General features: G+C 39.7%; 9 protein-coding genes across 10 annotated transcripts; 5 read left to right on the forward strand and 4 right to left on the reverse strand.

Annotated features, from left to right (window-relative positions):
• Positions 1–11,570: 11,570 nt before the first annotated feature.
• myo15ab (myosin XVAb) lies at positions 11,571–56,217 on the forward strand. Its single transcript, XM_062426234.1, is given in 76 exon segments — positions 11,571–12,556; positions 12,662–13,085; positions 13,205–13,324; positions 13,416–13,787; positions 14,095–14,296; positions 14,371–14,544; positions 15,143–15,558; positions 15,888–15,970; positions 16,479–16,542; positions 16,670–16,779; positions 17,569–17,643; positions 17,902–17,992; positions 18,115–18,120; positions 18,215–18,318; positions 19,106–19,169; positions 19,525–19,638; positions 21,094–21,255; positions 21,562–21,624; positions 21,626–21,676; positions 21,785–21,843; positions 22,157–22,280; positions 22,400–22,495; positions 23,446–23,577; positions 25,303–25,428; positions 25,875–25,952; positions 26,329–26,480; positions 28,243–28,288; positions 28,425–28,549; positions 29,080–29,197; positions 29,324–29,499; positions 30,273–30,357; positions 30,446–30,478; positions 30,519–30,548; positions 30,605–30,686; positions 30,959–31,089; positions 31,639–31,734; positions 32,128–32,256; positions 32,379–32,485; positions 32,645–32,823; positions 34,055–34,127; positions 34,379–34,570; positions 34,718–34,798; positions 35,966–36,059; positions 38,457–38,565; positions 38,743–38,820; positions 38,912–38,976; positions 39,076–39,442; positions 40,601–40,672; positions 40,846–40,941; positions 41,056–41,116; positions 41,498–41,591; positions 41,753–41,870; positions 43,150–43,265; positions 43,394–43,453; positions 44,270–44,345; positions 44,454–44,569; positions 44,755–44,873; positions 45,708–45,849; positions 46,051–46,162; positions 46,264–46,338; positions 47,738–47,943; positions 48,038–48,153; positions 48,754–48,823; positions 48,965–49,037; positions 49,230–49,303; positions 49,448–49,530; positions 49,620–49,750; positions 49,842–49,936; positions 51,269–51,346; positions 51,787–51,883; positions 52,279–52,439; positions 52,526–52,659; positions 53,949–54,082; positions 55,597–55,730; positions 55,864–56,004; positions 56,116–56,217. Coding segments are annotated over 76 exon segments (9,930 nt in total).
• Positions 56,218–59,582: 3,365 nt separating this feature from the next.
• Positions 59,583–64,848, forward strand: alkbh5 (alkB homolog 5, RNA demethylase). Its single transcript, XM_062440155.1, has 4 exons — positions 59,583–60,891; positions 60,983–61,063; positions 61,155–61,271; positions 62,704–64,848. Exons 1-4 carry the CDS (start codon positions 60,170–60,172, stop codon positions 62,861–62,863), a joined length of 1,080 nt encoding a protein of 359 aa, XP_062296139.1. The 5' UTR covers positions 59,583–60,169; the 3' UTR covers positions 62,864–64,848.
• Positions 64,849–66,429: 1,581 nt separating this feature from the next.
• mief2 (mitochondrial elongation factor 2) lies at positions 66,430–79,363 on the forward strand. Of its 2 annotated transcripts, XM_062436271.1 has the most exons (8): positions 66,430–66,596; positions 72,609–72,768; positions 74,334–74,499; positions 74,742–74,839; positions 75,587–75,763; positions 76,264–76,427; positions 76,707–76,859; positions 77,928–79,363. In XM_062436271.1, exons 2-8 carry the CDS (start codon positions 72,631–72,633, stop codon positions 78,433–78,435), a joined length of 1,404 nt encoding a protein of 467 aa, XP_062292255.1. In that variant the 5' UTR covers positions 66,430–66,596; positions 72,609–72,630; the 3' UTR covers positions 78,436–79,363. The 2 variants fall into 2 exon arrangements, with proteins under 2 accessions (XP_062292255.1, XP_062292263.1); XM_062436279.1 differs by lacking the exon at positions 66,430–66,596 and having other exon boundaries at positions 72,160–72,768.
• Positions 79,364–82,113: 2,750 nt separating this feature from the next.
• On the forward strand, positions 82,114–90,799 carry smcr8b (Smith-Magenis syndrome chromosome region, candidate 8b). Its single transcript, XM_062440266.1, has 6 exons — positions 82,114–82,719; positions 85,043–85,455; positions 86,000–86,751; positions 87,056–87,547; positions 88,299–88,782; positions 89,575–90,799. The coding sequence occupies exons 1-6, from the start codon at positions 82,537–82,539 to the stop codon at positions 90,020–90,022; spliced, it is 2,772 nt and encodes a 923-aa protein (XP_062296250.1). The 5' UTR covers positions 82,114–82,536; the 3' UTR covers positions 90,023–90,799.
• Positions 90,800–92,303: 1,504 nt separating this feature from the next.
• Positions 92,304–103,431, reverse strand: zgc:112980 (uncharacterized protein LOC503706 homolog). The gene is made up of 21 exons (XM_062426244.1): positions 103,383–103,431; positions 101,981–102,113; positions 100,724–100,832; positions 100,514–100,607; positions 99,750–99,900; positions 99,505–99,616; positions 99,246–99,371; positions 99,054–99,116; positions 98,798–98,920; positions 98,531–98,686; positions 97,993–98,046; positions 97,354–97,580; positions 97,185–97,264; positions 96,132–96,221; positions 95,942–96,019; positions 95,749–95,853; positions 94,958–95,063; positions 93,637–93,712; positions 93,284–93,344; positions 92,547–92,596; positions 92,304–92,435 (listed from the first exon to the last, which is right to left on the reverse strand). The coding sequence occupies exons 2-19, from the start codon at positions 102,102–102,104 to the stop codon at positions 93,326–93,328; spliced, it is 1,893 nt and encodes a 630-aa protein (XP_062282228.1). The 5' UTR covers positions 102,105–102,113; positions 103,383–103,431; the 3' UTR covers positions 92,304–92,435; positions 92,547–92,596; positions 93,284–93,325.
• Positions 103,432–104,115: 684 nt separating this feature from the next.
• ptcd1 (pentatricopeptide repeat domain 1) lies at positions 104,116–109,359 on the reverse strand. Its single transcript, XM_062432125.1, has 8 exons — positions 108,823–109,359; positions 107,955–108,095; positions 107,335–107,553; positions 107,139–107,240; positions 106,371–107,054; positions 105,769–105,885; positions 105,027–105,209; positions 104,116–104,879 (listed from the first exon to the last, which is right to left on the reverse strand). The coding sequence occupies exons 1-8, from the start codon at positions 109,258–109,260 to the stop codon at positions 104,625–104,627; spliced, it is 2,139 nt and encodes a 712-aa protein (XP_062288109.1). The 5' UTR covers positions 109,261–109,359; the 3' UTR covers positions 104,116–104,624.
• Positions 109,360–109,711: 352 nt separating this feature from the next.
• LOC134000591 (stonustoxin subunit alpha-like) lies at positions 109,712–112,009 on the forward strand. Its single transcript, XM_062439982.1, has 5 exons — positions 109,712–109,741; positions 109,835–109,885; positions 110,543–110,606; positions 110,852–110,902; positions 111,359–112,009. The coding sequence occupies exons 2-5, from the start codon at positions 109,844–109,846 to the stop codon at positions 111,877–111,879; spliced, it is 678 nt and encodes a 225-aa protein (XP_062295966.1). The 5' UTR covers positions 109,712–109,741; positions 109,835–109,843; the 3' UTR covers positions 111,880–112,009.
• Positions 112,010–114,083: 2,074 nt separating this feature from the next.
• On the reverse strand, positions 114,084–120,007 carry fbxl18 (F-box and leucine-rich repeat protein 18). Its single transcript, XM_062432898.1, has 7 exons — positions 119,878–120,007; positions 117,824–118,021; positions 116,818–117,167; positions 116,379–116,514; positions 115,180–116,264; positions 114,620–114,838; positions 114,084–114,508 (listed from the first exon to the last, which is right to left on the reverse strand). Exons 1-7 carry the CDS (start codon positions 119,929–119,931, stop codon positions 114,352–114,354), a joined length of 2,199 nt encoding a protein of 732 aa, XP_062288882.1. The 5' UTR covers positions 119,932–120,007; the 3' UTR covers positions 114,084–114,351.
• Positions 120,008–124,912: 4,905 nt separating this feature from the next.
• actb1 (actin, beta 1) lies at positions 124,913–128,733 on the reverse strand. Its single transcript, XM_062434476.1, has 7 exons — positions 128,660–128,733; positions 127,426–127,550; positions 127,082–127,321; positions 126,347–126,593; positions 126,067–126,258; positions 125,775–125,956; positions 124,913–125,574 (listed from the first exon to the last, which is right to left on the reverse strand). Exons 2-7 carry the CDS (start codon positions 127,546–127,548, stop codon positions 125,431–125,433), a joined length of 1,128 nt encoding a protein of 375 aa, XP_062290460.1. The 5' UTR covers positions 127,549–127,550; positions 128,660–128,733; the 3' UTR covers positions 124,913–125,430.
• Positions 128,734–134,771: the final 6,038 nt, after the last annotated feature.

Below are 134,771 nucleotides of genomic sequence, written 5' to 3' on the forward strand. Positions count from 1 at the left end.
AGCTCCAGACTCAGCTGACTCCTTCAAGAGAAAAAAACTAATGTTGGTGATGTGCACACTGATCTGTCAACATGCTGTCCAACCAGCAGAGCCTGCATAACACCTGCATCCATCTCACACCCAGAAGCAATAAGCCAGGGCTACTTTTTCGACTAAAAATGAAGGTGAGTTACCTACTGTTTATGCTGCACATAAGATAACATTACAGTCAGCTGGTATAATTTAACATCCACAGGAAAAGTGAGCCAGGGCTACTTTTCTTCTGTAATTTCCGAATGTTCATTATAAGGTGTAGGCTACTCTTCATTCCATTTATCTCTGATATGTCTCCTCAGATATTTCTCTTCTCAAATAACAAGTCTAAAGTCCATCGTGACACCCGCTGTAGCATTTTTCCTGTAAAAACATCACCATCTCTCTGAAACAGGATTTTGCTCTATACTGTAGGCTATGTTATTCCAGAAAAGCAGTTTGTACCTGCAGGGTGACGCCATTGCTTTCCTTGAATGATTCACATGGCCTAGAGCTGGACAGGAGTCCTGGCACATGTTAAGCATTACTGTTTCAGGGCCCTGAGTGAGCTGTTGTCAGGGGGGAACAATTTTTGTAGCAGCAACTCCTAGTTGTATCCCTTCAAAAAGAATCCAGATTATGCTGGCCAACTTCAAGGGGAACAAAATAACACTGATGCCAGACAGTGTTGCTACCCTTCAGCTGTATACAAAAAACAGAAACACACACATACACACATAAAAGAGTGGTGGGTAGAGCGTTCATAATGTTACTCAAGTAAAAGTACAATTACCCATGAAAAAAAAGTTCAAGTAAGAGTAAACGTTTCCATGTTTAGTATATAAGCACTTGGTCAATAATACTTAACATTCAAGTTACCTTGAGAATTAATATAATTTAGTGTGTGCGGGCCAGAAATCTTCACAAGTCATTTTCTGCAAGTCAAGTCTTTGGTCAAGAAGAGTATGAGTCAAGTCTCAAGTCTCTCTCTGGAATAATGAGTGTTACATTCGCTGTACATCAGGTTAGAAATAGCCACTGTGCAACATGGTTATTTCTAGGGATTGCACTTTACTTTGCATGTTGATTGTCTTTAATTTACCTATTTATGTTTAATGCAGTTATTTTACTTATTTGTATTTATATGAAGGTATCAATAAGATCACTTTTAAATGTCATACTTGCTAGCTGCTTAGCCCACTACCTGTATTTGTTGTTATCTTGATATGGACATGTAGGCAACCAAAGCACCTGCTATGGTATAAAAGGCGCTGCCTATGATTTGCCTTCCCCAATAACACATGCACCCGATACAATATGATTAGGCTATTCCTAAAACATCTTACAACGTCAAGAATTATTATGTCATTAACACAGGAGCAGCCCATTGTTGAATTAAGGAAAGTTAGCCTATAGAGGGAGACCTGTGCGTCACGCGTAAAGCCCAACAGGACTGTATTATCTACCCATATTTACTCTCTCTCTCTCTCTCTCTCTCTCTCTCTCTCTCTCTCTCTCTCTCTCTCTCTCTCTTGTAGCCTACTGAGTGAAAGCCAACATCAGTTTCACCGATGATATTCTGTTTAATGAAATTCACCGTCGTACATCGCAAAATTGCAGCATCAATGCAGATTAGAGAAAATACATAACTTCCATAAAGACAGCCATGCTCTGCACATAGAGAGGACTCTGTCACTATATCCGAATCAACCCAGTGATCACCTATTTTAGATGTCAATGTGTAGTCTGCATTTGTTGTGCATAACGCGTCTAATACGCCATTAATGTAAAGTTAAAGTATTTTCTGCCGGTTTGTGAAAGAGCGATGCAGGCTGCTACCCAACCCGGCCATTAGTGGCACATTGTCTGTGGATTTGAGTTACATCAGTGGAGCAAACAAACCTTAAATGGAAAGGGTATTTGACTGGTTTCCTTAATGTTTGCATTTGTCCAGCTCATTAATATCTGGCACACGCGCATGTCTTTGTACCACAATGGAGACCTGTTAAAGCGTTGCTGCGTGTATAATCTGGATGACAGCTCATTACGGTTAATGCAGCAAAATGCATGATAACAGACTAGTTGTAACGAAGGTGCAAATGAAGTTTAAAGGAGATTATTGGCCCAAAAATACTCGAGTTAAAAAGAAACATGAAAAGATACCGTTCCCAAAAATCTTTAGGATCATGAAATATCCTTGTCACAGGTTGCACATGCCTGAATGACAAATCCAGATTGAATTAAAAGTGATATTATTTTTTTGTTTCATTTTGATAGCTTTTAGTGTCCGGAATAAGTAAATAACCCAGTGATTCACAAGGAGAAAGCAATGATACGAAAAAATAAGCATGACTTTCTGTAGCAGAAAGATGCTTTTACTGAGATTTACCAGATTTACTTAACGACCCTTTACAGGGGTCCTGAACCCCAAATTGTGAATCAATGATCTAATCAATCTTATAGTGTGATTAATTGCATCTCTGCAGTTGTAATATCCTTTGCAATTGTTAAAGAAGCCATAATATGCTGTGGTCAAAATAATGGATGTCCTGGTTTTAGTTAGACAAGAAGCTGGCAGGCTGGAGAGCTGACTGCACTGACACAGACTGTTCAGTGTTTGTCTGATAGCTACAGAATAACAACAATATATGAAATTTGATTACCCAAAACACTGCACATGTGCCTATTGGTTGAAGTGTATGTAAGTCACTGCTTCAGGAACAGCGCTAAAAATAGCTCGAAGGGAGCCAAAGGCTTGTTTCTCTAAAATGCCAGTGAGGTCTTGCATCGTGGCTCTCCACAGTGGGTTTAATATCAAAGCCAAAACCTGCTCTGATACTGGCGGCCAGCCGGTCGTGTGTGTGTGTGTGTGGGGGAGAGACGGCAAGGTCGTCTGGGTTATATACAGTAAATCCGGAGGAGATGCAGCAGTTTGCGTCTCTGTGCCATTTGTTTGTTGTCAGGCGGGTCCATCTGGCGGGCAACAGAAGGACTGCTCATGTGGAGACGGTGCGTCTTCTTGTTGTAACTCTCTCACCTACCTACATCTGTTATGCTCCATTTACCCCTTTAGCCATCTCATGACACACTTTCCCAGCGTGTTCAGTCCGGATGAGAGGATTTTTTTTAATGTCCAAAGCCCGTGATAAAAACAGCGAACACCAATGGAGGGAAAACCTACTTTTTCCACTTAAAAAAACATTGTACTACCTCTTGTGTTCATCTACCTAGGAGGGCATTTTGTAAACACTTAAAATACATATGAACAACATTAAACATTAAAAAGCATTTAAGTGTATTTGCCTTGTTTATTTACCTTCGGTGCGTATCACCGGTGCGCTTGACCGACACAGGCAGCCCACCCACGGTGCTCAGGTCTCACTGGAGTGTGAGGAACTCAAGCCCCCGGCCGGTCACCGAAGAATACTCGTTAAATATTCATCCTCCGTTCCCGGTGGCACACTTACACATTTCCTCCCTGCTGACCGACCCCTGCTGATGTTAGCCTCGCCACAGGAGCAGCAGAGGTGGGGACCAGTGTGAGGGGTTAATATTAAGAAAATGTAAACTGGGTTTGTTTTACTTTTTGGTGTGTGTTGGGACCTTCAAAAGGATGGGGAAACGCGACTACGGAGCTCCAGTGACGTGAGCATGTCCAGAGGTTGGGTGTGCAGGAGGAAAGGTAGGTTTGTTTGTTTTTTGGTGAGCATTCACACTCTTTCATCCTCATTCCTCCTCTCCTCTCCAGTCCACACATAAACTGTGCAGTGCAAGTCCATCAGTTTGTCTGAAAGTGTACACATTAGATAGGCCACTTTTCTCCTGCAAGATAAATGTTTCTCCATGATGTGAGGTGGTTCACTGTATCTCATTGCCTCTTGTTTTACAGTGAGATTTTATCAAATCATTCAAAAAAAAGTGTGCTGGATGATTGGGTAATTGCTGTGTTGTGCGATTTTACACTTGCTGCAGGCCTCTTAACTTGCCAGCAAACTCCAAACTATTAAGAATGCTGCAGGTGTAATGCTGGTCCACTAGATAGCAGCAGATTACTGTGTGTGTGTGTGTGTGTGTGTGTGTGTGTGTGTGTGTGTGTGTGTGTGTGTGTGTGTGTGTGTGTGTGTGTGTGTGTGTGTGTGTGTGTGTGTGTGTGTGTGTGTGTGTGTGGTGACAAAAATGGTCTACTGCTCCCCCCCAAGGACCTTGGGGTTTGATGAGCCTCATCAAGTCCACCTCTGTCAAAAGTCTGCTTTTCTCTCCCAGGCGTGTATCCCAGTTTCTCTATGTTGTCTCTTCCCTACAAATTCTATCAAAAGATGGAGGACCACCTGCCAGCAGTGATTGCTTTGGGAAGAGGGAGACTGGCTGAAACTCAGAGCTTTTCACATTTGATAGTCTTTTCATTCTGCTTCAAAGGCAGATGTACGGTTAGAGACAAACCGTGGGAAATCCAGGGAAAAATACTCTTTCATCACGCTGTCTCTTTTTCTAATGCGCACGTGCGCCCACTCAAAGACATAACTCTGCATTCATTGTGCACATGCATATATTCACTACATGTGGCTCTTTGCAGGATGGTAATGATCAGATAGACTTACTCACTAAGACCAAAAGATCAGGATCTGGCAACCCAACACCTATCTTCTGTAACAGGACAGATCTGGCAATCCGACCCCTTCCCTCTGGAAGAGGAATAATTTGGTTGATGGCACTAATAATCACAGCCCTGTTACTGATCCTTCACTAGCTCTGTGTGTGAGAGTCATCCCTCTGTTATTGATACCTAGAGAGAAGACGTCATGTGTCTAACAAGTGGGTGTTTCTCCTGCCTCTGCTTCTTCTCCCTCTGTTACGTATGTGGAAGTAGGTTGGTGGTAGCCTGCATTGCTCATATTGATGCTGTTTGAGTAGAATATTTCTGAAAATGATAAGATAACATAGTCGTTGTACAGTCACCTATACAACGAAATTGGGAGTGCTGCAACTGACAGAGCATTACAGATTTAAAAAATGATGCATCTCATATCTTCACTTATACACACACAGACCAGTACCTGATCTCAGTGTTCAAGACACAGAAGTCAAGTGTCTGTTTTATGCAGATGACCTGGTCATACAGTCCGCTACTAAAGAAGGTCTTCAGCAGAGCCTGGACCTTCTCCATCAGTCCTGTAAGACCTGGGCAACGACAGTTAACATGAAAAAGACCAAAATGACCAACTTCTAAAAAAGAGTCAAGATCACAGAGAAATGACCCAACATTTAAAATAGGTGGGACTCAAATAGTTAACAATTTCATTATTCATATATATTTATTATCACTAGATTAGGCAATACACATAAAATGTTATACCAGTTAAGCCTATTGAATTGAAAATTGTTACTCTTGAAAAGGAAGAATAGATTTAAGATCAGGTAGCGTAAAGGTGTGTCTACGTGACTTCTCTCATTCATAAGAGTAGAAGCAACACATTAATGATACAGAATTTAGAGGCTGTTAAGTATTGGATATTTGTGGATTTGATGACATCTTACGGCCAATCAGGCTTATCATCTGCACCCCATGTCTCTCTCTCTCTCTCTCTCTCTCTCTCTCTTTCTCTCTTTCTCTCTCTCTTTCTCTCTCTTTCTCTCTCTCTCTCTACCTTTTTTATTATTTATGCCCCGCCCCCTCAGTAGCCCAGAGCTCTCGAGTTTCACCTGTAGAGCCAGATGACAAATTAAGACTCCTTCTACAACCCGCCACAAGGAAACTCCTTGAACGCACACATACACATACACATACACGTATATAGGCACACGGAAACGCACACACATACACACAGATAGGCGACCCATCTGCCCTTCTCTCTTTCTCCCTCTCACACACACACACACACAAACACACACACACACTAGCTATCACAAACTCTGAGGAGGGCTGTGTGAACAGAGTGCTGTGTTGAGTGAGGGAATGTGTTGTAGTGAGCAACAGAGGACGGAGTAGGTCAGAGGAAGAAGCTGAGTGTGACCTAAAGACTTTGTCCCAGAGTTTTTTGTTTGTTTGTTTTGAAGAAGAGAGACCGCCAGCAAGGACACAACAAATTTGAAGACTGCAGAGATCCTGGCAACCACCACACTTGCTCTTCTGTGCCGTTTGACATTGAATGTGGAGGTGACTATGATTGAAAGATGTCTCCATGAATTAGTGTGGTGTCACTACCACCAGGGTTTGTTTTAACTACAATTCTATTGGAGAACTGACCATAGTAGGGATACCGCCCAATTTTTAGTAGTGGCTTGCATGTTCTCTGTGTATGTTTCTTTCTTTTTAAAGTTTTCTTTTTTTCATATCATGTTTTACAGACAGCAAATCCTGCAGGGATCACACTGTGTGGGAATTAATAAAACCAACACATTGACAATCTGTTAGAGTTGACAGTGAGGTTAGGTTCAATTATACAGAGGATGTCATGCATACACAAGCAGAATTAGATTTATTGTAGGTGTTTGTTGCCCAGACCATTTGAACCCTTTGACCTTTGAGCTTACATGTAGAGCTGGACATCTATGGATGGGTATTCTGCATCTCTGTTTAGGAGCCAGAGGCCTCTTGGATAGGAGATTTCTAGGTAGAATTTCTGGACACCTCTGGGTCACAAATAGCAAACAAGGTGTAAAAAACAGTTAAGGAACTCTGGGCAGACATTGGAGATCTATGGGTAGAGTTTAAATGATTTTAAACAATTTGTGTTGCTAAAATAGTGTCACGGACTTAATAGTCTGGGTATATATGTTTTAGTACAGTTAATAAATGGGGCAGTGATATGAAGATCAAAGTTTGGACTTGACTCCTTTGTTTCATTGTGTGTATGCCAATATTTGTGTGAGAGTGTGGGGGAAAATATTTGTGAAATGCAGCAATATACTGCTTGTCTTTACAGGAGCCTTCATGGGGACCAGTTTTGGGAGATGTAGTACTGCTTTGGCCAGGTGGACCTGTCCTCATACGGATACTGAACCTGCATATAGAGCCGACACAAATTCAACCAGGCATATCTAAACAAAGGAATCTTTTAAAGGTCAGACTTCTGGTTATATTTTCTTCACATATCAGATAATATTTTCTTCATGTTAAAATACTCTTACAGTATTTCCCTCCATAGAGTGCATGTGTGATATTTGTGTCTTTGTGTGTTTGAAGGTTTACTGCTATCCATCCTGAAGAGAGGGCATGTTGTGCTCCTAGCTACTTGTCAAAATGCCCGGCAAGAAGGACACCAAGAAAGACGCAAAGAAGGGTGGAAAACCTGAACCAGAAAAAAAGAAAGAGGAAGAAAAGAAAGGGAAAAATGTCAAAAAGGGAGGAAAAGATGACAAGAAAGCTGGCAAGGATGATAAGAAAGCGGCAAAGGATGATAAAAAAGCTGGAAAGGATGATAAGAAAGGTGGAAAGGATGATAAGAAAGGAGGGAAGAAGGGAAAGGAAGAACCACCCAAGGGGAAGGATGATGGAAAGAAAGGAAAAGACAAAGGGAAGGGAAAGAAGGTGGAATCAGAGGAGGAAGAAGAGGAGCTCCTGAGCGACGAAGAAGAGGACGAGGAGTTAAGTGAAGAAGACGAAGATGAGGAAGAATCAGAGGATGACAGAAGAAGGAAGGGGCGAGGAGGCAAAGGGGCTAAAGGAAAGAAAGGTGGAAGATCTAGACGTGGGGACGATTCTGAAGAAGATGAGGAGGAGGAGGAGGAGGATGAAGAAGAAGAGGATTATGAGGAAGATGAAGAAGATTATGTTAAATCAAAAAAGAAGTCCAAAGATGACCGCCACCATCATAAAGGAGGGAAGTCTGATGCTGATCTGAAGAAGAATAAAGCAAAAAAGAAAGAGGAGGCTCCACAGCTTCCAATAAAGGAAATCCCAAGGAAAGGTCTCAAGAACATGTCCAAGATGTTCATGAAGTTTTCCGGCCTAAAGAAGAGGAGAAACAGCAGAAAGAAGCTAAAAAGTACATTTAGTTTGTTTCTGGGGTTGGGTAAGAGAAAAAAAAGACTTGCCAGAAAGAAACGCCGCAAGTCAATTATGAAGAACACCTCTAGATTCATGATGAGGTTTAAGGTTAGCAAAAAAAGGAAAAAAGAGAAGGAGGAAAAAGAGAAGGCACAAGCAAATGGTGGGAAGAAGCCAACCTATATGCTGCTTCGCCTGGGAGGAGGGAAAGATTCAGTGGAGAAGAAAGGGGGCTTCTTCAAAGGGTTGTTTAAAAAAAAGGACGGTGATGGCCGAACTGATGCCTTCAAGAATAGAAGTGTGTTAGTGGGCAGGGTCGCAGCAGCAACTAATTGGCTGACCAAGCGCTTCCTTACAACTAAAATGCAAGGAAATTCAAGAAACCATGGCTGGGGGGGACGTAGGGGACACAGACGCCAATCCAGTTCCAGAGGTTACCATAACGATGGGTATGAGCATGGGGAGGAGGCTTATGGATATGACCAACAGCATTCATTCCGCCAGAAAGGTATATATGGGGGATACGGTGATGGTTATGGTGGTTATGGAGACGAAGCAGCTGCAGCATATGAAAGTCAGGGTCAGTTTGGTTATTATGACAATGGGGCGGGAGGGGCAGAATATCAGGACCTGGGTTACTACGAAGATGAAGGAGTCTATGATCCAAATGCAGAGTATTATGTAGGTGGTCCCTATGATGAGGGCATGGGGGACTACTATAACCCTTATTCTGCTGCCCAAGGCTACTATAACAACCACGAAGCTGATCTATATGGTTACCAGCAACAACCGGCAATGGCAATGTATGGTGACGAGGGTCTGGACTACTATGCGCTAATGGGCGAAGGCCATGTATATGCAGAAGAGGTGGATGGATATCTTGACCCTCAGGCTCAGGGTTATTTTGATGATGGTCAAGGGGTTTACTATGATGATGGACAAGGGGATTACTATGACAACGGACAGGCAGGTTATGAGAATCCTTATGCAGCAATGATGGGAATGCAAGGAGGGTTTCCACCTGACTATCAATTAAGCTATAGTGATGCTGGCATGCCCTACCAAGACTACAGCTCCCAACAGACCATTGGTTTTCCACAAGGAGGCCAGCAGGTCTTTGGCTTTGGAGGGCAAGGAATGGATCAGGTACAGGGCCTGTATGGGGACCAGTATGCACACCACTTGGATCAATATGGGGATGGTACTGATGGTATTCAGGCAGGTGAGGTGACATTTAGACTTCCTAGACCTCAAGTGCGCTTATTTGGGAAAGAGCGTCTAGATGTACCACTGCAACCTCCACCCACTTTGCCATCTGATCCAGAGTTTGAAGACATGTCAGACATCCAGTATGAAGACCAGATGCCTCTTGCACCAGGTCAAGACGCTACCATGATGTCACCACAACAACAAATGATGATGTCTCCACAACAACAAATGATGATGTCTCCACAACAACAAATGATGATGTCTCCTCAACAACAAATGATGATGTCCCCTCAAGAGCGAATGATGATGCCCCCACAAATAATGTCACCACAGCAACAGATGATTCTACAACAGCAACAGGGTATGTCACCCCAAATGATGCCATCACAGGTCATGTCACCAGAACAGATAATGACCCCACAGCAACAAATGATGCCACCACAGCAGATGATGCCACAACCAATGATGTCACCACAGGAGCAAATGATGTCACAGCAATTGATGTCACCTGAGCAACAGATGTATCCAGAAATGATGCCACCACAGGTAATACAAGCCTTGGTGTTTCATGATTGATTCTGAATACCTGTACTTTTTTAAGAGGGTCAATAGATTCTTTAACTGTTATCAAATATATGGAAAGCATATATTTTTGCACTGTTGCTATATAGCACAAACATTTTCAGTAAGCTTTTATGTTTTATCAGAATACATTTAGTTAACTGTCACTGAGGAGCATGTTTGTCGATTTTCAATCAGATTCCCCTCATAATGAGGGCTGGACATGTGAAAACCAGACAAAATATCCTGTTGCTTTCTCAAGAGCACGCCTCTACTGCCTCCTTAACTTATAATTATACTTTTCTGGGCTACATGGGGATGCACATTGACTTTAGAGTGGCTCTTTTTATACTCGGTCCATATGAGAAGTTGTTAGCATTTGGAAGGTGTGTAGGTTGGCTCTTTTGCAAATCCCTGCAAGACATTTACATGTATTTTGAGAGAATCATAATTTCAGCCTTAAGCACTAATCCCTTGTTGAAAAGATACACAGCATCTCCATACAACTGAGAAACTGTTATGCTGTCTGCCTTCAAATTTTACATCAACACTTGCTCTAGTTGCCAGCACTTCCAAAGATATGTTAGCATAATATGACTCACACAGAGGTACTGTGTTGGGATGGAGTGGGGAGGGTACTTACTGCAGTTTTCACAATGAATACTGGATTTTATAGTGACTGGTAAAAACAGAACTTCATTATAATCTAACAATAGCATTTGCTCTGCCGGGACTTAAAAATGTGCACTACACTCACGATAACAATGGCAAATTGTCTCTTTAACAAAAAAAGTTAATTGTAGAGCAGATGTAGCCAATTTCCAGAACTTCACATAAGGTGGGTAATAGTTTAATTGGAAAACCATAACACATTTTCACTACAACTTTTGGACTATTTTCAGTAGTGCTACACCATTTTTTATCTGTGTAAATGTTGATTACATTCTCTTTTTTTTATTTTCCACAATTTTGTGTGTTTCTACAGCAGCAAATGATGACAGACCCAATGATGATGTCACAGCAACAGGGTTATGGCCTACCATTAATCCCTACTCCAACTGCCATGATTATCAAGCAAGCAAATATGTCCCCCCTTGCTGCCCGACGCCTGCATCCCTCTCCAACTCCATCCCGCCGCTCTGTCATCATGCCATCCCCACAGATGCAGCGCCATCCCTCTGCCATGGCTTCTCCAGTACCCTCCCCTATGCTTCCACAGAGACGAAGCCCCTCGCCACAACCATCCATGAGGAATGGGTTTATTAATGCCCAAAGACCGCCTTCTGTCATGTCGAGACGGATATCACCTCCTTCCTCCCCCATGGCTTCCCCAGTCGCCCATCGTAGAATGCCACCACAGAGGTCACCGTCTCCCCTGGCTAGGGCACCCTCTCTCTCTTCCCGTGCGTCCATGATTCGGCGTAGTCCACCTACCTCACCAAGAGCCTCAATAAGGCAACGTTCTCCACCCCCCTCACCCCATGCTTCCATTAGGAGGCGAAGTCCCCCACCATCACCCACTCCTGTCCGCAGTCCATTTGGTGGGAGAAAGATGCATGGGCCAACCTCCCCTCCCCACTCCCCTGGTCATGCATCTCCCCCTCTCTCTCCACACCTCAGTCGAAGGCCTTCTCCCTCTCCTTCCCCATCTCATCGCAGTTTATCTCCTACAGGGCCCAGGCCTGCCCCATCATCTCCTACACTCTCTCGTCGCTCAACTCGGCTGCTCAGGGACCCCACTCCATTAGCCAGGCCTAGGATGGGGGGGAATGTTCCCTTAGGTACTGTTCGGCCCTCCCCTATGGGTCTCCGTGGGCGTCCATATCCCCCACCCACTCAGAATGTGCGTCCATTCCGTTCCTCCTCCATACGAAGCAATACATCTTCCGTTCTCACAGTGGACTCCCACCTCTCCTCTCCTTTCCACACCCCTCACATGGTCCATCGTGTTCCCCTGGGGAGGAGAGAATCTGGTCGATTTCCTCCGCGCCCCATGGCTCGAGGACAACCCCTCATGGCCCAGCATTCCCTGAGAGGAAGGCGTCCCAATTCTCCACAGCCCTCCCTTAAGCATTTGCCACATCCTCCATCCCCACGCCTCTCTCCTCGACTCTCTCGTCAGTCCTCACCCCTCTTGCCCCCTCGAGTTGCCCATCCACCACCCGAAACATATGTGTCTGGCCCTGATGTTGATCCATATGCTGAACAGTCTTATCAATTTGTTGCCCCCTCTTCTCCCATGTTATCTGGTGCTTTACAGAACCGGGCTATCCGACAGGCCTCTTTTTCTTCCCCTCTTGGCCCAGAGGCAGCCCAGATGGTAGGTATGGCTACTGAATATGCACAAACTCATGTTCCCTCATCCCCTATGCTTTCTGCTGCAATGCAAAATCAGGAAATTCGAGATGCTTCCTATGCTGCCTCACTGCAGAGAACAATGTCACCTTATGAGCAGCCTATGGCCCCTTCTTCTCCTATGTTGTCTGGGGCTCTGCAGAATCAAGCTGTACGAGATGCATCTTATGTCTCTCCTTTGCGAAGGCCAATGTCACCTCATGAGCAGCCTATGGCTCCTTCCTCTCCCATGTTGTCTGGGGCTCTGCAGAATCAAGCTGTACGAGATGCATCTTATGTCTCTCCTTTGCGAAGGCCAATGTCACCTTATGAACAGCCTATGCCTCCTTCATCCCCAGTACTTTCTGGAGCTCTGCAAAACCAATCAATTAGAGAAGCATCTTATGTGTCTCCTCTTCAAAGATCTCAGTCCCCTTATGCCTCTGTACCTTCATCCCCAATGCTCTCTGGAGCCATGAGACATGGTCAGGCACTACAGGGTGTGGCCTCTTATCAAATTCCACATCTCCACTCACCATACGGACCGACTGTCGTTACTCCATACGAATATATTACTGAGCCTGGTCCGGCACCACTGCTCTATGATGCTTTACAGAACAGGTCTGATTTGCAGAATGTCTCATCTTTAAGATCCCCCATGATGCAACGCCGTAACCCTTACGCACCAACTGGGCCTCAGGTCCACCACGCACTACAACAGAACCCCAACCTCCGCCAAGCATCTTATCGGACACCTGTGCAACTCAGACGTTCCCCATATGGACCCCCACCACCCTCTTCACCAATGTTAGGAGCTGCCCTAAACAACCCACAATTGATGCAGGCATCGTACCGGCTGCCAGATGGAACCTTAATGTCACCATACACAGCTTCACCTTCTCCTCCAATGCTCAACCATGCCTTGCAAAACCAACAAGTCCGTGGGGCCTCATTCACCTTGCCTGATGGATCAGTTATCAGGGTAGGTAACTTTGCAACCTAATATATATGTGTGTCTACATACAGTGTTACAATAACAATAACAATTGCAATACTACAGTTGTACTCTCTCTAAATCACTCCCCACACCCAAACACGCAGGACCCACGTATTCCCCAGAGGCCCATGTCTCCTAGCCTTTCCAGAGCTCTTCAGAACCAGGATCTAAAGACTGCATCTTATACTCTACCTGATGGCACCATTGTAGACCCTAGACAGCAAGTAACGAACGATCCTTGATCCTTTATTTTATGAATTGATGAATTCACCTTTTTATTGCAATTTCTTCTCTTACCTCTCTGCCTACCATAAGTATGTATTAGTTAACATCTGTGTTTTTCTGGCTCTGCTCTCTTTCCTTGTACAGCAACCCATTCCCCCAAACCTGGCTATGGCCCTAAACAACCCAGTTCTGCGTGAAGCCTCATTTTCTCTCCCTGATGGTACCATTATGATTGACCCCAAGAAACCGAAGTCCCCGAACCTTACAGCAGCACTTCAGAACCCTTACCTGAAAAGTGCATCGTACACACTTTCTGATGGTACTATCATCATTGATCCATGGAAACCTGTCTCTCCAAACCTGTCCGAAGCCCTCCACAACTCTGCCCTTCGGCATGCCTCCTTCAACCTACCAGATGGAGTTCGTGACCCTAATTTACCCCTACCACCAAACTTGGCAAAGGTTAGTCATGGATTAAGACTCTTTGGATTTTTTATGTTTCCCTTTACTTTCAAATTACCTGTTACTTTTGTGTGTGTGTTGTCTTTAACTCATGCCTCCCTTCTCATCCATAAGGACTTTTGTTGAAATAAACAGGGACAGGGATTTTAAATAGTCTCCAGAAATTGATGTAGTTCTTGCTTTGCTGATAATTATTGGAAATCAAATATATACTAAGCTTGCGCTCTAATTCTACAGAAAATTAATTGACTTTGTTTCAGTTTAACTCTTACTTACCCTACCTGAACTCAACTGTTGTAATACTTAGGCCCTCGAGAACGCCGCTTTGAAATCAGCTTCATACACCCTCCCAGATGGAACAATTATAGTCGACCCAAGGAAACCAAAGACCCCCAACCTGACAGCCGCCCTGCAGAACCCCTACCTTAAGGGGTTGTCCTACACTCTGCCTGATGGAACCATCATCATTGACCCAAGGAAACCAGTTGCCCCTGATCTGTACAAAGTGTGTACTAGTTTATCTTAATCTAATTTGTCTACATTACCTGATTTTTGATTGGCACATTTAAATTGAACATAAAAGCATTTAATAACTATTTGATTAACTTTTCCCACCACCTGCAGGCTCTCACGAATGAAAACATTCGTAATGCATCGTTCCAGCTCCCTGATGATGCCATAGTTATTCCTGGTCAGAAGCCCTCCACTCCAAACCTTACTGCTGCTCTAAGACAGAACAAGGCACTTCGTTCTGCAGGTCTTTATCATCTATCAGACAACTCTGTACTGTCAGCAATACCCAAACCCACTACTCCTAACGTTGCCTCCATACTACAGAACGAGCAACTGCGTGTTGTCAATTACAGGTGAGTAAAAACACTATTAATGAAAAATAGGACAGAAAATGACCTGATAGGCTTGTCCAGGTGTTGCACAGAATTGTTGTTGTTGAAAAGGAGATAATAATAATAATAAACTTTATTTCTATAGCACCATTTGAAACCGGTTACAAGGTGCTTCACATAAAACAATATTAACAAAATAATATACACAAAAACAATAATCAAGCATAAATAGATGAAACATTAAGCAATGTACAGTAGTGGAGCAAAATGAGACAGGAACTGCAATGCAGAGAAAGACAGGAAATAGAGACAGGTTTGATACCCAGCAAAGATCTGCATTTGTAATCAAACTGCTATAGGTCTCTGGAGAAGTTCCTGTGGTGGAAATGCCATATATATAGAAAAGACTTGTGAATTTACATTCAGATCACAAGTATATCGCAATTCAGCATATTTTGATTGTTGTTCGGTGTATGTTTTAAAATATGTGTTATATGTTCTTTATTGAAGAGAAACATTCCTTGCTCTACAGGCTTCCAGATAGCTCTCCTCTTGTAAGACGGTTCAACAACCCAAAGTTGGGTGATGCTATCCAAAACCAGCAGCTTCGGTACGCCTCATACAGGGCACCAACGGCACTGCAGGGTCCAGATGACTGCTATGCTGTGGTTCCTCCTTATGGGCCACACTCAGGCCACTGGGCCAGGAATGCTCAAGGAGGAGGGGAAGGAGGGGAGGACATTTGGGCAGCTGAAAGAGTTTTACCACATGGGACAGTCCAGAATCTGTCAAAGTGGTCCATGTACAAAGAAGACGGCATGTTGGAAGGATATTCACCCTTGCCTCGAATTGTGGATGGGCAACCTCAGGATCCAGACTGGACCCCTGAAAGACAGAGGGTGCCTGGTCAAAGCTGGTATGACAAGGTACTAAACAAACTTCTAAAATGCATGTGTTCATTCATATGTGTAAAGGCTGTTTTTAGCATGATTTGGAGTTGTATATCATTTTTTTTAATGACAATTAATGGTCAATTATTTCGGAGGGGAATGATTGTAGAGAGATACTGAAGCATGCTGTACAATAAGCATTTTTCAAGTTCACAAACCAAAATATGAAGATTTCTGGTCATCTCACATCAGTTCTGCATCAAGCAATGACTATATGCCTTAAGCTGTTACAATGTTGCATGGCAGTATTAGTCTAATTACATACCATGATTTGTGTGTGTGTGTGTGTGTGTGTGTTTGTCCAGATCTACTCTATCCTAAGCATGCCCACAACAGGCCACAGGGTGAAGCGCTGGGCGGAGGGAATGGAGGACATGACACAGTTGCCGTAAGCTCAAACCAGTATTAGCAAACAGCCTCACAGCTTGTTCACTTATGTCACACACTTAAAGACATTTTGATGCTCCAGTGTAGAGCACGACAGGTCATTTCAATGCATTTCCTTTCAGTTTCTTCAAGCGACAATTCACTTTGTGTGTGTCTCCCAGTGTGTCTGGAGGCTTTTAAATAATTGAAAATGTGTGGGTTTCAGAAAGAAATCTCCAGCATTAAGTATATAAGTAGTTTATTAAAATGCAAATGCAACACCCGTGCTGATGTCTATCTTATAATCATCACTTAACTCCAAAGGAACCCCTCCATGAGTTATTTGTCTTCGTTAATTTGCAGTTTCAAAGATATTATTATCTATATCAGAAATGTACCAATTTTCACAGAGAAAGACCTTTCAAAGCCATTGAGAAGTAATTTATATTAACCAATGTGAGCGTGGAAATCCTGCTACAGCGTGTCAATATGCTCTCTGTACTCTCCATTTTCTGTGTGTTTATTTTCAGTGAGTTGAATGAGACCACAGTTTTGATGAACCTGAAGAAACGCTACGATCAGGAACTCGTATATGTATGCTTAATTTCTAATATGCATATAAAAAAATACTTTAAAATACGATCTGCATGTCACGGATATGCCAGTTGTATCAATTTTTCCACTATCTGTCTTTTTCTTTTTTCCTCTTCCCTCCATACAGACCTACATAGGTAGCATCCTCGTGTCTGTGAATCCCTACAAGTTGCTCAACATTTATGGCACAGACATGGTGCTTCAGTATGAGGGCTGTGGCCTGAGTGACAACCCTCCGTAAGACCTGAGAGTTTGTGTGTCTGTGTGTGTGTGTGTGTGAGTGTGTGTGTGTGTGTGTGTGTGTGTGTGTGTGTGTGTGTGTGTGTGTGTGTGTGTGTGTGTGTGTGTGTGTGTGTGTGTGTGTGTGTGTGTGTGTGTGTCCAAGCTATTTACCCGTACGCTTAAACATAACATAACTGCCTCAGTGCAGGTTATGTTTTCAATCCTGATTGTTTAAGAGAATATGTGAAAATCCTGTCAGCAGATTATAGTTAAATTTGTTGGAAAGCTGGCAAAATATCAAGTAATAACTTTTTCTGTTTATTTGAAATGTTTACACAATTTTCTCATGAGCTATTGCACTTGTTTCTCATTATTGTCAGTGTATGTACTTAGACACAGATTCATTTAACATTTTCTATTATAATTGAATTAACATATTTAGGTATGAGCTCTCGGAGTGCTTTCAAGCTCTGAATGGAGTAGATAAGCATAACTGTGTAACCTTTAACTTTGCCGTTGAGACTGTGTGTGCTTGTGTGTGATTGCACTGTTGTACTACATCTGTCTACATATGTTAAAGCTGTGCTCTGAGATACAGTATGGTGGTAAATAGAAGTGTAAATGCCAGCACTCTCAGGTGTTAGTAAGAGGTTCCTATTACACTGCTGTTGGTTGGTTGCCAAGGGAGAGTTTGGTTATGGATTTCACTTCCACTTAACGTCTACACACATATACACACATACTTACACAATCATTACACATCCGGATGCATTTATTCATTAAAAATGTTTTGTTGTGTTGCAGTCATCTTTTTGCCATTGCTAATTTGTCATATACCACCATGATGGATGCCAAAAAGGACCAGTGTATTGTGATCAGGTATGAAATATTGCTCAGACTTTGGCTGAGTAACACTTTGAATTTGATGCTCATCAAATTAGCTAGCACTTGGAGAAAAACTCTAAAACTCAAACTTGTCTTTTAAACAGTGAAATGCTACTGGTAAGAAAAAAAATAACCTAATGAAAAGCAACCCACCTACATTCTTATAATTTTTTATTATCCTGTCCAGAATGTGCAACTCTTTATGTGTGATAAAGAAAAAGAAGTGCTGTTAAAGACTAACTGTTATTACAGCGGAGAAAGCGGGTCAGGAAAGACTGAAGCTACTAAACTGATCCTGCGTTATCTGACAGCCATACATCACAAACGCAACGTCACACAACAGGTACACATCTGGTAGATGATGTGCTTATTGATACATGCATACTAACAATTACAGCTCATACTGTGGTCGTTTAAGCTAACAGTTATTCCTTTGTTCTCTTCTTCTCTACCATGTCCCATCAGATAGAGGTAAACTATTCCTAAACTTGTTGTTGTCTCTTATGTGAGACACCATCCCTGTTAAAGGTAGCCATGGTAACATTTGCATGTGGTTATTGGTTAGATCCTAGAGGCCACGCCCCTGTTGGAGTCTTTTGGGAATGCCAAAACGGTGCGCAACGACAACTCTTCACGATTTGGCAAGTTCATGCAGATCTATATGGAGGGGTAAGTAATTACAGCTTCCACAAATGTAGTCAAAAAGTGAAGAAACATCAATAATACTTTTTTCCCTCCCTCATCTCGTCATCATCAGTTTGGGATTTGCATAAAACATGTACACTTAAAAAATGTGTATGAAATTTCTCACACATGGCTACACATTTTATTTGATGCAAAGTAGACAAGAGACAGCTTAAAATACACATCTTTAAAACTACAGCAAGCATAGTAGCAGCAGTTAGTGGAAACAAGTCCCTCTTTCCTTGTTAATGTAATGAAATGTATAGATGCAAATATAATGCTATATGAGTTTTTCATTTTAATCCCGTGATACCTGACTTCAATGACACTGTCTCCATGGAGACTTGCACCTGCAACAAGAGAGCAAACTTGCTTTAGTTTCTCTTGGATTAACATGAAAAACTAAAAAACAGAGCTAACATGTATGCCTGTGTGCTATCTTAACCCTGAATAGGTTTGTGGTTACCTAGGTCATCATTTGCACACGCAAACACAAACAAACACATTACCACACACAAACAGGAGGCTTAGTGGTGGATATGCTAACATGTCCCAGCAACACAGTTAGATGAGTAGTTGATCTTCTGCTAGAACAGTGACAGAGAAGATCCACTCTCATTATACATGCATGACCTGTTACTTAACTTGGACTCACTTTGTGTTTGTGTGTGTGTGTTTGTGTGTGTTTGTGTGTGTATCTGTGTCTATGTCTGTGTGTGTACGTTGTTGCATGCATGTGTGTCTGTGTGCCTGCCTATGTGTAATTTACCAGGGGTGTGATCAGTGGTGCCATAACGTCTCAGTACCTGTTGGAGAAGTCCCGCATTGTCTTTCAGGTGAAAAACACAAGCTTACACACACACACACACACACACACACACACACACACACACACACACACACACACACACACACACACACACACACACACACACACACACACAGCAGGTCAAGTGGAGTCTTCTTACACCTGAGTCATTGTGAGAAAGAGGAGATTCTAGAGGCAGACGGCATGAGAAGTGTCTAACACGATGCTCTGTATCTAATTGTGTCCCTATCCATGCCAGTCTCTTCCAACCACAGTTCTACATTGGGGACGATTTCTAGTTGTGTATGTGAATAAGTGTCCCTGGTTGTTGATTTCTGTGTGTGTGTGTGTGTGTGTGTGTGTGTGTGTGTGTTCATCCACAGGCCAAATCGGAGAGGAACTACCACATCTTCTATGAGATGTTGGCAGGTCTTCCTCTTCACGAGAAGCGCTCACTGTATCTGCAGGAAGCTGAGACTTACTACTATCTCAATCAGGTGCTCACAGAAAGAGGAACTACACTCCTGTCCACACACACACACACACACACACACACACACACACACAGCACAAATAAGGAGTGGTCACTGTAATCAATTTCGCAGTAACATTAACAAATGAGATGTCATTTTTTTGAAAAAGTGACATTTATCCTACAAAGTGATTAATGGAACAAATTCATTGTGGTACGTGAATATAGAGCGAGTAACCTTTGCAGTCTGAAGTATCTGTTTTTTTCAATATGTGTTGGGTGATAAATGTAACTAGCAGAATTTACATCCATAACTTGTTCCTATGTTTATCTAGTGAGGCTTTAATGACTGATGTATGACTCTTATAGGACTTAGTTTTGTGTAGCTGCATGGCTGTAGAGATGGAAAAGTTGGTCTTCACGACTTTGCTCTAGATAGAAATATGCTGTTATTTGATAGACTATAGTGATCTCCTGGATTTTTTCTTTAGCACTACCAGCGGGTTGACATTTATGTTTTTTTAGTTTGGGTTTGGTGCACATTCATGTTCCCCATGGGATGAATTGTAGTAAGGTTTCTAAATCCTTAGTTTTCATCTAGTGCCATCATCAAGTTACATTTTTTAAATTGTCCAATAATTTATGACCTAACACCTGCAAAAGTAATGACACATGATGGGGAACATGGTAAATGTTACACCTAAACTACACCATTGTTATTGTGGCCATGTTAGCAAGCCATCATTAGCATTTATCTCAAAGCACTGATGTGTCTAAATACAGCCTTGCAGAGTCACTAGAATGACTGTAGACTGTTGATCTTATTTATTTATTCTTTCACATGAATTATAATGTGACCCCTCAGACCTTAAAGTTGCTGCACAGCAGTTACTGAGTTTTTATTTTATAGAGACTGATTTGTGATAAAAAGAAAAATTTAGAATGATGGTGTATGCCTGTTCCTGCGTATTTCCTTTCTTTGATTACTTTTCACCATTTCATGTGATCTGATGAAACAATTATCAATTCAGTGATCTTTAACTATTTACATTGTTACTGGTGTGTGAGTTTGTGGGCACTACTACAAGCACTTGTGGCTTATTTTCTAAAGAGTAACGTAACACCAGGCTGTAAAGCTGGTGAAAAGTGAGGTCAGTTGCACCAGTAACAGTACCCCGGTAGTTATGTCATGGTGTACTGAAGTAAACTTCTACATCACTGCAGCAAAAGTTGAGAAGTTAACTCTTGGAGGTTGTCAAAAACAAGACTTTCAGCTGCTGATAAGTTACTCTTTAATTAGAGGTGTGATTAAACAGGCTGAGAGTGAGTATGTTGTTGTTAACTCTGTGTGTGTGTGTGTGTGTGTGTCTGTGTGTGTGTGTGTGTGTGTGTGTGTGTGTGTGTGTGTGTGTGTGTGTGTGTGTGTGTGTGTGTGTGTGTGTGTGTGTGTGTGTGTGTGTGTGTGTGTACATGAGTGCAGGGAGGGGACTGTACCATAGAGGGCAAAGATGACGGGGAGGACTTCAGGCGACTGCTGAGTGCCATGGACATCCTGTGTTTCACTCCAGAGGAGCAGAACGGCATCTACAGACTTCTCTCCTCTGTCCTTCATCTGGGGAACGTCTACTTCCAGCCATACCAGGTCTCTCTCTCTCTCTCTGTCTCTCTCTCTCTCTCTCTCTCTCTCTCTCTCTCTCTCTCTCTTCTCTCTCTCTCTCTCTCTCTCTCTCTCTCTCTCTCTCTCTCTCTCTCTCTCTCTCTCTCTCTCACACACACACACACAGGCTACATAAATGCATTTAGTTTCACGGCTGAGTGATGATGATGATGTTGATAGATGACGGTAATAACGAATGGGAATGCCTCTGTGTGTGTGTGTGTGTGTGTGTGTGTGTGTGTGTGTGTGTGTGTGTGTGTGTGTGTGTGGTGTGTGTGTGCGTTCCTGCAGGGTGAAGGTCAGGAAGTCGCGTCGGTGGTGAGCGCACAGGAGATCAGGGTTGTGGCTGAGCTGCATGCAGGTCTCACCTGATGGCCTGCAGAAGTCTGTCACCTACAAACTGACAGTAAGCAAGATACATTTCACATAAACAAATCGCAGCCACACACATGCACACACACGCACACACTTTCATTGACATTTTAAGAATTTAATAGGTGTGTCTGACCCACAGGATACAGTAAGAGAGAAGATCTACACTCCGCTCACAGTGGAGAGTGCTGTGGATGCAAGGTGGGTAAAAGTTGAATGTACTATCTGTTAGATTAAGTAGTATGCACCTACTTGGAATAACCTGAAATAAAAGTCTTTATGACAGGCTTGTTTGAAGCTTTTGAAGCCTCTTTTTTTTTAACCGTTCTTTAAAAATCATACCAGGAAGCTGCTGAGGGAGTGAAGACTCTTTGATATTCTCTTTCAATCTTTGGTAGAGGCATGTGAGGACAAAGGACGTCAGGGCTGGGGAAGAGATTTTTCAGATGTCCTCTGTTTCCATAGGAACCGGGTTTTCTGTTTCCATAGAAACCTTATTGTGTGTTTTTCATAGAGATGCCGTTGCCAAGATCCTGTATTCGCTGCTGTTTAGTTGGCTGACAGAGCGCATCAATGGACGGGTCTACCCTCGCAACGAAGCCCTTTCCATCTCCATATTGGACATATATGGATTTGAGGTCACACTAAAGAATTTTCTCGCTCAGTAATCTTACAGCGCCGATGTGTCTCAGCTGACCTGTGATAATGAACCCACCCAAACCCCCCCACCCCGATATCTCCTCTCTTTACCCTCCAGGAGCTACAGGTGAACAGTTTTGAGCAGCTGTGCATCAACTACGCCAATGAAACTTTGCAGTTCTACTTTAACAGGGTCGTCTTTCAGGAGGAGCAGGTCAGGGAAACTGGGTGTTTTTATTTTCATACACATATTTAAATTTTCCCAGTTTGTGCATTAAAAGTTGTGTCTGAGATCGTCACAAATTTGGGTGACATGTATGTAAGGCAACTATACTAATTGTTGTTTAAAGTCAAGATTAAATGAAAAATATATCTCTGGTCATATTGTGCACCTATTTAACAATTTGTGCCAAAAAACATACAAAAGACTAAATTTCTCTTTTATCAAAATCCAATCATGTTTCATCCTGTAAAACAAAATATGATGAGTGCTTACATAACTTTGAACCAACCAATCATTCTTCAACTTTTAGCAGCACAGAGCTAAGATTCATCCATTTTCAACACTCAGATCAACATTATGACCTGCCTATCTATCCTGTTTCATTTGAAATACATCACAATAAGGAAGTTAGATACTCCTGTATTATCTCGACTTTAAAAAGCATTTCAGCAACTATATATCATTGTGCAAGAGGTCAGAACTGTTGTAAAATGTTGTTAGTAACCTTGCTTGAAATACTGTTGAATCACTAAATTATAGCTTCAAAAAACACTTTCCAGACAAATTTTTTCCTGGTTGTAACCAAATGTTTTTTGACCCAAAACACACCAAATTAATGCTAATTGGTTTGGTACAAGCATGTCTGCATCCTTAAATCAGAGCAACGTCAACACTACTTCACTTTTGTTTCGAGGTAAGCGTTAAAAAATTCAACGTTGGAAAAAGTGTTAATGTAGAGTACAAAGATACAGAGCCTTTTGTTTTTGTAATTGGACTCTCATGCATTTCAGAACAGCTTTCATGAGCCCACAGGGTCATTAAATCTCACAAACCAACAGTACTTCAACTAAAGTGAAAATTGGGAACCAACAGTGGAGATAGAAGAGCTTTATATTCACCAGCTGATGAACTTTATGGTTGTTTTGTGCTCTGCTGTGTAGGAGGAGTACATGCGGGAGCAGATTGAGTGGCAGCAGCAGCCCTTCAGCCACAACCAGGCCTGCCTTGACCTCATTGCTGCTAAGCCTCATGGGATACTACGCATACTGGATGACCAGTGCGGTTTCCCTCAGGTACACCCACACCTGTTAAACTGAACTATTAGTGTCCAAAGACATCAGTATTTGGTGAAAATTTAATAATAATGCTGAAAGGAAGGTGAATCAATTGAAAATAAGATTGGTTGATTCAAACAATATTTAATTAAAGCAAAGAGCTTAATGATACTCACTGATTGACTTTTTAAAAATTTGATCAACAGTGTTCGAGAGTAACTAGTTAAATGTAACAGCGTTATGTAATATAATCACAAATTAAATGTAACTAGTAATCGATTACCCGCTGTAATCTGTTACAGTTACTGAGAAAAAAATGTGTAATTAAATTAGTTACTTATGAAAATGTTGATGATTACAAAGGAGGTTACATCTGAAGTCAGACCTTTAAGATTTTGCTTAGTAGGAGGGTTTTCTCCTCATTTTTAATATTTAACATGTTACTGGATACATATATTGCTGCTCTTAAAACTTTGAGATCAATATTTTTTATATTTTGTAAATAAATCATGACGTGGGTTTATTTGGAGCACACATGGGCTTAAATGTGTCACAGTACCAATTAAGCCCATGACAGACTTTTGACCTTTTTCATTAAATATCTTTATTTTATATTTCAAAATCTACATTAACTAATGAATACATTTTCAAATGAGAGATAAATCTTGCTTTATAAGAAATGATCTCCTTCATAAATCATGTCAGTATCCATGAAAAACACCTGAACCTAGAAATTGGTGCTTAATGAAAACATTTGTTAGAAAATTAGGAAAAAGTAATCAAAAAGTAATCAAATGTTATAAGTTACATTACTTTGATTAAGTAATTGAAATAGTTACATTACTTATTACATTTTAAATAAGGTAACTAGGCAAAATGTAACCTATTACATATCCAAAGTAACCTTCCCAACCCTGGTTGCGCTCATGATTGTTTTTGCATTAAAAACTGTAACTAATCAAGCAAACTACATCACATGTAATCTATATTATAGGTGGTGGATTACACCAGTGGTGTAAGTAGCATGTGGAAGCACCTTACTATATATAAAAAGAAGTAATGACACTACTCAATTACTTAATTAAAAGTAAGAGTTTGACTATCTTAACTACAATGTGTGTCTTATTTTGTGTAATTTTGAAGTGCCTTGAGATAACTTTTGTTGTGCTATGGCACTCTATAAATAAAAATTGATTGATTGATTGAATTGATTGAATAGTTCATCACTCAGTCAGCTGAGGCAGACACTAGTGGCAAACAAGTGTACTTAAAAAGTTAGATTAGATCACAAGAAACTTTTGAAATCTTGCATTATTCAGGTGTACTGTGGGAAAAAACGGCAACAGCCAACAATAACTCCTGATCCTAATACTCAAGAAACTGAGTTAAAAAAAAACTCCCTTATTGGATTTCTCATAAATCAGGACACTGAAGCTCCGATCGATATAAAACTATCCCACATACTGACTTAATTGCCTGTCTGTGGCTGTCATTATTCCCGAGGCTCCTAATGTAAGAAGGTGACTGAGCTCATTCAGAGATAAACGTATTATGAAGTGTCTCCAATGCACGCACACTCACACACACATACACGCACACTCACACACACACACACACACACACACACACACACACACACACACACACACACACACACACACACACACACACACACACACACACACAGGCAACATGTGTTTATGTTGTAGGAACCATTAACTGTCTCCATTAACTCGTCGCTAGGCAACAGACCACACCTTCCTCCAGAAGTGCCACTATCACCATGGTAACAACCCGCTGTATGCCAGGCCAAAGATGCCACTGCCAGAGTTCACCCTGAAACACTACGCAGGGAAGGTCACCTACCAGGTATCTATCTAACCGTCTGTCTGTCTCTCTCTCTCTCTTTCTTTCTTTTTAATTCATATCACACATATATTCTCTCAAAATATTTAAATATTTTGACATGATCCAAGATTAGAAGAGATATTCATGTGCCCACAGAGTCTTCAACACTGCTGCTGAGAATAAAGTTGTTCGTTGTTCATGTGAGGTATAAAAAAAAACCCAAAAAAGGCTAAAATCCCAACATTTCCTAGAAATTGGAGACAGTTTTATGTTTAATCCATCTCTGATATTTCTACATTTAGTTCTGATTATCATTGTCTTTTAATTAAAATTCAATTTATCCAAATTCATAAATTCTCTACAGTACCTTGTATTAATGTGCACACAGCTGCTGTTCTTTTGTCTCTGTTGAAATCTAATATTAAAAGCTCTTGGTTTGAATGATGTTTTGATGTTTTGCGGTGCAGGTGAACAAGTTCTTGGATAAGAACTTCGACATGGTCCGCCAGGACGTCTTAGACCTCTTCATCCAGAGCAAGAACAGAGTGAGATGTGCAAATATCTCTTTTTTTATTATGAATTCCTCTCTTCTATTGTTTGAACATGTATTCTTTCCAGTGAAAGTAAGCATACACACTCATTTTAATACATTTAAGTGTTAGGATTGTAACTCATCATATGTGGTATGCACAATACAGTTTTATGTATGTTTTAACTATTCTGTCCTATTTAGTAATTCTTGTTTTCAGGTTCAAAAACTTTTTCTTTGTCAGTAGGTTAAGTCAACTAAATTTGTGCTAAATACTTAACTCACAATTATTGGTGTTGTAGTATCAATAATGAATCCCCTATTAGAATATACACATTGACTCTTCACTCTTTGACTTTTTTTTTGTCCTCTGTGTTTTTGTGTGTGCACAGATGGTGTCCAGCCTCTTCCTGAAGCACTCGGACTCTGTGTCTCAGCAGCGGTCTAACGTGCGGCGCAGCAGCACAGCTCGTCGTTATCAGGCCAACACGGTCAGCGCAAAGTTCCAGAGCAGCCTGCAGGAGCTGCTGGAGAAGATGCAAAGGTTTTAGTAAAACAACACTCGTTTAACTTTTTGGCCTTGACAAATTGTAGGAAAAGGAAAAGCTGTATTCAAATCCAACCCATCGTATTCACTTTTACGCCAAATTATTTGAGGGCAGATTGTATGAAAATGTTGTGCCCTCAAATATTCTCACATTATCTGGAGGCTTTGCACTTGAAATGACAGTCATGGAAAGTACAGTTACTGTATTTAACACGGCATCTGTCAGCGGTGACACAAATTAATGATGAGTCACTTGTAAGTGTCTGACATTTCTGACAGAAGCTGTGAGATATAGAGAGTGTTTAAAATTAAAGGCAAAAGGCTTTTGATGTCCTTTAATAATAAAAAAAAACAAGGCACTTAAAAATAACACCACGTACAGCTTTTACCCATTGAGAAAAATGTATAATAAACCAAAATCACACCTCACAGACACCCCTTACACCTTCCATCAATCACGCCTCAAGCACACACACACACACACAGTTGCAGCCCTGTACCACAAAATTCATCATAAGAGGACCAGCATACTCACTTGATACATGATATCAAGCCATCACATTCAGATACATACACAGAGACCCTCCTCCCCCACAGTGCAAACAGTCACATTTATGCACCAAACCTTCTGAAGCCCGACAATATAATTTATCAGACAGTAATAAGCATATTCACCCCTTCAGCAGTTACACCGGGTCTGCCAGCCAACAGTCCTTCACTTTGTTCCTCCTTGTGAGCAGAGTATCCAGTTTAGCCTTCCCAAACACTAAAAGTCAATTAGGTAATAGAGAATGAGCAAAAGAGAGAGTGATTTGAGCCCACATTTACAGTATGGCCTTGTGCCTGAATAGATAATGAGTTCTGAACAATTAGTTTTGCCTGGCGGTCTTACAAACCTGTGATGTCAGCGTTTGTAGGAGCCATTTAACTTTAGAAGACATATTTTACTTGCTTAAAGGGGGTATATCTTTTTAGTGATGTTCTTTTATGTTGGATGTCGATGTTAAACATGATCAAAGGTCCAAAACTTAATGTAAACATGTGTAAAATACTCCCTGCAAGTAAAAAAAACAGGCTCCAGCTTAACTATGTGATTTATTTGCAATGTTACCTCTAATTCTTTCTCATGATCCTATCAGATTGTTCACACATGCCCAGAAATGTTTGCTCACATTGTCCAGTTGCGTATTTCTTATCAGATTCAGGCTTGAACATATACAGATGTAGTTGAAAAGTTTCCATTTCAAGTAAAGAAAGAGAAAAAGAAGTGAAATCCTGCCACTACAGTTGGTTGATGTTGCTTCCTGAGCCGCCGCTGCCGAAACGCAACCAACTAATCAGAACAGAGTGGGCTCACTAGGAGCAGGTCTTATAGAGAGAGGAGATAAAGCAGCCTGCTTCAGACAGACGCTGAACTGAGGCGCTAAAGGGCCATTATAAGATAAATAAGGTGTTTTTCAAACTGTGAATCATACAAAGATGTTCCAGTAGAGTCTCAGAATATAAATATAGACTGTGTGACGTGAGAGATATGTCCCCTTCTCATATTGATAAAAACAGAGCCTATTGAGATCTTTCAATCTGAAACAGTTCATATGCAGCTCCAACAACTACAAAACATTATACAACCATTTATCACAGATTTCTACTCAGAAAGTTGTTTTTCCTCATTTTCATTCCAGTTGAAAAGTTGTCTTGCCTGCACAGGACTAATGTACTAAGCTTTTATCATCTATTCGTTCTCATCTATCTGTGACAGGTGTAACCCTTATTTTGTGCGATGCATCAAGCCAAACCATCATAAGGTATAAATTTGCAAGTTGGTTGACGTGTGCAAGTTTGCGGTGGCAATTTGTATCGTAATAGAAATGTAATATTCAGCTCGTGTGTGTGAATTTGTGGTATTTGTGTGTGTGTGTGTGTGTGTGTGTGTGTGTGTAGGAGCCAGGGGTGTTTGACATGGAGCTGATAAATACTCAGCTGCATTATTCTGGTATCATGGAGACCATCCAAATACGGAGGGAGGGTTATCCAATCAGATTGCAGTTTCACAGCTTCCTGTCCAGGTGGGTCATTTTTCCAGACTTTTATATTATAAATTAGTTTTACATAAACTTTTACAATCTAATATTTAACTCATATAAAAGCTAAAATATAATATAGACTACCTCAATGTCCCATTAAGTTGTCTTTCCTTGAAACAGTTGTTTATGCTTCGCATACCACTTCTAAAGTGCCTGAATTTTCTCAGGCCAATTTCTTCAGGCTGAAATAACCATCTGGTACTTGCCAGCTCTAGCAGTAGGAAACCAACTGAATCAATTGATCTCTCAGCACCTCTGGCCACTGGCTGCCAAAGTAGTCTGACTTGATATAAAAACAGTCCTGGATCCCAACGGTCAATTAGATTCAACACAGCTAAATACAAACAGTTCCCAATTCAGAAAAAACAATAATGACCTAAAACTTAGATTTGGACATATTGACATGGACTAGTGAGGACAAACACTACACCCCTCTATTTAATTTCACGGATTCAAACTGGATTAACATATTAAATGTGTGCGTTTGCGCGCGTGTGTGTATGTGCACACAGGTATAAAGCCCTGCTCTGTTTGAGGGATCTCCCACCAGCCGACGGAGAAAACTGTGTCATTATGCTTCACAACCTCGGTCCGATCAAGAAGGGCTCTTATCAGCTGGGAGTCAGTAAGGTAAGCTGGCTCTGCAACAAATGCCCTTACACACAAAACACAAAGTCAAATAAATCACACATAAAAATAAAAACTGTTGAATTTGGATTTGTGTGCATTTTCTATCTCTCTGTATGTGTGTGTTAGATTTTCCTAAAAGAGGAGCTGTACCAGCAGTTGGAGGGGAAGCGTGACCGTGTGTTTAACATTGCTGCCAAGATGCTGCAGAGATACACCCGCATGTGTTTTGTCAGAAAGAACTTTATTAAGTTCAAACGCTGTATGACCCACTTCCAAGCTCGCTGCAGAGGCTACGTGGCCAGGTAATGTCTACCTAAGATCAGCTGCTAATATATATGCTAAGTGAATGTGGCTCTTTGACTCCTTAAGGTAAAGTGAAATGAGATACTCACATCACACAGGCTTACATCAGAAAATTTTCTTTACTTCTTAAAAACATAAAAGTATGCTGTTAATCACGGGGAAGATATGAAATATATACACTTGAATTGGTAGTATAGTCTTTTTTCCCTGTGAACCTAAAGTGAAATTTTGAAACTGACACATCAGTGTTTTAGCTTTCACACTGCTTGAGTCTGGAGTTTCGGTCCTGAGCTCGGCAATTCAGGCTTAAGCATCTGGTTTCACAGAGCCAAATAGGTCAAAGCTTATCACAGACAACCTGGCTCTTTTGTCCTTGATGTGAGGAGACAGGGCCAGAGGATTCAGGCCATGTTCATCCATCAAAGGTGACTTCTCACTTCTCACTCATTGCCAGTCTGTAAAACCCAGAAGACATTACGCAAATTTACATTTTATTCAAATGTCTGAAAATTCACTTAGCCTTCGAGCTTAATGAGGGCACTAATATGGTAATAAAATCAAGGTCAAAAAATGTTGAATCTGTAATGATACTTTAGAGATTGGTGGTCATGCATTGATGAATTTGGTTAAATGGTACGAATTATTGCATTTTTAAAAACGTGCACTGGAAATATAATTAATTCTTACTCAGATTTACAACAATGCCTCCTTCCTTACTTATTCTCTCCTCTTTATCTTGGTAATGTATTTCTTATATCATTTACCTGAACAGAAAAAAGTTTGCTCTGAAAAGGAAGTACATCATATGGCTTCGCTCCACTGTGCTGCTCATTGTCAACCGCCAGCGTTACATGAGGGTATGCGCACAGTGTTTCTGACAAAATTTACAATAAGTGTTAAAAAATGAACAAATGTGTGAAGTTGATACTTTTGTCTTTCTGTCAGACAGTTGTGGAGCCTGCAAGGAAGGCGGAGGAGGTGAGTGACGGATGGAAAAAGGTTAAAGTGTCAGATGAAGGAGGGTCACATTTTGAGAAAAGATGAAGATGTGGCATAAGTGTAATATAAGCGTGTGTGTGTGTGCGTGTGAATTGCAATGAGTAGGATCGCATCAATAGAGAAGTGGTGAACGTTACAACGCTGCCTATCCCTGCTGAGCTGGCAGCCCTGCTGCAGGCGGCTTCAGGTGCGCACACACAAAGACACACATGTAAAACACACAGTGATATCCAGTCAGTCATATGTGCTATAGATAAACTTCCATTACAGATGTGTTCCACCTTGTTTGCAGGTGGGTTCAACAATATTTACTGTTGTATTTGTCACTTGTGCTGCTGTGTGTGTGTGTGTGTGTGTGTGTGTGTGTGTGTGTGTGTGTGTGTGTGTGTGTGTGTGTGTGTGTGTGTGTGTGTGTGTGTGTGTGTGTGTGTGTGTGTGTGTGTGTGCGTGTATGTACAGGTGGTGAGGAGCTGCACTCTGATTGCCTGGCAGTGGTTCAGGCTCCAAAAGTACAGGTTGAACCCCAGCTGACCCTGCCCCTGGATATCAACAACTACCTCATGACACATTACATCCGGGCCATATTTCGGGTACACGCACACACACGCACGCACATATCAGATCATGGTCACTTTTGGGGACATGACACAGACTTGCATTCATCTCCTGGAGACTTAGCTTAAACATAACCACAGACCCCAAATCAGCTTTTCCTCAATTGGACAAGCAATCCCCAATTAACTGGTCTAAAATGTGTCCCCAAAAGTAGCCAATGACAGACCACACACAGACACAGAGAGAGAGAGAGAGAGAGAGAGAGAGAGAGAGAGAGAGAGAGAGAGAGAGAGAGAGAGAGAGAGAGAGAGAGAGAGAGAGAGAGAGAGAGAGAAAACACAGTATGTGATGGTTTGTGAAAAACAAAACTTTAAAGTGTTAATGTATGGTTATCTGTGTGTGTGTGTGTGTGTGTGTGTGTGTGTGTGTGTGTGTGTGTGTGTGTGTGTGTGTGTGTGTGTGTGTGTGTGTGTGTGTGTGTGTGTGTGTGTGTGTGTTTGTGTGTGTGCGTGTGTGTGTGTGTGTGTGTGTGTGTGTGTGTGTGTGTGTGTGTGTGTGTGTGTGTGTGTGTGTGTGTGTTGTAGGAGCCGTTGTTAGGGATGCTGACAGCCCCGCTGGAGAGTTCTCTGATCAGATTCGATGAAGAGCTGAAACAAGGAGCCCTGAACATTTTCATTCTGGTATATGTTGCATACACATGCTTCTGGGAAACTCCAGTATCCACAAGTCTGCAGCAAAATCGCACTATTTCATTATTTTACAACCAGACAAATTCACATGTCCAGCAGCCGCAAGTTTGATGAATAATAGAAAAAAGTTAGCTATGTTGGTTAGTCTAACAGCTAATATAATTAAATAAATGTGTACAGATTTTTGTTTTACCATTTAGACTTGATTTTATCACTGTGGTCAGTAGATTAATGGGTTTCTCTTCCACATATCTTTGCCAAATAATTATGTACAAATACCTACAGATTTAATGCAAGCAAGTCTAAACTATACATCTAGCTAATACCAAGCACAGTTGGAGAGTTTTGCAACCTTTATAATTCAGGTGCCCGTGTTTTTAACAGATACTGAGGTTCATGGGTGATCCTAACCTGAACGGGGCTCAGGAGAACCTGTTCGGGAACTACATCATCCAGCGAGGGCTTGCCAATCCCAGCCTCAGAGATGAGATCCTGGCTCAAGTAGCCAATCAAGTAAGAATCAGCTCATTTTTCTAGCCAATTAAACCCCAATCACATTAGAACACTTTATCACAGCCAATTTTGTCTTTTATCCATCAAATCATTTTCATTTTCTTCTATCTTTTCTCTGTTAGGTGTGGAGGAATCCCAACATCTTGAATTCAGAGCGTGGTTGGCTCCTCCTGTCCTCCTGTCTCTCTGCCTTCCTGCCCTCTCAAAGACTGGCCAAGTACCTGCTAAAGTAAGATGCACGTTCAGATATTAAAATATGTTGACCTCAACTGTATGAATATTAATGACAGTATTTTTCTTTATTTGGTAATATAATCTCTACTTTTCTATGAATACCCATGTGTCGGTATATTTTCCTCTGTTATGAAAGCATATGTTCTTGTTGTAGGTTTGTTTCCGACTATGGGCCGGAGGGCTATGACTGTGTGTGTCAGCACCGTCTGCTCCAGGCTCTGCAGCGGCTGAATGTCGGGCCAGAGTACGTCCGGACCTACCCGCCCTGCCTGCTGGAGTGGACAGCCAATCGCAAAAAAGCTCACACTGTCCTGCACATTCACTGCTTCGATGGTGAGAAAACACACACAAAACACATATAACTCAATAGTCTAAGAGTTGGTTTTCTCTCATTTTCAATTCCTGGGTTGGTTGCAGAATTTATGGGTGGATAGAAATGAGAGAATAAAGTGATCTTTTTACACAAAGTGACACCATCTATACAGATTCAACACTTTAAGCATTTTATTAATGTTTCAGTGAAACTTTCTGCCTGCCTGCAATTTAGAGATTTTTTTTTAAAATCTGCCTTGTTTATCTTTATTAGTCAATGTACAGATATATGAGTGTATAGAAAACAGGAAATTAATGTCCTATTACTACATGTGTTATATTTTTATAGAGCCTCACCCAAAATAACTTGGCACAACCCATCCTATTGTTAACTTTCACCAGGATTGCCTTTACAATACCATAATATGTATTATATAAGACAAGATTTATGGAAAAAATTGAGTTAATATATAGAGAAATATTATTAATTAATGGATAGTGGAGACATAGGCATAGACACATAAGCTTTTACTTCTTTCTACTTCCTTTCAGACAATTATATTGGTTTGTTTATAAGAGCTGGTTTATTGATTTCACTGTTGCTTATGCTTTTCATTTCATCTCTGGGGTTTTTGTTGTACATTTTTTGTTTGTTTTACATGTACGAAATAAACATTCAATCAATCAATACATTTTCTTTAAAGTATTTACTATATTTCAGTGATTAGCTGTGTGTTATGGACAGTCTAAATCACAGGCTGCAACTCTCTTAAACATGCAGATAACAGAGACCAGCGATATGTGTCTGTGTCAAAGTGCCGTGTATAGCAAATCTGAAGCCTATGTATTTTGAGTTTCTCGCTGACCCAACCTTACCTCTCTGTTTTCCTGAGCTCAGTCAGTGTGTGCACTATTCAGCATGGAAGAGTTATCTCTCCCTCTCTCATTTCCTCCTCTCATCCAGCTAATCTGTCCTGTGGCCTTTTGGCAAGTCTACTGAGGATTAAACAACACCTGATACTCGCTCCGGTTCACTGGCTGTGTTTGTGTCTGTTTGTGGGTGGTGGTGTCTGTGTGAATCTTCACAGACAGATGAGGGGGGGAAAGGGGGTTTGTTATTTCATGATTTGAATGAAGATGATTTTGATGGTCTATACCGATAACACCCCACATCATTTAAAGTTGTACTTCTTGTTGAGTAACTATGTCTGAAGGTATATTTCATATCTAGAGTATGTTATTTGTCATTCAGGTGTGTCTTTCCTGTGTCCTCTACACTCCTGGACAACAGGAGAAGAGATGGCCAAAAACATCTTACAACACAGGTACAATTTTGGATTATAAAGATAGACTGAAAAAGGGAAGTAAAGGAGAAAATGACAATCAGGAGAATTTGATTTAACTGATATGTAATGTTTGAAGGTATCTGTGGGTGTGTTTTTTTATATATGTGTGTGTGTGTATGTGTGTGTGTGTGTGTGTGTGTGTGTGTGTGTGTGTGTGTGTGTGTGTGTGTGTGTGTGTGTGTGTGTGTGTGTGTGTGTGTGTGTGTGTGTGTGTGTGTGTGTGTGTGTAGGAGTGTGGTGGAGGGCCGTCGAGGCTGGTCGGTGCTGCTGAAGGAGCCGGCTCAGTGGGTGGAGGTGGAGGGCTCGGACTACGTTCTGGATCTGATGTCAGACCTGGAGCTTCCTGCTGACTTCCCCAAACACAGCAGCTACTTCATCATCTCTGCACAGGAGCCGAGCAGAGTGCGGCCCAATGCTAGCATGTGAGACACACACACACACACACACACACACACACACACACACACACACACACACACACACACACACATACATGAACTCTGATATTCACAAATGACAATGTTTAAATGTACACATACTTTTGTATTTTTTGTCTCACTGTTTTCTAGAAGCCTGCTGGGTGGCGGGTTTGATATGAATGATCATGTCTTATCTTCAGCCATAACCGGCTCGGATGGGTTCATTAGCCAAGGTGGGCATGTTAACAAACGCATACATGCACATACACTGTTTTCAAAGTAGACCAGCTCTTTTCAAAGTCTGACACTGTAATAACCCCCTCCTCAAAACTGAGACAACTGCACCCTCTCCTGTCTCCACCTGTGCCAGTTATTTCTCTATGAGATACAATTTGAGCCTTTTATTTTACACTTGTTTAAATATTGTGGCATATTGGCACCATTAAAACTATGCTATTAGTTGTTAGCTATTCCTGTTTTCAATGTACCCGTGGATGCACAGACAACTATCACTGGATTAATATTATTTTTAAGAAAACTTTTTTTGTGATGATTGTCTGGCAAGTTCCAGAGCTAGAAGGTCTTTTTCAGTGATTTTTAAGTGGATTTATTTCAGCTGACATTTAATCATGATGAAAATCAAAGGCAATGTTACTGTAAACTGTAAATGACACTGATTCTAAAGATATGTGTTTATCATGTTTATGTGTTCAGATTTGTCTGAGAGTACATTTTTTATGTAAACTACGTCAGTCAGGCCCTTATAGAGGTTGCATTACCTTAATTGCATCTGTCAGCTGCGAGTCACAAACACGCCTCTCATGTTTAGATTAGCAGCCGAATCAGCGGCCAGACTCCAATAAATAACTTTCATTTGTTTATAGAGCATGTTTTTATGCACCTATCTCTTTCACCTCAGGCTGTGTCTTTGCCTCACGTCTCTTCCTCAACACCTAAACTCTCCTACATCACAGTTTGAAAACCTCTGAAGTAGACCATAACTCCTTCTTTACTCCCCTCCCCCTTCCTCTCGTCTCGTCTCGTCTCGTCTCGTCTCCTCTCCTCTCCTCTCCTCTCCTCTCCTATCCTATACTGTCCTCTCCCATCCTGTCTTCTCTTGTCCTCTCCCTCCTCACCTCTTCTTCTCATTTTCCAATCCATGCCTTTCCTCTCCTCTCCTCTCCTCTCCTCTCCTCTCCTCTCCTCTCCTCTCCTCTCCTCTCCTCTCCTCTCCTCTCCTCTCCCATCCTGTCTTCACATACAATAAAAAACTTTTATTTTCTTATTTATCTGTTATGTGATGACAAGTTTTAGTTTATTGTGAATGAAAAATTGGACCAATAATTGGTTAAAAGTCAAAACCTATCATGTCCTCTCCTCTCCTTTTCCTCTCTTCTTCCTCTACTCTCCCTTCACAGACTTGGAGCCTCAGAGAGGGATGGATCGTTATCTCGACAGCCTGTTTGACCCTGTACTGTCTGACGGCACAGGAGTAAGTTACATAATTCAGTCACACTGACACTCTCGACTACATGAGTGGGGATCCCTCTGTCAGCCCTTTACTGCAGGTCACTGTGTGTAACCTGTATGTAACACTCTGTATTAGAGCTGTATTTTTAGGGCTTTTCTTGTTTTTGGAAGGTAGCGTGGTTCAATGTTCATGTGTCTTTGAGCAAGACCCTGAACCCCATACTGTCCCATGTGTATGCACTTTATATGTAGATTGTGTTGGATAAATATGATGTGAGAGCTCATTTAAGTGTAGGTTATGTTTTGAGTGCATCAGATTTGCTGTTGTTGAGTATTTTCACATGTTAACACGGGAGCATATGTTCCCTTAGCCCTGTGTTCCCTCAGTTTAATAATAAAATAAATAATTTAATTTGTCTTTCAAACATTTTTAGGGACATTCCTTGAGGAAAACATAGTAAACATAGTAAATCTATATGGAAGTTTCCCTTTAATGCATTATGATCCTGTTTGAATAGTTTGAATTGTAGTGTTTGTTGTGAGATCTGAAAGACTCACTTCACTGTTCATTAAAACTACGAGGAGATTATACTAATTAAACAAAACTAATTCTGGTCTCAGTGATAATCTGATGATTGTCACTTGAGTTAAATCCGTCCATATTTAGCCGAGGCAACGGTGCGGTGAACGCAGGCCATGTTGGATCTATCAGTCTTCAGCTGGGACGGCGATGTGGTGAATGTTAGCCGTGCTATCGGATGTGGCTGACAGGAATTAGCATGTATCAGATGTGTTCTACAGACCTCTCCCGCCCAGCAACCTATTACGTTACCCAGTTACCGTAACTGTCACAGCCACTAGATCGCCACGGTGATTTCCCACCCAGGCAACGCGGGGATCTGCTTACGAGGAACTGACACTCTGGCAAATGAAGGGCTTACTATTTAATGAGACATGGCCTACAAACACACACACTCCTGTGGATTTATGGGTCAGAGGCTGATTTCTGATTGGACGGCTATTAAGATGGGAACTCTTCTGATCTGAAAAATAATGTTTTTTATCTCTTTGTATCTCGCTTTATTGTAATATGGAGAACAAATGGAGTGATTAAAGAAACACTGTGCCAAAATTCAATCTTTTGAGTGTCAAATACCACCAATTCGTAGCTTACTCCTTTTGTAGAGGAAAGCAGCTGTCGTCAGCTGAGATTCACAACAGTTATAATGGTTTTCAATGGTGACTCTTTTCAAATAATTCCTGTAGCAAAATACACCTTTTATCCTCATGTTAAGTATGTTCCAAACACTCAGTTTCTCCATAATATTCCTAAATAATCATTTTCATAATGTATCTTCCTTGTATCACCAAAGCTTTCCTTGAAGTAGCAGATAGGCATTTTTTTTAAATTAACTTTATATATTGAGCATACAGATCCACTGTGGAGTAGTAAGCTCTGCTGCAGTCGAGGGATTTAAGAAATGTGTTTGATAGTTTTTTTGTCATGTAATGTAGGTGTTAGCATCTGTTTGTACTGTTGTAAATCCAGACTTAATACAGCTGTTGTGTCCTGTGAAAGACAAAACTAAACACCTTTCAGAGATAGAGCTGGTTATCATTTGAAATCGTTCAATGATGGTGCTGATACTATACCTGCGTTTCAGTCGGGGTTTTTTGATACCGTTAAAGCATCTGTTACTGATATTTTGTTTGATTTTATCAAATGACAACGTGTAATGTAAGGCGGCGTCAGTCACAGGGATGAACCTACAGAGCATCATCTCCTGACTCTGCAGCTCCACTTGATTAAAATGACTGTAGTTACTACAAGTTTACTGTTTGGTTCACTCTGACACTCTGACACTCTGGCAGCTGTTTTCAGATAATGAGCTCTAAAAACCTACTGTGCACTACCTATTCAGCACCAAACGGCAAACATAGCAACTAGCTGGTGAGCATAGTGGAGCATTTAGCAGCTAATGGTGCAGATACTTCCCTCAGGAGTGGGTAGACACCAAAAACAGAGCTAAAAGAGAGTGAAAATTTACATTCATCAAGCAGCCAAAAACACGACTCAGTGTTGTTGTTCATGACTTGATTCTGCTTGATATTTTAGGGGTTACATTTTCTGATAACAATATATCTTTTTTTCCCCTCCCCTTTTCAATAAATGCATATCATAGGGGAATCTTTTCAATAAAGAAAAAACTTGTCAGCGCTCTCTGGTGGACAAAGTATATTACTTATTGGCAAAAATATCCCCCAATATACCGATATATCAGATGATACCAGTTATATTCAAACCCACCTTTCAAGCTCAGTGTTGATAATAAATGACTGATTTTGGATGTCAGATTTCTGTTTTTCTGTCTTTGTTGTATTTATGCATTGATGTTCTAGTCTGAGTCTTTCCTCACAGGAAGTCGAGTCAGCTGCAGGACTGTCCAGCAGGATGAAAGGGGCAGGGGGAGTTGGAGGCAGGTGGCAACAGCAAGGACAGTCAACCGGCCCCCCACCTCCACCTGGAGGTCAGACTAAAATAAAGACACACACTCACACACACACACACACACACACACACAAGTATTCACATTGGAAAAACTTAAGAGTCTTCAAACAGTAGATCAAAAGCATGTGCAGTTAAACAAACACAGTGAAAATCTGACAGGAAATTGATGTCTGTGTGTGTTTGTGTGTGTCCACAGCTGTGAGAGTCCTCCCTGTGGGAGGAGTGATGTCGCCTCCTGTTGCTGCCGTGGCACCTGTGACACCTGGTTCGTCAGGTGTGAAGAGAAATATGAGAGAAAAACTTGCCAAACATAATTTCCCTTCCCTGTGTCCTGTTTACTGTATTTCTCCTCCTCTCTCCTCCAGATGCCCAGCAGGCTGTTTTGGCCCAGCAGCAGCAGGCGATCGTGAACCAACAGGCCATCATCATGGTAAACTCTCCGTCTGGATCTGTGTTTGTTTATGTGTTTCAGTGCTGAAGGAGCGCTCTTGTTTTCAATGTAATGTGTCATCTTTCGTTTTTTTCTCAGGCCCAGCAGATGACCATGCAGGCTATGGCCATGGTCAGCAGCCCAGTCACAAGCCCCCCCACTTCCCCTATCACAAGCCCTCCCATGAGCCCTCTTCTCCACCACCCTCTCAGCCCTTACGCCCCCGCCAGCTCTTACGCTGTCATACCTCCAAGTCCGTATGCTAACATCCCACCCAGCCCCTATGCTAATTTCACTCCAACTCCCTATGCTGCAGCAAGCATCCCACCCAGCCCCTATCCTCCCTCTACTCAACACGAACAAACTCCATTGCAGCCTCCAGCTCAGCCTCGTGCTGAGCCACAGTCTCAGCCAGAGGCCCAGGCACGGCCTCAGGCCCCCCGCCCCGACCCCAAACCTCAGATAAGCTCCAACAAAACCAACAAAACTGAGTCACCACAGCTTAAAGCAAAGCCGTCTGCACAGGTCAGTAACTGCGAGACTTATTACATAATGATTTATGACTGCTCAGTTCATTAAAGATGGCATTAACCAACCCACAAGCATCACTTCCCACAAACTAATTATGTGCACAAAATGCTGTTTCATTTCATTTGGAAAGAATTACAGGTTTGTTTGCAAGAAAAAGACAAACTGTGTAATCAGGAGAGGAGACAATAGCCACCAAGGTCGAACTATAAAAAGAGCAACACCTACATAAAATGCGTCAACAGAAGATCCAAGATTAGAAACACTAGTTTCTGTCCATAAGTGCTCAGAGAAAGGCGAGTATACACAGGGAGGATCTCGAAGGCACTATGAAGAGACGGATGAGAGATTTAAGGAATCTGTGGTTAGTTTCATCAATGTGGAGTCTAGCATTACTGTAAGCAGGTAGTGTCTTTAAAGTCTTTGCTTTAAATTCAATCTCATTTAATATTTTTAGTTACCATGATACATAATCGTAATCTTTAAGGAAATGATACGGTTGCATTTCATTGGAAGCATTTTTATAGCAAATTTTAAAAAAAAGAAGTTTTAATACAGTTCAGGGCAGTTTTCTGAGCAGAAACATTGAAAACACCACGTCATTGTGAACTAGACAATAAGGATGTTGACATAATATAAATAATCATGCAGATAATAATTTGTCACATTTCTGCTGTTTGTAACAAAAGATAATGGATTTATTCACACATACATTGTCTTGTTTCTTTACTGTAATATTGTCCTGTCTCCATCAAAACAATTAAATATTGAATCTTCTATTTAGTCCAGTGGTCTCAAAGTGGGGGCCAGGGACGAAGAATGAAGAATAATTTATATTGACTGTAATTTCATCCATAATTAACACAGTGACAGAGTGTATGACTATTTTGGTCATTGGTTTCATTCACTTTCTGTAAACATCTAATGGGGGTATGTGGTCTAATTTGTGTCAGTTCAGGGGTCCCTGATGTGAAAAAGTTTAAAAACCACTGATTTAGTCTGTGAAAATTTAATATTTAATGGATTGTGTACGAAAGCCTTGAGTGCAAACTCTCCTCCTCTCTCTTCCCTCTGTGGCTTTCTTAGGCCCAGTCAGGTAAGGACAGCGTCCCTCGCAGGAAAGCTCCAGGCGTCCCCATAAACAAGGACAAACCAGCCAAGAAGTTTGGTAAGAGGGAGAAAACATGAGAGAGTGACAAACGGAGAGAAAGTCCCTTCAGTCCCTTTGACGAAGGTGTCTTTAGTTCAAAGAGCTTTAAATAAAAGAGTCAAACTCCTGACTCGCTGTTTTTCTGTGTGTTTGTGTGTGTGTGCATGCGTGTGTTTGTGTGTGCACTTTAGCCCCAGTGGCGACATCTCCTCCGCCACCTGCTGGAGAGGTGGTGAAGTACTCAGCTCGGCATGATGAGCACTTGGTCCCCAGCCAAGATATCCAGGGTAACTGACTAAAAACTAAAATGTTCCTCTAATAGAAAAATAATGTATAATGTAGTATAATCTACTCATTTTGTCATGTTTTGTTGTATTTTGTTTCTGTGTTTTGTTTTAAAGAAATTATTAAAAGGTACAACTCCCCTCCTCCTCCATCAGACCAGCTGCCTCCTGGAAAAAGGTGAGATTTCGTAAACCCACAAATCCACACATACAGACCGACTGATTAGGGTTGATTACTTCACACAGCAATCATAGTCTTCTCTTGTCGCTCTACAGTAAATTGATTTTTGCTTGTAAATACAGCACAGCAGTTGATGCTATCTTCAGGCGCAGAATTAAATGCATGCATGTTTAAACAAAACTTGCAAAGCCTTTGTTATCACAACCCACTAACAGACAGTGCCTGTGATGCTGCTGCTTGCAGTGAGCGCACAGCACCAGAACGACTGTATTTACACAGTAAACACAAACACAGACATTACTGAATATACAGCACATTTGTAGTTGAACCGCCTTCAAATTGTAATGTGTGATGTTCACACTGTATGTATGTATTTAGGAGACCTGAGGGGAAGTTTAGGAAGAAGCAAACTGCTCGTGATGAAGCTTTACAGATCCTAAAACCCCAGATGGAACACCCTCCTGCTCCACAGGTACACACACACACACACACACACACACACACACACACACACACACACACACACACACACACACACACACACACACGTGTCTGGAAAACATGACCGATATGCATGCATGTTTTGAAATTGACAGCGGAGTCACATAAAGAAATGTTTTTGTGTGTGTCCAGCCCAAACGTCCTGTTACTCCCTCACCATCTGCATCCGCAATAAAAGAGGCCGGATTTAAACCCGCCAAGAGCACAAAGACTAGAGCACCTAATCGGCCTCTCCCCATCCCTCCTCCAGGTACTCACACACTCATACACACATCACAGCTACATCACTGTGCTGTGTTAAAAGCACCCTGTGGAGCGGTCTAACACCTGCAAGGAACCTTTTATTTATGCTTTAACCTCTTTTCTTTGCTCCTCAGCACCAAAAGTGGGGAAAAATCACTTTTAAGCAGAACACATGTTCAAGTCAACTAGTTTACTATATGGTCACTACAAAAAACAGAAAACTACTTCAGAATAGGCTCAGTGTTGTTAGAGATCATCCAACACGTGTTAAGTACCTGGATGTCATTTCATTTGGTGCCATCTGACATTTTCTGGCTTAATTTACACCTTGATATTTAGTGAAAATATATGGCCTGTTTGCAAAAAAATTAATTGGTGCTTCCAGAAAAGGTCAAGAACTCGGCAGTCAAACAGGGTCACGCTGACAGTCTCACAGCAGGTGAGCGGCAGGGCGCCATTCGACTCAGTTCCAGGGTTGGGAAGGTTACTTTGGAAATGTAATAGGTTACAGATTACTAGTTAACTTATTTAAATTGTAATAAGTAATTGAACTATTTCTAATAATTTACTATGCTATAATTTATTACATTTGATAATTTTTCTAATGTTCTAACAAATGTTTCCAGCTGTTAGGGTAAGTGTTCCCATTAAGCACCAAAATCTAAGTTCAGGTGTTTTCATGGATACTGACATGATTTATAAGGGAGAACATTTCTTATTAAGCAACATTTATCTCTCATTTGAAAATGTATTCATTAGTTCATGTAGATTTTGGAATATAATAAAGATATTTTATGAAAAAAGTCAAAAGTCTGGTATGGGCATAATTGGTACTGTGACACCATTTAAGCCCATGTGTGCTCCAAATAAGTCCACCTCATGATTTATTTACAATATATAAAAAATATTGATTTCAAAGAATTAAAAACAGCTATATATGTATTCAGTAACATGTTAAATAAAAAAATCAGGTCTCACTTCAGATGTTACCCACTTTGTAATCATCAACATTTTTTCTCAGTTACTTTAACAGATTACAGTTCCATTTATTTTGTGATTAAATTACATAACGCTGTTACATCTAACTAGTTACTTCCCAAACACTTCCCAGCTCACATGCAGATTCTGAAAACACATTTGTCCTGTCGTCTAACGGGCTCTTAACCAGAAAGCATTTAGAGCAAAATGAAATAATGTCGAGCTGTTCAAGAGCAACATGCCAACTTAATACAGTTTTGACTCAATAATGGTGAAAATAAAATGTGAACGTGACCTCTTTGATGCAGTTTCTCGAGAGCTCCCAGTAGAGACAGAGACCATCCAGACACAGCTTCATCAGAGCACCAACGAAGAGCACTACACCTACACCAATGTTCCCTGGAGACTGTATCTCAGGAAGGAGGTATGCACACACACACGCACACACACACACACACACACACACACACACTCACACACACACACACACACAGTATTATGATCCACTGTCAAAATGTTTTTATTCCACTGTCAGTGCTTCTTCTTTTACAGGTTTTCTATCCCAAAGACAGTTTCAACAATCCGCTGGTGCTAGACCTCATCTTCAAACAGGTGATTTAAGAGATGATGAATGAATGAATGAAAATTATTTGTGAATATTTTCTCTTCTAACCATCCGCCAGAAAGCAAATCATTACATTTCCCAAAATATCAAATTAGTTTTAATTCATGTTCTGTGGCTTCTTATTTTTAACCACTCACCACTTGTGCTCCATGTTTACCTGATTTAGTTTTAACATTACCACTTCTCTTCCTTTCCTCTCCTCTCATCTCTTCATCTCCTCTTCCTCTTTTTTTCCTCTTCCTCTCTTCTCTTCATCTCCTCATCCTCTCCTCTTCCTCTCTTCTCTTCTCTTCATTTCCTCTTCCTCTCCCTTTATCTCTTCTGCTTCTTTTCCTATTCCTGTCATCTCCTTTTCCTCTCCTCTTCCTAATCCTCCTCTCCTCTCCTCTCCTCTCCTCTCTTCTTCCCCTCCATTTCTCTCCTCTTCCTCTCCCCTAATCCTCTTCCCCTCTTCCTCTCCTCTCCTCTCCCCTCCATTTCTCTCCTCTTCCTCTCCTCTCCTCTCCTCTCTTCTCCCTCTCCTCTCCTCTCCCTCTGCTCTCCTCTTCCTCTCCTCTCCTCTTCTCTTCCTCTCCTCGTCCCCTCCCTTCCACTCCTCTCCTCTCCTTCTGCTCCCTTTTCCTCTCCTCGTCCCCTCCCTTCCACTCCTCTCCTCTTCTTCTGCTCCCTTCTCCTCTCCTCTTCTCCTCCTCTCCTCTTCCTCTCATCTCCTCTTCCTCTCCTCTTCCTCTGCTCCCCTCTCCTCTCCTCTGCTCTCTTCCTCTCCTCTTCCTCTCATCTCCTCTTCCTCTCCTCTTCCCCAGATAGTGAACGACACCCTGTCAGAAGCTTGTGTTCGCATCACCCGGGATGAAAGGCAGAAGATGAAAGCTCTGTTCGGTAGTCTGTCTGTTCTTCCTGGAGACAGTTTTTTTAGACTCTGTGCACTAATCTTAACACATCTCTTTGACATTCATGAATTCATGTGTCTGATTGTGTGAATGACAGCGAAACACGGGGTCGAACAGAATATGGATCCAGTGGAGGAGCACGTGAAGAAAACCGTCGTCACGGCAGCCAGGGAAACGTGGGAAATATACTTCTCCCGACTGTTCCCTGCATCGGTGAGGGTGGTAAATCCTTAAAGGAAAAATAATCACAGAGTGTTTTACTTTCATTTTTATGAAAGGTCTTGATGTGTGTGTGTGTGTGTGTGTGTGTGTGTGTGTGTGTTTGTGTGTGTGTGTGTGTGTGTGTGTGTGTGTGTGTGTGTGTGTGTGTGTGTGTGTGTGTGTGTGTGTGTTTGCAGGGTAGCGTAGGAACAGGTGTGCAGGTGTTGTCAGTGTCCCACAGTGGCATTAAGCTGCTGAAGACGGTAAAGAGCAGCGCTGCAGCTCCAGACTACTTCAGAGTGCTGCGACCGTACACGTATGTGTTGCTTTCTCTGTATTTGTTTGCAAATGCTCACTGGAAATTTTTCATCTTGTTTAGACTATCAATTTAGTCGTCAATCACATAAAAATAGATCATATTAACATTGACTTTACTCATTTTAAACCATTTAGGAGAAGCTAACTTTGGCGTTAAGCCTATTTTTTCATTTCAAACCAGCACAGAGCCAGTAGTGAAATGTATAACTACTTTTGAGGCATTGTACTTTATGAATATCTCCACTTTATGCTGCTTAATAATGATTGACAGCGCTCCAACTTTAAATAATGATTTAAAACGAGGAACATCGACACATTTAAAATTAACTCTCAATAAATAATTCACACTTATTCAGTCACACAGACTCTCATCAAACATTATATTATCTTTAAGTCGTTTTTATGTGTGCATTTCAGAGTCATGCTTTACTCACAGCAGCATTTCTGTTATTTTTACTATGTGATGGCTGAATTATTTCTGAAATATCTCTACTGCTTCTTCTTATAATAATGTTGGTGCATAAAATGTATATCTTTCACCTTTCAGGATCATTTTATTTTACTTTTTTTCATCTTATTGAATCATCTCACTTACTAAGGATCAATATTTTTGCTGTATGTGGAATTAAAAACTGATTGGTATTAGAAATCCTGAAAGTATTTGATCCACTTAAAAATGTTTATTTTAACGAAGCTAGATGGTTAAAACAGGACATTACTATGTTAAACCTTGTGAAAAAGGCTCTTTACATGAAGTTATTTGTTTGCATTTGTGCGTTTTTTTGTCCGTGAGAGTAAATGACCATCAATTAATCGCCCTTCATTTGTTCAGTTTTGCAGACATCCTGTTTGTGACCATTCCCTCCGAAAACATGTTGGAGTTCAATCTGACCAACGAGAAGCTGATCCTGTTTTCAGCTAAAGCACTACAAGTCAAACATCTCATAGACACCTTCATCAATGAAATCAAAAAGGTTAAGTACACACACAAACATGACTTCCATTCAAATTAGTACTGCTGTTATTTGGTCCCCAAAAGATAAATAAGTTATTCTCCACGCATAGTTTTTAAGATTCACCAAAAGATCTGAATCAGGAGTAGATGAGTCAGGTTGAGGTAAACAGTTGCCTACAGGTAACAGTGCTGGAATATTTATTTTCTTTCCTCCTCTCAGGACTCAGACTACGTGATTGCAGAACGTAACTTTGTGACAGACGACCGCTCAATGCTCAGTTTCCACAAAGGCGACATCGTCAGGCTGCAAGTCCTGGACGGGCTGGAGAAAGGTGAGACACTGATGCAAAGGTAGTGAAAAAAGCCCTGACGTCGTTTGGTGAATAAGTGATCAAAGCATGTGTGTGTGTGTGTGTGTTTATCTGTCCTCCAGGTTACAGCTATGGCTGTGTGGTGAGGAAGAAGGTGGTGTATTTGGAGGAGCTGAAGAAAGACTCTCAAGACTTTGGTGAGTGTTCATACAATCTTTTTATTTTGTCTGATTCACAATCCGATCTATCAGTTTCACATTTTTACAAGTGGAAACCACATGTCAGCGTCACCGTCAGGGCTCAAAATTAAGCTGTCCAAACTGACAGCTTTTAGAGATCTACTGTCGTGGACTGTCTGTGTACCCCAGAGCTGTCATGGTAGTTTACAGAAATAGGTACAGTGATGTTGACAGTGCCCATGGCGCTCTTTAAATACAATATTGTATCAGAAAATTGTTTTTCAGATGGAAGATGGCAACTCAATTTAAAAAATATTGATTCATATTTTTTTCTTGAGGCCACAAAGGATGAAATGGGATTACAGATGAGAAAAAGTCACGTCAAATAGATGGTGGATGGATTGAACAGACTAAACTGAAAGTGCACCTGTCCTGCACACATACTGTATTTGTCATTTATTGTAATGTATTTATTTTTTCTTTAAACCCTGAAAATCTCCAAGGCTGCCATAAATCAATCTTACATTGTTCACTGTGCTCATGTTTCCAGAATTTAACTTTAAAAAGCACCGGGCACCTTTACTCCAGTAAAAATGTACTTAGGCATTAATCCTAACAATATCCAATGTCAGTATAAGATATTGTCAAACTGCATGTGTATATGTGTGTGTGAGTGTGTATTTACATCATATTATGTATGGGCTACAAGTTAAATTATTTAAAGTGCTTTGGGCCACATGTGTGAAGCAGAACAAGCTGTAAACACAAAACTGTAATATAAACACCTTATAAAGCTTTTATGACTAATTTTATGGCAAATATTTGCTCATGTACAAATCCAGAAGACACAGAGCAACATTAACATTCATTAGTCAGAGTCATGTTTCTGTGGCCACCTAACAATTACAATATTCACTCTCCTTTTAGCTCTGTTTTTAGTCTCCACCACCTCCACTATGTTCATCCTCAGCTTGTCACTAACCTTGCCCGTCAGCTGTTTGGTAGGGTGAAGTGGGTTTATCTGAGCTTTTTTTGCTTTAACCAAAGACACTTATCCTCAGCTGAGATGGGTGAAAAATCTCAGTGGGTTCATCACTTTCAGCGACCCCTCTCACATTACACTTTTAAGTCATTTGATCCATTGTCAGTCTAGAAATATTTATTAGTGTTGTATATGACTTCTGGCACAGATAGTATAATTAGATCAAAGGCTACATTAATTGTCAGGTTATCAGCTGTGGAGGAGAATTAAGTCTTGTAAATGATAAGAGAAGAGGATGCAGGTAAGGATCTTTCTGTCAGAGGAGAGGCGGATATTGATCAGGACTTACAGCAGAAAGGAGGGTTGTTATTCTGTATGACTGGGTGATGTAATCCCTCTGCTGTCTGTGTCTGTGTCTTTGTGTGGGTTTGTCAGGCTGGAAGTTTGGTGCCGTGTTCGGCCGCTCCGGTACGTTCCCGGCTGACTGCGTCCATCCTGTTGCGCCTCCTGACTTCCTGTCCTTGCCGTTGGACCGCAAGTCGGAGCCTCGAGGCGGAGCGGGACAGTTTGCGGTGTCATCAGCTGTGGCTGTTGCCGTGGCGTCCACCATGGCTGCACATGAGATAGATCAAACGATTGAGGTGCACAGACACAAACACAACACATAACATTGTTTTTGTCTTTCTGAACTGAGCATTAAATTGTTTTAATTATCAACCTTTTTGCTTTTAGAAGGTTTCCCTTGACGGCTTTGCTGATGGAGATCTGGATGAGAGGACTCTGCAGGACAGTAAATATGACATGTTGGAGTTTGCCAAGAAGTATTTCAGACAGGGAGCCAGCGGGAGGGGGTGAGATTAACAAAACAATGCGCACACACACACAGGAAAACACTCACACACAGAGACCATCTCATTTTTAAATCCAGCTATGGAAATAAAACATTTACTGTACTTAAGAAAAATGTTGAGGCATTTTTTACTTTTTCTTGGGTATTCCCATTTCATGCTTCTTCATATTGCCGCTCAGGGTGTCTGCAGGTCAAACTCAAATTAAATTGGTAGAACATTGCAGAAAACCTGTCTGTCTACTCCACCACAAGTCTGAGAGAAATATTACACGTTTTCCTCCGCTGTATTTAACAGCTGTAGTTACTGTCATATGATGCATTGTTACAGATTAAACGGTATATAAAGTAGCTCAAATCAGCATGACTGTAAGTATTGTTTACATGTTAATGCATCAGTAATAATGAGGAACAAAAATAATACTATAACAGTACATGGTCCAATCTGCACGAGTTAATTTAAATACATTTTCATGCTAACGTATAAAAGAGATATCTTATAGTTTGCTGTAGCTACTTTAATTGAAGTGAATACTCTGAATACTGCCTCCATCACTGTTTAAATCTAAATGCTGACCTTCAATTCTTCAATTATTGTTCACAGCGATTCCCTGAAGAGCAAAAGCAAGAGCAGAGACATCAGGGAACCCACTGAAATGATCAAGTTCTCCAAGGTGCCCTTCCTTCCTCATCACTGTAACTTAAAACATCTTATCACACCGCAAGAGTTAATCATCTAATACATTCATATTAGTTTCCAGTGTAACCAGTTGTTTATATTACACCTCCTTTGTGTGGTTTTTCCTCCTTTGCAGACTCCTCTTACCGAGTCTCTGATAGAGTTTACTGACCTGGCCATGAACAGAGTGGCAGCGGATCTCTTCCTGTGTAAGTCATCTCTCCTCTAATTACATCATCTTATTACAGCTGGCCTCTAATTACTACTCTGGTGAAATGAGACAAGCTCATGTACTAGATTTTAAATAATCAAAGCAAGCTGTATATCTTTACCAAGTCTACTATTCAAGACTTAAATAGCGTTGATATGTGTGTGTGCTCCTGGATGTGTAATTTGTGCAGCGGTGATGCGCTTCATGGGTGACTCTCCGTTAAGGGGATCGACCGAACAAGAAGTGGTCAACATTTTCCTAAAGGTAACCACACACACACACACATATACACACAGTTATTTGTTAGGTTGCTATTTTCTCTTTAACATTTTGCTAATCTGTGCATGTATGTTTGTGTGTGTGTGTGTGTGTGTTTGTGTGTTTGTGTGTTTGTGTGTCCTCCCTCAGCTGATAGGAGAGTTCACCTTGATGAGGGATGAGGCTTACTGCCAAGTTATCAAACAGCTTACTGCTAACACCAGCTCCAAACCGTAAGTCTTACAACGTACACACTAGTCCAACACAGAGTGAACCTCGGTCTGTGATCCTGAGTGTGACTGTGAGCTTTCGTGCTCCACAGTGACAGTTGCCAACGTGGCTGGAGGCTGCTGTACATCCTGACCACTTTCCACCGCTGCTCTGAAGTCCTCAAGCCCTTCCTGTTGAAATATCTCCAGCAGGCCTCTCGCAGCGCTGGGACTCAGTATCAGGGTAAAAACACACACGCAAGCACACACATTATCACCATGTGTACACATTAACAAATGCGGCCAGCGTGTAATGTTTTCTTTAAATGTTTTAGGCATTGCTAAAGCCTGCGAGCAGAATCTGAAGAAGACGTTCCAATGTGGTGGACGTATTGTTCCTCCCAACAGCATGGAGCTGAAAGCCATGATGGTTAGTGCCTTCTTTTATTCATTATATCCTTTATTTAAAGTTTTAGCGTGTAGAATTGAATGGCATCTAGTGTGACAGACCTGTCAGAAATGGAAAGTAATATTCATAAGTATGTTTTCATTAGTGTGTAATCACCTAAGAATAAGAATCGTGTTTTTGTTACCTTGGATTGAGCCCTTTATATCTACACAGACAAACCAAACACTGGCTCTAGTTAGGGCCTTTCACAAGTTTTGTGGCCACTGTAGGTTCGCCTGCACACTTAAAGCAGAGGGGTGAGGGCGATGGGTTGTAATCTGCAACCTCCTGCTAGTTGCCACTAAATCCTACACACTGCTTCCTTAAATAAAACTACCAATACCCAAAGTGTAAAGATACATTACACATGAAAGTCTTACAAGTAAGAGAGTTGAAGGCAGCAAAACTTCTTAAAGTATTAAAAGTGAAAGTATTCATTATGCAGAGCAGCCTCGCTCAGAACTTTATTATTATACAAGTTACTTTATTGTATAACTATTATTGAAGTACGAAGCAATTTAATGTGGTAACAGGTCAAATCAGAGTTCATTTTGAAAGATAAGATTGATGATATTTTTACTATTTTCAACAATACAAGACCAAACCAACAATGAACTCATTATTTTATTGTTAATTGTTGCCTGATACAGCGTTTTCCTCTCCACTCCAGAAACTATAAAAACACATCAGTCAGCCTTACTGCTGCACTGGGTGACGTTTTCTTCATGAATACTTTAGCCTTAAAATATTTCCCATCAAATGCTTCCTCTTTGAGTGATGTTTGCTAAAAACAGCTGTGCCCAGCTGTTTTAGGAAATCACTTTTAAAAATATGAGACTATATATATGTGACCTGTTTGCAAAGATTTATGTCTTCAGTAGGAACCAGTGAGCTGAGAGACAGGGACAGAGTAGGAAAGTTGAGAGATAGAATAAACAATGGTTAGTTTAGTCTTTTCATGACATTTGTTGACCATAATAAAGATATAGAATATAGCCTTTTATTTTTGGACAGTTTAATTCATAACAATACACCACCTTTTATAAGCTGGTAATATGAGTTGTATGTATAATATTGTGATGAATGGTATGAAGTAACTAATGCTGTAACATAAAAGTAGTGAAGTAAGAAAAAATCCCTTTCAAATCTATTGTAGTGAAAGTATAAAGTAGCTCAAAATAGGAATACTTAAAGCACAAGAAGCATTACGTGAGTGAGTGTACTTTCGGTGTATTAATATCATGGTGTATCATGTGTGTATGTATAGTATATATAGAATACATAGTATACGAGTGTGTATTTTTACTTCCTCAGGCGGGACGCAGTTCGAAACGTCAGCTGTTTCTCTTTCCTGGAGGCATCGAACGTCACGTGAAAATCAAAACGTGTTCTGTAAGTGTGGAGTGAGGGGGGCTGCGATGCTCTAAATGTGTGTGTGTGTGTGTGTGTTGATATTGGTGGGTTTTTTTGTTTGTTTGTTTTGTGTTATAGTGATGTAATATATACAACATATAGCATACATGGATATACATGGATATATATGCATATACGCTGTTGTGATGTCTAATTCCCCCAAAATAAATAATGCATAAACGCAGATAAATATAATACATAATAATACACACACTCATACTTACATACACACATATGCAAATGTAGTAGCATTAAATCTGAATATCTACAGAAGCAGTGAACAGCCAGAAGAAGCAAACAAAGAGAAAAAGAAGAAGAAAAACTTTTTTTAAATATATAATTAGACAGTTGATAATTCGATAAATAAGTCTTCATCAGTGTAATGAGGTCCGGACTGTTCGACTATTGCTGTTTTTCAGGTTGCCCTGGAGGTGATTGAAGAACTGTGTTATGAGATGGCGTTACACAGACTGGAGGCGATGGAAGAATACTCCATATTTTTAGTCACCAATCGAGGTGCGTTTACTCCCCTGTGTAATCTTCTTCCTCAGGCACACACTCTGTCTTTCTCGCTCTCTGTCTCACACACATTAAACTTTGTATGAGTGCAGGGAAACAATCTCCTTGTCATGTATCAGGTTGCTCTCTGGTGGCTGTTCAGGATCACAGCAGCTCACATGACATGTGGCTTTACAAGTATTAATACAATTAATAAATATAAGTACAATTAATTATTGTGTCAATAGTTTGAAATGACTTGTCATGGTTAGTTTTTTCGATATTTTAGGCGAAATTAACTAATCCAGTAGTTTAGGTTCGTCTTAAAAATGCATTATCTCTGTGTAATAAATCCATGTGTGTGTGTGTGTGTGTGTGTGTGTGTGTGTGTGTGTGTGTGTGTGTGTGTCCAGGTCAGAATGTGCGACCTCTGCACAAAAACGAGTACATCCTGGATGTGGCGACAGAGGCGGAACTAGTCGACACCAACTACAGTTTCTGGTTCAGACGGGTCGTCTGGACTCAGGCGCTCAAGTTTGAGAACGAGCTTTGTGTGGCCATGCACTATAACCAGGTAAGACAGGTGATACTGTACTTCACACACTGTTATTTACGTGTGTGTTTGAGTCTGTAACCGTGTTTGTGTGTGTGTGTGCTCAGATCCTGCCAGACTACCGTAAAGGTCTGCTAAACGTTCTTCCACACGGAAAAGTGAGCGATCAACAGTTCCACCAGATCTCCAAACTGGCAGCGCTGCAGCACAGAGCCAAAGACATCATCTTCATCCCCAGCATGTGAGAAAATAATAATAATAACAACTTTACATAATAATAATTACAACTTTATCAATCATATCATCACGTTAACACCAGTTCATCACATTTTTACAGTTTGTGTCCAAAAAAATAAAACAAGAAAAGTGAAAAAGAGAGAGAGAAAAACACAGTGGGGATTTTCCTAAATACATGATGAAAAATACATTTACATCTGTGAAATATACATACACATAACCTGCATGTACCGATATTAAACACACTTCCACCCACAAAGTTCTTCCCAGTCTCTTAATGATTTCAGTTTGCACCACACAGACATTTAGCCCATTTTGATCAAATACAGTCAACACGGCCTCTAATTTTCTCCCCACTTTTAATTTTCTCCACCAGTTCTTTCCATTTTGCCTCTAGTTTCTCATAAATACATTTGTATACTTCCACTACAGCTGAACAGGGCAACACTGCCTAAGGAAGCGCAGAGAGGGAATTCAATGCTAAAAAGAGTTTAAATGTGGCAATTACACAATTGATATGACACATTCAGACTGTTTAAGCCTCATATAAGTCTCATATTAACTTTTAAATGCACAGATTTTGGCCCCTCATCCCTTAGAGAGAAAGCACATTAGAAGAGGACTGTTGTTTCAGGATGGGCTTGAAAAATTATAAACCTATTCTTGAACAGTTTGTCTTAATTTTTATCCATTCATTATTTCAGCATAAATTACACCTTACAAAATCAATTCTAGTTTCATAATTTCTCTGTACACCAAACCAATATGATTTAATTAGTATATCTGGAAATTAGCACAGATTTTTCCACTGTGGATGTTTTTCTTTATTAAATTCAGACAACACATGAAGACCAACGCACCTACTCTGGAGCTTCACTGAGCTTTAGCTTCACCATTCAGCTCTGAAGTTCAACATTCAGGCACAAATCTGTCTTTGGAAAGACGAAAATCCACTGCACTCACTAATAGTTGTATTTAAGGAGCAAGAGTCTCTTATCTTTCTCTACTGGTAAAACTCTGTTGGCGTTTCTTGCTTTTTGCTGCTGTTATCACTCCCTCTTTCCTCTTTCCTCCCACACGTAGAGCCAACAGCCGAACAGAACGGCTCACCGAGTTGTGGAAAATCATTTTGAGAAAAGTTGGAAATCACTGAGTGAAGCAGACTTCTGTTTATCTGAGACTCTGTTTCTGCTCCGCCTTGCCTCCCTCCCTCCACCCATGTCCCTCTCTCTCTCTCTCTCTCTCTCTCTCTCTCTCTCTCTCTCTCTCTCTCTCTCTCTCTCTCTCCTCCAGACATGAACTGTCGGAGTATATCGCCACACCTCTGTTCAAAAAGCAGCCACCGCAGCAGTGGGTTACCATGGTGACGCAGCACATGCAGCAAGTGCAGACCCTGAGCCCGCACCAGGCCAGAGCACAGTTTCTGGGTAAGATCCCTCTTCATATTTAGGGGAAACACTGCAGGTAAAAGCTGTGATTTTGACTGAAGTGGTCAGTTTTGAGATATTGTTATATTTTCTCTACACCTATAACAAATATGGACAAAATCCTGTATCAGTACATGTCATTTTTACTCATGATATTTATATGTGTCATCATGATAAGGCATATTTTCTGGAAAATAAATGAATTTTCTGTTTGAAATTTCAGAAAAAAACTGATTGTGGGTAAATTAACTTGACATCAATAGCAGTTTTTGGCTAATCCAGCAAGTTAAAAATCTGACAAATCAAAGTATCAAATCTGATAAAAATCAAATATAGTCATGAAACATTCCTGTTCACTGAAACTTTACCCACAGTAGGCCCTAGTCCAATTCAACAACACATATAAAAGGAATAGTTACAATAGTATAACCTGTACAGCAAGATCTCTGCTGGTCGACATGTATTTTGTGTATTCATTGTCGTATTGCCCAACCTTCACACCTTCTTAAACTAAATAAAACATACCTCAGGAACAGCTATGTACAGGCCGACCACTTACCACACAAATTTGCCACAATTCTCTGTAGATAATGCTCTCACTATATACAAACAGTATATGTAGTCACCAAATTTCACATACAACGCTTTTGCACATATTTTTGGGATATTTATTACATATTTATTTGGCTCAGATTTATTTGTGTAGATATTTCATTAAAAAAAATGCATTGTTGATCAGTCATTCTGTGTTAATCTGAACTGCAGACCCTCTTACTCTCTTGTTCTGCAGCTTTAACTGTTTCAGAGAGTCCTTATCAGCAGATGTAGTTGGTTCATTTCCATTTAACTGTAACACTTTAACACCTCTTATCCATGTTGACTTCACTTGTTCTGGACCTTTTTTGACCTTATAACATGGTTGTCATTGCCAGATTCAGTCTGATTTGTACATTTGCAGTAGTTCAACAGTGTTTTTGGTTTTTCGCTTCTATTGTAACAGACATATTAAACAAAGAAAACAGTCAAACTCAAAGCAGCAGAGGCAGAGATTTCTTGACTTTGACTTTCTCGTTGAGGTTAAGTCTCAGAGATACTGCATCCTACATTCCCTCGTAATGCAGCGTTTTTCATTAGACTCTTGTGCCTGCCTGTTAAACTCAGTGCCCTTTGTAACAGAGGCTGTCTGTCTCCAAACCCGAGCCGAGATAACTCTGATGACACAGCGGGGTAATTTTGTTTAGACTCAGCAAAGCTCCTTCAGATCCACAGAAAACATTATACAACTGTCTTCACAGGTTGTGCAGTATTCCTCGTGATGAGGAAACTGAACCTGACATTTAAAAGTTTGAGAGTCGCCTCTGATAATGTCAGGGTTTTTCTTTTTCCTATTTATGCAATTCCTCTTCTCAAATAATAAAAAGTGACAACATGTGCTCAGTCTTGTTAAATTCAGTGTGTGTGTGTGTGTGTGTGTGTGTGTGTGTGTGTGTGTGTGTGTGTGTGTGTGTGTGCAGGGTTGGTCAGCGCATTCCCCATGTTCGGCTCGTCGTTCTTCTACATCCACAGCAGCAGCTCCACCACCTTCTATGCCCCCTGTATTGTTGCTGTCAATCAACACGGTCTCCACTTCCTGCACAAAAATACACACGTAAGACACCACACAGACATTCACAAGGCTCAGATATGCTGATCTCGACTGAAACGTGAGCCCACAACCTAGAGTTGCATATTTTTCTTCAGTGGACACTTGTGTGTTTTAATCTTTGGTGTCTGTGGTGCAGGAACAAATGGCAGTGGTCCCCCTGGTGGAGGTGCAGTCCAGCCGCACTCAGAGGCCCAACGCTGGAACGAGTTATCCGTATGTAGACCTCACGCTGGGGGACATGAACACTCAGCGGGTCATTCAGCTGCAGCTGGAGCAGGTATTACATAAACGTAGACGAGGACACACGTCAGAGGTCACACATGATCATTTTCAGTGATGTCGCTGTGTTGTGTGTCTCCGTGCTCACGCTGGTGGCGTTTGTCCGCAGGGTCTGGAGTTGTGTCGAGTCATCGCCATGCAAGTGGAAAACATGATGTCGGTACGGGAGAAGAGGCTCACCCTGCCACCCAGTGAAATCACCATGTTATAACACTAAATGCTAAATAACAAACAATATGACACATATGAACTCATTCAGACACACACAAATAGATAAAACCCTGAATGAATAGCCTACCTCTTCTTACCTCCAGTGTTGTGTGTCGCTCACACACACACACTAATAATAATATGTGAATGCATATATTTACCACTTTTATTGAATTGTTATTTGTTATATATGCAATAACTGAGACACAGTGCAGCCGGGAGACACTGAAAAAAGATTTCTTTTCATGTGGACATTTAATAATTGCACTTGCTACTGTAGTTTAGATTGTTTAAACATTAAACATGTTTTATTTGTATTGAAGCTGTTAGTGGACAGTGACGGAGCTTCACGGGCCTGTGCCTTGTCATTCCAAAGTTTTATAACTGATGAGCAATATGTTTTTTTAATTTTTTTAATTTATACTGTTGACTGATAAACTTTACATGTTACTGTAAACTATTGTCATTTTTAACCAATGTTCATCCATGAACTTGGTTGTTTTGTAAAGAATATTTTATCAAAATAAAAAGCAATTCAACACTTATCTGTCAAAATGATTAAAAGATTATCAACTTTTTTAAACAAGTATCAGTATAAAATGACAATAAATGTTTTTAAAGGTATCAACACTAACATAAAAATCAACAAGGCTCTTAAAACATTTAATTTGTCTCAGGTAGAGCTGCAAGTAACAATTATTTTCATTACTTTTTTCAACTAATAAACCAAACTCCTAATCTAGTTTTCTTTTTAAAGCCTGAACGTATTGAAAAATGCTGGAGCTTAAAAGTTTTGTTGATTAATCTGATCTATTCAAAATTAATATGCAACTTTTTCATCATAAAATAATCAATTATTAAGCAAAAAATACCTAAATTAATGTATTGTATATTGTCAAACTGATGGTTTTCTTCATTGTCTATATGATATTTAACTCCCCTAAAAATGGGCCATCCAGAGCTCAAATAAACATTTAAAATGATTGTTTTTTCTGACAAACACCCAAAATGATTCAATGCTATTAAAAGAGAAAATTAGCAAATCCTCACATTTGAATAACTTGTTAAATAGATAGATACACTTTATTGATCCCAAGTGGGGAAATTACTTTTTTTTCTTTTTTTGTTTGTTTGTTTGTTTGTTTTTTTTTAGATAAATTAAATGACTGAAAAAGTAGATTATGTTAACAAAATTGTTTCTTATGAACTTTAAACTAGTTCAATCAATTGAGTAATCAGCTGTTTGACTCATCGAAATCTCATCTTGTTTGAGCTTCACTGCAGAATGATATATGAGCAGAGTTTGACACATGAAGGCTGTTTTCACATTCATCTGCTGAAGGCGGAAAGCTCATTCAAACCCCGGTTTTAAGGGGCGGGTCTACGAGCAGGATTTATGACACCACAAATGGTTTGGAGGTCAATCCTAGTCCAAAATTGAACTTACACAAGTGTGATCAGGAAACTTGAAGCCACTGAAAATGGACTTTACAATGAAGAAGAAGACATCTTGTGTCCAACAGTTAAAATGAAAAACATTACCAGTCAAAAGTTTTGGCTGAACAAGGAAGAATGTCCAAACTTTTAATTGTTAATGTATGTTTGCATATTCATGGTTCAGGAATTTTTTATGAGGGAGATGATGTAATTTTTTGTATTTTAATAGACAATTGGACTCTTTCTGGAAAAACCATATCAAATGCACATTATTATTCAAAGTCGAACATTTTTATAGATCTTCAAATATGTTTGGAGAGGATCTTTAATAATAAGAGTATAAGATAAAAGAGGAGGAAATAAGATACAAGGTTTATTTTTAATAAGAGTAAAATTAAAGTTTAGAATACAAAACAAGGTTAGAATAGATTAAAGATGGATAAAATGAAATAAAAGAGATTAAGTTTAATAAAAGCTAAAACTAAGTTAAATTAAAAGACAAAAGAAACAGACTAATAAAATTGCTAAGAAGATAAAACTTATTATAATATTAAATTATAATATTAGAATAGTGTAAAATAAAGTAGAAAAAAACATCAAAACAATTACAATAAAATACAATAAAAAGACTATAAACAATTATCAAACCAAAGACAGGCTGAACAGGTAGGTTTTAATTTAACAATATGATCGACACTATAATCAGGGTTGGGAAGGTTACTTTGGAAATGTAATAGGTTACAGATTACTAGTTACTCTATTTAAAATGTAATAAGTAATGTTAATATTTCAATTACTTAATCAAAGTCATGTAACTTATTACATTTGATTACTTTTCTAATTTTCTAACAACTGTTTCAGCTGTTAGGGTAAGTTTACCCATTAAGCACCAAAATCTAAGTTCAGGTGTTTTTCATGGATACTGACATGATTTATAAGGGAGATCATTTCTTATGATGCAAGATTTATCCCTCATTTGAAAATGTATTCATTAGTTCATGCAGATTTTGGAATATAAAATAAAGATATTTGATGAAAAAGGTCAAAGTCTGTCATGGGCTTAATTGGTACTGTGACACTATTTAAGCCCAAATAAGGTCTATGTCATGATTTATTTACAAAATATAAAAAATATTGTTTTCTAAGAATTAAAAACAGCAATATATGTATTCAGTAACATGTTAAATATTTAAAAAATGAAGATAAAACCCTCCTGAGCAAAATCTTAAAGGTCTGACATCAGACTGAACATCAACATTTTCATAAGTAACTGTGAATTAACCCTTACATTCTATTCGTATTCGGACATTTCCATCCGTATCCTCTCATAATTACGAATTCTTTAGTTTGTATGTCTCTTGTTGATGGAGGAAAAATATTTACAATCACACGCTTTCAATGAATTATAGCCTATTAAATGTGAATAAACAGTATTTTTGAACGATGGGTTTTTGAATTTTTGAATAAATATGAATCAAACACTCAACAAAAATGTGTATCAGCTGCACAAAAACGTTTTAGACAGTTTAAATATTTCCATTTTCTGTATAATTTGGGTCTCATGAGGATAAAGCATCAAATTTCTGTCTAAAAGAAAAGTGTTTGAGGTTGTTTCAACTTTAATTAGACCCTGAACAATATGTAAGGACAGATCACAGTTAAATTTATTTTGTAATTAAATAACTAGTCACAACATTAACACTGATTATAATAAACACCAATAAGCCACTTTAACAAGTGTATTAATAAACTAAAGGGGGAACTTTCTGCAAGTAAATTAAAGGTTAGTGGGACCAAATTAGAAAGAGGCTCCCAAAATGGATCCTGAAGGACACGTGATGGTCCCTCCCCAAAACTGGCATGTCGCCACTGCGCATGCGCAGATCTCCTGCAGGTTTACACGAGTTTATTTTCAGCCTTTTTTTTTTCTTGGAGACGAGTGTGCTGCTGCTGTGTTGTTGTGTGTTTTGTTTGAGACACAATTACAAACCTTTTTTTTGTGCGAATATGACAGTGTTTTTCCTGGACTCTCGGACTTGAGTGGAGGAGGTGTTTTTTTGGTCGTTTTTATTTGGCGGTGACATGTGAAATGTTGCTGCGCGGTTTGTCGGTATTTCCAGGCGGCGACGCACAGACTCAACCAGGCTAGAGACGCTAACTAGCAGCTCGACTAGCCTCCTCTATTTAGCCTCTCCTCTCCTCTGCTGCTTTTATATATAGATATATATCACTACTTTCTGTTTTGTGTTTTAAGTGCATAAAACCACTCGGGATTATTTGCTGCTGCTTTAATTTGACACCACGTCGCTGTTTCAATGCACAGCTGCTAATAGCTCATGGTAGCCACTCTGGACACTGCTGGGAGTAAAAGAGAAAGACAGAGAGAGAGAGGGCCCCATTATTAAATATCTTGACGTCTAGTCCTGCTTATATTAACTAGACTGATGCATGCAAGGTGTTAAAGCCAGGAGCTCAAACCCCATCACCACACATTTTTTTGTTTTGTTTTGGCTGACATGGCAGCCAGCGGATACTCGGACCTGAGGGAGAAGCTGAAATCCATGACTCCTCACAGGGATGAACACAAGACTAATAAATACGTGGACGGGACGAGTAATGGCAGTGGGAAAGGTGGCAAGCGTAAATACAGGGAGTCAGATGATGATGAGTGTGAGCACAGTGATGACAGCGCCGAGCATCGGGAGCTAGAGGCCGACCGGGTGAAGAGCAGCATCCTGCAGAAAAACATCTTCACCCCGGAGGAGTGTGCACACATCGAGGAGAAGATAGACGAGGTGGTTGCAACAGGAGAGGCTGGGCTGTACAGGGAGCACACTGTGGACAGGGCACCCCTCCGCAACAAGTACTTCTTTGGTGAGGGTTACACGTATGGAGCCCAGCTGGAGAAGCGTGGACCTGGGCAGGAGAGGCTTTATCGCAAAGGAGAGGTGGATGATATCCCCAGCTGGGTGCATGAGCTGGTGATCAAGAGGCTGGTGTCCAGTGGGGTTATCCCGGAGGGGTTTGTGAACAGTGCAGTCATCAATGATTATCAACCAGGAGGATGCATCGTGTCACATGTGGATCCTCTGCACATCTTTGCACGACCCATCGTCTCGGTGTCCTTCTTCAGTGACAGTGCACTGTGCTTCGGCTGTCGCTTCCAGTTCAAGCCCATCCGGGTGTCTGAGCCGGTGTTTGTGCTGCCTGTGGGGAGAGGGAGTGTCACAGTACTCAGGTGACTGTCATGCATTTTGCTGTCATGCATTGATTGAGTTGTTGTCATGTGTTTTTTTTTGTTGTTGGTAACACATCTCTCTTTTTCTCAGTGGCTATGCTGCAGATGAAATCACCCATTGCATCCGCCCTCAGGACATAAAGGAGAGGCGTGCAGTTATCATCCTTAGAAAGTGAGACCACATACAATTAACACATAAACTATAATCTTTAATAAAAGCTTGTCTTGATTCATGTGTTTCTTGCTCCCTTCCTTTTTGCCAGGACCAGACCTGATGCTCCCAGACTGGACAGCACTTTAAGATCGTCCCCAGCAGAGAGACCAGCTCCTCTGAAAGCTAAGCGCTCTCATCGCAGAGCAGAGCCTGATGCCGCTCACAGGTACACAGACACACTAGATAAGATATGATATTCCTTTATTAATGCCACAATGGAAATCAAGATTTACATTATTGCAGCAGCAAGTGGACAGTAAATATAGAAGAGCGTCTTTAAAAAGAATAAAGAACAATAAATAATAACTAAGTACAAAAGCAATAAAAACAAGAGTAGTAACAGATAAATAGACTTGAATTCTTGTGGATAACTCACCAAGTCAGGCATTTAAAAACATGCCAAGAAAGGCAAAATAATTAAACTTTGACATGTGGAAAACTTATCGAATGTGCATAAAATACATTTAACAAAAGGGACCTGATCTGATAGGGAACCAGTCCAAAACAGAACTAACTATTACTACTATTAATTCAGTCAAAGCAGACACATACAGGTTTGTCTGTTCTGTTAAAAAGCAGTACTTTGAAGTTCACACTCTGCTGTGTTCCCGCTGTTTACCTGGTTATCGTCGTCACAAAAGATGAAATGTTTGCCGCCCTGATATCTTTTCAGAGCAGTAAATTCTTTCCTCGTAACATTGTAATGTTGATAAGCCTTCAAACTTGTGGATATACCACTTCAGTCTTATTTCAGAGTTACAACACCTCACTTAAACATATTGACGTAGACTTTAAACTCACAGCAATACAATGGGTCACAATTAGAATAAATATAGTTTGGAACTTTGGACACAGCCCACTTGGGGTCTTGGTTGCTAGAAAAACCTAGTAGCTCATTGAAGACCTGTAAGGCAGTATTCAGACCAACATTAGCTCTGTGTGAAAGGAACGCAGCCTCTTATTCATGTGAATACGGGCAGTGCTTTGACGCAGCGGGGACGCCAACGCTGAGAGCTCCAATGAAACAGTTGAACTACCTGATAAGCCTTATACACATTAATCTGTATCAAGCTCCAACACAGCTTCCTGGGTTGGAGCTTGTACCTTTAATCTCCTAATTATTTGTTTGATTAATCAGCAAATGTTTTGGTCTATAAAATGTCCAAAAAAAACAGTGGGAAAAAAGTCAATAGAGCCCAAGGTGACGTCAATAAATGTCTTGTTTTATCCAACCATCATTCCAAAAACCAAAGATATTCACGTAACTATAATGTAAGACAAAGAGAAGCCTTAAATTCTCAAATCTGACCACATGAAACCATCAGATATTTGGTATTTTTGAGCTAAATGATTAATGGGTTATCAAAATAGTTGCTGATTCATTTTCTGGTGATCAATTAATCAATTAATCGACTAATTGTTGCAGCTGTAGTTCTCACACGGAGAAAAATCAGCTGAAACGCCTCCTGTGTTGGCACTCCACATTTAATCTGAGCAGGTGTCATATAAACAGTAAAATAATAAGGTATTGTACAATCAACCAGCACGTCGTCAATGATAAGAAACTGATTTGGCTTTTCACACTTTTCCTCCTCCAGGCCGAGAGTTCTAGAGATGGACAAAGAGGAGAACAGACATCCGTCAGCTTCCCGCCAACGACGTCACAGCATCAGCTCGGAGAACTACTGGAACCGAGGACAGGATTACGACAAACATCGGGAGAGTTCAGGACGCAAAGTCAAAATGAGACGTCACTGAGAACTTCTCACACACACATAACACACACACACACACACACACACACACACACACACACACCCGTGTACACATATATAAATATACAATTTCTTTTATGTATTTCAGTATTGTATCATTCATACTTTATCGCTCCAGTTTGAGTCTGGCACAAGGAGCACCGTCATTATTTCATCTCTGTTTTGATTTGAGTCTGAATCCGTTTTGAGTGTATATTTGTTTCTGGCAGACGAAGCTGGCGTCTCTGCTGCACATTAAAGATCCTCAAGTTACTTAATACAGTTAGGCTTTGTTGGTAAACTGTTCAATTACCCTGAATTAAGCATTTATTGTTTCTATGTTCATAGATATTTCAAAATGGCATGTATTTTTTGTAACCAAGATGTACAGAGCTTAAGAGCTAAAAAGGAAGATATATGTATGGACTTGTACAAAAGGAAACCTGAGCTGTAATCTAACTTGTTATAATGTACAATACGTTTGTATAGTCTTTGATCGGGGGAACTTTTATGCAGAAAGAGACCTTTAGTTTTTTTTTTCACACTTAAATTTCTGATCCATACCTTTCCTGTGCCATCTCAGATCTTGGCTGTTTGTTCATGCCTGCCTCCCCTGTCGCAGTTTATGTTGCAAGGACTGGCACATGTGCAGCCATGCTTTCTGTGCTATGGTTTGATTCGGTCACGTTGCTCATCTTGGTGGAGGTCACAAAATGGTGTATCGACTAAACCGCTGCGTTATGGAGTGATGGGAAAACTCAGGCCTCGTTTTACACTCCCGTTTCAGTATATATTTGCTTTACCTGAGTGACAGAGGCCATGTTATAGCTGTTCTGTATTCTGTATTATTTTCCTCCTATAAATTGACATTTGAGTCAGATTGAAACTTAATTTGAGCAAAAATCACTCCTATTGTGTGTTGTTTAATTTGGGTCTTAATTTTCAGTGGAGAAACTTAATTTCCAGATGCATTTGTCCTTGCGTTTGCTATGTAAACACATAAATGAGTTTCTTGCTTCCTGTCTGCCACAGTTGGCTGAGGTACTCATTAGCTGGCTGCTAGGTTAGTCTGGAGTTACACATGAACAAAAATAACCTTGGTTCAGGGGAGAAATTACTTTCTAAAAGCAGTGTAATTGAAGATGAAGTTTGATGTTTTCTGAAGGTCTCCTGGAGCTGTGAACTTGAACATGACACTAAAATATAAGGGCTGACATTGACGTCATGAAAGAGGAAAAATCCTGCAGTTTTCCTGACAGTGAATGGGACACTTTGTGGACACAGTGGTGGCAAATGAAGTGGTTTCGTGGGATTCAGTGGTTGCATTTTCGGGCTAAGAAGGCGCTGGCTGGGAGAAATAAAGCTGAAATTGTCTCCACAGAGTTGGCCCTGCCGTTCATTAAAGCAGCACGCTCCCTCAATCAAGCAACAACAAACTGGAGCGTGCCTTCGATTGCCAGGAGCTGTGTTTGCTTTCACATTAATGAAAGAGCCATACAGGTTTTTCTAACCACTATAAATAAATCATAAAAACAGTGGCTTCATCTGAACAATCTAACTTGTTTATATATATATATAATATTAGATTTATTTGGACACATTTTTGACCAGGATATGAAGGAGGAGGCCACTGATTGGACACTATTATTTATAAATTAAAGTATTTTTTATACAGGCTTGGTATTTGGGGAAATTTGCACCCAATGACAACTCGAAAAACATCTGAAACAAATACTGTATACGACTCCTGGTGTGTTTTAGCTTTTCTGTCTATGTTTTGTCCCCTGAATCGCTGTACTGAGGGTCCCCCAATCCACCCCCACCCTGGTTTTAACACATCTCTTTCCACATACTGAGAAAGGCTCGGATCAGCTGAGACTCAGTGAATAAACTCTGAACTGTCATTACTGTAAAAAGTTTCTATGATCACATCAATGAAGACTTTACCTTCTCATCAGTGGAGAAGACTTTCTGTTTGGGCCTTTCCAATTAAAGTTCTATATTCTGATATTTACTCACTTGATTCATTATGCATCCTGGATATTTACAGTTTATAATTCACACAGGGATATGTTCAATGTGTCTGTGCTTTGATCTTCTCAACTGTACAATCAAAGCCAACACAGACTCAAAAAACAACAGAGGAAGAAAAGATGAGAAAAAAAGTGTAAGCCCGAGAGGTTTATTTAAAAACAGCATTTCATAGTGAACAGTAGTCAAAATGGGAATGATGAGGGAAAGATTCTGTCTTAAAACAACAGTCAGGTGCCCATATGTACATTTAAAAATGTTTTGTTTACTGTAATCGTTCCTCAGCCATTAAAGGATGAGTTAACACATTTTCAAGATTAGTCAGGTGCCCAAATCAACATTAACACGTGAGTTGCTTGTTGTAATCAGTCTTGCTGTTCATAAAGACTATTAAGAGATGCCTTCATAATGCACGTATAATCTAAATCTGTGCTAAATGTATTAAGTATTGAAACTAATCTGAAGCTTCAACTGTCCAATTAATCAAATCAAGTAGATATCGTTCAACAGTAGTCTTTTCAGTGCCAAATGAGACACAAATAATTAATAATTTTACTAAAAAGACTGTAAAGGTGACATCTGTCCTCTTGTACAAGCTTCAGATAAATACTATACATTTTTGTAAAAAATGAAGACTATGGATTTAGTTATTATGAGGTTTCAGCAGTTTGATTTAGGAAAAACAATCTCCCAAATTGACTCTTGTAGTACAGAATTACCTCTTTGTGTTCGGTTTGGACACACTGTCGGGGGAAACACAAGGGGGAAGGTGGGCAAAGTTCATCTGCTGATGAAAATCATGTGACGTGATCAAAAACACCAAAACAGCTTCTGTGGTGGAATGCAACTAAGTACATTTATTCAAGAACTGCACATAAGTTTGGAGGTTATTTTACTTTACTTGAGTGTTTCCATTCTATTCTGTTTTATAATTCAGCTCTTCTACATTTGAGAGGAAAGCTCCTGTTCATACTGGAAATTAAGAGATCCCTTCATAATGCACTTTCAATCTAAGTGAGGGGCCAAAATCCACAGCTCTCCTGTGTAAAAATGTATTTAAAAGTTTATCTGAAGCTAATAATGAAGCTTCAGGCATCCAAGAAAGTTAAATCAAGCGGATATCGTCCAATTTTCTTTTTAGTGCACTGCAGCTCAACAAGATAAGATAAGATTAGATAAGATAAGATGTATCTTTATTGATCCCCCTTGGAAGAAACTCAAATTGACACAGCAGCACAGTGGAAAAAAGTAGCAGTGTAAGGGTGAAAGTGTACTAAAAATAGAATCAACAATTAAATAAGACAAAAATAGGATAAAATGAAATACTATATACAGTAAACTGGATCTTTGTGTAAATAAATCTGCAATATATAAATGTGCAATGTCCAGAAAATCTGAGATATATACATGTGCAATGTAGATATATATAAAAATATGTGAACCTGTCCTTTAAGTCACAGCTGCAGTACCGGAGCTGCTCACTGGGGGCGCTGCTGCACCTCGCCGGCTGCCAACCACCGAAGAAGAACCAGACAGACAGCTGTGTAGCTAAAGGCTGAGCTATATTTATATATTTATATATTTATATTTACCCTGACATGGTCCTGAACGATAGCTAAAAGGCTTTGTTGTCATCGACAGTAGTATTTAAACAAACAAGCTAATGTTTTGTGGTCAGACTTTGATCTTTGTCTCTGCTCTGAGTGGTGAGTATATTATTATTATATTTAACATTAGAGCCGCCATAGCTCACTGTTGTTAGCTGTTAGCATGGTTTCATGTTTAAAGGCGAAAAATCACCAAAATAAAATGTTTATTTAGTCGCTTTATTGATCTTAAAGCTGCTTTAGATGGATATTTATAGTGGCATGTAACCCACGATGACTGTCACTGAGCAGGTTCAGGTATTACATCCACACAGTTAAAGGTTTTAGGTAATCAGTGTATTATTATAAATAATCAGCAGGTAGAGGATTAAAGATGAAGTGTTTACATCCTTTAATTTAAGTAAAAGTAACAATACAGCAATGTAAAAATACTCTGTTACAAGTTAAACTCCTTCATGAAAATCCTACTACTATTGGCAGCAAAGTGTAGTTAAAGTATTGCAGTAAAAGTACATAAATATTATGAGTTTGATGTCGATTATTAACAGTGAAGCATCAGTGTTAGAGCAGCATGTTACTACTGTAGCTGCTGGAGGTGGAGCTAGTTTACACTACTTTTTATACAGTTAGCTAGCTTACACTACTTTATATACAGTTAGCTAGCTTACACTACTTTATATACAGTTAGATAGTTTACACTACTTTATATACAGTTAGCTAGTTTACACTACTTTATATACAGTTAGATAGTTTACACTACTTTATATACAGTTACCTAGTTTACACTACTTTATATACAGTTAGATAGTTTACACTACTTTATATACAGTTAGCTAGCTTACACTACTTTATATACAGTTATATAGTTTAGTCCAGTGGGTCTCAACCTACAGGGTTCCCACGGTCATGAAATTCCTGGAAATGTTATGAAATGAGAAAAACTGTTTTCCAGGCCCGGAAATGGTTTGTAATGAGGTGAATTTTTTGGAAAAGTTTTGAATTAGGGATGACCCGCTCTGATATCAAAGATAACAGATATAAGACAGGCTGCATGAACTTGGACCCCCACACTTTTTCCATGTCAAAAATCAGTAGATTAATTTAATATGAATATACAAATCATCAACTTTTTAATATCTTCTTATATGTGATCTGGGGCCAGACGCTTCTTCTGGATGTTATTATAAAATGCACCAATCATTTAGTGAGATCAAAGTGTCAAAACACCTGTTAAAAGGCACCAAAATACAATAAATGACATCTAAGCTGTTATGCTGGGGAAGAGCCTTTGTTAAACTACTTAAATTAAAAGTCATGGAAATGGGGTAAAATATTATGGAATAGTTATGGAAAAGTTTTGAAAATTCATTGGTAAAAATGTGTGGCAACCCTGAACCTAGGGGTCGGGCCCCTCCAAAGGGTCAGCAGATTAATCTGAGGGGTCGTGAGATGATCAATAGAAGAGGACAGAAGAAAAAACAAAGTTATGATATACAAATCTCTTTTCAGTTTTAGACTTTTCCTCTTATCTTTGATTTTTGCTGAAATATTGAACCATTTGAACGTTTCATTGAAATTAAGCCATGTGAAAAGTTTAGACGGCAAAATCATGATTGATCACAATGTTAACAATGAATAGACTTCTGAAATGTGACTGACGTCAAAAAAGGTTGGAAGTCACTGGTGTCATCTATAACAATGAGTTGTATTATAAAAGCTTGTTATATTATTAGGGCATGTTTGGGTAGGCTATCAGCGTTGTATCTTTAAAGTATCGACCAAAATAAAACAATACCAAGAAGTATTAAACGTCTCCCGTCAAACGATACCTGCAATTGATCCCTTTTGCACCAAGAACTACAATATATGACTATTTGCGTGGAGTTGCTCGCTGCTGATCAATGCAAGCATTTTTTGATTAATAAATATTAGTAACTTGAAGACCTCCAAAATGCATTTGAGTAAAAATCAAACCATTTAGATGTGGATGAGTGGTGGCATTTTAGGCAATTTAATACTTCTTTTCACATGATGTGTATCGAATGAAGTACTCAGTTGGTATCGGTATCACTTTAAGGGTGCTTGGATTGGTACTGGTATCATCATTTTTTAAAAGATACCCAGCCCTATTGGATCATTTTAATTTGATTTATTGAAATGAAACCATGTGAGAAGTTTAGAGGGGGGAAATATCACTATTTGGTGGAGCGTTTAACAACTCATAGACATCTGAAATGTGACCCAGACTACACACTGCTTTTTGTAATTTGTTGTCTTTTTAAAAAGTTTGTTATATTATCCATTGTGTCAAATATTCATCTGTAAAGTAACTAAAACTGTCAAATAAATGTAGTGGAGTAGAAATCGCAATAGTTGAAATGTAGTGAAGTGGAAGTATAAAGCAACATAACATCGAAATACTCATGTCAAGTACAAGAACCTCAACATTTTATTTGAGTAAAGCTACATAGTTACTTTCGACCTCTTTATAGGAGACTGCAGTGCTCTTATTTATGCTAATTACTTACTGCAGTGTCGCCACCTTTACTTACTATCAGACAAACACAAAAAGAAGCTCATTTCTACCTAAATATTAACGATAAGCTGCTCGTCCCCTCACTCTCCCTCTGAAACAGTAAGTAGTATATATATTATAGGGTCAGAGACAAATAAGGGTTGGTAACATGAGCATAAATAAAAAATATATTTAATGAAATAGTTTTAAAAGCAGCATCAGGTTTGTTAAAATGTACATGTTTTATTTTTGTTGGTTTTATGTATAATTATACAAATAATTACTTCATTTGAAAAAAAAAAACTAATGAAAAGGGGGAAAAATTGAGTATTTCTATGTTTAAATTTTGTCAATATTGAGCAAGACATATCCTAAAAACAACCATTATTTCTAAATAATTTGTGATAAATGATGTAAAATTTGTTAAAAACCATAGTGTTGCATTGCAAAAGTGGATTATATTTATTCCACATTTTAGGTCACATTTATTTTCCTATTTTCCTTTAAAAAATGGGTTAGGGTTACACCAAATGACAATGGGTTGCACCACGTCAATGATAAACTATATTTTTTGTGTGTTTGCCTCAGTTCAACCAGGATTAGGAAACATTTATCAACACCAGGTGACCTTCACTTGGCCCAAATATTACCTAACTAACAGAAAACTGAACTCGGCTCCGGTGTCGAGCGTGTCACCTCAGGGCTCCTCTCTACGTGCTACATTTGTTCTACTGTAACTTGACGAGGAAGGTTGTTTTATATTTGAGCCGGCCGGTGTGACTCAGGCATGTATGTGGTCTAAAAATAGAGCGTGTCTCCATTCTTGGGACCGCGTACGTCGAGCAATGGGGGAGGATGTGCACTCGTGGTGATCTGTGGAAATTTCTGGATCTCAGGTGTCAGGAGTTAAATATGATGGTGTTTTGTTTTTAAAATGCAAAATAAAAGTTGTATTTATTATTTGTTTTTTCCAGAAATTACTAAACTTACAATGATCGACTCACTATTTTTCCACCCAGACCGAATTAAAATGTTGTTTCCCATCAATAATTACCTTACTGATGGCTTTAATATTTAGAAACATACTTTATTCCTCCTGTCTTTAATCGCTGACCTTATAGTCAGGAAAGCAGGCGTTTTTTAATTTTATTTACCTCCACAGGAAAATCACAGGTGTAATTAATAACATTAACCAAGGCTGCAAAGTGGATAATGAGTAATAGGACACTACAGTGGAGCAGAACGGGTGATTAATGTTATTAATTACACATCATACAACAAATCTGAATTTGTCTTGCTTTCAACTTACAAAAAAGAAACAAACTTAAAACAGGGCTTGGTAATATATTGATATTATATCGATATTGTGACATGAGACTAGATATCGTTGTGTCTTTTTCTGCTTTTAAAGGCTGCATTACAGTTAAATTATGTAATTTTCTGAATTTAACAGACTGTTGTAGCTGCTCTATTATTAACCTTTAACCCACTTTATTACTTTATTATATCCATTACTGATGAGTATTTATCAAAAATCTCACTGTGTAAATATTTTATAAGAAAAGCATCCAATAGTCAATAGTCCCTACAATATTGTTGTGATATTGATTTTATTCATATCGCCCAACACTAACTTTTTTTTCCAATTCTCTTCGTAAAAGTCAAACACATTTCTGATTTTTTTTTATTCTACTTTTCTTCAGTAAGATTCAACACGGTTGTTAAAGGAGCAGTTTGTAGAGTTTACCGTCTAGAGGAACAGAATTGGCACAAATGGAATATAATATCTATAATTATCTTTTAATTAGAGCCCAACTGATATATCGGTCAGCAGATAATATTAGAGCTGCTATCTGGCACTGAGTATGTATTTATTTAGGATTTATTACCTTGTGTATTGCTTCATGTGTATTATGGCTTTTATGGTTGTTTTTATGTATTTATTTTTAATGGTTAGAGACAAATTTATCACCTGGTGGGACAATAAAGTTTATCTTGATCTTGATCTTAAAAAAAAAGAGGAAACAAAAACAAGACAAAAATTGAGACCAATACAAGCAAGATAAAATATGGATGTTAAAAATGTTAAAATGTAATTTAAATAAAATAGGTAAAAAATTAAATAAGAGAATAAGACAAAACTTTTAAAGTTAAAACGATGATGATGATGATGATGATGATGATGATGATGATGATTATTATTATTATCCATAAAAGCAAAATGTTTTCCATATCACATTTTTCTCCATATTTCAGTAACAAGTTATATCAGCATTAATGTAACCCAGTTCTAACTGTATGACACATTCAGTAATTGTCACACTGAAAACAACATTTTTAGGAAGTTTAAAAAAAGATAAGTCATAATGACGAATACTCTGCGGCTCCCTGCTGGTGCAAAGTTTAACAGACGCTTCAAATAAAGAGATTTAGTGAGGTGATCCTTAACGGGGACTCTACTGCGGAGATGAATGGCGGTCTTCTAACAGATAGTCCTTGTTTGGCAGAAAGCGACGGGTAACAAACTCTCCCCTCAGATGTTCAGTTTAGATGCAGCGACTGTGAAGTGTTTTTGTTATGTTTCTCTACTTCAATTTATTCAAGTTTTGCACATATTTAAATATTAATCAGTTGAATTCATATGCTGTTTCTAATTATAATAAAAATGCTGCATTGCACATCATCATCAGGGTCCCTGCGGATCCTTAAAAAGTCTTACATTTAGTTTTTGATATTCATGGTGTAAAAATGTCTTGGCATTTGTTAAGGCATTACATTTGATTTGAGTTCAATTATATTTGTTCAGTTTATGTTATTGATCATTATTATCATTGTTTTTGGATTATTTTACAACAAATCAACTTATTAATTAATATAAAAAATGATCAGCATTTGTAACAATAATGAATCTAATCATTAGTTCAGTCTTATATAAATGACTTCAAAATGAGCTCCACTACAACATAAAATCCTGCTTTTGCATTATTATATGTCTCATAATATATTATGTATGAGTACAACAGTCAATAGTATACATACTATTACTGAAGTAACATTAGTATATTTACACAAATAAAGGATCTAAATACTTCCTCCACCACTGTTTAACAAGCTATTAAAAAAAAAAAAAAACCTCATAAAAGTGTATATGTAGTCTAATTTGTCGTATTCTTTTGTGGCAGCAATGGTATTATTTTTTCCTTAAAGGTCGTGAAAGTCATTAAATTTGTACTTTTAAAAATGTGCAGAAACCCTCTTCATGTAAAATAAGTGAGAGAAGAGAACAGGTTTATTAAAAGTTAGAGCAAAATAGGTAAAAATAGATTAAAAAGACCAAATAAAAGTAAAATAAAAGATGAAGTTTAATAAAAGCTGGACTTAAACTAGGTTAAAAAAATAAATTAAAAGACAAATTGCCGATCACGTGTCAGTTCATCTCACGGCTGATTCTGACTTTACAACATTCATACACCTGAGAAGTTTATAAGATTTTAAGAAAAGAAATCTGCAGGTTGAGTTTGTTTGCTCTCTACCTGACATTCATGTATCGTTACTCTCTGCTTCTCTAAATGTGTGCTCGTTCCTTTTTCCCCAAGGCTAACCACAAATAAGGAAGCGATGAACTTCCAGGGCAGTCGGAGGCGGGGGGAGGATGGCATCGCCATGGTGATTGACTTCCTGCTGTCGAACGCCCGGCTGGTTCTGGGAGTCGGTGGGGCCGCCATGCTAGGCATCGCTACATTGGCAGTGAAACGGGTGAGTGCTTTACGAGGCTGTTAGTAGCACATCAGCAAGTCCTTCGTATGAACTGTGAAAGCTTAAATTACTGCCAAAAAGAAAAGTTCTGACTTGAAATAAAGTTTCCTAAAGCCTAGGAGTCTCCATGAAATCTGAAAATCAACATGCAACAGCATTCAGAAAGGTAGTATGAGTTATATGTGAGTTGTCCTGGAGTGATTAATAAATAAATACATAAATATTGCCTAGTTTAAGGTAAGGCAACTTTATTTATATAGCACATTTCATACACAGGGGCAACTCAATGTGCTTTACATAAAACCAACATATTAAACCCTAAAAATTGAACTGAAAAAAAGAAGTTCTGACTTGAGATAAAGTTTAATAAAGCCCAGGAGTCTCCATGAAATCTAAAAAATCAACATGCAGCAACTCTCAGAAAGGTAGTATGAGTTATAGAATAGATTTCATTGCAAGTATACAGTGAGCAGTCCAATGTGGCATAAAAATGTAAATATTATACACACTGGGCGATATGGGCAGAATCAAATGTCCCAATATTTTGGACCAAATACCTCAATATCGATATTTTATTGCCCAGCCCTAATACCCATGCCATAAAAATGTGTTCTAAAACATAAATAACAACAGTATACAGAGTCCATTATTGTGAGTTATATGTTGAGTTGTCCTGAAGTGATAAATACATAAATACTTGTTAAAAATATAATGAATGCCTTGTGTTAGAGAGAGAGAGAGAGAGAGAGAGAGAGAGAGAGAGAGAGAGAGAGAGAGAGAGAGAGAGAGAGAGAGAGAGAGAGAGAGAGAGAGAGAGAGAGAGAGAGAGAGAGAGAGAGAGAGAGAGACAGAGACAGAGACAGAGACAGAGAGACAGAGAGAGAGAGAGAGACTCTGGGGTGCTTCCAGATTTCCTTGTGCTCTTCTGGATCAAAATTTATATATTTTAACTGTTTAGATTGGAAAGTTGCCTAATAAGTCAAGATGTGTTTTCAGGCTAATCAAATCGAAACAAAAACAAATATCATTTAGTGTGATGTTTTTAGTGTTTTGCATTAAATTGCATAAATTGCTGTTTGGCTGCTGATTTTAAAATCAAAGATAATGTAGTCGACTAACAGACTTCTCTAATTAATTATTCCCCAGCTGCAATATCATGCAACAGTCGTGTAACATGGAGAAAATAACTAAAGGCATCGAAATACTAACAAGTATAGTAAGTATAATATTGGACCCCAAGCACTGCATAGTGGCTCCTAGTGCTTAGGATGGCTTAAATGCAGAGTACCGTTACCTTTAATTTTACCTGCAGCATCCCAAGTAAGTTTCAAAAGAATTGCAAGTTCATATTTGTGCCTGGAAGGTATGAATTTAGTCTAAATATGTGTTCACTAGTGTAAAATATTTATAGGCGATGGGCTTAAACATGCAAATCCTTCAGTCCCCCGATCTCCCTCCTGTTGAGGCCAAGGTTATCTTTGTGTCTCTAAAATTCAGTCTGCAGGTTGTGACAGTAAACACACTCTGTACACGGCTACTGTTTTATCTGTATTTGTGTGTTTTAGCTGATAGAGCGAGCGGGCCGTGCAGCTGACGATGAAAAGGTGGAGCAGAAGATGGCCGAGAGCTGGGAGGAGTTGAGTTTAGTCTCCGCTTCCCCGACGCTGATCAAGAAGGGCATCGAAGGCGTCGTGATGAAACATGTCGCCAAGGCAGCCAAACAACAGAAAGGTATCGGCAACAGAAAGTGTTCAGACACGCAAATACTCACAGTATAAGGGGCAGTGACAAATAAGGGTTATGCTGGGTACACAAAAAAATAAGTTATTCATACTTTTTTTCACATTTTAACCCTTTTAAATTTGACTAAACCACATGGACACAAAAAAACCTCATTGACCCTTATATTCTAATCTTCACTCCAACCTGACTGATGTTACTTGACAGCTGTTTTAAACCTTTTTCTCAATCAGCTGACCTGTGCCAACAACCTCAGATGTCAGCCCTGGAGGTGAAGTCCAAACCCGAGTCAAAGTCCAAGAGGCTCCAGCTGTGCGTCGTCACTCTGCAGGTACGCTCGGACATTTCAACTCTGAACTCTTGAAGGGATTATTATGAATTCAGTGTTTACAGCTGCTGTAAGCGCTCCGCTCGGTGTTGGCTCATTCATTTATGCATGTGTAGCATGTTTTGTAAAGTGCAGTGCTTAGGGGATACACATTGTTATGCAGTTGTTAGGCTGTACAGAGCCCCAAGAGCCCTGCATAATGAAACTACAGCGCGAAGGCTTGTGCTCAGAGAGGAAGTGAACCGAGCATGAACACACTGTAGTGTTAGTGTGCAGAACGTTTGTGGATTCATTGAATAAATTTGTTCGGTAAATGTTAGCAGAGTGCAGAGCGGTGAAGTCATACACATGAGTGGCTCTCGGAGGTGATTTAAAAAAAAAAAAAAAGTGAGTTGTCATTAAAAACTTGAGCAAATGTGTCTTCTTATTAGCAGCCTCATATCTTCATTTTCTGCTCTTCATATCGAATACTTAACATTTGCAAATAGTAAAGTGTGGATTATGGGAACAGTTAAAACAAAGGGAAAAAAAGTAGAGCACTCTTTTTTTCTTGTTATGTGAATGAGTCTTGTTTCCACCCAGGAGACTGCTGCATGTATTCCCAGCGCAGGTGTAAAAGACTTCTCTCTGAAGGACGTATACACAGTGCTCGTCTACCTGAACAGAAACTTGCTTGTTTTACTTTCCAATCTTATTATGCTCTGAAAAATATGAGTGGAAACCGTATTAAACTGTATAATCTGTGTTTAGGAGCGTCTGCTGCAGTACTATCACACGAGGGCGGCTCTCTCTCCACACGAGGTCCAGAGGGCTCAGTCTCTGGCTCTAGACATCTGCACTGAGATCCAGGGCTTTATGCACAGCCGTCATCCAGACATGCCGCTGGGTGAGATGAACCTCGGAGGCTCTCTTCTGGATGACCTGCAGGTACTCACAAATACAAAATGTATTTTCATCAAGGCTGATATTCAATCAATCATTCAAAACTTTATTTATATAGTTCCTTTCATACAAACTACAGTAGTTACAACAAGTGACAACGTAAAAAAAAAGGAATAGAAAATACAAATTTAAAGACAAAAAATTGAGACAAATGCACGCAAGAGAAAAAAAAAGATAAAAATGTTGTTTTTTTAAACGTAAATAAATTAAGTAGAACTAAATAATTAAAAAGGTAAAAAATAATTAAATAAATAAGCAAAATAAGAGAGAATAAGAATTGGTTAAAATAGATTAAAAAGTCAAAAGAAATAGACAAATAACATTTATATGAAGATCGAACAGATGATATGAACGACTATAAATTAATAAATTAAAACATAAGACAGTAAGAAGATAAGACAGTTTTACATGTCTCAGCAAGGCGCTGGATTTATGCCAGCTGGTTTAATGTGTGTATGTGTGTGTGTTTTTGTGTGTGTGTTTAGGTGGTCAGTGCGGACCACGCGTGTCTTCTGGTGCCCCTGCAGCTTGAAGCTTCTCTGTGGCGTCTCATCCCGGGAGAGGAGACACTGCTCACACACCCGCTGCACTGGATGGTCCGACGAGTCAATTTAGAATATTTTCCCAGAGGACGCAGCTACTGGGACAGGTGACGACACACAAATAACACCACATTTTAATGTTTAAATCTTTATAAGTAAATCAGGTCAGGCGGTTTTACTAGCAGATTATTACTAGTAATTGGCTGGAGAGGTGGTTTTGCAAAAGTGATTGTTGAGGTATTTCGCTCTCTTGCATATAAATTCATGAATAACTAAAACTAAAGATTTTATATAATGAAAAAGCAACAGTAAAAAGATGTATGTATCACAAACACTCAAACTGTGTAGTCGTTTGTTGTAAACCTGTCCCTCGTTGTGTCTTGTAGGTACCTGGTGGGAGGTTATTTGTCAGCAGAAGCCGTTGTGAACATGTTCAATAAAGCAGTCATGGAGACGATTAACTGGCCGTCCATCAGCGGCACTTTGGACTGTCTCGTTAGACCAGTACTGGGAGGACCGGACCTTCGACTTGAGATTCTGTGAGTGTTTATGCTTTAAATAATGCTTTGCTCTTTTCCAGGGTTGAAAAAGGGCTTCAACTATGAATGAAGTGTTTGAGTGAACACCACAGCTGCTGCTTTTTTTTAAACTACAGTACATAATGTCACAAGCTGAATTTATGTCTTTGTTAATGTGTTGTCCTTTTATTCGTTGCAAAATGTTGCCCCTGAAGCATCAGAGCCTTCCCGCAGTCTTACATGTATATTTTTTAAAAGTCAACTTGAAGAAGATTCCTCAAATCATGTGTGTATACAAGATGCTAAAAGTAAAACATTAATTCTCCTTAAAGCTGCACTTACAGATATTTTTACGTGAACAATGATCAAGTGAGAGTCATGTGAAATGTTTCACTTGTACTAATGACGTGAAACTTTACTGTTTTAGTTCACTGTCATCAGTGATGTTTTTGGCCACAGCAGGCATTTGTTATAAGTGTTATATGTATAAATCTTCAGAGAAACACACTGAACACTACCAACCAAACAGCAGACTGACAGTTAGCAGGTAGCTGGTGAACACTGTCGGGCATTTAGTAGCTAAAAAGACCAATATTTTTCTCAAGAGTTGGTGGACATCAAAAAGGAGCTAAAGCAGAGTGAACATTTATTTTATATTTATCAGCTGATCAGAAAAGTGATTTTAAATGAATGCTAATGTTACTCTGTATATGAATGTGTAAAGGAGCAAATACAATTATTTATTTATTATGTTAAAATAACAAAACTAAATAAACAGGCTGTGGATTATAACAAGACAGAAATGACTGCAACATTTTTTAGACAGACAACAAAACAACAACCATCCAATGTTTGAAAGGGTGTAGGATGATATAAAGAACTTATCTAGTCATACCCCTTCCCTTTTTTTACTCTAAACAACAGCCAAACATTCAAAACAATATGGGTGAATAATGAAGCAATAACAAAACAAACAAGCAAACAAACATTTTCATTAATCCTGTCTATATTGGTCAAAAGTATTATCTTTAAATATCTGCTTAAACTTTTTTGATGTTCTTCAACTCTCTTCCTGTTGTGATCCTTCAGGCCAGTAAATGAAAAACAAGAGGCAGACGGCAGTCAGCCACTCTTCCTCTCCGTGTTGCCTCTGCTGAGGGAGGAGGACGTGGCTCTGACCGCCCAGCCTGAGCTCACCTCTCCCTGGGTCAACGCCTGGCACCTCTCTCTCTACCCGTGGGAGACTCAGCGCCTGGCTCAGCTCGACGCCTCCGACGACGGTCGCCGCAAACTCACGCTTAAAATCCTCAAGGCGGTGTGCAGACTGAACCCCGCTCTGCGACCGCTCGATGCCGCCCCGCTGGCCAACCTCATCCTCCACCTCAGTGACAGTGAGAGCGACTGGTCCGAGAGCAGCCTGGATGTGCGATTCCAGCAGTGCATCACAGAGCTGATTGGCCACCTCGAGCAAGAGGCGTTGCACAGTTACTTCAAGCCAGCTGTCAATCTGCTGAGCGGCTTGTCAGAGGACCAGGTGGACCAGATGGGCTTCATGCTCTACTGTGCTGTGTCAGAGCCTGAAATACTGCTTATATAACACTCCGCACACTCAACACTTCTCATATCTCAAGCTCTGACACACACAGATCAAAGGAATATTCTTTTATCATTCATGATGTTTGGTTCAAGACAAAAAAAAAAGGGGGGGTTGTATTCTTCCCACTGCCTCTCCTCTCTCCTCATTTAGCTCCTCCATCTTGCTTTGATGCAGACAAACAGGGTTCAGGTCGGAGTGACAAAATGGCAGGCGCAACGGTGGGGAAAGTCGAGGAGAAGATACACGGAGAACGCGGATGTGAAAGTGACAATCGAAGCTATAAAGAGGACGAAAGGAAACGTGCCAAGGAACGGAGCGGAGGACGTGTTAATCAAGATGCTTGAAATAGCGTTTCAGGTTGTGCCTGATCTTTAAAACACCAGAGCCAAGCCTGTATTTAAGTTTGTGTGCGAATGTTTTTCACCTGAATGTTTAAGTTTGGGAGACGACGATGGTCGACAGTACATCCATCATCATCAGCAGAGGAGGAACGCTGATTAAGACACTGTTTCTGTTCTTCGACTGATAGCGTGTGTTCTGCATCATTTTCCTAAATCTTTAAATATTCTAACTATGCAGATTAATAATGACCTGCTGGGTTTTGCTGCACCTATTAGACTACTGAGTCTGCAAGAGTTGAACTTATTTAACTCGATGTGTATATTTTATGATACTGGAGGTTGAAGTGTGCTGTATTTTCTGTTCATTGTCTTCCGTGTTGCCAATCTTATTTTTGGGGTGAACTAGCTCCTTAAACTATGATTAAAAAATTGCCTAATAATTTTATGCAGTTGCTTTTAAATATGGTATGAATGTTGTGGGGATCTTCAGTTGTGTTTTTTTGCTGAGTGAAAGGAAAATGGATTTTCTGTGAAACTGCACATTGAATTAAAGCACTTATATTCTGAACCATTTGCTCCGACAATTTCTTTTCTACCTTGCGTAAAATCGATTTTCACAAATGTTCGTCTCAGATTTATCCATGCTGTTTCTGTGTGTGTAACATCCCGTCATTAACTGAAGAGAGTCATGCAGCCATTTGAACTTTTTGTAACTTGTGACATTTAGTTGGCTGACCATCAGCTGATAGTGACTAACAAATGCTATTTGTTTTATACTATTCAAATCTCGTTAATTAACTTTATAGATACATGGGTGTTACTATAAACTGGGTGACTTAAATAACTTTTCTGTATGAATTTTTTTAGTTTACACCTGTTTTAGAGCAACACTCCCACACTCATTACATTTAAACAGTTACTGGTCACTGTAGTATAGATAGATTGATGGATAGATAGATATACTTTATTAATCACCATTGGGGAAATTCATGTATCCAATAGCTCATACAAAAACAAATAAACACATATATATAAATAATATATTCCAAAGAAACCAAAGTAAAATATGTAAGAAAATTATGTTAAGAGGAGGAAAAATAGGTCATCTTATTGAAGTGCCTCGTCCACTATCTTGTGATGTTATCATTGTAAGGTTTAATGGCTGCAGGCACAAAGGAACTCCTGAACCGCTCTGTCTTTCAGCGCAGGGCGATGAGCGTCCCACAGATGTTGTACAGAGGGTGTTTGGGGTTGTTTATAATGGCTTGTGCCTTTGCACCTGTAGACACTCAATAATTAGGCCAAGATAGCCTCATATTGCTGTTTGATATACTTTAGACTGAACCAAATACATAAAACAGGTCTTTCTGAAGGCATTTATTTGTTCCTAACTCTGGCAAAGTGGGAAAATCACACACATAGGCTAGTGTAATAACTCATATTTTTTCACTTCCATTCACTGAGCCTTGCCTGAAACCGTTTGGAGCCCCCCTGATGAGGCCCATCTCCCACTCTGAAAACCTCTGCTACACAACATGGTTTGTGAGCTTTGCCTACAGCAAAAATTCCCAGTTGGCGATGCTTGTCACGTTCTTTTCGAGGTTGGTTGTCATATTCATAAATATTCAACATGAAATTAAACTTTATAAATTACTTTTTTAAATTTTTCACCATTAAAATCACATAGGGACAACCAACCCCTCAATGAGAATAGTTGTCACAAGTGTACAAGATGTATTTGACCATCCACATCTTTTTTGAATAGAATAAACTAAAGGAGAGTAAAGTCAGTCCTAGTCTCATGATACCAGACAATCTCCACCCACCAAAGTCTCAAAGTCTGGGTATATCTAGATGTGGTAGTTGCTTGAATGGTGGTAAGAATGACTGCTAAACCTATTTCCCTTTCATTTTGTCATGACATGCATTACTGCAGTCATTCCCCCATTCTTCTCTGTAGTGAACAGCAGCCCCAATATAAAAGGCCTCCCGAAAGACGTTGCTGTGTTTCCGAAATGCAGGTATTTGGGTTTTTTTTTTACTCTCTAATTGTTTCCACCAGTTTTAACAACAAAACCTGGGAGACTGTCCTCAGTTTCTACAACCAAAACGTTTAGAGCTTTTTTTTGTCTAACTTTATTAAGTAAAAGATGCATGCAGGGTCGGGAAGGTTACTTTGGAAATGTAATAGATTACAGATGACTAGTTATCCTATTTAAAATGTCATAAGTAATGTAACTATTTCAATTACTTAATCAAAGTAATGTAACTTATTACATTTGATTACTTTTAGATAACTTTTCTAATTTTCTAATGAATGTATTCAGCTGTTAGGGTAAGTTTGCCCGTTAAGCACCAAAATCTAAGTTCAGGTGTTTTTCATGGATACTGACATGATTTATAAGGGAAATCATCTATTATAAAGCAAGATGTATCTCTTATTTGAAAATGTTTTCATTAGTTCATGTAGATTTTGGAATATAAAATAAAGATATTTGATGAAAAAAGTAAAAAGTCTAGCATGGGCTTAATTTGCACTGTGACACCATTTAAGCCCATGTGTGCTCCAAATAAGGTCCACCTCATGATTTACTTATAAAATATTGATTTCAAATAATTAAAAACAGCAATATACATCTTAAAGGTCTGACTTCAGATGTAACTCCCTTTGTAATAATCAACATTTCATAAGTAACTGTAATTTAACTGTGACGGATTACAGATACATTTATTTTGTAATGAATTCAAGTAACGCCATACATGAAGTTAGTCCTCAACACTGGACAGGCATGTTTTGGTCTGAGATGCTGCGGTGCTCTAGTGCGACATCTAGTGGCTGAATGTCGTGTACTGCAACTTTAAGGACAGTCAGAGGTTTTTGATGATTTAAGTGAAAGTAAAAAGGTGTGACTACCAATCCCTGCTCTCCCTTGTTTACACAGAATAACAACACACAATCTTCAAAAAGATCCACAAATATTTATATAAAAGTGAAACAGTTTCTGTGAACTGTAAACAGGATACAAATAGTGCAAAGAAATGAATATAGAATGGTGAAAAAGTGAAGTTACCTTACACACATACAGTAGGTGTATTAATGAATTAAATGTTTTAGTGTGTTTTAATGTGATGTTTTTAACTCAAATATTTGTAGTTAAAAATAACATGAAAACATCCAAAAAAGGGGTGAATATGTTTATGAGTAGTCTGTGAATACTTAATATAGTCTAACTGTGGTGTATTGTGACCGGAAGTCTTTGTGATTGTGTCTAACTTGACTCGGGACCTCCAGAGCTGCTTTTCCATGAAGCGTCTCCGACCCGGTGTCTTACTGTCACATGGCTAAATATGGGTGCACAGGGTTCAGTCTGCCGGCCCGAAACCTAACAGAGAGGGACGAAGTTTTTAAACCGAGAGAAAGTTTGCTTAAAGAGGAACTCAAATCCCCGGGACTAAGCTTGCTGCACCGTGTGACTAACGACGTGCCCGCAGGAAACTTTCGGTTCTCCGTTAAGTTTTCTTGTTCCTGAAAAACGCCGCATGTTTACTTGACTCAGGTTGTTGAAGCGAGACGGGCAGGGTCCTCCTTTCAGTTTTTGTTTTCGTGGAACTTCAGTGTCCGTCGTTGCATGACTGTAGCCAACTGCGCAATAAGTTTTTTAATAACTCTCCGGCTGCTGCTGCTGTTGTTGTTGCGCCTGAACAGCTGACTGCAGGCCGAGCTGAGCTGCTCCATGGGTTGATCCCTCACGGTCTGAAGATGATCGGGTCACCGGACCTGCTGGCCTTCACCGGGACGGAGGGGTTTGGACAGGAGGAGGGTCAGGAGGTGCATGGTCTACCTGAGGAGCTCTCCGTGCCTCTCTTACCTTCATCCAACCCCTGGACCTCTGCTGCACAGTTTCACACAGACTTCATACTGGTGGCTGAATTTTCAGAGCAGGTGCGTCTGTGTTTAATGTCCACTTTCTTCTGGGAGTCATTTCATATGTGTTTAGAGTATTATAATGTAAAGGCAGGTGTTATTAAGAAGGAAAAAAGGTGACAAGATAACACTGACCCCCAGGGTGGTGTGGGTAATATATTAGCCTAATATTGTATCAATATCGTGATATGAGACTAGATATCTTAGTTGTCTTTTCCTGATTTTAAAGGCTGCATTATAGTTAGGTGCAGGTAATGTGGGACATTGACTACTGTGAGATACCTAAGCTCCAATGCATTTATCTCCTTTTCCACAACATTAAAGTGAACATGATTGGTGTTGAATCCAAGCAGGGGTGTCATATAATAGAAATCATATAACTTTGTGGGGGTCATGTCATAAAAAGAGGTAAGCAAAATAGTCAAATGTCAGTAACATAGGTCTTACATGAAATCAATGTTAAGGTTATAAATCTGTCATGATTAAAACAAGGAACACTTATATAGGTGTCATTTTTCCTTTGAGTACAATATCTGAAAATTGGGGGAAGTGTTCCACATTACCGTAATCCACCCTAAGTGTAATTTTTTGGTCTTAAGAGACCATTTTATAGTTCGCCTTTATCCACATTATTGATTTTCTGAAATCAATGGTGATCCCTACAATATTGTGGCAATATCAAGGTATTTGATCAACAATATTGTGATGTTTGATCTTGTCCATATCACCCAATTAGGTGTTAAAACATTACAAGAAACAGACCAAATGGAGATACTAAAATTACAAAGAAATTGAAATAAGAAAAATAGAACAAAGCCACAGGGTGAATTGGTGTAATATGGGACTCTGCCATGTGTGGGACAGCTAAGCTCAAATGCATCTATCTATTGTCTACTTATCTATCTCTATGTCTACTAAATGCTAATGATTAGGACTTCCGTCAAATTAAAGTTGGAGTGACATGTAGTAGAAATCACATGACTCCACACATGTGGTGCCCTAGATTGGAGCAGGGCAGTCATCCAACAGGAAATACTTGCTGTGAAGTCCAGTCGAAGTTCAGTGATTCAAATGTGTCATAAATTAAGGAATGCCATGTCAGTTTTATTTGTATAGCACTAAATCACAGAGGTTATCTCAGGACTTTTCGAACACAGAGTAGGTCTATACTGTACTCTTTAATTTACAGAGACCCAACATTCCCCCATGAGCGAGCACAACTGGGCTCTAGGTGCACAGCCTCTCCTTGTCTGGTTAGGCTGAGAGAAAGAAGGAGGGGGAGAGAGAGATGCACAGAGATCCACAGCAACAACATTAATAATGATAACTGCAATTATAATAATAGAAATATGACTGATAATAACAGCAGTGGTGATTATGCATCATGCTGGACAGCAGTCAGTCTGCAGCCAAAGGTCTCCTGGGAGACGAGAGAGAGCACAACATTACGGGGGAAGATGCATGTTAGTGAAATGCATTAATGGTACAAGATTGCATAAAGATGGAGAAAGATAGAGGAGCTCACTGCATCATAGGGAGTCCTCCAGCAGTCCAGGCTTAAAGTAGCAAAACTATATGCTGGTCCAAGGTGAGCCTGGGACAGTCCTACCTCTAAACTTTATCAAAAAAGAAAAATTTAAACCTACTCTTAAACGTAGAGATAGTATCTGCAACCCAAAATTGAGGTTGGTTCCACAGTAGAGGAGCCTGATAGCTGAATACTCTGAATGCCTCCTACTCTACTTTTAAAGAATTTTGTTGCTGCAGTTTCTTGACAACATTTAAGTTGCAGATCAGTTTTTTTTTTTATTGGTCATACTGTTGCAACTGATGGTTGTTTGCACTTCATTTATTCAGGAAGTCTCATAGTGATTAAGATCTCTTGTGCAAGAGAGATCTGCAAACAGTTATATATAAGATCACACATACATAGAAATACAGCAAGTGAAATATCAAAGTCATCGGAGTAATGAGGAAGGTGCAGAGTGCTAGAGTCTTTGAGTTGGTATGAGGAACTTTTAAAACTGATGTCTCTCTCTTATGGTCACTTAAAATCTGACAAAAGTTAAATGTTAAATATCTAAACAACTTAAACACAATGAAAACAGGTTTGACAGGATGCTGATGTATTCTTGATGAGTGTTAATATCCAACTTGGACTACAGTGATGATAATAAATGATAAAGAACTTTATTAATCCCACGAATCATGCATCACAAAACATAATGACACTCAAAGAGGTAGATCAGAAAATAGAATTACTATTGTTCCATTTATAATAACAAATGAGGAATCTTTTTATTGTATTTAATCTCTAAAAAACTCTCCTGTGTGTTTCCAGGTGGGACCAAAGCCTGTGCTGACGATACCAGATGACCCACGAGTCATCGGATCGTTTGATCTCAACCACTTCTCTGTTCGTATCATGTCGGTGGACTACCAGGCATCCGGCCCCGGCCAGGCCCCTCCTACATCCCCCGGCCCCCGCCTCAACTTCAGCGAGGACTCCAAAGTGATCCTGGGAGATTCAGCGGAGGACGCGTATGCTTACGTTCACCACATGACCTTGTACGACCTGGAAGCTCGGGGCATGGTGCGTCCTTTCTGTATGGCCTACGTGTGCTCGGACCAGGCGAAGCTGATGGAGAACTTCTCTGAACTGTCGACGTGCTTCTCTCAGGCGTCCGAGAGCCTCAAGACGGGAAACAGACAAGCGTTTTCTATGGAGCTGCAGAGGAAACTACAAGAGCTCGAGTAAGATCAAGATGTACTCTGAAGGCTTAATAATATACATGTTCAAGGGGTCAATAATATGTCCCATCGTATCATAATATATTTTTAATTTTCAATTAATCAATAAGTTGATTGACAGAAAGTTAACTATTACATACAACAGTCTAAAACCCATCAAGCTTATTATTATAATGATTAATAATCTAATCATTTTAAGATTTTAAGTGTGCAGTGATATAAATACACATGTGGAACACATCTGTGTCCATGGACCTCAGAAAAATGTATTAACGGATGTGTTGGCACGTCCACAAGACCACAGCTGTCCATGGATGTAGAAAGCATGAATTGACCTTAACACCCCTGAAACTCTTGACTTGTCTTTGCTGACCTCGAATGGCTGCACTGATGTACAGGTGTACCCCTGGACACCATGACATCACTGTTGGGTGTGGTTACAGGTGCAGAAGAGTTGAAACTTTCAACCGTAGCGGGCAGTGAAAGGCTGCTTTTTAGCCTGTTGTTAAAAGTCTGACGACTAAATCTGACTCTCTGTCTGTTTCAGGTACATGCGGCTGGCTCTGCAACCGGAGACGGACCCTCAGACAGTGAATGGGTTTGAGGAAATGGGAGAGAAAGCTGATGAGCTTGAAGCTGTGACGCGTTCCATCTCAAACCACAGAGACCTCCTCCGCCAGGTCACCTCCTACCCAAACAGGAAGCTCAAACAGCCCGACTTCCTGCCCTACGACCCAGCCGACTCGCTCACTGATCCACTTCCATTACTGCCTCTCGAGCCCCCCACCTCCCTCTCCAGCTCCCCCTCCTGCAAGTCCGAGCGTCATCTGAAGTCGCTGCAGGAGCTTTGCAACGCATACTTCCTGTCCCTGATGAAGGAGCAGCTCGCTGACACAGAGCGCCGCCTGCGTGGCGACAAGAGTGCACTGCGCACTACTCGTATCACACGCTCACTGTCCAGGAGGCTCACACTCACCAACTTCCTGTTCGAGCTGTGGACTCCAGAGGACGGAGAGGAGGAGGAGAGGGAGAGCGCTGAGGCGGAGTCACAGAGGACAACAGAGAGTAAGAGCAGTGGCGAGCTCTTAAGTGCTGAACCCATGAGCCTCGAGTCCTTCTGCTCCTGTGTGGAGGAGATCCCCATCAAACTGGTGGCAGGAGAAGCTTTGAAGGTGAGCCCTGATCCTAGTGTTGCCATGGAGATGACAGGAAGTGTGAGCAGCAGCGACAGCATTGAAGTGCTGGGGACAGAGAAGTCTTATCGGACGCAGCATGACATCGCTGGGTCTGATAGCAGAGGTACGTCCCACTGACAGTAGCACTGAAAGAAGATTCAATAACAGCAATTTTTGACATTTAAAGAAAAAAAAGCCAAAAAGTCTTAAGTTTCAGCCTCTCAAATGTGAATATTTGCTGCTTTTTTCTGTTTTCATTTATGTCAATTCATTTATCAAGTAATCAATACATTTTTGGTCCAGAAAATGTCAGAAAATGATTAGACATAATAATAAACTGGCTAATTGGAAAAACAAGCAATAGATATAGGCCCTCACACATGCCTCTCTTACATCTGAACCAGCTGACAGCTTTCTCACTTCCATAGAAACACACGTCGGGATGGCGGACAGCTCTCTCAGGCGAGCAGCGGTGGAGGCAGGCGTCAGGCGAGTTCCAGCGTACGCAAGACGGGCCAACAGCGAGGACAGCATCGAGGTCCTGAGTACCACAGAGTCCATCTTTCCCGATGACCTCACAGCCATCACAGAGGAGGAAGCAGAGCACCAACCTCTGAGTAATGGCCTGCAGGGTGAGGAGGAGGAGGAGATAATACTGTCAGAGTGTCAATATGATGACGTCCACAGAGAGGACGAGACAGTCCGAGAGGAGGAGTTGTTTAATGTGGCTGTTGTAGAAAATGAAAGTGAGCCGCCCGTCCAGGTGGTCCATGAAGCTCGAGATGACAGAGAAGAGTCTGTAAAGCAAATAACTGTCGCTAAGGAGGCCATGACCAAAGAGGAGCCGGACGCCGAGTGTTTGAAGAGGGATCACGTCAATGAAGATAACAATCCAGAGAGTACAACCACGGCACTGCAGGGTATTAAATCTATATCAATATTGATTGTAAAAGCGTTATTTAAACAGGATTTAAGATTTCATCAACACGTATTTGACTAATTTAGAAAACACTGTGTGAAAAAGTTGTATAACATTTTATAGAAGGGTGTTAAGACCCCATTTCCCCAAGAATTTAAGGTTCTTTTTTTTTTAGCTTACTACAATATATGTGACATTGATTCTGATGTAATGCTTATATATAATATGTATATTTTGATATTTTTGCTCTTTTTGACGCAATTTACTGAATTATCAATTAGTTTAGTTTATTTGCACATAAAAAAAGAAAAGAAAATACATAATACAAAAAAGTAATACATGCAGATTTGTTGAGATTAGGAAAGTAAAACAATAACTAACAAAAAAGAAATGTGCAGGAGGAGCCAATAAAACCCATCAGGGCTTGTCAGGTGGCCCTCCTATAGTGAAACATACAACCTAAAAGAGCTTTGATAGCTCCTCGGCGGGTTGAATGGTAAACCACACCTGTGTGTGTTGGTTGTATATATATGGATCTGTTTTCCATTTTTACAATCACTGATCCGATTGCAATCAAAACCTTATCTAGATTAAACTTTTGTGGCTTGCAGTAAGTATGCAGGTGTTACCTTTTTTAATTGATGCTTATTCCTTATAGCCTTGTAACTCTCCTTCAGCTGATAGAAATGATGCCAACGCTGCAACACTTCAACTCAATCTGTAATAAAGTTTAATTTCCTCTTCATCTTTAGTTGTAGAAGCAGCGAAGTCGATTGAGGTTCATCTGACGGTGCCCGACGTCCAGGTGGACTTTTCCCCACCAGCTCCCCTCACTGAGGTTGAACGATGGTCTCCGCCCCGCGCTCCCCTCCGGCTGCTGAGCGTCGACGAAGTGTCCGACTGCACCAGCTTCAGCGGCACCTCGGACCTCCTCTCTCCCACCCAGAGTATCCACGGCAGCACCCGCTCAGAGAGGAAGAGGAGAAGGAAGGCTGGACTCAGAGCCCTCAGGTTCCTGAAGCACCACTCGTTCTCCCAGCATGCCGTGTTCTGTCTGCTGAGCGGCCGGCCGCTGGTGGTCATCGGAGGAGACGAGGGTCTGCTGAGGAAGCAGGTGGACGCACTGAGTCTCTTCCTGCCTGCTCCTCTCGCTGACGGGAGTGCTGTGATGCCAAGTTTGACCTCGCCCCTTCAACTAACCGACCTGCTCACCTGGAGACTGATCGGCATACACAGGTACGCCGTAATTAACACAACCGATGATTACCTGCAAGTCCAAATATTTTAACATATTCTTTATCTTTCCAATTTTATCATTAAAGTCAAACCTAAATTGCTCTAAATAGCTAAATCTGCTCTGTAAATCACTTGTCCTTTGTCATCCTTTTGAGAGAAAATCAAAAACAAAAAAAGAAAATTGATATTAGATTTTTTTTAACGATATATTGGTCAATATTAGCCTATCACAGATATTTCAGTATCAGTGTATATGTTGTCCAATATGCACCGATATATACAGTACTGTGCAAAAGTCTTAGTTGTTGTAGCAATGCTATAATGACCATATATAATTACTTCTCAGTCTCTTTATTAGAATACAACCAGAAAATACAGGAAATGTGTATGTATTTCACAGTAAAATTAGAAAAGAAAACAGCTTCTACAGTATAGGCAGCAAGTATTTAGTGTGACCTCCCCTTACACTTGGGCAATAGCAGGAACCTGGCTCCCTAAAACCTACATTGAATGGAACCTTAATTAATAATGATATTTAATAATGAATGTTTTTCCAAAGACATTATTTCTTCATTGTAATAATACAAAACTATAAACAATGCATTTAAAAACGTGTTGGCTCCAAAGAGGGTTTATTAAATGTGATTGTGATTTTTTTGGTTTGTTTTATTTTTGGCATCACTGAGGTCAAGATGCTGTAAGGCACAAAGTTGTCGTCTTGCCTAAAACTTCACCTCGTTTTTCTCATGACTCGTCTTTATCTGACATTCTCCTCTCGTTCTCTCTGCTCAGATCGTCCTCCAGTACTTCCTCCAGCGTGCTTCACTCTCTGACTCGCTACAGCCGTTATTTGGCCCTGCTGGACCTGGACCAGAAGACGCTGCGCTGTCCCCCATACTCCGGCTCCCTCATCGGCAGACTGGCTGATCCTCACACCGGCATCAGTCGGGGCATCACCTACCTGCTGCACCTGGAGAGCTGCCTGACTGCACTGGCCAATCAGGCTCTGCTGTACACATTTAATCCATCCATCCAACGTCCTGACGCCGCTGGCGGGAATAACGTCGAGCAAGGAGACGACTTCCTGTTAACGCGAGGATTCTGCACCAGTGAGAGCGATTTGAGAGTGATGCGTTTCCTGTCTGACCTCATCAAACAGCGCCACGCAGGTCGTGGTCCACCAGTGTTGAGATTCTATTACAGCTCGATGAGTCTCCACAGAAACACAATTGTAACATAAGAGCTCGTTAAAAGACACTGGAGGAACAAAAACAAGAAGCCATTATTGAGATGGTTGAAAACCTACTAAAGCACTGATCTTTATTCTACTGAAACAGAAATCATGTTTTTATCTGCTGTGTTAAATTTGAGTATTTATACATGATTCCTCCTCCTGGGTCGTGTATCGCTGGATTACTGGACATTCGTGCACTAGTGCCTCACAGGCACCAAAGACTTTCACACGCAGGCAGCCTGATACAGCTGCAATATAAAACTGAAGTTCAATACTTCAAGTATTGGACTTTTTATTGGAGTGTTTTTTTTTGTTTTGTTTTTTTAAATGTAGGCTTATCACTGAATAACACATGAACTTTGTGTAAATTTAAGCTATTTGAGCCACTTATGAACACTTTAAAAGTTACTGTTTAGACAGCGTGGCGTTGTGGGTTTTGTGGATTTTAGTAATCCACAACTAATTGGAGTGTTAGTTCTTTTATTTTTTTTAATCTTTGTTGGGTCTGTTGCTCTGTCATCCAACTAAATATCATAAAAAACACTTAATTTGGCATATTTTTTGGCCGCTGACTATACAGAGAGACAGAAACAAGACCATGGAACAAAGATCCTGAGCAACAATCAAACCGGGTTATATACAGTTTGTTATATTGTCTGTTTAAACCACATTTAACCACCTTGAAATTGTTTTTTTAATGGGTTCAAAAACTTTGAAACAATTCAACATTTCAGGAAAATTAACATTTGTGTATCTTTAGTATACAGACATGAGTTGTATCAGACTTCTTGTCAAATTCAGAGCAAGAAAAAGAAAAAAAAGAAAAAAGTCAAATTATTTCATTCAGTGCAGCTAAACCAAATGTTCCATAAAATGAATTTATTGTCCAACTAAGACTCACAACTGTGATTAAAACAACAAAACATACAGGTTCACCATTTGCTAAAATAAAACTAAACATTTATTTCAGTTTTTAAAATAGATTTTCAGTTTAACCTCACTAAGTCAAAGTCAAAATGTGTTACTGAATGGGAGTAAACATTTTAGCATAAATAAGTATAAAATATCCAAGCCTGTGTGAATTTAATGAGTTATCAGATTGTCAAACAGTCAAACCCTCTGATCCACCCATCAGAGGGTCTGTGGTTTGATCTTTGGCTCCTGGGGTCTGCAAGTCAAAGTATCCTTGGGCAACGATACTGAAACCCAAATTGTTCCTGAAGGCTGCACCATCAGTATGTGTGAAGGGTTGAGTGAGCATTAGAAACATTTGTGAAGCATTTTGGATAAAAAGCGCTTAACCTTTAATCTCTAATTAAGTTGGCACCTTGCATGGCCGCCTCTACCATCCATGACTGTGTGTGTGTGTGTGACGTTGGCATGTGCTTTGACTGGTTGGTGGAGTCCTTTCACTTTAACTATCGGCTTCAGTTTGCAGAAAAATAATCCTTTTAAAAAACGAATAGAGGCAGAAATGTTAAATTAATGAAGACAGTATTACATTTGGTTCAACTTGCCTTTATAAACAACCTGCAGAGTAACATCAGCTGACAGTCGCTGCATTTTCTAAACTGCAGCTGAGATATGACAGAGGAACACCTTCCTTTCCTTTCACACTGGATTTTAAACATGTATGCAAATATGAGCCAATTTTAGTGTATGTATAGTTTTGTTTTTCTGGAAAATGAAAACTTGTTTATGTATCACCTGGACTCATTTTAACCCTCCTGTTTGCTGTCCACTGTGCAACTTTTGTCCTCCCAGATCAAAACTGTCCTGGTCTGGTTTGACTTTTTGACAATTCTATATTCAACCTTTTTTTTTTAGCAAACTTAATACCACATGTTTTACACACACAATAAACCTCATTTAAATGAAATTGTGCAACACATTATTATCCCTTTCTATAATTTCTATAAACCAGTCAATATTGCCATTTATTAAGCATCATAACATACTCTTATGAACATTTATGATGAACAGTGAAAATCAAAAAGCATGACCAAAAAAAAAAAACATTCAGAGGAAAACAAAAATGAAGTATTATTCAGTTTGTCTCATTAGCATACTGAATAAAAAGTCATTTACAAATGAAGCATCATAAAGTGTCTGAATCATGTTAAGTAATGCTGCAAATAATGAGACATGTTTAAAGTGTTAGCATCGCACAAACGACACTCGGCCTGTTTGGTCTGTGCAGGTATACTCTGACGTCTGTGTGAAGCCGACGGTGTTTCAGCCCCACACACAGTGATGGACGCTCCACTGGCCTGGTGGTGGTGGTGGGGGGGTAGGAGGAGGGTTGGATGGGGGGTGTTATGAAGGAACTGACACGCACACACACTTCATACTCTAAATACTCTGCCAGCTGCCACTTCAGTGTTTCAGGACTTCCACAGGTCTGCAGGAACAGGCTCAGCTACAAAAAAACCAAACACCACAATTAAACATTTGAAGGCACCTCTGACTCTGATAAATTAATTTGGACCATTTGAAGACTGATAACACAAATCTGACTAATCACACTTACAATTTTGCCATTTTAGGTGCAAACAGAGCTAATATTGTACAGCATCAGCCCTGAGGAGAGAGAAAAATACTGTTATGACACATCCACTCATATCACTTCAAACACCTTAATTATAACTATTGCTGAAATGATTTTCCAATTAAATCATCAGCTGACAGAAAACAACCAATTAAACTTATTAAGGTCAAAAGTCAAACGACATGGTTTTATTATCTCATTATTAAATGTTGTAGTATGAGAATCTCCACTGAGGTTATCACTTCCATGCAGTAAGGAACAGATTCTTCATACTCACTCAAACACATGCAATATCCCATTTTGTTTTGTCCCTAGAATGTTTTTAAGAAGTTGGACACAGGTTTTTCCTCTTTTTCTTACATCCCTTAGCTCTTTCCGCTGCTTCAGGACTTATATATTCTCTTATCGTAAAACCACCTGTTCATGCTTTTAATTTGTGTGTATTTGCAATTATAAGATAAATTGAAACTGATCTGATTTTTAGGTCATTTCTTGTACAACTGCTGAGGGTTGGTGTCTGTGTATTTGTAGAGTAGGTTTGTTATGTAATGATGCCTTAAAATGTCTGTATTATATTGTGTATTTTGTGTTTTTAGGACCACCTTAAGCCACATCTGAAGGCACAATCCTAATGATAAATTCAATATCTAAACTTCTAAAACAACAAAATGAGGAAGCAACGACTGGAGCGGAGTTTAACAGAAAGTTGTGGGACTTACAGCTGACACCTTGACTGGGCCTCCAGTTGGGAGGAGCTGCGTTTAATGTCCGTCGGGCTGCCTGCAAAAGGAAGAAACACAAAGGGTTAAAATCAACACCTCAGACTGCACAGTAAATATCACCACATGTGGCGAAGCGACTTACAGTAGGTGCTGATCACCACAACGTCATCAGGGAAGCACATGGAAAAAAACAAGCGACAAAGGCAGATTCTCAGTCTTTTACTACCTTTTAAAATCTGATATGGAGGAAGTGTCTAAATGCTGCTGCACGTGTTTAACAGCTCAAAAGGCTGCAGAGCTTTTTTTGTCACCAAAAAAAAAAAAGAAGTTAGAAATGAAATATGACTCACTGGTCCCAGTTGGCTGCTGAAGAAGATATAGTCGGTATGGTGATGGATTGAAGAAAGTGTAACAAGTTTTCCCCATCTGAGTGTGACAGAGACACAAAGACAAGAAATGTTATGTGATGTACCGCAGTTACTTCATCTTCACTTACAAACACAGGGTATCTGCACATTTTTAAAGAACAAATTTAATGACTTTTAAAGACCTTTTTAAAACTTCTTTAAGGAAAAAAATACCATTGCTGAGACATATAATAATGCAAAAGCAGGATTTTACTTTTGTAGTGGGTTGAAATGGAGCTCATTTTGAAGTCATTTATATAAGACTGCAACTAATGATTAGTTTCATTATAGTTCCAACTGCTGATTATTACTTACTTTAATTAGTAAGTTGATTGGTTGTAAAATAATCAGAAAATAATGATAATAATGATAAATAACATAAACTGAACAAATATTACTCTCATTCCCTCTGCCCCAGCTCAAATATATAATATTGAAATATTGATGATCATAATATTGGTTTCAGAAAGTGTGACATAAAGCCACGCCTTCAATTCCAGTGTCAAATAAACCTGTTTCAGACTGTGAGGCAACGAAATTGCACAAAAAGTTCATGGGAGGACACGATTAGCTGCAATTTAACTTGTGACTTGTAAGAAGAAGTGCCAGTCTGTGCCAAGCAGGTAGATCTGGTCCTGAAAAGTGACTTAAACTTGTTATTCTCTATAATGGCCAGCAGGGGGCGTTTCCACTGGTTTAAAAAAGAAGTCAGTTTGTATAAAAGTCTGAAAAATTGACCCTACTTCTCACTTCATTTATTAACTTAGAAAAAGAAAGACCTGCAGTTTTAACACAAATACACACACACACACACACACACACACACACACACACACACACACGGTCAGTCTGCACTATGCTATCAAGCTTACAGCTAAAGCTTGATACTGTACATTTTCTTTTTGAAGAGAATAAATACAAACTACACAAACAATGATGTAATCAAATTTGCACAAATGACAAGGTAAAAATGTGCTTTGTCTTCTGCCTGTACTCACATTTAGACAATGAGACAATGAAACACATCTCTAATTATGCAATTAAAACTAAATAAATGAATACAAATAATAAATAAAAATACCCAAAAGCAATAAAGTAAAGTTAGAAATTATAATAAAATACTCAGTGTACAAGAAGTGCACTGCAGAAGAACTATTATCCTGTTGGACCGATCATTTTGGGAACCTATTTTTGAGGTTTCAGCACTGGGAGCAAATTAAAGTTAGCATACATAAGAAACACAAATAAAAGCAAAGATACACACCTGCTGCGTTTTCCATCTCCTCTTTGATCTCCTGTACAAAGGCGCTGTGGCGTTCTGCGCTGAATGACAAATAGTCCCACAACCACACGAAAGCCCACGGATTCTCCTGCAAACACAGAAAGATGGTCGGATGAAGAGCTGTTTTAAAGTTAACTAGAGAGGCTGCAGTGAGTAAATGAGGTGTTTTCGTTACTCTGATGTTGAAGATACGTTTAACTATTACATTATTTCAAACACTTATCAGCAAATTGTAACAGTGTAAATTTATTTGCAACTATGTGAACTACACCTATTTATAAATCTACCACATGCTGGGTGGTGTAATTTTAATATTTTGAGTTTTTCATCTGTATATAATTAGTGATATATCTTATGATGTATAAATGACGTCCTTCTGTGTTTAATGTTCATTATCGATTAATCTGCTGATAATTTTGTCTATTACTCGTTGAGTCTTTGAAACATCAAAAAGAAGCGACCGGCCGTCTCACATCAGTCTCTCAGAGTAAAAAGTGATTTCCTTAAAATACTTGTTTTTAATCAAACTAATGGTAATAATTAATTTATTATCTTATATGAAAACATCCTCACATCTCAGAAGTACTTTTGGTCTTTTTGCTTGAGAATTTAAATAAATAACACATTTTCTTTCATTCTACTAAACAACTAATTCACTATTGACCACCTGTATAAAAAAAAAAAAAACAAAAAAAAAAAAACAACAACAAAACATTGTGAAAGTCAGAGAATGGAGCTGTTTTGACTAAATGTGCACAGAGACTAGGATTTACCTTAAAAGTGTTGAGCACAGGGAGCACTGGTCTCAGAGCAGCATGAAGGATTTTCAAACCTAAAGCTCCCGTAACCAACAGCAACAAGGCCTGATCCGGGTACAACTGTAGACACAAAAGACACATACCAACTATTTTAAATTTCCTCTTACCAGTCATTACATTAGTGTTTGAGTGGGATAAACGTTCGTACCGCCTGAAAGAATCGTGGGATCTGTACGTTGGAGCTCGACTTGTTGAGTAGAATTGAATTTACAACATCCTTCACTTGCTGAGGTCCAGACATGGAGGACATGAGAAAAAGAGTTGAGAACAATTCAGAGTACGTAAATGAATTATTGAAGAATTATCAAAATAGCTGGGGATAAACACGAAAAACATACAGATAGAAACTCTGGAGTGGGCGCTGGTAGACCGTTGAGTGAACTGTGAGGTGTGTTGACAATTCTGAGTAAAATGGACCAACACCGAGACTGCAAGAGAAAGACACACACACACACACACACACACACACACACACACACACACACACACACACACACACACACACACACACACACACACACACACACACACACACACACACACACACACACACACACACACACACACACACACACACACACACACACACACACACACACACACACACACACACACACTTTACTTTCCAGCATGCAACACAAGGCAAACTTTATATCATACATTATATAAAAAACATTGAAACTATTCATAAAACACAAACTAGAAGCTGCTTTTCAAAGACGTGCAGGTTTGAGCACACTTCTGGTTATCATATAAATCAGAATAAAACTAAATGTAGCTTCATTTTAAGGCTGCGTTGCCTCGATCAAAACCATGACGCCCAAATTGCTCCTGAAGGCCAAACTGCTGCCTCTCAGCTCCATCAATGTGTCCATGAGTGTGCAGTGAATTACATTTTAAAGTATTTTGGTTTAAAAATAAAAATGTCCAATGCTTTGGTTTGTGAGCAAATACCTAATATCTAATTCCCATCAGTCTGCATGCATGCAACCACTAAACTTTGATGTTGAGTGTAAACTTTATACCTGCTGAACTTCAGCATGTTAGCGTTGTCCTTGTGAGCATTTGAGCCTTAACTACAGTCTCACAGAGCTGCTAGCTGCTTTAGACTTCTGTTACATTATCAAATAAATTAAATTTGATAATGTACGGTCCATTAGAAGATCAGTCTGTATTGTAAGTACATTATGAAGGGATCTCTTAAATATCAGTATGAACATGAGGAATGATTAGAGCATGAAAACACGTGTCAGTGTTCATTTGAGCACCTGACTGTTGGTTTTATGGCAGAACTGATTAAGACCACATAGAAAGCCATCATTGTGACACCTTCAACAAGTGACAAACACCTGCACAAGTCTCTTCGGGTCTCGTCTGATAACATGACTTACATCTGTGCAAACAGCGGAGCAGCATCTCTGAACGCTGAGGGCGAACTTCACCAGATCAGCACACTTCAGTGGTACAGCATCTACAAAAGGAGAGGGTTAAACTTCTTACAGGTCAATCCTTTTAAAAAATGATTTTAAGTGAAAATGTTATAATACATCCATGTCTGACCTTTAACTGGCTTCCATTCTGCGTCAGAGTCGCAGAGCTGTGCGGGCTTACTGACTGTCAGCTTTGGTGCGAACGCTGTTTCAAAGATGCGGAGGTAAACGAGGAAGAGGCTCGGAGTGAAGCGGGAGGCGGGGCTGTTCACTGACGAGAGCAAACTCTGATGAGCCGAATTGAAGTCCCCCTCCATGCACATGAAGAAAGGGATGAGGTCCTGAACCTGCTGCAAGCTACCACACACAAATCAAATGCAGCGAGTCAAAAACCACATTTAAATATATGAATCGATTTTTAATGTTTAACATGACGACTGAACCTTAATGTAATGTTTATTTAAATATTCATGTAAAGTGTGTTTTAGCAGTATATTTTCAGATTTTGAAAGATTGCCAAATTTCTTATAGCACAATACATTTACTGCACAAAACTCATATTACTCATCCAAAAATGTTACTAAATATTGTTAAAGGATGGAAATTTATGTACTTTTCCTCTTTTTGAGGAAATAATGAAATAACTGTGAAATGTCTTCCTCAGAAATGTGATCAACTTAAATTATACATTTGTATCCATTTATAGGCAACGGTTTAATTAAAAAGGAAATATTCCAGTTCAACATGAAGAGATCACAAATATACTCACAGTTTGGGTTCATCAGTCTGGACAACTCGTAGGTAGCGGCACAACTCTCTGTACCTGCAGACATTATAAAAGATAAAAGGTAAAAGGTTTGGTTTTGTTAGCGTTTATAAAAAGGAAAGACTTTCTGCACGTCATAAAGAATCAGTGAAATGTGAAGAAATGTTCCCAGAGAACATGGCTACTCCTCTCTTATTATTGAGGTCATAGTAGGTGATGGAGGTGTACTAGGGTGCATTATACTGAATGGTGTTCCTAATATTTTTTTCCACCCCATTAACATACATGAGGGGGGCAAAATATTCAATATAATTCACCTCAGTACGCAACCACCATTTAGTACGACCTCAGTAATAAACACAAAGTAGAATTATCACCTTCCTGACAAAGTTAACAAAAACTGTGTTAACTTCAAAAAAGTCGAATTTACGCAGAGCTGTTGTATTGGGTTGAATTAGATTGAGGTTGGCGCGTGTATAAGTGTGATATCTAGCTGGAGAAATCTAGAAATCTAGCTTTCTGTGGTGTATTCATTCTGTACCTGCACTGACGCTGGAGAAGTTCTGTCCTCAGCAAAACTACAGAGAACTGTTCATTCAGGACGTCCTTCTTGCCTTTGTCTTTGCGGACGCCTGACACATTCTGCCCCTTCAGCACAGACACCAGCAGGATGTCATCCCAAGGACGCACACACAGACTGGAGCACACAAACATGAAGTTATAATAATGCATGAAAAGGCTGGGAAACAGACATGAAGCGCACACACACACACACAAGTCCCATGGGGATATTTTAACACATGCACACCTGTTCTTCATGCTCTTCAGCTCATGAGGGAAACTTAATCTCTTGTAAAAATCCTGCAGTTTTTGGCTGAACTCTGCGGTAAAATCAGCCATTACCATCTGTCTCTGCACTGATGCTACAACCCTGTAAAAAAAACAACACACACACACACACACACACACACACGCACACGCACATGCACACACGCACACAATGAGAAAACATAAAGGGAAAATGGTTTATAGACAAGATGGGGCTCTGTGTGAGTGTGTTTTACCTGTGCAGTAACACCATTTTGGCCTCAACAGCGTTAGACATGGGAACCTGTAACATGAAAGTCCTGTGAAGAATCATATTAAGTAAAGAAAATTACTACACAGACAATTCAAAACTTCAAAACTATTAATCGTGTGTGTGTGTGTGTGTGTGTGTGTGTGTGTTTGTGTGTTGTGTGTGTGTGTGTGTGTACCCTGTGACTTGGAAATGCCGCATAAAGTACTCAGCGGCTCCCAATCTCATGATGGCAGCAGCTCTGCCGTCCTGTTCATCAGCTTTGGTCAGAAACGACGACACACTCTGATACACAGGCGTGTAACTGCAGGGGGGGGGACATTAAAATGTATAAAATTGCACTTTATTTGTTAATCATTTCACTGCCTGTTGGGGATTCAATTCTGACATGCTAACAGTGTTAGACGATCTGAGGGTGGATGGTAGTGTTCACTCACTCGTGGATCACACCTTGATGGTTCAATATACCGTATTCCTGTAACGTCTTTCCCTTCGTGAAGGAAGTAAACTGAGCATAGAGCTCACTTTTGAAGCTCTGCAGCATTGTTTCTGGATGAGAGGAAGACAAAAGAAAGGCAGTCAAAAGACGTGGCTGATATAAAATGAGAGTCACATAAAGAGCGGTTAAGTGTGCGGTGTTATAAGTGTGACTGTGTTCATGTCGGTATGTGAGGGAAGGTACCTGCATGTCGGAGGTGAGTGTCTATTTCGCACAGAGTGAGGTTAAAAGTCTTCAGACCTCCCAGCAGCGAGTCGTTTCTGAGGCCGTTCCAGAAGTTGCTCCTTTTGTGGCTGTTGCAGTGACACACGCCGCTGTGACACCACATCACACACTGAACACACACACAAAGAGGACACCAGTGTGAGAGTGCAGCAGCTGAGGCCATAATTAATTACTTTCACCACAAAAAGTACAAAAGGAAAATGTCAGATTTCTTTCATTTGGCTCAGATCTCATCTACTGATACTTAAAGTTTGCCTCCATTCCTCACTTAGTGGAGACTGCAGAAGCGAACGACGCCGCTTATATGAAATTAAAGGTAAATAACTCTGTATCGACCCATAATGGCAGTCTGCACTCTCCAATCACACTATATATGCTATTATATTATCATTATATCAGTGGTATAAAATGATCTTCAAATGACAATGATATTGTTTATTATGATTATTTCTGGAACAATATATTGTCCAACGAAAGTAGTTATCGTGACAGGCCAGGTTGTGTGATTGATGTGTTTTTATGCTTGCTGCAGCACAAATTGCCCATCTTGGGACAAATAATGAACATTTAACTTGAAAGCTCCAACATCATGTAGAGAAAAAAGGGAGATTATTTTATTTTGGCCTTCAGGGAGTTTGGATGCGTTTTTCTTAGATGTGTTTAATGTGTTCAGACAGCGAGTCAGAGGCAGTACGTATAAACACGAGTACATTAACACATACCGATGACGCCAGTTTGTCACAGATGTAACAGAAGCACTGGTCGCAAATTAGCTGATTTCCAGCCGCAGGAGCGTTGACCTCAAAATCTGTAGGCCTGAGCAGCACAGAAGAGAAGCAGTGAGATTATCTGAGGCTGGTTTCCAGGGGCGGTTAAAAGGCACTGTTCAGTATTCCAAGTGTGTATGTGTGTGTGCGTGGTCATTAACTCACGTGAAAGGATGTATGGGACAGTCGTAGCGTGCATGAGGCAGCACCTCAGCGGGGCGGGAGAAGGTGACAACCAGGTCTTCATCCAGCGCGCTGGGAGATAACACGCTGTCTGAAACACAGAAGAGCAGCTGGTCACGATTTACGACTCTAACTCTCTCTTTTCTTTTCTGGCATGAATCAAAAGTGTCTCTCTCACCTCCGACTAGTTCAGAGCACAGCGGCTACACTGGTTTCAACTAAGGGTGTAACGAGACATTGATACTCATAGATTCAATGATCAACGAGCCAATAGCATCGATGCAAAATTAAAACATTGATCATTTAAGACACGTCTGTCTCCGCCTGAGCTGTCTCCAACCAGGAGCATGTCCGCAGCTGGATTAAAGAGGCAAGTCTATCATCAGACGCTTTTTTTCTTGCTTTTACAGATTTTGTTATTTGGTCCAGCTGCTGTTTTCTTACTCTAGATGTGTGCGTCTACCACTCAATGTATTCTTTCATAGGATGTAAACAATTTTAAAGCTCAATATATCAAAATGTGGCACTTTATAGTGAACAGGAGAAAAAAAGAACAGATTGCTTTTCATTTAAATGTCTGGTTGAGCTCAGAAATAAAAATGTCAAAGGATATTTTAGTTGCTTTTTGTGATTTGATATGAATGGAGGTGATTGTGTTAAATCAGCTGATGACATCGTTTCATATCGATCGCTGCCTCCAGAATCGAATCGAACTGAATTCGTATTGTGACAGATTTTGTGATATTGGCAAACATCAAATTGTTGTCCATTGAATCGATATGATATCGCATTGTGAAGAAACTTATGATTTACACCCCTAGTTTCAACAGAAGGCATCACATCACCGCAATCCTGGCTTCTCTCCATTGACTTTAAGTTTATTTTTTACTGATCATTTTTAAAGCATGTTTGTGTCTGGCTCCAAACTACAAAACAGATATGCTGAGTGGAGGTTTAAATGTAAAAGTGACTCAGTTTTTCCCATCAGGGCTCATCGAGTTTGGAACGACCTGCCTGAAGAGATAAAGCTCCCAGAATCAACGCCTTCTTCTAAATCACATTTTTATAGACTTGCTTTTGTTTTTAAATCTTTCATCGTCATTTTGTTTTCACTTTATGGTGTTTTTGCATCTTTTGTCTTAACTTTATCTTAATTTAATTGCTATATTAAATAAAATTATTATTTATAACTTTAATCTGCCTACATACAGAGGCACATGTATGAAGTTAACATGTTACCGCTCTTCTTTACGTCCTCCACCTCCACGATGAGAACTGAGGGTTCACTGCATGATACGTCATTTCCTTCTTCTTCATCATCACTGAGGATGATTATTTCTCCATTGTCCACCGGTGTGCACATCAGAAACGTCTGGCACAGAAAGGGAAAGAATAGACACTCATCAGCTCACAGAGGAAGACTAAAACATCACCAGCAACGAGCTCCGCTGTGTCAGATCTTAGTCTGACAAACAAATTTTAAAACAAAAAAGTGTGATTTTCCTTTTCAAACTTTCTTCTATTTTTTGCTTTATTTCTTGTGGATTTCTGTATTTTACATCTTCTCTAAAAGTTGTTCAAATAAAACAAAATAAGTTCTCTTTCTAGAGCTGCATGGTTAGAAATATTAATCAAGTGACGATTAATCAGCAAATATTTTGATAACGTAATGATCCTTTAAGTAATTTCTTAAACAAAAATGTTATATATATGTTTTTTTCAGCCTCTCAATCGTGATGATTTCTTGCTTTTCTTTGTCCAACCTGATAAACTGAATATATTTAAGTTTGGGGCTGTTAGTCTGAAGAATAAAACAGGCATTTTAAGATGTAAGCTTGGACTGTGGGGAACTTTAATGAATATTGACTATTTTCTGATATTTTACAGACAAAACAATTAATGAATCAAGACAATAACTAGTAACTTAACTAGTAGACATAGAAACGAGTAGTTTTTGCTTTATTTTGAGAGTTTAAAGACCAAAACGATTGGAGAGGACTGCTTTAGTGTACAGGTGGTGTCAATATTTAACTACGTAATGATTCTTGCTTTTCTTTGTCCAACATGATAAACTGAATATATTTAAGTTTGGGGGTATTAGCTTAAAACATAAATAATTTTAAGGTGTAAAATGTGAATTTAAAGGACTATTTTTCACTATTTTCTGACATTTTACAGACAAAACCATTAACCAATAAATCAACACAATAACTAGTAGACTATATATAACATGTGAGGAAGGGTCCCAGGGAGATTTAACTTTATTTTAAGGGTTTAAAGACCAAAAAGGTTAAAGAGGACTGCTTTAGTGTACAGCTGGTGTCAATATTTAACTACTTAATAACTTAAAGTAGCTATAGAAACTAATTACCTGTGTAAATACTAGCAGCTTTATTTTGGCCAATAACTATTAAAGAATAACTCAATATAAACAAGTTAACAATGATTATACAGGGCAAACTATCTAATGTGTAATAATCAATAAATAATACAAGTTATATCGAGTTTTTTCGTATTTTAAAGAAACTAACTTCCTTTACTTTATTTTACTTTACTTTCTTACTTCATTGTATATGAACATAAACACATATGAAACATGTTTAAATAGTAGTTCAATATTAATGAGAGGTAGTTTTCTTACCTTTGTTGTCCTTTTAAACAAAAATAAATACGACGTTGTTTCGCGCCCGGTTTCCTCAAATCTGACCCAACTTGACGTTTCCTTTTCCTTTTTTCTTCTTCTTTGGTTTGATTTCAGCTTTTAATCAAAGTATTCATCTGTTAGTGCCTCCTGCTGGACTGGAGGGGTCACTTTTACCCAATTTACATTACTTTCAGCTGGATTTATTCTTAAATGTGACTCACACTGTACAAAAATGGATATAAAATGGTTATTTTTTAAATTTTTGTGCAGCTGATACACATTTTAATATATCCAAATGTACACATTTTGATGTGTTTATTAAAAATAAGTCAAAAATCACCCTTCAAACATGTTGTATTCATCATCTATGAAATGTTTCCCTAAATGTGACCCACAGTGTACAAACAAGGATATCAAATGTTGTTGTTTTTTGTGTGTGTGTGTGCAGCTAATACACATTTTTATATATCTAAATGTACAAATTTGACTTGTGTTTATTACAAAAAATAGATAAATCTAAAAATCACCATTCAAACATGTTGTATTCATCATATATGTTCTTCTGGACCATAAAACGGTGTTTATAATTACCTTTTAATCATCAATCAGGAAGTGATTATTTCACATTAGCCAAACAGATTTTTCAAAGCCCCTCCTTTAATGATGAAGAAACACATTCTTGTTTTTTTTTGGACAAATCTTTAATAATTTTATCTACAATTATCAGACACATAACAGCTCCTTTCTTTGTCCTGTTGAAGCAAGATGAGGGTTACAGTCTGACTTTATATCAGACTGGAATGAAGCCTTGACCCTCTGTGTTTTTCAGTTTCACAAAGTATTTTTAGATATCACACCATCTAACTGCAGCTTTCTCACAGTTTTAACAAACTGTATCATCTCCTTTTCCTCCCACAATCACTCAACAATATCCCAAATCTCCCAAGCACAGCAGAGACAGTGATTATCACCCTAACAGACATTAATGAAATGGGTTAAAAATAAAGATGACAATGGTTCAATAGATCTCTGTAAAAACCTGATCTGATAGATAGACACCCGAGATGACGAGTAATGTTTCAAGACTCATTTACTTCATGTAATATTAACAACAATAACATACATCTTTTTAGAAAAACAGGACTGCAATAAATTAACAGGGAGAAAGTCCATGACGCAGCTGTTTGCAGACACACAACCAGGAGTCCAGGTGAGATTTCAAAGATATTCTCAGTGCAGTTACACAGCTGATGAAGAGCTGCTCCTCTTGTCCTTGTTACGAGTATTATATCTCCTCGCTGCTGCTCTCTGTTTCCTCTCAGCTTCTGTCAGCACATCTGCAGCTTCTGTTTTCAACACGGCAGGATCCGTCTGATCCTGCAGCTCCACGGCCTGCTCGTCCTCAGCGCTGTGGGCAGGCATCGCTCTCAGCCACTGCTGGTAGTAACCTCGAAAACCATTAATGTGAACGAGGTAGTTGTTTCTGGATTTGTACTGGGAGAGGGATGAAAGAGAAAGGGGCAAAAGATAGAGGAAGTAGAAGAAAAAAAGAACACAAATCACTTATCTACACAATCAAAGACTACATTACACAGAAACATTTAAGGCTCAGAGTCGTAATGTCGTGCTACTGTAATTTACCTGGTTGTAGTTAGGAGGATACTGTGTGGCGAACTCCAGCTGTCTGATGATGACCTCATTGGGCCACACCTGCATGTCGCTCATGCTTTTGAGGATTGTTTTAAGGTAGACGTAATCCAGTCGACGGATCGCTCGGCCGATGAGGGCAGAGAACACCTGGACGTTAGGCCTTAATCCCGCCTCCTGAGAACAACACAATACAACACAATCTGTTTCAACTCTTATAAGATTAAAACTATACAGCAGCTGCTCTTAAAGGAAAATGACAGTATATTACAACCTTGTGTATTTACCATAAAGACATAAAGTCCTTCCAGGTGGCTACTTTCTTTGTTTCCTTTCCTTAACTATCAGTTACTCCACTAGTACTACAAGGACAATATGAAATGGTAAAATCTGACGTGACAATATCCAATATCTGATATTGGAAGATTATTCTTGGTCTTCGAAACGGTACACAAAAAATAAGGTCTATTAAGTGAGTGGCTGTTCTGGAGGTTTTAATTGATCTACTACAATGATCTTGTGGTGAGACTGTTTTGTCAACTTCTATTTCCAAGGTCAAGAATGAACATTAAATCTCAAGTTATAAAGACAACAGAGACAAAAAGTCCTTAAAGTGCTCAGAAAAATGATATTTATCCATTAAAATTCCATGACAATTTTCAATTAATACAACGTGATTTTTTAAATTTAACATTTATTCCCCTTCATATACTGAAGCAAACACTGGTGTCATTACCTGCATGTCTGTCAGCAGCTGCAGGCCATCTTTCTGTCGCTCGCAGCCCAGTGCGAGGCTCCCGAATGTCTGTACGTCCACACTTACGTGGCGTTGTCGCATCACACTCAACACGGACTGGAATAAAAAATAATAACTAAATCAGAAACAGAAACACACACTTCAAAAAATCAGTTCAGCAAAATTACAAGAAAACACATGTTCTGTTTCCTTGAGTCGTATCTAGCCACGCAGATAGTTTTTGATTAAATGTGCTCTTTTTCATATTTTCCTAAGATACACTATGAACAGTTTTCATTAGTTCTCAGGTAGAAAGAAGTTGTTCCTATCAAAACTGTTCACAGACAGTTATGTATTTGTGTTACACTACAATGTATGAAAAGTGCTATACAAATAAAGTTTGATTGATTTCAAAACAAAATATTTGTGAGTCAATCAAGAAAAAGAGGCAGCAGCTTGTTATGTGTTTGTCTGTTGCTTTAGTCTGAATAAGTGACCAGCCAATTTTATAATGTCTTATTTATTTGATTTTTAACTTTTTCATGCTAATATACTGTAATTTTATACTATAGTATAATAGTGGTGTGATTGAGACTATATACCTTTGCTCCATCCAGGTCACCGGCTCTGGCTGCTCGGCGAATCACAGAGTTAAAGAAGGCGATGTCGAGCTTCACTTGATGCTGCTTGGCGACCTTCAACAGCATCTGCAGAGACTGGTAGCTTGGCTCCATCGTATCGGCCAACAGGGTGAGAGTCCTGAGGTCTGGCTTGAGTTTGCTGGCTGCCATCTTCTCTAGGAAACCTTCGCCTCCTCCAATCAGGGCGAGTCTATCAGACGCTTGCTCAACGGTGCCTAAAGAGATCACACCAACCCTTTTTCCTTCAAAAAGGTCCAGTAGGTTCGGGGCTTTAGAAGCATCCGCTAAGTCAACAGGCAGTGGGACTTTTTCTCTTTGTGTGACTGGTACCAGCTGAGTAGAGTCCTGTCTGCTATGGGACGCCTCCTCGCTGTCCCCGCCGCCCTGCCGACCGTCACTGTGTGAATCAGGTTGGATAAACAACTGCCTCTCCAAAGAGTCAACGTCTATTAGATTTGTGCGTCTGGAGTCTGACTTCACACGTGATACGCGTCCCCTCTCTTTCCGATAGTCCGAGTCAGCACTCAGCAGAACACCGGAGGCCAGGGCCGGATCTCCAATCCCACAATCCCTCGCAGTCCGCAAGAGCAGGTTGTAGTTCTTAGAGTCTGGAAGAATCCCTGATTTCAGCATCTGGCGCCAAACCTGAAACAAACGTATTTATTAAGGTAAATCTCCAGTGTTCAACATCTCTGTACTGTCACTTCTCGAATTAAGCCAAAAATCTACCTGTAAAGCCAGTCTGAATCCTACGTCTTTGTCCTTCAAGCATCCCATCAGCAGGTAGTGAAACGTCTCCTGAGTTACAGCGTGGCCGTTCTGCAGCATCTCCTAAAAAAAAAAAAACACACACACACACACATAAATTAAGGTTTCAGTGGAACAACTTTCCATAAACTCACACAAACGTAGGCGTGCGTCGTACCCTGAACGTGTGAAGACAGGCTTGAAGGTGGTTGGTGACGCCGTGCGCCTTCAGGAGGGCGTGGTACGTGATCGTGCTGAGGGTGTAGTTTGAGCGACGGAGTTCTTGTTCCAACTTCAGAGCCTGCTGAAGACCGGCTTTTTTCGATGGCGACTCGGCACAGGCGTTAAACAGCGCGGTGTACGTCGCATCTGTAGCTTCTAAACCTCGCTTCTTCATCTGGAAGACACACAGATACACACACTGTTACTTAAAAACGTATAACATTTTCTCTTTCTCTCCCCTTGTTTCCTGTCTACCACTAACTGTCACCAATTTTTTTTTTTTAAGTTTAAAAAGAAGAAAGGCATTATGTAAATGCAGTCCTCTCATCATTAACCATTAATTGATGGTTGTTTGGCCCATAAAATGTCAGAAAAAGTTCCCCAAACCCCAAAATGATGTCCTCAAATGTCTTTTTTTGCTCACAACTCAAAGATATTCAGTTTGATGTCATACAGGACTAAAGAAACCAGAAAATATTCACATTTAAAAGCTGAAATCAGAGAATTTGGCCATTTTTTCTACCTACTAACCCATTAATCAACTAATTTTGCAGCTCTAAAATAAAGCATCCTTACTTCATTGTAGAGTTTTAAGGCCTTTTTGAGTTGTCCAGCTCGGGCACAGCCTCCTATCAGGACAGTGTAGTTGAACTCCTCCGGCTGCAGCTTTTCTCCCTGCAGCATGTCTCTGTTGAACATGTCCAGAGCCTCCTGGAGCTGAGACAGGAGACACAGAGAGGTTATAAATCAATCATTTCATATAATCACACTTTATTTGTACAGCACTTTACATACATCGCAATGTAACACATCCATCTTATTGTTTTTACTCTGTTCCTTTCTTGTGCCGTACGTCCCATGATCTTGCGCAATATTATTCTGTGCAATATGCTACACTTTGAAGCACGTTTTGTGATTTTTTGTTGTTGTGTATGTTTTGTTTTTCTGTGCTTATTATGTATTGTTGTATATGTGCAGCTGCACCTGGCACTTTTAGCCCAAGACAAATTTCCTTCTGGACAATAAAGTTAATCTAATCTAATCTAACATATTCAGAACAAACAAACAAATAAAAATAAATCATTAAACATAGGAAACGCTATCATAACTCTCAAGAATCTGCAATAAGGAAACACCAAAGGTAGGATTAAAATTTGAAAATACATATAAAAAAATAATATAAATAGGTAATAAAATATTAAAAAAAAAATATATATATATATATATTTATATAAAAGGAAAGAATAAAATAAAGTCACTATAGAATAAAGTGGGTAAAACAGGAAATGTTAGGAGTAAAAGTAGTGTAGTAAAACAGACATAAAAGGTGGGTTATGAAGAAGAAAAGGTTAAATGGAATAAACAGAATAGTCCAAGTTCATAAATACATGGAGGAAGAGGAGGAGGAAGAAGAGGAGAGCAGAGTTAAAATCTACCACCTTACCTTGTTGTCTTTAATCAACTTCTTGCACTGTAAGAAGTACCAGTACGGTGTGTTTCTTCTCCCTTCTCTACTCCTCAGCAGGCTCTCCTCCTCTTCTTCCTCTCCTTCCTCCTCTCGGTGTCGCAGGTCCTGGAGGTACGGGCTGCTTTTCTTGAAGGACTTTCTGGAGGCCATGTCTGCAGACAGGGAGCCAAAGTCTGCAGGAGCTGAGGAGGAAACAGTAGGGTCCTCATCCCCCCTGGAGGAGGCAGACAGAGACACTGATCTGACCCTTAACTCTCTGAGTAGATGCCATGGAGAAGAAGTGAGGAGCCTGGTGGGGAGGTGTTGTGATAAATATCGCACCCCTGTTAAATTCAGTCTGCTGGATGTTGGAAACAACAACTGAGCAGCAGGGGCAGATATTTTCCTCCCGTTCCTCACACATGACGACAACATATTTACCAAGCTGAGGACAAACTAATGAACCATGTCAGGTGTTTTCTTCCTGCTCGACAGCTGACTAAAGGTTTTAATACACTTACAGTAACATGAAGAGAGTCTACTCTGCTTCCAGCATGTTTCACCACGATGTTTCAATGACAAACACCAGACCTGAAGAGTAGAGAGCAGATATATCAAAGTAACATCCTGGTTTATGGTCTTAACCAGGGTTGGGAAGGTTATTTTGGGAATATAATAGATTACAGATTACTAGTTACCCTATTTAAAATGTTTTATACATGAATTTCCTTTTTAATCATATTAAATTTAACTCAATGAACTCAATAAAGAGAAGAGGATCGACTCCATCAGCAGTAGATTAGTATGTCTGCAGCAGACTTCCTCTATCTATGTATATAATTCACTGCACTGCCCCCTGCTGATCAAAACTCAAACTGTGTCTCCTCCAGAAGTGAAATAAGGTGACGAAAGAGAGGTAGGCTATCTGAAAACGATTCATTATGATCCATTTTAAAAGAATAAAGTGTGCTGTTGTCGACACAGGCTCTCATACAGATGTTTTTTGCAGCTGCAGCAAATGGAAGAAGACAGAGTCGGAGCTCCAACCTCAGACCAGCTGGTAAAATAACTTCAAGATTATATTTGTAGATTAGTTTGTGATTATTACCTCAAACTGAAATCTCTGTTACCTCAGAAAGCATTAATGTAAGATTGAAAGTGGATTACAAGCAATATAAATGTAATTACTACCATGTAGTCTTTAAAGGAAGTCAACATAATGTTTCAGCAGAGGGCTCCAAAGTTTAATTAAAGAATTGGACCTTCAAAATAAAGGCATGAACAGTAATTTATTATGTTTGATAAACTTCAGTCTCTACATCCTGTGAATGATTTATTGGCTGCAGTTTGTTTCATGATCTATGCACGTGTGTAGCTATTTTATCAAATGTCTTTCAAGCTGTAAAGACTCTTGATCGCCTCATATAATGTGTGTGAGCTTTTACATATGGGCTTCATTATTTCAGTGATACAATCAATTTAAGACAGAAATCCTCAGAAAATCCTCCTGCATACTGTCACAGTCACAAACTATGTCCTATCTTTTGAATCTGTTTGTTTTTTACAGGCTGGGGCAAATGTTTCTTTCTCACGTTTGATTATAAATATAAACCTCATTAAAAGAAATTTTTGGTGTCACAGTTTTTGACTCATTTTAAAATTCCGCCTCTGAGTTATTGAGAGCGACGCCTTACTCAAATAATAATAATCTGTACAGGTCTCTGAACAAGAACATCAAGCTCCACCTTCCTGTCCTGCTTCTGACACCACACTTCCTTCTGGTATACACACACACACACACACACACACACACACACACACACACACACACACACACACACACCCACACACACACACACACACACACACACACACCCCCCACACACACACACACACACACACACACACACAAACAGAAGATAAGACTGGACTTTGATCCATAAAAACATATTATTAGTAGTATTTATAAAATGTCAACAGTCACACTAAGTACTGAATATTGTGTAATTTTGTATTATATTAACAGCAGATGCTTTGCTGGCAGATGAACCGCAAACCAGAGCTGACTTCTTAAAATGTGAGTATTTTAAAGTCCTAAAAAACCCAAAACAATCTGTAATCATTCCTCCTGTTCATAATGGACATCAACAGATCCCTTCATAATGCACTTAATATAAGTGATGGGGGACACAATCTGAAAGCCTCCTTCTGCACCAAAATGTATTTAAAAGTTTATTTGAAGCTAATATGAAGCTTCAGCCATCGAAATTAGTCAATCAGTTACAAAGTTACTGTATTATTCGTGCCAAATGTCTTCTTTTTGTTATGATTTGTCCACTACTACTGAACAGGAAAACACTGTCCATCGAGACACAAAGAGGGAAATGTTTCTTAAAAAGTCAATAACTGTGCAAGATATCCACTTTATTTGAATAACTCAGACAGATGAAACCTCATATTATCCTCATAAATGTTTAAATACATTCATCATCAGTGTCTCTACATCCATACACCTCCTTCTGTCCTCTCACAGATTACTGCCGCCTCACCCTGGACTCAAACACAGCTTACAGAGAGCTGCTCCTGTCCGAGGGGAACAGAGAGGCCGAGCTCACAAACTTAGTCCAGACGTATCCTGAACACCCGGACAGGTTCTCTCACCTTTTTCAGGTGTTGTGTAAAGAGAGTCTGACAGGACGCTGTTACTGGGAGGTGGAGTTTGAAGGGTCTGTAGAAATAGCAGTGGCCTACAAAGATCTCGGCAGGTCAGATTATTACCACGAGTGTGCGTTCGGGTGCAACGACAAGTCCTGGAGTTTAGACTTGAACAAAAACGGTAAATGTTTCAGACACAGTGATGAGGAGGCTGCGGTGCCTGAGCCTCAGTCCTCCAGAGTGGGTGTGTACCTGGATCATAAGGAGGGTATCCTGTCGTTTTACTGTGTGTCCGACACAACTCTGCAGTTGATGCACAGAGAGGAGACAACATTCACAGAGCCGCTGTACCCCGGACTGTGGATCGCAGGCAGCGCCCGGCTCTGTGACCTGGAGTAAACTGAAGTCAGTCCTCTCATAATGTGTAACAGCAGTGAGGATGAGCAGTATTCCTCAGCAGGAGTGCAAAAGAAACAAAATATTCACACACATGAGAAGCGCAAGGACAACAAAGCTTTGATTTTTCATCTTTTTTACTAATCAGACATAAATAATCCTGTTAATGAAGGATTCATTAATTGGTTGTCAGATGTCATCAAATCACAATCACATATACATTTAAGTGTATTCTGCATGTGAGGTTTTGGAAATAAGAGTTTACAGAAGTCAGCAATCAAAACTGATCCAGAATTTACTGGATTTTAATTCAGATCAGAACAAATGGGTAACACACAAAGTTAATTTACTACAGGAACATTTTGTGGCCAGGTGCATCAGATCATAAACTGTGACAATGAAAAAATCCTGCACACTGTCGATCACTTTTACTCACTTTAATAACGTTGTTTTGGTCTTCAGACCTTGGTCCTCCAAAGTTCCCCAAAGTCCTCTGTGGAGGTTATAAAGTGAGGTGATCGACAGGGTGCAAGATTTCTTTGGTCCTTTCACAGATAAAAACAAATGAAAATTTAATTGAGTCACTGAGTTATCTGTTTAAAAAATACATGTTCATACCTAATTTGTGTTTTACGAAGAAATGTTTTACTTTCTAAAGTGTTGAGCTGTACTCAATCAGCTACACTCTACATATTGGCTAAATCATTACTGAGGTACTGCAGGACAGCTGAATCACACTAGGAATCATACACACAGATAACTTCATAACATTATTACTTCTCCTTTTAGGCTACACTGTTGGGTAAATATTTTTAATTCTGACTGACGTGATCAGTATTGAATATTTCTACATAAACATTAGATCATATTTTAGCTTTATTGACAAACTACAGCATAATGTTAGTTAAGGACACATCTACACACATGATCAGGAACCTGTATGAAGTGTTTACATGCCACAGTATCCTGATTCAGTATTCCAGTTTGTATTTTCAGGTTTCTTCAAACAGGGATAAGAGCTGAAACCAGGATATGATGTTTACACGTGATAACAGAAATCAAGACACACATATTCTTAATCCAGAATACCAGTACACATGTATCCACTTCTGTCTCCTGATTGAAACGTTTTTATGTTGTCAAAGAGCGTTTTCAATGACATTGCACCTTATTCTCTTAGCCACAACTTTGTGACAGCAGCTTCTTGTTTTTGAACACTAATTTTAATGCTAATTGCCTCATTGCACCTTGTGTTATTAACTGTATCCTGTTTATGTCACTTGATTGTACCCTTTCAGTTTTCTAATCGTGTCTTAAACAGCACGTTGAAACATGGAAACTGAAAAATGTCGACGATACTCTCACCTCTGTTCACTAAATAAAAAGCTAGTCTGCAGCTGGTTAGCTTAATTAGCTTAAAGTAAAAAAAAAACTAGTCTGGTTCTGTTGGTAATAAAGTCTGCCTAACAGCACCTGTAAAACTCACTAATTAACACGTTTTATCATGTTTGTTTCATTTGTACACAAACCAAAGTGTAAAAAATGCAATTTGTGGTTTTATATTGGGATTATTTACGATGGAGCCAGGCTAATTGTTTCTAGTCTTTCTGCTAAGCTAAGCAGCTGCTGGCTTCAGCTTCATATTTTCCACACAGACACAAGAGTGATGTCAATCTTATCTTCTTTTTAGGAGCGGTGACAAGACTCCAGAAAGTCACTGCTTATGGAAATGCTGAGCTAAACTAACCGGCTGCTGTTTGTAACTTTATATTTACTGTAAATACATGAAAGAGGTTTCAATCATATCATCTACACTTGTTCATGTTTTAACATCTTTGGGACCATGTTGGAAATAATCTTTGTTTTTATGTCTGTATCCATAAATAAATCATACTTTATCTATCTCTGTTATCTGTTGTGGTCATTTGAAAGACGTCATGACATAAGCCAAACAGTACACAGATGAGTGTTTAAAATAATTTATAGGGATTATGTAGATTCAGGGCCGCTGTACAAAATTTAAAAACAATTACATTCCTTAATTAATATTTTTGGCACTTATAATGAAGTAGCAGTGTTAACAGAAATCATTTTTGAATGAAGAAGCCAGAATTCAGGCACCTCATGTGTAACATACTTTAACAAGAAACTCCAAATCCCTACAGATGAAAGCAAAGAAGCAATCATCTGTAGCTGACACACTGACCTTTGACCTGTTGAGGTGAGCCGAAGTAAATTTTCCCTTTGAAGACTGACATCACTTTATCACGTAAAAGTAAGCAAACACTTTTCATGTATGGTTGTAGAGCCTGAAACAGTTTTTAATACAACCGATCACAAAATTGGAAATCACTGAGCGGATGAAAATCAAATTAATCTTTCAAGTCTTTCATTTGTTAATTTTATTTCCTGCTGATAAAAACACTCAGCACCTCAGCCGTCGAGCACCAATCACACCGGAGCTTTCCTGTAGCGTCACCATGGTGATAAATGTGGTGGTTGGGCCACGTGGCTCTGGAACAAAGTCATCCGATCGAGCAGCGTTAGAGGGATATCTCTGATGACTGAAGGCAGGTCTTCATGCTGTAACGGATAGATGACCACGTTCAGGGCCGAGCGGTCAAATGTGAATCTAAGAGAGAGAGGGAGGGAGCGAGAGAGAGAGAGGGGGGGGGGAGTTAAGATTAATATTTCCACTTAATGTTTGACGTACAGTATTTGCTCTGCTTCATATATTACTGACTTCTCCTGAAGAGTTTTCTGCAGGGTCCGACAAGCCACCAAGGTTCCGCCCATAAACATGTGGCACACCGTGACATTGCGGCAACGCTCCATGAAGGTTTCTACAGCCGACGGGTCGAAGGTGCCGCTACGCGAGATAAGGCAGAAACGTTCCAGGCGAGAGCAGCAGGACAGAGCCTCGAAGAAAGACGCGGTGGCGTTCAGGTGCGGCTGCTCTAACCTACAAACACGATGTTGAACAGAATGAAAAGGAAAAAAGATGTTAAAACTACTGTCCTATATGTTGTAATCCATCTAAGCCACCTCTAATCACAAAAAATGACTCCTTTTAGTTATCATAAAATTAAAAAAAGAACACTACTTTGAACAAAAGACTACTTTGAATGAAAGATTTGAGATGAAAATCCACCTATTTTATGCATTCATTGATTCTGACTCTAAAGCCAAACTCTGCTCTGATTAAAACAAGTAATGAGCTGTCAGTAACTGCAGTATCACCTAAAGACTGCTACTACTATGTGGTCGTGTTTGGTGTAACAGTAGATATATAAATAGTCTAACCTGAGTTCCCTCAGCTGTGTGCACTGTCTAAGTGCGTCCAGCAAGGCGGGGGTGTAGTTCATGGTTTTTAGGCATCCCAAGTTGGCAAGGGATAATACCTGTAGGTCTTTGCAATGCCTGGCCAACTGTACCAGCCCTGTCCCCCTAAGCATCCCAGGAAGCCCGGCCAGAGTCAGACGATGCAATCGAGAGAACCCTTCCAGCGCGGCTAAGTGTGTGTCTCCAATTCCTCGAGCCCACGCACACATGCCACGAGGTTCCACGCTTGCACGTGCACAAGGCTCGAGCCGAGGCAGCGCAGAGACAAAACCCGGACCGATGAGCTCTAAGGTCTCTAAGAAAGGGCAGCCGGCTAAGAGGTGGGCGAGCCCCGAGGTGCTGTCCCCTGACAACGAAGGCTCTGAATCAGGCTTGTAGTTCTGGAGCCCGACGCGAGGAGTCTTCTTTAACCCCAGGAACAACAAAGAGGAGGAGGGGGAGCAGTTCTTTGTAGAGCACTGATGTGTGTTTACTCCATCCGACAGGGCGCACGCAGGCAGAGTGAGAGAGCGCAGGTGTCTCAGTTTGGCCAAGGCAGCACACAGATGATTATCCCCACCTAGCCCAGATGTGTTGTCGTGGTGATAGTGCGTGTGCATCAGATTCAGATGTTTAAGTTTGCAACAGGTAGTTGCCAACCGGCTCATAGTCGCAGCCACCAGCTGATCGTCCACACTCCTGCACTCTGAGTAAAGAACGTGGTTGATCCCGCTGAGGTTAAGGCTGGTGAGTTGTGTAGCATCTTTGACTCCTCCCTCCAGCAGCGACTCGAACACCTGTGGCCAGAACGCCGGGCAGCGGCTGAAGCTGAGGTGTTTGGGGCTGTTGCCCTCCAAGGCTCGCTTTAGTGACAAAGAATCCAGCCAGGACCGTGGAAGCTGCAGGGCCTCCAGGTCACCACGTTGACCCAAGCTCCGGGCCAACGAGGGGGCGGCGGGCCAGTGGGCCGGGTTTGGGCCGGGAATCGACACAAGGAAAACTCTGAGACGCTCTGGAACATGAACGCTGAACACAGCTAGGTAGAGCAGAAGCAAAGTCTGGTTTACCTATGGGAATAGAAACACAGATACACACATTAAAGACTGTACAGTACTACCATGTAAATTACAGATATACACTATAGGGACAGATTGCACCAATACATTTACTATCAAACTCACCTCTCCTGGGGCCAGTCTGGCGCTGAACTCCTCCAGCTGTTTGTAATGCGGCACGCTGCTCTGACCCATCATTAACTGACAGCAAACACCGACACCGTCTCTGGTTACGTCTGAGATGTCAAACTGCAGCATCAGCCTACGATACAGAGATGGGAACAAACACTGAATTTCCAAAACAGTGACATAGTTGGGGATCAACAAGCAGCACTAACGTGCATGCATACACCTGAGATGTGAAGTGTCATCAGTGCTGTGTTACTTAACTCTGCCGATGGATCACAAGCATAAAAATGGCTTTCATCATGTGTCAAACAGCACTACACGTCTGCCCAAATTTGCTCCTTTGCACTTTTTTTCCACACATAGGAGATTAACCTTTGAGAAGTATTTTTTTGTATCTTATCTTATGCACAATCTGAGTAATCCTACAGATCCTTACTTGCGAAGTTGGGCGCAGCACGGCACGACACCGTAACTGGGCGTCATCAGTGTCTGCCTGAGCTCTGACAGGCGGCTCAGCGTATCCACAGCCTCTGAACTGAGCTGACCGGAGTTGAAGCTTGACGTCACATCAATGGCCAGCGATCTGAGTAGAGTGAGGGAGGAGAGGAGACGGGAGAGGCGAACGGAGGAGAGGCGACAGCCAGTGACATCGAGGTGCGTCACTGCCCTGCAGCGATAAAGTTTCTCCACGGTCGAGCCGTTGAGCCAGTAGACGCCATTTAGGCTGAGAGACTGCACGTGATTGGCTAGCTCGTTCACTAGATGTCGCATTAATAGATCATCAACCTGAGGAGAAAAAAGAATCCAGTCATGAAACCGAATTTTGACCCACAGATCTGTTTTGAAAGCATCAATAGCCGATCTGACTGATCAATAAATGTGTATTAAACCTTGATTAATGTTTCAGAGAGCAGAGATAGTGTATTTTTTAGGTTTTACACCACTCGTTTTGGGAGAAAAAACACCTATTATCACACAATATCATGTACTATTTCATAAAACATGAATGTATTTTATTGATACTGAAAATTACAATATCTTTATGGAACTGTGGGGTTTATTGTATAACCAGTAGAGCCAGCAGTCTTCACTGCTACATCATAAAAAGAAATCCTCATAACTACTATCTTATTAAAACTATTAACTATTCATTTAACAAAAAGCCATGTCAATAGATCTGGGTCAAATTTGACTCAGAACAGCTTCAATGGACAGAAATTTGTAGCACTTATACAAAAGTATAATATTTTAAGATATTTTCATTTCTGTGCATTTTGGGCCACTTTAGGAAAAATCATCAAATTTCAGGGTAAAAGACATTTGGGGTGTTTTTATCAGCTGTCAAATGTCAATACAGGTCAAATTTGATCTAAACAGTATCTATGGGTTAAAGAAATGTATTTAAAATGTACTAGTAGTTCAAATGTTCTCAGCAGCTTTACCGTGTACTCCTCGGAGAAGCTGACATGTGAGAGCAACGCCTTGTCGTAGCACAGCATCTGTAACTTGTGGCAGACCTGTGACACGTTCATCAGCAAGTCACACACTGGAACGTGGCGGAGGATGCACAGCAGGATCTCATCGGACAAATCAGCCATTCCCACCGAGGCAGAGGCCATCGAGTCCTTGTCCCATACAGCCTGAGACGGACAAGAAACAGGGTCAGGTTTAGATGTTTTTAGAACTTCTGTGTACTGGATGAGCAAAGAAAACACCATTATTGCCAAAATGATACAAATCTTTTAAGTTTGATCATTTGCTACATTAGGAGAACACAGATATTTGTTATACATAGTAATATTGCAATACAAAATGACATGTACTGTGATAAATCATTTTAGCCATATCACGTCATTTTAAATAAAGCTACCCAGTTTTAGTTAGAAACTAGTAGAAAGCATAGTGTCAGCACAAGTGTCTCTGTCTGCTAATTAGTATTTTTGTTCATTATGAGTATAATTTAGACATACTGAAAGAATGAGACCACAAACACACAATGTTTAATCACAATAACCAAACTTGATTGATAAAAATGAACTGAATAATTGTTCAAAGTTTTTACCGTTAACAATTTTTTTTCTTATTTAAACTTTGAGTAGAATAAAAAAAAACTAGAAACAGCTGGATTTTAAAATGACCCAGAAGTCTATCTGTGACTGTCTTGAGCCCCTTTTGTTGGACTAAGTTAAAACCTGACCGTCCCTGCATTTATCTCTCTGTATATGAATGATGTCAAAATGTTACATAAGAGATTTCAGTGCTTAATTCATGTTAGATGGTTGTCCTGGTGGCCATCTGCCTGTTACATCAGTGGAAAGTGGGTCAGGGGACCCCCGGAGGTCCTTATGTGGGTTTCAGTGGCTCCCCAACAAAAAAGGGGAATCATTTATTTTCACTACAATATTCCATCCAAAGGTCTGGGTATCGGTACTCAATACCTTCAAGGTACCGACTGAAATAAATCGATACCAAGTAGTATTGAAACGTCTCCCTGCGATTGAACCTTTTTGCATCCAGAGTTAGAATATATGACTATTTGTATGGACGTGCTCACAGCCGATCAACGCAGGCGTTCTTCGATTTAATGCGACATGTAAATGAATGAAATGAATGTTCTTAAATCACAGCCTTATTTATTTATTTATTTATTTTTAACCAAAATGGTCAGTTTGTGTTTCTACTTTTTTTACATGGCTGGTGTGGTCACTTATTTATTTTGGAGATGTGCAATGTGTTTATTTATGCTATGAATGTCAATTTTACTTGCTTTGACCTTTGTGTGAGTCAGTATGGGCGGGGCCACACAGGGTGTCAGCGTGCACATATGTCCTTATCTGTTGTCTCCATCACAGCCCAATGTGTGTTTTTATTGTGTGTTTTTTTGTTTTGTGTAATGTCTGGTGGATTGTAGCACTAAATTGTCCCCTGGGATAAATAAAGTGATCCAAATCTGAATCACTATCCTCCCCATAGTTTTTTTTATTTTTTATCATGAGACCTCTGCTGAATGATTTGAACCATCAGACAACCAGATATCATTCATTTCCCCGAAATCTGACTTCCAAAATGCTGGATTAAATGGGCCTTGGTTGAGATTTGCAATCATCCCTCTGACCCATCCAATCTAACACCAACCAGTCAGTATCAGTGGTGATTTAATGTGACTCTTGAAAGAAAACAAAATCAGCATTTATGTTACTTTAAGGCATTGCTTTTTACAGTGTCTGTTAAATACCTGCATTTAATTAAACAATAGATAAAGATATGCACAACTATAACTCCATTTTTGTTCTTGAATATAGTTTTTAGAAAGGAGTCATTAATGCTTTTAAGCACCAAATAACTTTAACTCCTGTGAAACAAAGGAAGAACCAGAATACATTAATTATGGTTACGCATTTAAGAGAAAACAGCTTTAGCAGCATTAGCTACTTTTAACTCAGCTCGTCGTTATCAGACCAGTAAAGTATTTGTGGAGGTTTTTCTGTTCACTCACCTGCACAATCGGTCGATCCATGTCATCGAAAATCCCAGGAATAATCCCACTCATGATTCACCGATGTTTTATTTGTTCATTCATGTTTCTGAGGACTGCAGGCTGCTAGACGCCCCACCGTCAGCTGCACGGAGGATGATAGCTGCAACACACTGACGGAAGTATTTCAGTGATGGAATCACTTCCGGCGTGGAGTTTTTTTCATTGAATATGTTAAAAAATCACGTTTTAATCATTTTTACAGCAAGAAGACCTGTCAGGAAAAAATATGCTGAACACAAGACTACCATAAAGAAATACAAAAGACCAAATATAAGATAATATAAATAAATAACTTCTATAGTCCCTTCTCCACTCAAAATGTGCTTAGTTTTACTTCAGTTTGATGTTTGAGCTTCATTGTGCAGAATTGATTTTATTTATTTATTCCAACATGTAAGAAATAACCAAATAAAATAAATAAGCGGTGAAATATAACTAAAATAGAAAAGACAGCTAATTTTTTTTTTTTAGATAAACAATATTTTAATGTGAGTTCAAAACGGTGTAGGATGAAGTAAGGAACTTTTCTCTTTAAAAAAAAACCCTCTAATAATCAAATCAAGACAAAAAAAACATTCAAAACAACACAAGAGAATGAAGAAAAACTATGTTCATCCTTTCTATAAATCTGTCCAAAGTGTTATTTTTAAAGATCTGTTTAAATTTACTTAACGTTCTACATGTTTTCATTTCTTCATTACTGTTGTTCCACAGATTAACTCCTTTTGTTGTCATACAATTAATTTTTATATTCGTCCTCACTAATTGTTTTTTGAACATGGATATTCCTCCGAGATCGAATAAACAACCCTTGGATACTGTTTGGTAGCTGTTGATTTTTGACTCTGTACACAATTTGAATAGTTTTGAAGTCAACCAGATCCTTAAACTTTAATGCTTTTAGTTTGATGAAGACTATGTTTGTTGGTTCTCTGTAAGAATGACGTATGTGAAGAGTTTGACACTGTTTTCACATTCATCTGCTGAAGGACGAAAGTTTCTCTGTGCTCATTGAAAATCTGATTTTAAGGGGCAGAACTACAAGCATGATTTGTAAATAGTCTGGAGCCAATCGCAGTCCAATATGCAACTTATAAAAGTATGATGTGGAAACTTGAATCCTCCAATGCACAAACACTGAGAATGGACTTTACATAAACACATTTTTGAGTGGACAGGAACTTTAACATAGCTTTGATCATATAGATATTATGAATATTTATCTTTTACCTTTATTTAGTATTAACTTAGTTGTTTACATGAGGCATTGTGACAAAGTGGGTGAAACACACACTGTGTCAGTGGGTTGGACTAAGTATGGGGGGATTTATTTTATTTAGTTAAATGTTTGGTTTATTATTCACATGATTTATTCTTGTTTTGGTTTATGAGGATACAGCTGTGAATGATGTGTGGTGAACAATGTTGACTGATACAAGCAGCATTGTTAAGTACCAGTTGGTAAAAAGGAGAGGACACCTCTTCAGTAGATAAGGTTCTGCCTAATACAGTGGAGGGTATATTTAAGAGATGAGATGGAGATTTAGAGGCTGAATTCAGAGGATGTATATGTGTGCACATGATCATGCCTTAGTTTGTGTATCTTTAGTTAAGCCAGTTAAATTTTGATTGGTTGTTTCCTTTTCATTTTTTGAGACACTTTTCTTTCATGTTGTTTCACCAGACTAAATAAAGAGTCTGAGTCTGTCTCCGACCACCTTCCTAGTTACTCAGTTCAGTTGACATCGTCACAGGCATGATTAAGAAAGGTTTCATTTAAAGGTCGTTCTCCACCCAAGATTTTTTTTATCTTTTGACTGTGAGACAGCTGTAAAAAGCTGCAAAGTTTTGCTCCTTTAAATCAAGTTGAATTAGCCCATGTCAGGTTTTATTGACAGCATTTACAATGTGTTAACAAGTGAGCAGTGGAGAAATGAGACTTGAGGGCCTCCTTGTGGACAAATAAAATATCCTGTTTCAGTGGGTTCATCTCTGCGTCACCACCTGTTCAGCTCAGGATCATTTGGTTAAATAGCAGTTAAAGCTTTGGTAAATCAATGAGGGACAATAAAAACGGCTACATCCAGTTTTCCAGCTTCATGCTCTGTGGCAGTCAGTGTGCTGCTGATAGTTCACCACATCAAAGTGAGTTGCTTCATCGACTTTATTGTATTTATTTAATCTCTGTGTCAAGAAGTTTAAGGAATATTACTGTTGTTGTTCATTTTTATTGCCTGTTAAAATCAATAACTTGGGTTATTTTAATAATTATAATATAATAATTTCATTTATATAGCACCTTTAAAAACAACTTTGATACAGAACAGATAAAGCAAAGACATACAACACAGAGAGCAATAACAAGGCCAACATTAACAAGATGAGAGACAATGAAATATAGTAAGGAGATGACGCAAATTTAAATAAATAAATAGTCAGTAACAATAAACAAACATCACTTAAAAACTAGTCTGTAGAAATGAGTTTTAAGAAGTGATTTAAAAGATGTTGCTGATTCTGTGAGCCATATGTCCTCAGGCAGGTCGTTCCAAAGCCGAGGGGCCCTGATGGTGAAAGCACGATCACCTTTAGATTTCAGCCTTGACTTTAGAACAGAGAGAGAGAGCCCCACCTGATGATCTGAGGCTGTGGCTGGCTCATACGGGGTCAACAGGTTAATGCACTCTCTGTGTATAATTTTCATTTAATTCATTTAATGCATGTGGATTAACTTAGTTTCAGCTATGAGGTCTTAGTGCACTAGCTTTGCTTTTATAAGTAAGTAAGCTCTCTCTGTGCTTAATATGCTACTGTTGTCTGATATTCTCTGTTCAGTGTGGTAGTTTCATGTCGGTGGAACAACTGTAAATTTAATAATTTGTATAATAATTAATGCAGGTTATTCCTACTCTTTATTATGTTGCAGAAACTGTGTCAGTTCACAGGTATTGATATGAACTCATTCCATTACTGAGTGGCTTTCATTATATGTGTGGTAGTGAATAAAGCACCATTTGAGGACATCTTCTTCTATATGTGGTGATTGCAAATGCATTTACACAACTGCACTGATGGATTCTTTAATAAATAGGAGGCCTGAAAGTGGGCTCACACAACCAAAACCTTCTCTGTCACAAACTGGACAAATTCATTCAAATATCCATACAACATTTCAAACTTTTACTTTTTTAATTCTCATTTTCATACATGTTGCTTATTGTTCACAGGATGTAGAGCGGGTCGTCCACTAACACCAGCTCTTCCTCATCATGTGTCGATGTGTCCTTGGCAAGATACTATAGGAGGTATAATCCAACTCAACTGGATCATTCCTCCAGTAATAATAATAATAATAATAAGTAGCGAAATAAAGAGTGATGAGGACTAAATTACTTCCAGCAATCACATTATTACATTAATAATGGCTTCATTCTATTAAAGTGTTCCAGTAAATCCATGACAGTGACACAGTTGACATTTTAAACGTCATAGGAGAAAATGCACAGATGCAAGTTTTTTAAGTCTGTCTTAAAACAACAGTCAGGTGCTGAAACATACATTGAAGCAGATTTTTCTTGTCATAATCAGTCCTTTCATAATGCACTTTCAATGTAAATGATGGGGCACAAAATCTGTCCTGTGTACATGCAAAAAACGGATTTAAAAGTTTATCTGAAGCTTCAGCCGTCTTTCCCCGGTTGTGTAACATGTGGGTAAGAACCACCAGGCTGAGAAACAGCTCATTTCCTGCTGCTGTAAGACTGATAAACTCTGCACCACACTGCCTTGTTGAGCCACACTGATTGTGCTACTCTTTATCAATTTGAACTATTTATCATATCCCTCAAGGCATGCTGTGACGTCTCTTGGTCTGTGAAATTTTATTGCTCGCTAGTACACTGCATTGCTCACTTTAATTTACTTATTGATTGACTTGTATCTTATTGTGCAGATGTTCATTATTTTATTATATATTTATCTTTTATTATAATCACCTAGTCTTGAGTACAGTATTTCGTTCTCTTTCATGTATCTTTATGGCTGTAATAATAGATCCTCGATCCCAAATTAGTCAAATCAAGTAGATATCTTTCAGTGTTAGTCTTTTTAGTGCCAAAGTCGCTATTTTTGTTACTATACTTCCACAACAGTGTTCATTTGATGCTAAAAATACTGTAAATGTGGCAGATATCCACTTGATATGACTAACTCAGACTGCTTTAGCCTCATTTAAGCTTCAGATAAACTTTTAAATGTTATACAATGGATTTTGGCCTACCCTCCCTTACATTGGAAGCACATTTGGATATCTTTTAAAACCCGTTTCAGTGTTCATATGGACACCTGAATGTTGTTTTAAGAGACTTGAAATGCTGTAAACATCCTTTAACGATGGCTGAATCCTTTCTTTTAACCCTTACATACTGTACAGGGTCTAATTTGGCCCATTTTAGCAGCTGAAAATGTGATGACTTCTCTTAATGTGACAGTTTAACTTTCTAAAAACTGTTTTGTGTGCCACTGTTACTCATTTTGATTGAGTGTGACTCATTTATTCAAAAAGCACCATTAAAAAAAGTTTCACATCTAACGTCATTCATTGAAAGTGTTATGTAACTAAGGACTATCAACATAAAATATAGAGTAATGATTTGTGGCTCTGAAGTTATGTACAGAGACTTATTATGAACAGCAGGTGAGGGTTTATTCATGACCCTGGTACTGTATGTAATGGAGCAGAAACAGGTTTTAGTTCCAGCTGCAGTTTTTGATTGTGACTAATCAATGTATTTGGTGATAAAGCCCCTTTTCATAAGAGGTGGCATTAGATAACCCTCCTACATACCACATTGCATATTTTCCCACTTCTTAAGCTGTATTTGAATGTAGTCTGTGCAACATGTGGTCATCTAACAAGCACAAAGATTGAAATCTTTGATAGTCACAGGATGATTTGGATTAAGCAGAATAAACAAAAAAAGTCAGACTGTAATCTCAGACATGTGCGCTTTATTGGGTTGTTGTGTACACCAGAGGCGAGAAACCCCATGCACAAACCTTCATACAAGGTAGAAGCTTTGTCTTTTGCATAATGACAAAAACAAACTAGACCGAGTATCTTTTAAGGCTGAAAGTACAAAAACAAAACAGTTCAGGTTACATAATTTACATATTAAGCAATACTACAGGTCTGTTGGGCAGTGGGCCCGCCAGAGAATAAACCTTCATAGAGGCAAATAAGGTGGTGAACAAAGACATCTGGAATGACCTACACAAACACGACAATGGACATCATGTTCCTCACATTCACACCGCCTGGGACGCTCTGGACTTCCTGCAGAGTTTCTCCCCATCAGGGGGCATGGTGCCATAGCCATAGTGATGAGGGAAGAATGGGAAGAGGTGTTGTAGGCTCAGCATACACCAGTGTGTTGGTGTAGGCATGTATGCAGAGCCAGTCGTTTGGGTTTATAGCAGTGTGTGTTTGGGGGAGAGGGACTGACAGTCTGTTTAGAAGCACTTCCTGTGGACAATGCTGGGGCCGGACTCATCGTACTCCTGCTTGCTGATCCACATCTGCTGGAAAGTGGACAGGGAAGCCAGGATGGAGCCACCAATCCATACAGAGTACTTCCTCTCTGGGGGAGCAATGATCTGAAGGGAGAGATTTGAAAAGGTGTTGTTAATAAAGTACTTGAATTAATTTATTGTAGACTTAAAGACAAGCTGTAGAATTGGTACTGCAGTAACCCTGTTTGTCCACTGTGTGGCAGGAGAGGTAAAGAACTTTCTGGAACATTTTTTGCATCCTTGCCTTGAGTAGGATTACAACTGTGAGTAATGAAGAGCTTTACCTTGATCTTCATGGTGGTGGGTGCCAGGGCAGTGATTTCCTTCTGCATACGGTCAGCGATGCCAGGGTACATGGTGGTACCGCCAGACAGCACAGTGTTAGCGTATAGGTCCTTACGGATGTCAACGTCGCACTTCATGATGCTGTTGAAGGTGGTTTCATGGATACCGCAAGACTCCATACCTGTGAGCAAGGAGAAAGGTCAGTTATAGTTTGTGATAATGTTGCATATACTCTTTGCTGCTTCACCCAGTGTGTTCAGTGTTAGCTTAGTTTTCTCTAGCTTTACTTACCAAGGAAAGAGGGCTGGAAGAGGGCCTCTGGGCAACGGAACCTCTCGTTTCCAATGGTGATGACCTGTCCGTCAGGCAGCTCGTAGCTCTTCTCCAGGGATGAAGAGGAGGCAGCAGTGCCCATTTCTTGCTCAAAGTCCAGTGCAACATAACAGAGCTTCTCCTTGATGTCACGCACGATTTCACGCTCAGCTGTGAGACAATACATTTCATGGTCATTTTAAGTTTTTCCCACAGCTTTAAATGTTAGCTTACTTTTAATTAGCGTCTGTATCCTCACCTGTGGTGGTGAAGCTGTAACCCCTCTCAGTCAGGATCTTCATGAGGTAGTCTGTGAGGTCCCTGCCAGCCAGGTCCAACCTGAGGATGGCATGGGGCAGGGCGTAGCCTTCATAGATGGGCACTGTGTGGGTCACACCATCACCAGAGTCCATAACAATACCAGTGGTACGACCAGAGGCATACAGGGACAGCACAGCCTGAATGGCCACATACATGGCAGGAGTGTTGAAGGTCTCAAACATGATCTGTAGAAGAGGGGGAGATGAAAGATGAGTCATTGAATCAGTGAGTCAAAGTGAGCTAGTATGGGTTAGTGGTGTCAAATCAAGAAAGGCACACCACAGCACACCGGCCTATTAAGTATACAGACACCCACCAACTAGTCATTACAAAACTCTATAATAGTCTCTTTAGTCATGTTGTCTGATGGTGGAGCAGGTTGCTACACTCATCCTGTACAACTGTTACATCATGCAGTCAACAGTGTAGTTAGGAAATCCTCATCCTGTTAACAAATCTAACAGAAGCCTTAAACATGCTGCAATTAATCATTGCATCACAGTGCAGCGAGATAGACACCTGAAGCATCCGCAGATATCAGAGATGAGTTCAGGACAGAGGAAACCTGGAGATTGAAGGAGCAGGATGGAAATTGACAGATTTGAGCAGAAGAAATGCCTAAGCCCTGCAGCTGAAGCAAGTTCTGATTAAGAGGATCAGCCTTCATTTTTACCTGGGTCATCTTTTCCCTGTTAGCCTTGGGGTTGAGGGGGGCTTCTGTGAGCAGGACTGGGTGCTCCTCAGGGGCAACCCTAAGCTCATTGTAGAAGGTGTGATGCCAGATCTTCTCCATGTCATCCCAGTTGGTGACAATACCGTGCTCAATGGGATACTTCAGGGTCAGGATACCCCTTTTGCTCTGTGCCTCATCTCCAACATAGCTGTCTTTCTGGCCCATGCCAACCATCACACCCTAAAGAAGCAAACAGGAGTGTTAATACATTTAAAATTGAGGATACTATGTGAAATCTGAAATGTTTAAAAAGGGCAATTTGTTTAAAAGTGATGAAGTTGTACCTGATGCCTGGGACGTCCAACAATGGAGGGGAAGACAGCACGTGGAGCATCATCTCCTGCAAAGCCAGCTTTGCACATACCGGATCCATTGTCAACAACGAGGGCGGCGATTTCGTCTTCCATTTCTGGATAGAGAGAGAGGGGAGGAGAATAAAAAGGAATTAGGATATTGTTTAAAAAAACAGATGCTCTGTGCCAAGTTATGGGTTACATCTGGCAAACATCAACTTGATGAAAAGTTGTTATGTGGACTGGACGCTGGATGTCGCAGTGGCGCAAGATCCAGTCCTTAAAATCCAGAGCTGAGAAACAAAAGGCGGTTTCTCCCTCTCGGTCTGGCCATTTCCATATATGGCAAAAGTGAGAGCAGCTTAGAGACAGTGGCAGCCCGGCCCGGGAAGCCTCAATGGCACCGACAGCCCCGGCCACTCCCTTCAACTAGGATCCTCTTAACTTGACTTGATTTAGCGTTTCACAGCTTGTTAACACGTAAAAAAGGGCAAGCAGTTTTTGAGGTGGTGTCTGAATTAACTTCCATATCATTTCTTGAAATGTCAATCATCTCCATCATCAGGTGTGTAACATTACCCGTCGTTCTTATGTCGTGACTACAATCCTAAGAAAAAGGTTATATATGGGAGGTGGAGGAAAAGACAACTTCTAACTCAAATGGATTCATAGCTGCAGGTCACAGCAATGTTTTAACACATTTCTGCAAAATGTATAGTCTTTAAATGCAGGTCATTTAATCTTCTCTCATCCATCTGTGTGTAATCGGAGACAACGGAGCCAAATGTGTACATGTAAAACGAGAAGGTCATGCTTTTTTAACGCAGTCTGATTTGTTTAAACTGATGAAGTGATAACACCCGAAGGAGCAGCTGGGTTATTTCACACGGTCTTTTCATTAATTGATAAATAAAACCAAATAAAAAGGTGCAACAACAACAACAACATTTAAACCATCACATTAAAAACGAGCACCAACTGTAATATGATATAAAAACAAGCGACATTTACATTTTAAATATCCGGTAATGAATGAGACGTTAGGACACTGAGGAATCACACCAACGGTTGCTTTTAACTTAAAGCAACAGAAAACGTCTCATATCATAACTTTAAAAAAAACACACAAAACAAGCCAGCTAAAACACGAAAAACAACAAATGCATTTTAACATATGACCCCCCCCCCCCAAAAAAAAAAAACGCCATTCCGCAAATTCTCTTACCTGTGTAAGTTAGGGTTGTCTGCTTACGACTGAGGCTGAGCGCTACACTCCCGTAGGGTTTGGTGTCTGAACCTGACTGCAATGGAAGCCGGTAAGTCTCAGGGTTTTATGTGAGCTCGTGCTGCAGCCCCTCTCCAAATAAGGAGATCTTTCCGTACGGCGGTCTCTGATTGGCCCAGCCGCATCCACTGGGTGTGGCGCATGCAGATAACAGCTCTGCACTGTGACAAGACAACGGAGGTTAAGAAGCAACATGAAAACTAACCTATATGCTATCACAAATGATCGATTTGTGTTATTTGTTCACTAAAGCATTTGTGAAAACTGTTTCTTCATCATTATTATGGTTACAGTGTTGATGATTCTTATGTGTTTCAACAAAATTAAAACTTGTGTTGCAAAACTCAAGCAAAATCCTTGTGTAGCTATAAGAAGATGCAGAGTTAAAATACATGTTTTTTGATATATCTGATATTAGCACATTGAGCACATTTTGATGTAATCCTGTCTGCAGCATAATTGTTTTAATCCCTGACATCATCTACCTTAAAATGGGGCCTGTATCTTTGTATTCTCATATCTGTGGACTGGAGGAAGTCCAAAACACAGACAAACAAATCCATAATTCTAGTTTTAATTGAGGGACATAATAAGAAGATATATAACACTTGGACTGAATTGAAGACTGTGCTAATGCATTTATTGCACAACAAAATCTTCTCACTCATGCCAGATACTCATGGTTTATGCCAGGGCGTGGGGTGATTACAATCTCAGGGTCACTGACAGCACTGTTAACACCTCTGACTGACACTTAGGCCCTGGCATACCAGTGTTACCCACACCACACCACACACACACACACACACACACACACACACACACACACACACACACACACACACACACACACACACACACACACACACACACACACACACACAAACACACACACACACACAGAGATCAGAGTGACAGTGATCCTTCTGGTAAAGCTTGAAGTATGTTGACAGCAAACTCTCAGCAAGCTGTAAATCTCTTATCTCTCATCACTTCCCTGATAATGCGTAAAGTGAGAGCAAGGGGCAGATTAAGCTTGCTTGCTGCAATACTAATAAGAGTTGTAATGGCCAGGTGTTTCATTTCCGGAGCATACCTATATTTGGTAAAAATGATATGATGAGGCAGATTTTAAAATGATTATTCAGGAATGTGACTCATGGTGACATGGATGTACACACCTGCACGTGCACACACCCAGATATGCCATACGGCACAACTCACCGTGCATCTCTAACCTGAAATATTTGTTCAGGATGTGACGTTTATCTTTAAAGAGATGGAGGTGGAATTCATCATGCAAAGCTGATCTTTTAAGTTGACCACAGACTAAGTGGGTGGGTCAGGGTGCTGTTTTAACTCAATAAGGGCACCGGACAAAGACTCATAAACTTACACAAGGAATTCATACTGTGGCCCTATGTGCTCCTAATAAGGATATATGGGAGCCAACTCCTCAAAAGAGACAGGAAGTAGGTTTCACAGAGCATCACTTCTGCAGATGCATGCAGGAAGTGACCACACAGACCCACAGACACTCACACATACACACACACACACACACAGAGAGGGACACACCCATATGTCATCATCAAGTAGCCTATAGAGTAGAGCAGGTAAGGACACCATGGAGTGGGCGTGGGTGTGGGGGCGAATGAGCTGATCATGGAATTGGCTTTTCAGACGGGCATTATCCGGCCCTAGACAGAGACTTAAAGCACACACACACACACACACACACGCACACACACACACACACACACACACACACACACACACACACACACACACACACACACACACACACACACACACACACACACACACACACACACACACCAAGTATAGACCCAGGGCAGGACAGCCATCCCTTTAAGAGTTCCTTTGGATGACGTCCATATAAGGAGATATTGGAGCGAGTCACATGGGGGGAAGAATGCACTGCTCAGGTCATGTGACCAGTCTGAGGAAATGAATGAATCTCCCTTTTTAAGGCTGTGTGTGTGCGCGTGTGTAACAGTGTGTGTAAGCGTGTGTGTAAGAGACAGCCAGAGAGAGAGAGAGAGAGAGAGAGAGAGAGAGAGAGACTGTGTGTGTGTGTGTGTGTGTGTGTTGCTTGAATTGTTCAGCTTCCACCCTGATTTCTGCACTCTTCACCAGTTTTATGTATTTATAAAGACAAAGATAAGATAACACCAACTTAAACTTTATACTTTCTGACTCCTCCCTGAGAAAAATTTCAAAGTGTTTCCTCTGGACAGTCATGCCATTCCTCCAGCCATTTCAAAACTCGGTGGCGTGCATGAGTCATGCATTCATTACAACACACACACACACACACACACACACACACACACACACACCCTCCCTGCATTGCTCACTCACACAGTCAGAGAAACTCACAGGCCTGGCTCTTGGCTCTGACTAAGACCGTATATGGAAGAAGCTAGCAGGTAGCTTCTGTCCACTTTTCACTCATCCCTCTCCCTATCTCTAGCTCGCGCTCTCTCTCTCTTAAACACACATTCACTCTCTTTCTTCCTTTATTTGCAAAAAAAATGCCTCACTCCCCTGAATCAGTCACTCCCTTATTAATTTTCCCAGGACAGGGACAATTATAGAAGTGCGATATGATGTCAGTCCACACATTTTCCCTGTCTAACTCTCTCTCTCTCTCTATCTCTCTCTCTAGCAGTTTTTCCCAGTCATTTATGGCATCACATTCCAGCAGAGTTTCTAGCTAGGCGCTAAGAGGAGGTGTGGCTCATGTGTGTACACTCAATTATGAGAGACAAAGGACAAAGGTATTTGAAACCCTTTGTATTTTATATTACATAATTACTCCTCCATGTTAAGGTGCGTTAATTGTCTTCTGTAAAGTCTACTCACAAAAAAAACCAACCAAAAATCTGCTAAATTAAAGCTCATTTAAAGTGCTGCTGTGAAGGATCTAATTAAGACAAAAAATGGGAACATATTTACACCAATTCTCAGCTCTCTGCACTGCCTCACAGTGTATTATAGACTAGTGTTTAAATAAGTGCTGCTTGTCAATAAATGTCTTGATGGTTTAGGCCAAAAATGCACCTTGACGGTCTGTTATCATACACCCCCTCTCTGTTGCTCAGGTCATCCAGTAGTGGTCGGTTAATCATTACCAGGGTCCAGACTGAACATGGAGAAGCAGAGTTTAGTATCATAAGCCCCACGGAGCTTTAAACATGGCCGACCATAACCTGTTCAAGGGACCATGGGCAGATAACTTGTTTTTGGACCTACTAGTCTTAAAGGACAGGATCATAATTTTTCAAGTGTGTTTTTAAAACAATCTTCAAGTGCCCATTTGAATACTGAAGTAGGTTTTCCTTGCCGTATTCATTTTTCCTTTTCATACTGATCATTCACACTTTACAGTAATTTTAAAGTCTCTGCACAGGCTACCTGTCTGCTTCAGGATGGATTTCAATCTTTTATTTGTTTATAAAAGCTCTTAATGGTCTTGGTCTTACCCAGGGTTGGAAAGGTTACTTTATAAATGTAATGGGTTACAGATTACTATTTACCCTATTTAAAATGTAGTAAGTAATGTAAATATTTCAATTAATTAATCAAAGTAATGTAACTTATTACATTTTATTACTTTTTAAATGTTCTATTGAATGTATTCAGCTGTTAGGGTAAGTTTACCCATTAAGCACCAAAATATAAGTTCAGGTGTTTTTCATGGATACTGACATGATTTATAAGGGAGATCATTTCTTATAAAGCCAGATTTATCCCTCATTTGAGAATGTATTCATTAGTTCATGTAGATTTTGGAATACAAAAGTCTGTCATGGGCTTAATTGGTACTGTGACACCATTCAAGCCCATGTGTGCTCCAAATAAGTCCACATCATGATTTATTTGCAAAATATAAAAAATATTTATTTCAAAGAATTAAAAACAGCAATAAATGTATTCAGTAATATGTTAAATATTAAAATATGAGGAGAAAAAAAACTCATCAACATTTTCATAAGTAACTGTGATTTAATAACACATTTTTTCTCAGTAACTGTAACAGATTACAGTTAAGTTTATTTTGTAATTAAATTAAGTAATGCCATCACATGTAACTAATTACTCCCCAACACTGGTCCTCCCTATTTATCAAATTTACTTTTATATTATGAAATCTCTGGAACTCTCAGGTTTTAGTGACTTTTTAATTATACCAAAAGTCAGAATAAAAACGTTTTATTACTATGATCTCTGGAACAGCCTTCATGAGAATCTAAAGGCAGCAGAGAGTGTGGATATTTTGAAAAGCAAACTCAAGACCTACTGTTTTAGCCTGGAACTGAATTGAATTTATTGATCTGTTTTTTTATTTATACATTTTAGCCTGTTTTAATACCTGGTTTATCCTTTTATTGTATTTTTATTTTCTTGATGGTTTCCCTTTTAATACCCTACTTTTTATTTCTGAGTTTAATCACTTCACTCTTTTTTTAGTATTCTTTTGCATAATTATTTCATTTCACTACTCGGAATTTTTACATTTTCACGCTACCTCCGGTGTTTCCTGATTGCAAATTCGCAACAGTTATGATAACGTTTCCTCAGTTCCTGTTTTTCCCCCCTCAGTTTCTGTTTTACTGAGCTCTTTAAACAGTCATTTCTTCTTTTGTGTGTGGGTGGGGGTGGGGGTTGAGGTGTGGCGGGGTATTGTGTTCAACAAACACAAAGAGGGAATTTGATGCTAAAAAGATTGTAAATGTGGCAGATACCCACTTGATATGACTAACTCAGACTGTTGAAGCCTCATATAAGCTTCAGATAAACTATTAAATCTGAAACTGGGGCTTTTGGGGTCCTTAGCGGTTCTGGGACCCCAGGGTAGTTTCCTGCTTTGCCCAGTTTGTAATAAAACCTCAAGAGGAAAACTTCAATCATTAGAAAACTTAAATTTAATCTTATTTTAATTCTTTATTGTGTTGTTTTAAACTTAAAACACTGTATTTTATTACTGAGGTGATTGATGTCATCTTAGAAACACACGAAACATGTCAGTGTTGTCATGTGCTGTATGCGAATGATTTAATGAACTGCAACATGGGCCAAAGACAACTTTCCACCCTGGAGGACAATAAAGTTATATTCTATAAAGCTTACTCCAGCCTCGACTGCCTTTAACTCTGGGTTACAAGATTTCATGTTGTTGCATTTGACTGAATCTTAAAGAATTATTTTGCTGGTTTGGATAACATGCTTTTTTGCTTTCTTGCCATCTCTAAATATGAAGCTACAGGTGGTTAGTTTAACTTAGCATAGAAACTGGAAACAGGAGGAAACAGCTAACCTGGGTCTGTCTGAAGGAACAAAATTCACCTTCCACCACCTCTAAAGCTCACTAAATGAACACATCATACTTTGTTTGTTTCAGTACATATCTTCACATAAACCCACAATATATAGACCTAATTTCTACACTTTTGTAAGTATAAAATCATTAGAAATGGACTGCTCTTATATGGCGCCTTTCTATCTTAACGGACTAAGTGCTTTACACTTAGTCTGCTCTCATTCACACATTCACACAAACACTCACACATGCAAGGCGTTGGCTTGACCATCAGGAACAACTTGAGTTTCAGTGTCTTGCTCAAGAACACTTCAACACTTGGACAGGAGGAGCCAGAATTACCAGCCTTGCAGTTAGTGGACTACATCCGCCCCACATGTCTTTACATTATTTTAAAAGTCATAAAATAATGACACATAACATTAATCAGTGACTCGTCTAGCTAACTGATTTGGTTACCTTTGGAGAAAGCCATGCTAGCTATTCCCCCGTGTCCAGTCTTTATACTAAAGTAGCTTCTGGTTGTAACTTCATATTCCCCATATATAGTACTGTGTATGTGTACATGCATGTTCCCTATACACATGTGATTGTGGTATTCATCATCTTATTTAGGCTCAGCAAAAAAAAAAGAAGTGTATTTCCCCAAAGTGTTGAAGTATTCCTTTAAGCACTCAGGCCTTCATTCACTGCACACTTGCATCT

This window comes from Scomber scombrus, chromosome 2 (genome assembly GCF_963691925.1).
Source record: "Scomber scombrus chromosome 2, fScoSco1.1, whole genome shotgun sequence".
In the NCBI taxonomy this organism is placed as follows: Eukaryota; Metazoa; Chordata; class Actinopteri; order Scombriformes; family Scombridae; genus Scomber; species Scomber scombrus.

Excerpts from the sequence above, each read along its gene's own strand:
- zgc:112980 (XM_062426244.1), bottom strand. The coding sequence starts at position 102,104 with ATGTGCACACCGGTGGACAATGGAGAAATAATCATCCTCAGTGATGAT. Across the intron at positions 95,854-95,941 it reads TCCCACGATTCTTTCAGGCG|TTGTACCCGGATCAGGCCTT; the intron begins GTACGAACGTTT and ends TTGTGTCTACAG. Across the intron at positions 95,064-95,748 it reads CTGTGCTCAACACTTTTAAG|GAGAATCCGTGGGCTTTCGT; the intron begins GTAAATCCTAGT and ends CTGTGTTTGCAG.
- fbxl18 (XM_062432898.1), bottom strand. The coding sequence starts at position 119,931 with ATGAGTGGGATTATTCCTGGGATTTTCGATGACATGGATCGACCGATT. Across the intron at positions 118,022-119,877 it reads TGGATCGACCGATTGTGCAG|GCTGTATGGGACAAGGACTC; the intron begins GTGAGTGAACAG and ends TGTCCGTCTCAG. Across the intron at positions 114,839-115,179 it reads ACACAGCTGAGGGAACTCAG|GTTAGAGCAGCCGCACCTGA; the intron begins GTTAGACTATTT and ends TCGTGTTTGTAG.
- actb1 (XM_062434476.1), bottom strand. The coding sequence starts at position 127,548 with ATGGAAGACGAAATCGCCGCCCTCGTTGTTGACAATGGATCCGGTATG. Across the intron at positions 126,259-126,346 it reads TTACAGCTTCACCACCACAG|CTGAGCGTGAAATCGTGCGT; the intron begins GTGAGGATACAG and ends ATTGTCTCACAG. Across the intron at positions 125,575-125,774 it reads CCACCACCATGAAGATCAAG|ATCATTGCTCCCCCAGAGAG; the intron begins GTAAAGCTCTTC and ends CTCTCCCTTCAG.
- alkbh5 (XM_062440155.1), top strand. The coding sequence starts at position 60,170 with ATGGCAGCCAGCGGATACTCGGACCTGAGGGAGAAGCTGAAATCCATG. Across the intron at positions 61,064-61,154 it reads GCAGTTATCATCCTTAGAAA|GACCAGACCTGATGCTCCCA; the intron begins GTGAGACCACAT and ends CCTTTTTGCCAG. Across the intron at positions 61,272-62,703 it reads GAGCCTGATGCCGCTCACAG|GCCGAGAGTTCTAGAGATGG; the intron begins GTACACAGACAC and ends TTCCTCCTCCAG.
- LOC134000591 (XM_062439982.1), top strand. The coding sequence starts at position 109,844 with ATGGAAGAAGACAGAGTCGGAGCTCCAACCTCAGACCAGCTG. Across the intron at positions 109,886-110,542 it reads CTCCAACCTCAGACCAGCTG|GTCTCTGAACAAGAACATCA; the intron begins GTAAAATAACTT and ends TAATCTGTACAG. Across the intron at positions 110,607-110,851 it reads TGACACCACACTTCCTTCTG|CAGATGCTTTGCTGGCAGAT; the intron begins GTATACACACAC and ends TTATATTAACAG.
- mief2 (XM_062436271.1), top strand. The coding sequence starts at position 72,631 with ATGAACTTCCAGGGCAGTCGGAGGCGGGGGGAGGATGGCATCGCCATG. Across the intron at positions 75,764-76,263 it reads CTCTTCTGGATGACCTGCAG|GTGGTCAGTGCGGACCACGC; the intron begins GTACTCACAAAT and ends GTGTGTGTTTAG. Across the intron at positions 76,428-76,706 it reads GGACGCAGCTACTGGGACAG|GTACCTGGTGGGAGGTTATT; the intron begins GTGACGACACAC and ends TGTGTCTTGTAG.
- smcr8b (XM_062440266.1), top strand. The coding sequence starts at position 82,537 with ATGATCGGGTCACCGGACCTGCTGGCCTTCACCGGGACGGAGGGGTTT. Across the intron at positions 85,456-85,999 it reads AGGAAACTACAAGAGCTCGA|GTACATGCGGCTGGCTCTGC; the intron begins GTAAGATCAAGA and ends TGTCTGTTTCAG. Across the intron at positions 88,783-89,574 it reads AGACTGATCGGCATACACAG|ATCGTCCTCCAGTACTTCCT; the intron begins GTACGCCGTAAT and ends CTCTCTGCTCAG.
- ptcd1 (XM_062432125.1), bottom strand. The coding sequence starts at position 109,260 with ATGTTGTCGTCATGTGTGAGGAACGGGAGGAAAATATCTGCCCCTGCT. Across the intron at positions 107,055-107,138 it reads GATTCAGACTGGCTTTACAG|GTTTGGCGCCAGATGCTGAA; the intron begins GTAGATTTTTGG and ends CGTTTGTTTCAG. Across the intron at positions 104,880-105,026 it reads ATCCTCCTAACTACAACCAG|TACAAATCCAGAAACAACTA; the intron begins GTAAATTACAGT and ends TCCCTCTCCCAG.